General features: G+C 38.6%; 1 protein-coding gene and 2 pseudogenes across 5 annotated transcripts; all 3 read right to left on the bottom strand.

Annotated features, from left to right (window-relative positions):
• Positions 1 to 44,075: 44,075 nt before the first annotated feature.
• On the bottom strand, positions 44,076 to 45,082 carry LOC149182141 (bifunctional protein FolD 4, chloroplastic pseudogene; annotated as a pseudogene).
• Positions 45,083 to 59,398: 14,316 nt separating this feature from the next.
• On the bottom strand, positions 59,399 to 61,473 carry LOC149182140 (uncharacterized; annotated as a pseudogene).
• A 2,499-nt stretch (positions 61,474 to 63,972) lies between these two features.
• MYB4R1 (myb domain protein 4r1) lies at positions 63,973 to 137,787 on the bottom strand. Of its 5 annotated transcripts, none has more exons than XM_089416772.1 (11): positions 137,042 to 137,787; positions 96,795 to 97,336; positions 94,960 to 95,159; positions 94,679 to 94,846; positions 68,331 to 68,645; positions 67,912 to 68,070; positions 67,624 to 67,773; positions 67,213 to 67,404; positions 66,726 to 66,788; positions 66,564 to 66,623; positions 63,973 to 66,470 (listed from the first exon to the last, which is right to left on the bottom strand). In XM_089416772.1, exons 1-11 carry the CDS (start codon positions 137,415 to 137,417, stop codon positions 64,526 to 64,528), a joined length of 4,170 nt encoding a protein of 1,389 aa, XP_089272898.1. In that variant the 5' UTR covers positions 137,418 to 137,787; the 3' UTR covers positions 63,973 to 64,525. The 5 variants fall into 5 exon arrangements, with proteins under 5 accessions (XP_089272898.1, XP_089272899.1, XP_089272900.1 ...); XM_089416773.1 differs by having other exon boundaries at positions 66,726 to 66,785; XM_089416774.1 differs by lacking the exon at positions 137,042 to 137,787 and adding an exon at positions 97,799 to 97,932.
• Between the last annotated feature and the right edge of the window lie 6,392 nt (positions 137,788 to 144,179).

Here is a 144,179-nt window from a genome sequence, read left to right as displayed (position 1 = left end):
ATCTAAAGAAATATATGATAAGTTGGGATAACTTTTCTCTAAAAGCACAATAGAAAAGATATTATCACTTAGATCTAATATTCATAAGTTGAAAGTATCAAAGGATGAAGGGATATCATCATGCCTCTCTAAGGCATCTCAAATAAAAGAACGATTGAAGGATCTGGGATACAAAGTATCTAATAACGAAATACTCTCTGTTATTCTAAATGCATTAACTGATGAACAAGTTAACCTCTTTGCCACTAGGGGAGAGGAAGTTATCCCATTCATCAGATTATGGTCTCTTTGCAAGGAAAAATAAGATAGGATGAAGAATGAAAGTGACGAAAGATTGAAAAGAAGGAAACAATTAGTGTCATGACGAAAAGAAAATTTGGAAAGTTTGGAACTTCAAAAAAGAAAAATATGAACATGGCTAAAGTAAGATGTTATGGTTGTCACAATTTTGGACACTACAGAAAATACTATCCTAATCGTAAGAGGGACAGGGAAGAAGAAGAAGTAAAAGGACCTGAGACAAAGAAGCATAAGAAGGAAGAAGCAAAAACATGATTAATATGATCTTCTTCATTAGAAGGTTTCTTTTACTTGTAAGGTACAGATAGAAATCAATGTAAATCAGATAGGATGAATCATATTAGAAGGAAGCATCGTGATAAAAGCATTAGAGATAAGAACTCGTGACATGAGAAGTAGAAAGTATGTCTGGTACAAACCCTATTGATTTCAGAACAGGAAGCTTTTAGGAAACCTCATTAATACTTATGAAAAGCAATGGTCATCATCGTCTGGGATCATCATAGAAGAAAACATTTGCCGAATGAGGATATGAAACATCCTCAAGATTCTCTAACAAAATTCTCATCAAAGGATTCACCAATATAGAAAAAGGAAGCAAAAGTTTTTCATTAGGAATTCCAACTTATGGGATTCAAGGAATAATATGATGACACAACAGGGAAGCAGGTCTGAAGGATAAAGTCCTTTCAAATGAAGCTACTATAAGAATTCTAGATGACTGAAAGCTAAAAGAAAGATGAGGTATGTATGCTCACATAGATTATGGTAAAAAGTCATGTCATATGGTTGAAGATATTATGGATCACTATTTTCATCCTGGGAAATCTAATCAAGAGAAGAAAGGATCTCCTTCTCCAAATAATTGCATATGTCACACTAGATGAAATCAACATAATATATGAATCATGAGCAAGATAACCACAATAAAAGAACTCTGATTGGAAGCTCCTGGGAATGAAGTGTGTGAGAAAAGAAAGGAAGAGATTGTGATAATATACAATGATGATAGAAGGCATTCAACATCTGAAGTCCAATAATATTTGACTAGAATATCTCCAGGAAGGATTTGAAGACTCTGATGGAAGTCAGAAAAATATAGAGACCCTTGACGTTGAATATCTATGGGAGATGTGTCAATGTGCATGCAAGATGTTGATACTTACAGGAAGATGTCATGGTGAAAGATCATCACAAAGGTAACTCTGATTTAAATTATTCATTGGTTATTTTTGAAATAACAATTGGATGGGCTTATGTAGGACTGCCAAAGGGAAGATCTGTGAATGACTTCCAAGAAAACTATATAGAAGGATGTAATGTCCTAATGTTAGGTCCCTATACTACTAGTTTAACCCCTTATTGTTATTATTACAACCCCCTTATTATATTGTTGTGCCCATGTAGTCCCCATATTGTTATTATTGTGCCCCATAGAATCCCACTATTGTTATTATTGTGCCCTTACATTATTATTGTTATGTCGGCTGTGATTATATTATGTCCCCTTAGACTCCTATATATAGAAAGGAGGTCTTGTCATTTGTATCATCTAAGAATTGTTCATTTTTGTAATGTAAAGGAGGTTGCCCCCTCGAAGAGGCTTATTTCTAAGGCGTTGATCTATCCTTTCTATCTTTTTGTACCAGCTCACAAAAAGAAGCTTAGGTACATTCCTCTGAGCTCACAAAAGGAAGCTTAGGTACATTCCTCTGTGATAGGAATGAGTACATTCCTTTAATGGAATAAACCTCCCAGTTTAAAAGGGAGAGATAGACACGTTGTTTTTTTCTTCACCTCAAAAGACAGAATGAAGGATTGTGTAATCATTTAGAATTCAATGCTCTTATGGGATGAAATAGGGCATCCCATGAAAGAGTAGTCGTGGAGGATCGATATTCTTTTGGGACTGGAGAGTCCAAGAAAAGAATAGTCCTTATGGACCATATCATGAGAGAACCCACGTGGGATATGTTTTGAGAGATACAATGATGAGTATGTCTATAAATCATTGGTCTTTATATTGAGAAAGTCTAAGGTGTTGTACGTGTTTACCGTAGAAAATCCTTGGTTACAAAAACTATGCCAAGAGACCAACTCAACCAGCCTTTAGGCTCAAGCTGGCCCTTGAACCAGAAGGGGCTCCCTCAGTAGTTACGAGTCTTTGTTTAACATTGTTCACTTGTCACTGAACAACAGCGTTTGAAGCACAATGGCCAGATTTAGGATTTAATGGGGTGGTTGCTAATGATTGCACAATTCTTGTTCATGAATAAATCCTTCTCTTGCAAATTCCTTTCTCAAAGTGACAGCTTCCAGCCTGACAAAAGAGATTAACTTTTAAAGAATTTGAAAGAATAATATAAGGGGATTCTTGATAATTAAGGAATCAGACAGAATACTTAATTAACCAACCAAAATTAGATGCGTGTAGAATGCTTCTACAACCCAACAAAACAAATTCAGTATAAGATAGAAGGACAAACAATAACCAATTCAAAGAAGAGCTACCTCAGATAGACAATCCAATATACTAATCTATTTAGACGATTATAAATTTGCAGGGGACTTCAAAGACATTGAAACTCAAACTATTCTTACCCAAATATCCTATAATACTTTGAACATGTGCAGAAAGAGAGTGTGAAAATACTTGAAAAAACAACATAAAACACAATTTCTATCATTCCCTGTAGCTTAGAAGGCTTCAATTAGGATTTCTGAAATAAAAGTTTTACAAAGCTTATAGGTTTTGACATCAAAATCCAACCCTTTTACAATGAAATTGAAACAATATATAGAAATATAATCAAGCTTAATTGTTTCTAGTTTTCTGGAATAAAAATCTCCATAATATATCAAAATAAATAATATCTCTTGATCAATTGCAAGAAATATGGAACTGTTGCAATTCTTCTACCGTCAATTCTGTAAATTGTTTTACTAACACTAATTTTCCTCCTTAAAATGTGGATCTGATCCTTTGATCAATGAAACTTTAATCGTCAAATGCGTTACTTAGTCTTTGACTGCGAAAGGACTACCTGAAAATATTGGATATGTTCAATTGATCTCTTGAATGCTTTTGAAAACACTTCACCTCTGTTTATTGGTCTTCCTAGAATTTTGGGATTTTTCAATCACAAAGTATTTTGCCATCTGCCTTTTGATACTCTAGAACTAGCTTAAAATGCTCAATACAATCTCTATCCAATCTGCACTTATTTCTAATGAATTCCATGCTTGTTGGAATTGATTTAGATAAGGCTGGTCTTTTTCCTTGAAAACTGAATCTACCTAATGTTGACCTTTGACTTCCATCTCATCACTAACCACTTCGTCCTTCATCTCTTCCCTCTATATATATAGCAAGAATTGTGTTGCAATCAATAAATCACTGATAGAAAACTATCAAATACCATCCTAATGCAAGTTCTTATGAATTAAGATACACGCTCAAGCCTAAATCATTCGAAGGAAAAACATGAATATTGTTGTCTTGATATCTGTGCAGATAGACCCTAATTTATCAATGACAGAAATGACATGATGAAAAATATTCTTGAAATGTTCATAGCCAATATGATGCCCATCATCTATAATAAAGCTCACAAAGCATGACAAATTTTCTCGCTGCAATAATATTTATGTTGCACTGGACCTTTTTGTCTTGATTTTGTCTTCTTTCCATTTTTTGGAATGGCGCCTATCAGTGTGGTCACCAACTGAAAATTGAACTAGGGACCCTTGCCTCGAATGCTTTCAATACAATTGAATACTTCAACCTCTTCTCGGATGAAGTTAGAATCAGTTTTAAATCTGATGTAAAATAAATTCATGTACTTGCACTCTTCACAAGGTTTATGCATGTAACATGAACTTCTCATATTGCCCAACAATGTTGAAAAAAATCATTTCTTTAAATATGACTCTATTCTTCAAGGCTTTCACAAAAATAATTACGGTGTCTAAACTTCAACAAAATTAGTCTTCTAATGCAATCACCTCACAAAATTCAATGTTCAATGTCCTTTCCTTGATACTTCAGTAGATAAAATGCAACAATGTTAAAACTTGACCACCTGATGAGTGGCTTTTAGCACTTTTTAGCTTTTGTTTGTCCTTGATTTTCCAGGAATATATATTCTTATCTCAAAAGCAATGTTGCTTGTGACCTTTTATTTTTCAATTAATCAGGCTGAAATGAATCGAATTTATTTTCTCTTTATTCTCCTCTGTAATGTGATGATACTTCCTATGATGCTTCATAAATACTTGCAAACATGAACTGAGGGAAGATATTTGATTTTCCCTTCCTTCCAGACTGTAACAATTTGATGATGAATGTTTTTTAGCTTACCCCATCATGAAATATATGAACGATCTATACATCAAAGCCAAGCATATCAAATTGAGTAGAGAATTTCTCCACTTCATTTCCTTGATCTAATTCAAGAGAACAATATGTGCACTTCTCGACACAAACATGGTTACTCATACAAGAGTGACCAGAGGAATGGCCTTTCTCTAGGACACATCGCCAAAATCATACAAAACATTTACAACCACACACAGAAATCCCCTGCTTCAATTCTCCTAGGGATAAAATTACCTACAGTTGCAACTTTTGTATAGCATTATTGCCAGAAAATTCTGCAGTGTTGCTGCAAATCCACTTCTAAACACGATCATGTTGTCTCTCAGCCAATGCCCCTAAAAAGTCTTGCGAATTTAGAGTGCCACATATCACAATTTTTTCATCTTCTTTCCAAGACACTTTCTAGCATTGATATGAGATGACACAATAGTTTATCATTCGATGTAGATTCATCTAGAGCTGCAAGCTCAAGACTTGTGTCCTGCAAATCAATGCATCTTGCTTTAACAGTAGAAACCAAATTCCTGCGAAGGATATCAACCTTCATAGCAACACACTTCAAATCTACAGGGAATCAATTCTTCACTTCTATCTAGGCTATAACAAGTTTCAAATCCCTCAAGAAGGCATGGCCACTCTCATAACTATGTTCCAGCTCTTCCTCTAACGCCAAAGCTATATCGCAAGAAGAAATATCAACCATTGATTCCTTGATGCGAACAAGTACATTGAAATCAAAGAAATATTATTTCTCTCAAAAAGTTTTAATTATTCATCTTTTATCCGCTCCAATACCTCCACCTCCATCTTGATCTTGTCAAAATATAATTTGTAACCTCTTTTCCCATTGTGATCCTCCATTGGATTTATGCCAACATCAATCACCACATCTCCAGGCTTCAGCTAGTCACCACGAACCAAATTTGCCACACCTGTGGCAGAAACAAAAATATATGCATCCCGAGTAATATCTACAAAAGCATAGCGACTAGTCTTCCAACAATACTGCTACGACCTATCAAACTGCTCTCTTTCCCATCATATCTATATCATATTGAAGCAACAACTCTATACATCCTTTTGGTGTACAAGGAAAAAATAGAGACTCTCTCCCTTGCCTGGCAAGACGCCCTATGTTCAAAGGATGGAAGCCATCAACATCCTTCTCTATGCTTATATCATTTAAAATCTTCTCCTAAAAAATATGTCGTGGAAGAGGAAGTTGTACAATAACACCATGAGCAGAGGGATCATCATAACAGTTCTTAAAACTTCATCTTCACTTTCTTCTTGAAGCAATTCACTTCCAAGGGACATAATTCCCACTTCTTCACAAGCTTTCTTCTTGCTACGAACATAGGTCTCAGAATCCTTTCTTTCTCCAACAATTACCACAGCTAAACTGGGAACCTTGCCCATAACATCCCTTATCCTGGATACTTCCCCTGCAACTTCATTATCTGGACTCTCTAGATCAGCACCTTCAGCTTCTCAATCCTTTTTTCTATTGAAGTTCCTATCCTCCACAATATGCCATGTTTCCCCATGTGTACACTTGGTTCATCATTACTGCAGGTAGTGACAATATTCACAGCATCTAGTGGACTAACAAAATTCAAAAATCAGGGGTAGAAACAGAATTTTCTAACATTGCACTCTTTGCGTTCTCCAAACATCCATTTTGATCATCCTTGAAAGCAATGTCATTTTCACAAAGCCTTGCTCTAAACAAAACTGCCCCTTGGTATATCACTCAAATATGCCCGAGGAGCGATAGAAACTGCCCACTCTGGTTGTTGTCCAAGTCAAATAAGTACAAATGTTTCAGTATCATGGCAACCAGGATTGAGAAATGGGATGTTCTCCAAGCATATAGATTCATTATTTTGGGTTACAAGCTAAGCAGTGACATAATTCTTGGCATGCAACTGTGACTTCACTTTCAGTTTATACCCAAGATTCAGCTCCATGATGCAATGGTGGATATTCGGTATCGTTGAACCAATCACAATTGAAATTCTAAAGGTCTAAAGAATAAAGACATTGCTCCATGGGCATTGATGTTATTAAAATATGAGGTTTTGTGAACAATAGGCCATGGAACAAGGTTATCAACTGTATTAGAAACTCATGCAGAAATGTTATGTTGTGGGAATAATTATAATTCCTGGTTTGGAGTAACAGAAGAAGATAATTGTATAGATGCACTAGTTCATGTGTAGGATCACATGGGCTCCATGTTGGGGTCGCATGGTGAGAAACATGACAGGTGCATGAGCATAAGATGACGAAAGGACAGAAATCATTGCAGAGTCGTGGCTAATACGACTTTCGCTTCCAACAGAGCAAAGTTCTGCCCCAAGCATACCCTTGGACCAATTCCAAATGGCATGAATGCGAATGGATGCTTTGCGACTTTTGCAATTCCCTCACCAAATTGTGATGGGTTAAAATCCTTTACATCATTTCCCCACAATGATGGATCATGGTAGATTGCAAGGATTGGAAGCAGAGGGTCAATGCCTACAGGAATTAAGAGGTTTCCAAGCTTCATTGGTTTGTATGTTTGTCATTTCATAAACACTTCTGGTGGAAAAAGTCTGAGGACCTAGTTTAGAACCATTCCCATAATCTTAAATCCATTAATGATATCTGCATCTGGGTATTTTTTCCACATACTTCCAACGCTTCTTTGTGTCCATGCGCTTGCGAATCTTCATGCATTCCCAGTAATATCATGGTCCATGTCAACAGGTTTGTTGTACTTTCATGTCTCGTAAAGTAGAATAGCTTGCATTCATCAACGATTTCCTCCATACTCATGCATACATCTTGTGTGTTTTTAGCAAATATCATTAGACCAAGTAGATCAGCTCCATAGCTGCCTGACTTTTCTTTTCCAGCAATCCTTTCCGAAAGGTCATAGTTGCATTCTGAATGAATATTGAAGAATTCTCATTGATATGATTATGAACTAAACACAGTGGCAACATATCTTTGTGCAGCTGCATCCTGCTCTACCATTATGTGTGCATCCTCAGCAAACCTCTACTCATGTCCATTCCAAGCATCATTACCTGAGCCAGAAGATATCTGCGATCCCAAATTTTGATTTACAGTAGTTGTCGTTCTTGTGGTGAAGATAGATGTTGTTTATCTGAAACATGGCCACACAAGGATCGTATTGCCACCTTAAACCCTACTTGGCAGAATTAACCTTTGCACTGTACCTAAAACCACTAGTGGATTTCGGAGGGGTCTCATAAGGGTAAGTTGTTTTGCAGGGGCCCGAAATGCTCCAATTTATGGCACTTAGAAGAAGCATCTTTTTTCAAAACAATATTTCAGACTCCACCTTAGCTATTAGATCTTGGATGACATGGGGGGTCCGAAATAGAAAACTTAAAGATTGGGTGATAAGCCCAACATTTTCTTTTTCAAATATTTTTAAATTTAAATAAAATAATTCTAATAAAAATATAATTTTATCTTTTTAATAAAAAAACATATTTAAAATATTCAAAATCATTCAAATTATCCGAGCAACCATATTTCCATGAAATTTTATATATGTTCAAAGATTTAGCTGAAAGGTAAACTAACTAAGGTAAAAATAAAAAATTATAACTTTCCGGGGTCGGAAAAAGTTACAACATTGGCTCCAACTGGGGACTACCTCCCCCTGTGGGATGCAGAGAACTAGTAGACCAGCTGCCTTAAGTGTTGGGCATGGAGTCATATTGTAAACCTGTGACCTAAAGCTGCAATTTGAAACCATAATGCCTGCATTGATCCAAAGAATCTTTCACACTGAAATCTGAAAGGTGATAACTGTTGAGCTGAAAGACTTGACACTGCAAATGAAAATAAGCACAAGAGTGTTGTTGGGAAAAGTATCCATTCGGAATGCCCCTATCCCACTCTAAGGTGTGACAGTGCCTTAGCAACAAACAAGGAAAACTATTTTCGTATTCTTCTTTATGAAATGTAAACGAAGAGGAAGGATGTAACTAACCTGTGTCTTTCGCTAGTTTGTTGATCCAATTGCTCTCTCCTTTGTTCGCTTCCCGTTGCCTGCTCCCTTACTGGTCCAGCTTCACCAAGTTCCTGCAAGATCACAGAAGAGGAAAACTACACAAAAGACGTAGATTTACATTCATAACTAGTTTAGGATCAGATTTAAACTAAACATGCAAATATAACAAAACATCATTGATACACAGCATGTAGGAGAAACTCAAATAGTTTTATTGATAAAATAAGAAAGTCCAAGAGGAGATACAACCAAGTGAGTCCCGATCCAGCATCTACCTCCCAGCAAAGGAATCCCTTCCTCTCCTCCAACAAAGCATAAATCACCCAATGCACTAATCTCAATCTCAAACCAACAACAATTCTCTGCAAAGTACAAAATTCCAGCCTCCTGGATCTCTGGGTGAGGGATCCATATATAGATGTAAGCAGAGAGGATGAGTCATCTTATGTTTTGACTTGTGGCTTCTCTCTGTCAGTTCTTGCTTCCACTTGGAGGCTGAGAGCCTCTTACTCATCACTGGTCGAATTCAGTGAGGCAAGTGTCATTGGAGAAGATTCTGGAAGCTTCCATTGTCTTTCCACCTCGTTGAATGAACTTGCCATTTGTCATTTCCCGCTCAACGCACCCTGGTAGTGCATTCACCTGCGTTGCAACGCACCTAGCCAGTGTATTTGGGTGCTTTGCAATGCAGGCAACTAGTGGAGCCTCTGAATTGATCTTGATTTGACTAGTTTTGAGCAGTTTCTGGTGGAGAACTTCTGGGAGAAGCTGTCATTTGTTGACCTTGATTCTTTAGGAGCTGGAACAACATCTTTAGGGACTTAGGATCCCTTGGTTTATGGACATTTCATGCTTATAGCTATAAGGCACAAAAATGTCTATAACAGTTGCCCCCTAAAGTATGAGGTCGTTTATCAGGTGAAATGCTTTATTAGGAGGATCCAAAGTTCTTTCAATGCTGGGAGGAGACCTGTAATAAGATACAATACAATACATTATTTTCATATTGTTTTCATGATCTAGCTGAGGCGGGCATTCCCATGCTCAGCTTTATAAATTCATTTTCATGTACTTAAAGCAGACAATCTTCTGATGGTAGACTGATGATCTTGATGAAATCATCATCCTTTTGGTAGGATGATTATCTGTGCTGTAATGCTGTACATTTCAATGTCTTTATTTTTCCTGAATATATATCGCAGCCCGGATGGATGAAACTAGATCTGGGGTCTTCAATCTTGTCCGATCTTCACTCTAATTACAAGTCGATCCATGTGAGAAATTTTTTGAAGTCGAACATGGAAATACATCGCTTGATTACCAGTCAATGATGTAAACTGTTAACAAGCGCGAGAGGAATCACCGATAATGATAATGACCCTCAAGGTACTGCAGTACAACTCACGTGGTGTGAATAAAAGATTTGGCGTCGAACACCACGCAAAATCTTTTGGTCGAAGGTCATTGATGTATACCTGTCGCCGGAAGTGAGAAACTTGCCATTGAGGCATGCAAGCTTCAAAGTACTGAAGGGGTGTTCCTAGATCAACTTCTTGGATAATGAGCTGATGTCGACAAGAAGCGATCCGTCAAAGGAGGGCCTTAATGTATCCCACATCAGTGACACGGAACGGAGCAAATGATTTTGATGGAGGTGAAAACGATCTGATGATATATGGTTCAGGGTGGCGGTCATGAAAGAATGAAGTATAATGTATGGTAGTGGATGGGACACGGTTGACTTCTCTGGATGACTTCTCTTGAACGTATCGGTGACACTTATATGATGGATTGGTAGCATTTACCCCAAAGGTGGATGGTATGGCGAGACCATGGTGATGTGACTGGTGAATGAAACAACCCAACCCGACTCAGGCATGGAGTGGAAGTGTCATGTTCAAGAGCGACTTGCTACCAATAAAGTTTCTTGAGCTTCTTCCCAATTTTTCTCCAGTGATTGCTGACCAGTACCTCTTTATTTTTGTCAAGCTTGAGGAGGATAACATATGCTAGTTCTATAATTTGCCCTTCGGGCAAACCCATCGCTATGTTTTAACGAGCCTAGCGATAGTGAAACTCGTTCTCGTCTAAAGACAAGTTTGTCGCTATTAATGTTTTTAACGAGTTTAACGACAAAGATAACTCGGTCCTTTTCATTTTTAGGGAGTCTGAAAAGGTACGTAAAGATAACTCCGGAAGTCCTTTTTCGTCATCTAATCCCTTAAGTCCGAAAAAGTATAAAACAATACAGAAGGGATGAATTTTCGATAGTTTTAACGAGCCGAACGAAACAAGCGCTCGATCTTTTTGTGCAATAATCCCTCAGGTCCAAAAAGATTAAAATCTAGAGGAGGGATAGCACTTCCGGTCGCTTTAACGAGCTGGAAGGCCAAAACTCGACAATCTTTTCATATTTTACGAGTCAGATGAAAAGAGCTTAAAGAAGACTCGTCTTTTGAGGAACGAGTGATAAGACGGGTAGCAACTGATTCCAGGTAAGGGTTGGAATTTTCCAAGCACGGCAGTGTCACAAGGATGGCTAGTGAAATCACTCTTCACAGCTGTTCCTCAAAATGGGTAAACAATCAAATGGAGGTGAATGATCGGCCAATGGAAAAGTGAAGGTGACGGTGCAAACACGACCAAGGCTTTAATGGCTGATAATGTTACATTCACGGTGGTTATTTACCGGAGGATAGTTCATTTTTTAACGAGCTTAAACGCGGATTGAAACACTTGCTCGGTCTTATGTTTATTTTTTAACGAGCATGAATTATGCGCTAAAACTGCTCGATAACATGGTCTAGTTTTGATTTTTTACCATAAATAGCTTTGCCTTTTCAAAGATAGTACTGTACCCTCAATTGTTGCATCAAACTAGTTAGAAATGAATAACATTTGCTTGAAAATGAGATTAAAACGCTAATATTTCACTTTGAACTACGTAAAAAGCAATTAAAAAGTGTTTTTACCTCTCATTTTACCATTTGATTTGAATACATTGCACTTGACTTACCTTCTCCTACTGAACCACGCATGTAGAGATGGGTTGACCATATGTCTAGGCATGTTGGTCAATCTCAGATTTCTTTCTCTGATACCTTCTTCAGGTGGTTTTAGCGTCAGGAGATGGTCTATTCCAAGTATCCATATGTTGGCATGGACTTCCGGGGTGATCCGGATTTAGTACTGCCGGATGGCGAGCAGTGGGGCGCCATTGGTAAACTCTTCGACCATATCACTGTTTACTGTTTTTATTTATAATGTCCTTGTGTTTTATTCTATCAAGACTTTAATCAAACTCATGTGTGCATGCAGATGTTGGTCCTGTTCGTCCAGTAGTTCGCCTGAGAGTGCCAGCCGCTGCCCCAGCAGGAGACTCTCACCTTGATGTGGCCGAGACTCTCACAGTTGTGCAGGAGCAGGTTGAGAGCCTTACTCTCGGTATTCCAGATGTGAGGATCGACGAGCTACCTTTGCAGTTACAGCGGCATACTACTGGTGTGCCTAGACGATGGACTCGTCTCTTACGCATGATCGCACAGGCTGTGACGTGCTATCATGAGCATCACTAGACTAGGGTGCCCCCTAGCATTTTGAGTTTTTGGGTCATGTGACCGATTTTGTCTTGGTTACAGAACATTATATGTAAACCATAAACAGCTATATATGTATATTTTGATTTTCGGGGTTTTATTCTGGTTGAGTTATATGATTCACATGTAAAACATTGATGATGTGTTTCTTTTTATAAATGTCGCAAATGTCTATCTAACACATAGTTTGCTAATGAGTCGGTTAATGTGTTTAAGTTTCTGGAAATATGTTGATATTGAATCAAATCAAATTGTCTTTCCAAAATCTTAACCCTTAGGAACATGCGATAAATGGTCGGGTTTCGGACGGAATATATACCATTAAGTTGTAGTATTACGAGTTGTGAGTCTAGCCTGACGATTAGTTGGCGTATACCATGGGTGCTGGCATCAGAGAGAAGTTATATCAACGCGCTATACTGAGCGATGTTATTCGTTGATTGACCGATACATACACCTCTGAAACTTACTAACTCGCCGCTTGGATCAAAAATGGCCCAGGCTGCGGAGGACAGGTTCCGCGAACTACGACTCGCTCCGTCGGCATATCCGACACATGTCTCCAAAAGGTTTGACATCTGCAATAAATGTAAAAAGGTGGATTACTCGACCAAAACGAACACTTTAGCGAAAACAAAATACAACAAAAGCATACTGGTCACTATTTAAGCATAGTAACGCTTGAGGTACAACCCATTACGAGGTTGCGCTAGTGGAATTCCGTCATAATCCATTAACTCGTAGGCTCCTTTTGCTAACACTCGTTTAACAATGTAGGGGCCCATCCATAAAGAATTAAACTTACCTGCTCCCAATTTATCGGATTCTTGGTCGTAAAGCAAGACCAAGTCACCTTCTGAGAAGACACGGGGTTTGACATTTTTGTCGAACTGCGCCTTGACTCGTTTCTTATGGGCTTCGTTAGCCAAAGCGGCATCATGACAGGTTTCATCCAATTGGATTAATTCCAAGAAACGGGCCTCTTCTTTTGAAGTTCCGGGGAGGAGATCGATTGCGAGTTTAAGAGATGAGATTTCGCACTGGACTGGTAAGACTGCTTCCAGGCCGTATACCAGTTGAAAGGGTGTGAACCCGGTCGCATTCCTTACCGATGTTCGGTAAGCCCACAAGGCTGAGTATAGGATTAGGTGCCACCTTCTTTTGTGAACTCCGATCATCCTTTGTAACATACGCTTCAGGACCTTGTTGATCGCTTCAACTTGTCCGTTGGCTTGCGGATAATACGGAGTAGAGCTGTCGTGAGACAATCCTAGCTTGGCAGCTAATTCAACCATCATGTGATTGCGAAAGTGCGATCCATGATCTGTGACTATAGCCTGTGGTACGCCGAATTTGGCGACTACATGATTGAAAAAGAAAAGGGCAGTTGTTTCACCAGTGTTATCTAATGTAAGCATCGCCTCGGCCCATTTGGTAAAATAGTCCACGGCGACTATAATATACCCATGCCCCCCGGTCAAGGTGGGGTTACATGTCATGAAATCGATGCCCCATTTGGCGAAAGGCCCAACAGCAACTATCGGCTGTAATGGTGTGGGTGGTCTTCTGGTTTTTCTATCAAAAATTTGACAAGCATAGCAACTTCTGACTGTGGTTATGCAATCTTTGAACATTGTTGGCCAGAAGTATCCTGCTCGTAAGATTTTTTGTGTTGTAGCATATCCAGATTGATGCCCCCCACACGCACCTGAATGACACTCATTCAGGAATTTTTCGGCCTCCTCATGGGTGAGGCACCTTCTCAGAACTGTATCGATACCACGACGGTAAAGCATATCACCGACGATCATGTAGTCTTTTGCTTGGTATCGTATACGTTTTTGTTCAGAGTGAGAGGTATTTGGCCTGAATTTTTGGGTTTGGAGATAAATTATTATATCTCCATACCACTCATTGCTTGTAGATATCAGAAACAAATTCTCGTCCACGATTGATTCTTCGGATGTTTCATCGTTGGGCGACGATGGGAGATCGCACAATAATTCTGCAAAAAACTAGAGCTTTCTTTGACTTGGATTTTACAAATTCCAGATCAAACTCTTGAAGGATCGCTATCCATTTCGAATATTTGCCCCCCAGCAACTGTCGCGACAATATATAATTCATGGGGTTGCAATCTGACAGAATGGTAGTTTTCCTAAAGAGGACATAGTGTCGAAATCTTTGTATCGCTTGAACAACTGCAAGCGCTAGTTTTTCAACATAAGAATACTTGCTTTCTGTATCATTTAAGTTTTTACTTAAATAATATATAGGGTGTTCAATTCCATCGACTTCTTGAACTAAAACCATTGCGATGGTTGTATCTGCTGCAGCCAGATACAGGTTAAAATCTCTTTGATAATCGGGGGCGTACATTAATGACGCTTTTATTAAGGAATCTTTTAAAGCATCAAAGGAAGCTTGCGCAACCTGATCCCAGACAAAGGGTACCTCCTTTTTCAAAAGACGTGTATAACCTTTAGCAAGTTCGGCGTAATTTGGAATGAACCTCCTCAGAAAGTTTGCTTTCCCTTGGAGTTTCTGAATCTGATGCAAATTTGAAGGTGGAGGCAAATTTATGATTGCCTGGACCTTGCAGGGGTCGATACGAATCCCATCCTTGGAGACTACAAAACCAAGTAAACGACCAGAACCGATGCAAAATACACATTTGTGCGGATTGAGTCGTATCTTGTAGTGTCGGCAACATAGAAATATCGCTCTTAAGTGTTGCGGATGATCAGTCTGCTTTCGCGAATGAGCCGGAAGCTCGTCGAGGTATGGTTGAACGATGTTCTTGATGTCATGGAAGGCATAATTCATTTCCCTCTGAAAGGTCGCCCCTGCGTTCTTTAAACCAAAGGGTAATTTTCGATATGCGAATGTGCCCCACGGACAAATGAATGCAGTCTTTGACTGGTCCTGTGGGTGGATATTTATTTGATTATACCCGGAAAATCCATCCATGAATGAAAAGATTTTGCATCCGGCGCATTCATCAATTATCTGGTCGATGAAGGGTGTAGGATAGTTGTCTTTCGGACAAGCTTGATTTACATCCCTATAATCGACACACACTCTAATTGTCCCCTGTTTCTTCATAACAGGGACAATATTTGATACCCAATCGGTTAGAGGAACCGGGTAGATGAAACCAGCATGGAGAAGTTTTTCAACTTCTGCCTTAATGGCAGCGGCTTTCTTGGGGTGCACCTGCCTGATCTGTTGTCGTACCGGTTTGACATCTGGATACATCTTAATTTCGTGTTCAACGATACTCGAGTCAATGCCTGGCATTTCATCATATGACCAAGCAAAGACATCTCTGAACTCGCGAAAAAGAGCGTTATATATTTCCAGTTCTGAAGGAGAACAACATTTTCCGACATAAATATTCTCTACAACATCTGTTTTAGTCGAGATATTTATGGCTACAGTCTCTTCAATGTTGGATAAGTTTCGCTCGGAATCCACCGTGTTTACAGTATTTGATAGGAATTCAAAAACTGAAGGGTGATAAAGGTCGTCTTGAGTATCTTCTTCACAATCCGGAAGAAGGGAACGATGGTGGCAGTCATTCCATGGTGCCCCTTCAATCAACATTGATTGTACGATTCCTTCGTCGGTTCCATGCACTCGCGACCAAGGATCTGAAGGGGTACCATATTCTCTAGACCTATCTACCTAAACGCTCGACGAGCGTTGATTCGGGTTTGCCTCCCATGCTAGAAACATTGATTGCTACAATATTTCTATTGGGCTTGGGGGCAAAACCATTGCATGATCCATGTTGATATCTTCATCTGAGACCTTCGTGGAAGATATCATATTGCAGGTTCCTATCGACGCTACTTCCGCCAAGTTGATTGGAGGCAGAAGAGCGAAAGTTCCCATTAGTATAGGATCTTTTAGTAGGCCTACTCCGATATTCTGAAGCGAATGGGGGCTTACATGGATCATGGGAATGCTTCCTGTAACTTGTGAACCATTTGGGAGGAAGTTTTGTTGGTCGACGATTGTAATCCCTCCCTGAAAGGGAAATGCAATCTTTCTAAAATAGGTCGACACAACAGCTGCCATGGCATATATCCACGGTCTTCCTAGAAGGATGTTGTAATCAAGATTTCCATCGATGACTTCAACATCTATTTCTACTGTTTTTCCCCCTAGTTCAACCTTCAAGTTATTTAGGATACCATATGGGTTATATGTCCTTCCGTCGAATGCTTTTAATGTCGTCGAATATCGCGACAAGGTTGGAGATCCTAAAGTTTTCCAGCAACTCATCGACATAATACATGTAGATGCCCTCTCATCAATAATTGTTCGATGAACAGTTTTGTTGAGGGCTTTCACTTGAATAAGGAAAGCTAGTTGAGCTGGTAACTGAGGGTCGTATCCTTTGTGGTCGAAGGATACAAGATTGGAATTCTTAGGATCAACCCCACCAATGGCTGATAACAAATCCTGCCTTTGGGATGGGCAATTTGTAGTACTTCAAGAGTCGACATAGTGGATGGCGATTGGGCCAAATCTTCCACTATGTTATAATGTTGCGCCGCTCTAGCGCGAGGATTAAATGTCGACTTGTGTACTACTCCCTTTGGCGGTTTTATTGTTAATTCAGGAATGATGGGTGGTACAACTTCTGTCGAAGTTGTTTTCGAACTACTTGGTCGATCTTTATCCTTGTCGTTCGACAGCTGAGGATTCCCATAATCTTTGTTCCTTGTCGAAATCAAAGCATCATTTTGCTGTTTCGAAATCGACAACATTAGCACTTGCGACGGGGAAGCATTTCCACTATTAACCAGATTTGTTCCTGGATTTGCAAACGGATCAGTTAACACAGCTGAGGTTTGCGAACTTTTAAAGAATCTTTTAAGCTCAGCTTTGTATGGACATTCTCTCGTCCAGTGATTTTCATCACATATCTGACACCCAAAGGGGGGTTTCCTATTTCCAGGAGGGTCTGAAGAAGTTTTTTCAGGAGATGACTCACCCTGTTTCTTCTTCTTCCCTTTGCTTTGTTTCTTCTTGCTTCCTGGTTGTTTGGTTTCTTTGCCTTTATCTGCTGATATGGCATTTACTTCCGAAGCAAGAATTTCGTCTTTTGCATTTTGATCTGAAATCTTACGGGCTTTCTTGGACGTAGCCTTTGTCGATTTCGCGTTTGTCGTGCCAATCACGCCATCGTCGGCGTGAGAGTCATTGTTTGATTTAGGAGGAAGAGGAATTGAGAATTCCGATCTAGGGGCGTCAGGTATTTTGTTGTAGAGCGTGCCAGACTGAGTATAGACCAAGTCTAGATATTGCGCACGAGCGATAACTTGCTCTTCCGTTACGACTCCCCCCTTTGCCACATTTTTCGTTATAGCAGGAAGTAACGACTTGATAAACCATTCAGCTAATAGCTGATCGGGAACGTACGTTTTTACCATCCTACGACGACGTCGCCACTCATGTATATGATCAGATATGTGAGTGGCGGTTGTCTGTTTGAAGTTGGTTAGGATTTCCATTCTCGTTTCATACCTTATAGGTAATTGAAAATGGGTTAAAAAAGTCGTGGCTAAGGTGCTGAAATTGTCGAACGAAGCTCTAGGCAATTCAATATACCATTTTTCCGCTGGACCCGTTAATGTCCTCTGAAAAAGGCGAAGCCTTCTCGAATCATCGTTTAGGGTGTTTGATGAACACCATTGATGAAATTTCATCACGTGATTCGATGGGTCTTCACCTGGATTTCCATTAAATTTAGGAATATCTGATGGAAGTTTATGAGGAATCGCTGGCCACCAAGGGGTGTAAGCAATTGGATCGTTTGTTAACCGGTGTAAATCGGGTAACTCTAAAGTTGCCACGAATGGTAACTGTTGATTTAGGTTAGGTGAAGCATACCCAGGATACGATGGAATTGCCTGAGCAGTTGGCCTTTGCATACCAGCATAATGTAGTTGATGCCGGTACGATTGATACGGTTGGTGGACATGACCATTGTAAAGTGGTTGATTTTGACCGTTTTGAATGTACGGTTGTCCACTGTTCGCAAAGATCTGCTGCTCAGAACCTTGGTATACTTGTTGGAATTGTGGTTGCTGGTATTGCACCAGCCACGGTTGTGAAGCCATGTTCTGTTGCGCTATACTAACCGTTGGAACAAGGTGTGGGGTAATTGTACCCGTTTGGACCTGTGTCGTCCCACCAGTTGGCGATTGTGGTTGAGTCACAGGGTCAAGGGGCTGTTGCATTACAACCTGAGAAATCTGAGGTTGACATACAATAGGCAGCGTTTGAACTTGTGACACTGTTACAATAGCTGGTGTCGTCGGGATGTTCGACATAGGTACACATTGTTGCATAGAATACACAACTCTTGGTTGTTGGGGTAGTATAGGTACCCAACCACTTGACGTAACTCTAGTATAACCTGAATACTGTTGTGAACTCCCGTATGGGTATCCTCCCGGAGGGGGTAATGAAAGGGCATACTGCCCCCCATACGGTGGTAATCCGAAACTCAAGGGGATTGTCTGCCCTTGGGGACTGGATTGCCAAAATTGACCTCCAAATGGATCAATTCGTCGAGTCTCAACATAAGAGTTGTCGGATATTATTCCGGAGGAACAAACAGGAACGGACCATACTGTCGAAATAGCCCCTGGATGGACTCCTTCTAGCGGTTGTGAGCTAGTCGGGACAGATGGTACGCTGGAAAACATTGTCGGAGTGATGGCAGGGAGTTCTGTTGTCGCTGTGTCAGACGACACAGTCCTAGATGTTGACGGTTGTTCAGACATTTTGAGTCTATCCAAAAGATTACCTAGCGATTCTATAGGAACTTCCGCTAGTGGTGGACCAACTTCTGATGCCGAAGGAAATAGAGTGACCCCGACTCCAAAATGTGTTGGAGTACTTGCTTGCGGATCTTCTACAATTTCCTCTATCGCAATCAAACCAGGTGGAAGGGGAAGACCGTCAGGTCCGTAAAATATTTCTGGTGCCGAAGAAGGGGTTGAATCGACAGCGACAGATGTTTGAGGAGCAAGACTTTTCGAACCGGTTGCTGATGGAACTGGTTCAGTCACACAAGTGTTTACTCTCAGACTAGGATCAGTATCACTGTCCCTCTGTGGCTGTCGAACTTCTTCTGTAGAGGCAGGGTTTCCAGAAATGTTTGGAGTAACCGGAATCTCGGATGTTGTTGGAACACTCGTTCTAACTTTAATAGGAGATTTCGAACTGGTTAAACGTGTTCGCTTTGTCCGTACTGTTTTCGATTCCGGAGACAAAGACGGTTGACTCGTAAGCCTCCGCGAACGACGGGGTTTCAATTGACTTTCTTCCACGATTGCGGATTACTCGATCAACCAAAATACAAAAGGGGAAATATTTTTCCGAATTAAATGAATTTTTAGACGTTTTAGACACAACTTGCTTTTTCAATTTTAAAGAGTCGAGAAAAAGCAAAAGATGACTCTAGTCTCCTTCGATTTTTAATGAGCCTGAAGTAACAAGTGCTCAGATGGACCTTTTCCGTTAAGGAGTCTGAAAAGGAACGAAAGGGACTGCTCTGGAGTTCTAGGTAGAGGGTGTGCCAAACCAATCGCAAAACCGCAGAATACTTTTTAAGGTACGGGCGGTCAGTCTTCCCGAATGCTGTGTTCAGTGCATTGTGATCAGTAGGGCGGCCGACATGGCTTCCTATGGATAAAGGTTTTATGCCTATAGGGGTCTCCCAATATATACTTGATGGTACGTGGGAGCACAATCCGTACTGGCGCTTATTGTCTCTCAGGAGGAATCACCCAACCATCAGTGAGGCAACAGTTACCAGGTTTTACGACGCCGGAACACGTCTCTAGCCTAGACCTCTATGTTGTGCGTTAAGTTACAAAGCGTTGTTAAGTTCATTCAATTTATTTTAGGTTGATATTTCTTAGAAGTTTGCCTTTTTGGATCACCACGAGATGTAGATACAATTCCTAAATGCAGTCTAAAGATGATAAGCAAGCTTTTATCTCTTTTCAACAATGAAAATCCTAGCTACAAGGGGAAAAGAAAGACACAATCTTTTCTCAAAGAGCATAGAGCACACTGTAAATGAACTTTTCCTAAATCAATCCATACAAAATGTCAAGATGCAAATGCACATATGCATGTATTTGTTTTCACTTTCTTAATATTGATGCCTAAAAAGAAATTTGTTGTACAAATTTGAATCCGATTTCAAGTGAAAAACACAAACAAGCTTCTTTTCGAAATCAAAAAGACGATTACAACACTTTATGATTTTGAAGTAAACACTAGTTTCGACACTAGAAATTCACAAATTCAAACCAAAAGACAAAAGTAAAAGCACAATCAACTGTCAACAGCAAACAAACTTACTCCTAAGATCAAAACGACACTTACGACAGGTCTAGATCTAAGGGCGACAGTATGACTACTTTACTTTTGTAATGGGAAACTGCAAATGATGTAACAAATACACAAAAACAAGTACAGTTTCTTTTATACAACTGAGGCGGAATTAAGGCAGAGAAAAGGGGTTTTCAGATAGGTACACACACTGATAACAGGCTGCAAAAATCAGAGACAAAACTGAGCAAAATGAAGCAAAGAACCACAGCTGCACAGGGCAAAGGTTGATCAACGCACCTGTTGCATAGAGAAACTGAATTGCAGCGCAAGTAGCCCTCTCGGGACCTGCATTGAAATGCAGAACCTCTTCACAGAGCCTGCGCTGAAGCAGAAACGAGAATTGTCTCTGGGTTCTGGGTCACAGTTTGCAATTTGATCTATGGTTTTTGGCCGGATAAAAGCTATCAATAAGGTACAATTAGAGGGATGATTTAAAGGAGGACTAAGAGCTATCACAAAGGGCAGTTAGAACATTTGTGGATCAGTTGTTCAGATCATAAACAGGCCCAGTGAATGGACTAGAGTAGCAGATCTCTACTTTGCATTTGTAAATGGCAAATGCAGTTCGATTCGCCACTCCTAAGTTTATGAGAAGAACAACAATAGAAACACAAATAAACTAACTAGATACGATCCCCAGTGGAGAATTTGTTGTTGGGAAAAGTATCCATTCGGAATGCCCCTATCCCACTCTAAGGTGTGACAGTGCCTTAGCAACAAACAAGGAAAACTATTTTTGTATTCTTCTTTATGAAATGTAAACGAAGAGGAAGGATGTAACTAACCTGTGTCTTTCGCTAGTTTGTTGATCCAATCGCTCTCTCCTTTGTTCGCTTCCCGCTGCCTGCTCCCTTACTGGTCCAGCTTCACCAAGTTCCTGCAAGATCACAGAAGAGGAAAACTACACAAAAGACATAGATTTACATTCATAACTAGTTTAGGATCAGATTTAAACTAAACATGCAAATATAACAAAACATCATTGATACACAGCATGTAGGAGAAACTCAAATAGTTTTATTGATATAATAAGAAAGTCCAAGAGGAGATACAACCAAGTGAGTCCCGATCCAGCATCTACCTCCCAGCAAAGGAATCCCTTCCTCTCCTCCAACAAAGCATAAATCACCCAATGCACTAATCTCAATCTCAAACCAACAGCAATTCTCTGCAAAGTACAAAATTCCAGCCTCCTGGATCTCTGGGTGAGGGATCCATATATAGATGTAAGCAGAGAGGATGAGTCAGCTTATGTTTTGACTTGTGGCTTCTCTCTGTCAGTTCTTGCTTCCACTTGGAGGCTGAGAGCCTCTTACTCATCACTGGTCGAATTCAGTGAGGCAAGTGTCATTGGAGAAGATTCTGGAAGCTTCCATTGTCTTTCCACCTCGTTGAATGAGCTTGCCATTTGCCATTTCCCGCTCAACGCACCCTAGTAGTGCATTCACCTGCGTTGCAATGCACCTAGCCAGTGTATTTGGGTGCTTTGCAACGCAGGCAGCTAGTGGAGCCTCTGAATTGATCTTGATTTGACTAGTTTTGAGCAGTTTCTGGTGGAGAACTTCTGGGAGAAGCTGTCATTTGTTGACCTTGATTCTTTAGGAGCTGGAACAACATCTTTAGGGACTTAGGATCCCTTGGTTTATGGACATTTCATGCTTATAGCTATAAGGCACAAAAATGTCTATAACAAAGAGTGCCTAATTCATCGGGCTTAAGGAGTCAATCAATAATTTTACTCCTTTTGATCCCTTGGAATTCATTGCACTCAACCAAACCAAACTTGATACTGCAAATTTGAAACATACCTAAAACAATTGTTGATCTACTACACATTGAATCTGAAAATAATTAATCAATCCCACCCACCTCTATCTAATTGAACTGAAAAAATTAACACTGTTATGTGTAATCTACTTTCCAATGTAACCAAATGAGGAGTGGGTTTATTGACAAACCACGTTGCCAACAGCTGAAAATCTGAAAAGATATATACAATGTAAAATTCAAATTCCATGGGAAACTTATACTCACAAGTTAACCTTGGGAGTTGTATCCTCTATGAAAATATTAGATTTCTGATCATGACTAAGAGGAAAAAACATATTCTGTTTTCTGCAACTATGAATGAGCCTTGTGTAGTTGAGGTCTCAAAACAGTGGGATCGATAACCCAGTGGAATCGTCATATGATGAAGTTGAGTCGCCAGGTGAAAGCAATGCAACCAATATTAAATGCCTACTCCTTCACCAACAAGGAATAGATCTAATCTTTATCATTCTCCGGAGAAAGATCTCTTTGTTACTTCGCTCCCCAACAACGATGCCAAATGTTGTACATGTTTCTGGTAGGCAGTCCTTGGCTGCAAAAACTATGCCACGAAACCAAATCAACCAACCTTTAGGTTCAAGCTAGCCCTTGAACCAGAGGGAACTCCCTCAGTAGTTACGAGGCTTTGTTTAACGTTGTTCACCTGTCACTGAACAGCATCCTTTGAAGCACAATGGCCAGATTTAGGATTTAATGGGGTGGTTTCGAATGATTGCACAATTCATATTCATGAATAAATCCCTCTCTTGCAAAGTCCTTTCTCAAAGTGCCAGCTTCTAGCCTGACAGAAGAGCTTAACTTTTAAAGAATTTGAAAGAAGAATATAAGGGGATTCCTGGTAATTAAGGAGTCGGACAAAATACTTAATTAACTAAGCAAAATTGGATGCGTGTAGAATGCTTCTACAACCCAACAAAACACATTCAATAGATGATAGAAGGACAAACAATAACTAGTTCAAAGAAGAGCTACCTCAAAAAGACAATCCAATATCTTAATCTCTTTAAAAGATTATAAATTTGCAGGGGATTTTAGAGAGATTGAAAATCAATCTATTCTTACCCAGATCTCCTATAATACTTTGAACAAATGAATAAAGAGAGTATCAAAATACTCGAAAAACAACATGAAACACAATTTCTGGCATTAATTGGAGCTTGGAAGGCTTCAATTAGGATTTCTGAAATAAAAGTTTTACAAAGCTTAAGGGTTTTGGCATCAAAAGACAACCCTTTACAATGAAAATAAAAACAATATATAGAAAATTAATCAAGCTTAATTGTTTGTAGTTTTCTGGAATAAAAGTCTCCATAATGTATCAAAATAAATAATATCTCTTGATTAGTTGCAGGAAATCTGGAACTGTTCCAATTCTTCTTCCTTCAATTCTGGAAATTGTTTTACTGGCACTGATTTTCGTTCTTAAAATTTGGATCTGATCCTTTGATCAGTGAAACTTTGCTCGTCAAATCGGTTACTTAGTCTTTGACTGCTAAAGGACTGCCTGAAAATATTGGATATGTTCAATTGATCTCTCGAATGATTTTGAACACACTTCACCGTTGTTTCTTGGTCTTCCTGGAATTTTGGGATTTTTAATCACAAAGTATTTTGCCATCTGCCTTTTTATACTCTAACACTGCCTTAAAATGCTCAATACAATCTCTATCCAATCTGCACTTATTTCTATTGAATTCCATGGGTGCTGGAATTGATTTAGATAAGGTTGGTCCTTTTTCTTGAAAATTGAATCTGCCTAATGTTGACCTTTGACTTCCATCTCATCACTAACCACTTCGTTCTTCATCTCTTCCCTCTATATATATAACAATAATTTTGTTTCATTCAATAAATCACTCATAGCAAATTATCAAATACCATCCTAAGGCAAGTTCTTATGAATTAAAATACACACTCAAGCCTAAAGCATGCGAAGGAAAAACATGAACTTTGTTGGCTTGATATCTATACAGATGGACACCAATTTATCAACGACAAAAATGACATGATGAAAAATATTCTTGAAATGATTACAGCCAATATGATGCTTGTCATCTGTAATAAAGCTCGCAGATCATGCCAAATTTTCTCGCTACAATAAGATTTATGTTGCACTAGACCTTTTTGTCTTGATTTTGTCTTCTTTCCATTTTTTGGAATGGCACCTATCAGTATGGTCACCAACTGAAAATTGAACTAGGGACCCTTGCCTTGAATTCTTTCAATACAACTGAATACTTCAACCTCTTCTCAAATGAAGTCAGAATCAGTTTTAAATCTAATGTAAAACAAAGTCATGTACTTGAACTCTTCATAGGGTTTATGCATGTAACATGAACCTCTCATATTGCCCAACAATGCTGAAAAAATTCAATTGCTTTACATATGACTCTGTTCCTCAAGGCTTTCAGAAAAATAATTATGGTCTCTAAACTTCAATAAAATTAGTCTTCCAATGCAATCACCTCGCAATCTTCAATGTTCAATGTCCTTTCCTTGATACTTCATTAGATAGAATGCAACAATGTTAAAAATTGACCAGATGATCAGTGTGTTGAAGCCTCATATTTCTGTTGCTCCAACATGGGAGATAACCACTTGCTCTGGACCTTAAGCCAGCTCCTTTTCCATTTAAAGTGGTGGCTCCGACTGTGGATGATAGGACCAGTTTCCCAGTGTGGGTTTTAAAATAAGAGTGGGTGGTTTCAAGCTATTGCAATAGAATAATGATAAGTAAATGACATATTCTATCATGCAAATCTCTAACTAACTTAATCTAATATAAACCCAAGTATTTATGTGTGATATGCGATCTAAAAAGATATTTGTTTGACATGTGATAATAAAGATCAATCATGCATAAAACAGAGGTGATAACATATAAAGATAATTTTTTTGACTAAATAGTTAGTCAAAGAAATGTATAAACTATATTGCATATATCTGATGATTTATATATGAAAAATAAAAAATTCCAGTTAGGCATCATACAGTAGTGCAATTAAAGCTTAACAGAAAGAACATATCTCATATACAATTCATGAAAGTAAAGTGTTATCACTAATTAAACAGAAACAGAACTAATCGTACAAGATAGAAGTACCATATATGTGAAGTTCTGCTCATTTGACTAATGACATAGATCAACCTTTTTCTTCAAATAAAATTATCTTCCAAATATACAATAGTGCATCAACAAAGGAAAGTAGTATGATATTTAAAAGAAACGATCATGTTCCATGATTTCACCAAAGCATTCAAAAACTTACAAAAGTGAATTATTTGCAAATTTTTTTAATAAAATTTTGGACCCTTATCTAAATGCATGAGAAGGGTATAAATATTATTCTAACTAATGTTCAAAAATAGATTATACAAAAATTTGAGGAGGTTTCAAACAACCTTCCTCCTGACTAGTTAACTAACTCTAAAAATAAAAGTGACTTGATGAGAAGAGGCTATGATAATGATTTGTTGTTTGCCAGCTTGTCTTTTAAATTGCATATATCGGCCATCGATTTGACTTGAGGAGGTGTCCTAAACTGTGTTCTGACCTGTCCTACGAAAATAGCATCTATAAGAGGTGGCAACATCCGCTGAGTTGAATGGAGTGAGAAGTTAAGGGTCATGATTTCGTTGTGTGGCTTGACAAGGTATTGCCAATACGACTCCCATTCAGTGTTTGTTATCTTTGTGATTGCTTCCCTTTGGATTTCCGCTCTTTCCTTCCAACTTTTATACAAGTCATTTAAATCGGGCAGTTTTTTCGAGTTGCCTTCCTTCACCAGGTTGGTGCCATACAAAGTGTGGTTTATCGCCTTTACTATGTTTTTCAACACCTCGACTTCTCTTGCCACTGCTAATTCATCTTGTTTGATCCTCGCATCCCAATCCATGAATAGAATGTCCTTATGTGTCTCTTCGATCTCAGGAAGATTAGCTTTTCTTCCCTCTTATGTTTCTTGTCGCTCGATGAATTCTGAGATTCTTGTGTTTAGATCAATAAATTCAATTCTTTGGTCAATCTCCTTACTAGTTAGTTGGTCACTGGTGATCTAATAAGGAGCGATATGTGACATATTTTGGAAAAATTGTTCTTTTTGTTTTAATAGGAGAGAATTTAGCTCTAGCGCCTCTTTGATGAATTCCTCGACAATAGGAACATCCTTATATTTTTCCATGTCTTGTTGCAAGTCTTGGAGTTTCATGGTTTTGGCCGATATGTCTGATTCATGGCTTATCTTCAACACCTCCATGTTCTGTTGCAATTGGGCTAGCTGCTCAGTGGCCTTCCTATTCACACTTGCCTTCTCTATTTCGAGTTGTTGCTCGAACTGTGCAATCTTCTCTTCCTTTTCCTTCAACAAATAGATATCTCAGTAGCTTTATCCATGGTGGCAATTGCATATTCCCCTGTAAACTATGACACTCTGGTCAAGTTTTCAGCTGGAATGGAAGGAATGTCTTTCCAGACTATGTCCATCATTTCATTCTCAGGTGGGATTTCGAGTGTCTCTACCCTCCTTCTTTTCCTCTGTCTTCTTACTACAGCCTTGTGTAGTGGGCTGTAGAACACATCTAGAGGGATTTTTGTCACTTTTAAGACCATTTTCGATGTGGGCAAAATAGGAATGATTTCAATCTGCTGAGAAATTGTCGCTTGCTCATCCATGGGTTCAGACTATATTTTTCTGAACATGCAGAGGAGTTTGATACTTTATGGTTCCCTGGGTATTTGTCGTCTTGGAAGTGTTTTGTAGTTTTCTATTGAATTGATCCCACTCGTGTTCCAAACTGTTGCTTTTGATCTCAACACTGATATCTCTAGGTGGGTTGCTCGTACCCTGCTTTTCGGCTGACCTCCTGCTGGATTCCACTGTATTCTCAGTGTCTTGGGCCCTCCCTATATCCAGTGTTTTCCCTGTATCCACTTGAGACTCTATGCGAGGATTAGGTCCTTCATTGTTGACAGTCGCACTGGGCGTAGGCTTGTCCTTGATTTTTAACAAATGTAGCGTAATTATTTCGAGCCTTTTGTTTCTGAACTCCTGAAAGCTTTCAAAATCTTCAAGACTCAGATTTTCCCTTGCCCACTCGAACGCTTGTTCGAAGGAGTCAATTGACTCTAAAAGGTCTTAAGAATTATTAGCCTCATTACTATAAGGCTTGATCTTTACTGTAGTAGTAATGTTATGTGCTATTTTGTTTGGATCGAATTGCCTTTTCGGCAAAGTATGGAGCATGAGGATTTCTAGGCTCACTGACTCTTTGGTTGCATGGTTAAAATTTACTAATGAAAAGGAACCGCACCGAATAGGAAAAGATGTCCATAATGACTTCTTGCTTTCTTTTAGGACTTTGGTCAATCATTTTCCCACGGTCTGGTGGGCTATTTCTCTTGCTAATAATTTATCAGAGACATACAAAGGGAGGACATGTGGATTTGTTGTATTGCCAAAAACCCTGATGTATGTAAACATTCTTCAACAAAATACTTGCCCACTACTAAAAGGTCTATAGCGGTGTCTTTGGAAAACCTGGGATCTTTCTTATTAAAAATTAATTGATGCAATGGAAAAATAACTGCATGGCATATTTTATAGAAATGAGGTATGTAATGGGATTCCCAAACTTGTTTATGGCTGAGATGGATAGGGTAGGGGTCCCGCAAGGTCCATTTCCAACCCATGATTGGAAATTTAGTGCAGAAACAGATGGAATCCATGATGTAGGCACTGAAATAGAATGGAGCAAGGTTTTCTGCAGAGGAGGATTTCTTCTGACGATACTTGGTGATGACAATGGCTAGGTTATCAGATAGGATAGTGGCCCAATTCATAATGTGTGAATTGACACAGGCATCAATCAAAGGAATCCATTCTATGGAAAACTTAGCATTATTAGGTAATTCGTATAACCTACATAACGTTGCAGCTACATAGTTGTAGGGGTTAGCAAAAGAGGCTATAGGATACATACCCGTTTTATCAAATTTGAACTCGTTCTCTAGTAACCTCCAACCCTGGATCATCTTGAAAGGTTCTTCATTTTTCTTTGCAAAGTTTGCGAGGTATGAGTTGTCATATATGTCCTGAGGGTCAGGTATAAGGTACATTTGGTTCAGGTCTTCAGCTTTGAATGACCCCTTGAGCTCCATTCTCGAGTTTTTGCATTGCCTGTCTTCAATAGTGAGGTTTTCCACCACCCACTTAACCATATCAGTATATGGGAGTATTTTCTCTCTTGCTCCTATTCTGTGAAGGAAAGAACAGGCAGCATCTTTGAATTGGACTCTCGATGGTTTTATTGAATCAGTTGTTGCCTTTACAACAGTAACTTTGGGACGCTCATCCTCAAGCCTGTTGTATATGACCTCCCATGTTGTTGCTCCCCCATCAGCGTTGCAGATCGTATCAGAAAATATAGAATACATTTTTGATAGCTCAGACTTTGTAATGCTCTGCTTTTTCTGTTTTTACATCACCTTCCGCAATGACATGTCTTGTGAAGCTTGCCTAAAATGGAAGAGATATATCAACACAAACAATATAGGGAAATTAAGGCTGAAATCTCTCTAAAATGACTTAGAATCGTGGGAGGATTTCAAATGAGATATTCAGCGTTAACTAGCTATAACTTGAAACATCATTACTTCTCCTCAGGCTGCTAAACATTAGTTACCCTGTCAAACCATTCATTAACACAATTACTTCCCACGCTTGGTGTTCTATTCGCTCATCACAACTTTTAAATGATGTAATATAGCGTTGCCTGTTTATAATGCGAAATGCGATTGTGAATATCGCAATATCGCATTTCGAAAATTGTTAAAGTATGACACAATGGCATGGCTTATTTATTTGTGATTTCTGCGAAGTGCAATTGTGAGTTCTCAACGCGTTTTGATCAAAATATCGCAGCAGGAGGTTTGATCGCATATCGCAATTTGAAATTTACTTAAAGGTGTTTACATGAAAAAATGTGAAATGCGATTTGCAATAAGGATCCTAAACTTGGGTTGTTTTCTAAGAGTTTTCAAAACAATTTCTTAGAGTTAGGATTTATTTTTCAAAGACAAAATTTAAAAGGGTCCCTATTTATATGTCTAATATTAGCTATTACTATAGATAAATGGGGGGATTGTTACATAGTACAACAATTGGCAATTTATTTGGGAGAACCAGTTATCTCTGATGGTTTTCTGAAATTTTTATAACTTTCAAAATTAGAAGAGTTATAGGAATAATAATTACATGAGTTCTAAAGTAAACAACATTTCTCTGGAATCATAATCACTTACTCAAGTTGTTTATTCAACTACTTTGCTCTTGTAGTGATAAAAATATAAATGTTTGCACCAGTCAATATTAAGATTTAAAGAGATATAGCAAGTGTCTTCCACAGACTAGTTTTTATTGTTTACTCAGTTATCACAAATAGAGCCTCTGCTGCCAGCAGGCGTTTATAGCCTCGACAGGGTTATATTTTAACCAACAATGACTCATTGTCCCATCTGAAGCAATTTTCAAAATTCAAAATGATATTCACTTTCTTTCAATCTCATTTGGATCTTGTCATTTTTCTTTATTATATAATCTTTCTTTTTAAGTTCCTTAAAAGACTCTGTCTAGGCTTGGTAACCTAATAATGACAATGCCATTCACTGGTTATAACTAAACTGAACAAGCTGGGCCTTAATGAGACCCCTTGTCTTTTGATTGATTAGAACATTGGTTATTATCATGTTTTGGTATGCAGTTTTGGTAATATCAATTTAAGTATTCCCCTATGATCATGGTAAACAAGCTCGTAATGAGACTTATTATCTTTTAAGTTTTGCATATTTTAGAATTACACTCTCAAAAAGGAAAATTTTATCATATGGGGTGAACCATTGGCCCTTTTAAGAGTTTTGGATGATAATGATAGAGTTTTGAGATACTTATTTGTAGAAAGTCCTTACTAAGTTAAAGATTATTTTCTTGTCTGATAACAAAAAATCTATACTTTATAAAGATAAGAGCTTGTTCATAGAATAAATGTTTTAGCAAGGTCAAATTTTTCCAAAGAAATCAGGTTCATTTTGACACTCAAATGTCCTAATTACTTCTTTAACTTTTCCTACTTATAGAAGCGAAAAATCGAAATATTATCAAAGATTTTATTTTGAGAAGCCAAAAGTAAATACTACTTAACCTTTATTTTCCTAAGAATCTTAAAGGTGATATGGTACAGAATTAGAAGAAGTTATCTTCTAGGAAAAGTAATTTTTCAGAATTTGCCCATTAACGGGCAAGGAATCCATCCTACATGACAAGTCTTGTAAAAGAAATGGTGATTGACCAATTTTCTCAATGATTTGGAAAGGGCCAAGCCACAGTCTTTGGAATTTGGTATGTTTACCTTTTTCATCGTGTGCTTTGTCCCATTTCAAAACCAGATCACCTACTTCAAAAGTTTTATGACTGGAAAAAGTTGTATCAAAAGAGGCTTTGACTAATCGTTGATGATGGAATTGGGTTGCTTTAGGATTCTCTCTTTCTCCTTCAAGCTTAAGAATTTGGAATTGTCTTGCTTGAAGAGAAGAGGAAGGGTTTTCATCAATGAATTGCACTAGGGCGAGAGATGGGATTGCTATGTTTGTAGGTAGAACAACTTTTTCTCCATAAACTAAAGCAAAAGGAGAAGGATCGATGGAGAGCTTCTGTGTAATTATGTCTGCCCAAAGAGAAAATGTCAACGCTTTGTGCCAATTCCTATGATTTTGGTCTATATTCCTCTTGATGATTCTGATAAGGTTTATGTTTATTGATTCTGCTAATCCATTACCTTGTGGATAATAGTTGGTTGAATACTTTAATTTGAAACCTCTCTTTAAAGCAAATTCTATCATTGTATTTCCATAGAAATAAGATGCATTGTCAAACATTAAAGTTGTGGGTAAGCCAAACCTGGTAATTATGTACTGATCAATGAAATCTATAATATTTTTTGTATTAGCTATCTTTAGTGGAATAACTTCTATCCATTTTGTGAAATAATCAATAGTTGTAAGGATGTATTTGTGCTTCTTGGAAGAGTTACGAACAATCTCACCGATTATATCTAATCTCCATTGTTCAAATGGTTGTTCAAATGATTAATTCATACTGATTTGATTTTAACTTTAAAGCACGCTTTGTTTTATAATTGAGATGCATAGGATCATATCCATTCTTTAAATAAAACTTCAAATTAGCATATTATGATTGTGCATTATTGAGGCTTACCTCTGATATTTGCATTTCATTACCTTCGTCTTCTTCTGCTGATAAGTGGGAAGCTCCAGTTAGCATCCTGCAAAAACCTTGGCCCCTAACAATTTTAGATGGTCGGATTTCTACATCGTACTCTTAAAACGCAGTAACCCAATTGGCTCTTTTCTCCCCTACTTCTCTTTGAATCAATAATTGTCTTACTGCAAGGTAAGGTACTAATATTTTTGTATGGGTTTTGAGAAGAAAAGGTATGAAATGTTTCAAGGTTTTAAAAACAGCAAAAGCTTGTTTCTCAACAGCGGAATAGTTTAACTCGGCACCTTGCAAGTTGGAAATGAAAAAAGAGTTGGTGCCTCTATATTTTGATCATTTAGTTGTGTTAAAACTGTTGCATATGATGTATCAGATGAAAAAGTGTATAACACAAAAGGTTTGAGAAAATCAGGAGTTGTTAAAGGAGCAACATTGATAATGGTTTTTTTTATCAACTCAAATGACTCTCTTTCATATTTACCCCATTTGAAAAATCATTCTTTCTTATCATTGATTGGAGGGGTAGCACAATCTGTGAAAATTTGGAACAAATCTTTTTACAAAATTAATTTGGCCTAGGAATGATTGCATGGTCTTTTTATTATGTAGGAGATTAATCTTTTCAATTTCTTGGACTCTATCAATATCAATATAAATCCCTTTCTTGGGCACTATAAATCCAAGGAGTTTGCCTTTTGGTAAAGAAAAATATGATTTTTGGGGATTTAAAGAAATGCCATATTTCTTACATCTTTCAAAAATGTGTTTTAGGTCATTTAAATTATTGTTTCTATCCTTAGAATAGACTGTAATGTCATCTAGGTAAATAATATTAATTAAACCTTTAAAAGTAATATCCATAGCACATTGAAATGTAGCACCTGCATTAATGAGTCTGAAATGCATCTTCTGATAAGCATATGTCCCACACTTAGTCCTAAATGTTGTCTTCAATCTGTCATCTAAATGTACAAGAATTTGATTGTATCCTGAAAATCCATCTAGAAAAGACATTAATTTGGAACCTGCCACTGATTGCAATATTTATTCCATGGTAGGCAAAGGAAAGTTATCTTTTTTGACAAGCTCTATTCAAGTTTCTAAAATCAATACCAATCGTAATATCACCGTACTTTTTCCTCGCAGGCACCATATTTGATACCCACTTTGAGTGTCTAATAGGAAAGATTATTTTGGCTTTCAGAAGCTTGTTCAATTCGGATTTGATTTGACTTTCAAGGTTTGGGTGAATTTTCCTAATCTTCTGTTGAATTGGATTTTCATTAGAAATCATTGGTATGGTATGTTGAATTACAGAGGTATCATAGATCTTGAGATCTGCGTAATCCCAGGCAAATACACCTTTATATGTTTTCAACAACTTAATGAATTATATTCTTTCTTCATATGACAAGCCAAGACCTAAGTTGACATTTTGAGGTTTTTAAATTGAGCCTAGATTTACTACTTCAAATCTTAGAGTAGAACTCTGAGTTTTGGAGTTGGTAATTTTCTTAAATCTTTCCTTTAAATCATAGAGATATTCCATCTTAACTACAAACTTTGGGATCGGGTTTTGATCTTGTTTATGGTTGATTTGTGAGTCATGCTCATGTTCATCTATGATTTGTTCCTCATAAGATCCTTCTGATGTAAGGAAATTGATTATATCAGCATAATTATTAAACACTCTCCAATTTGTTACATTATCAGGAATGGATGGCCTAAAAACTAATTCTATAGAAAATCTATCTGGACTAAATTCTTATGAAGGTATAAGCTTAGATACCACATTAACAAGTAAATCAGCACTTGTGTTTTGGAATCTGGGAACTGAAGAAATGTTAAAAGCAATGAAATGAGAAGTAAGATTATGGGCTAGAGATAGATAACGTTTAAGGTGTCCAGACACACAATGAATTGTGTTTCTTACCTGTTTAATGACTATTTCAGAATCTCCATATACTTGCAAATACTTGTTATGAAACCAGCTCAAGAAAAGATAGAAAAGATAGATCAACGCCTTAGAATTTGGCCTCTTCGAGGGGGCAACTTCCTTTTCATTACATAAATGAACAATTCTTGGATGATACAAATGACAAAACCTCCTTTCTATATATAGGAGTCTAAGGAGTCACAATATAATCCAGCCGACCTAACAATAATAATATAAAGCCACAAAAATAACAATAGAGGGATTCTATGGGGCACAGAAATAACAATATGGGGGTAATAGGGGCACAACAATATAAATAAGGGGTATAACTACAATAGTAATGGGGTAATAACTAGTATTATAGGGACCCAACATGCCCCTCTCCTTCAGAAAAGTGTTGTCCTCAACGCTTGAATAGTTCTGGATACTTCTGCATAGAATTCTCATCCTCCCATGTGGAATCTTCAGCAGATAAGTTCTTCCACTTGATAAGATACTCTGAAATTGATCGATTTCGTAGCTGTCGAGTTCTTGTTTCTGTGACTGCTTCCGGTTCCAATATAATTTTTCCTTCCTCATCAAGTTCTGGCAATATTGTTTGAATTGGGAGCTTGTCACCTATAACCTTCTTTAAACATGAAACATGGAAGACTGGGTGCAATCCGAGAAGCTGCAGGAAGCTCCAATTTGTATGTCATAGTACCAATCTTTTGCAACACCTTGTACGGACCATAATACTTTGGTGATAATTTATTATCCTTCTTAGCTTGCTTTAGGGACATTTGCTTATATGGTTGTAGCCGTAGGAATACCCAATCACCTAGATCAAAACTTCTTTCACTGCGATGTTGATCTACATGTTGTTTCATTCTATTTTGTGCCAACACGAGGTTATCCTTTAAGAGTTGGAGGACTTGTTGTTGATGTTCGATGTGATGTTCCACTGCCTGAACCTTAGAATTTTCTCTTAAATATGATGTGATGGATGGTGGTTGATACCCATAAAGTGCCATAAATGGGGTCATTTTTGTTGTTGTATGGAAGGAAGTGTTATACCACCATTCAGCCAGAGGCAACCATTTGACCCATTGTGTCTGTTTATCAGATACAAAGCAACGAAGATATCCTTCCAAACATTTGTTTACTATCTCAGTTTGCCCATCGGATTGAGGATGATAAGATGAGCTATGAGCTAACTGAGTACCAAGACAAGAAAATAATTCTGTCCAAAAATTTCCAGTGAAAATGGGATCTCTGTCACTTACAATAATCTTTGGGTTTCCATGTAGCTTTTGAACTGTTTCCATAAATGCAGTAGAAACTGTACTGGCTTTAAATGGATGTGATAATGCACAAAAGTGTGCATACTTGGTAAGTCTGTCAACTACCACCATGATGACACTCTTTCCCTCAGACTTGGGTAAACCTGTGATAAAATCCATTGAAACCTCCTCCCAACATTGGCTTCGAATGGATAAAGGTTGTAATAGACCCAGTGTCTTAATTGTTTCAACTTTATTTTGCTGGCAAACCAAACATTCCGCCACAAACTTTTGAATATCTGATTTAAGGCCATCCCAAAAAAATTCCTTCTTAACCATGTGGTAAGTTTTTAAAAATCATGAGTGCCCTCCTAAGGGAGAAGTGTGCAATTCCATAAGAATCTTTTGTTTTAGCTGGGAATTCTTACAGAGGTATAAGTGATCTTTGTACCATAACGAATCATTTTGCCAGCTAAATGTATCAGAAGTACTGGAATCTTGTTGTAGCTTTCGAATAAGTGCCCACACTTCTTCGTCATTCTTCCATTCCTCCCTTGCTTCGTTTATCCAATCTGGTTGGATAATAGAAATGGCACACAACAATGCTTCCACATCCTCATCCTTTCTTGAGAGTGCATCTGCCACCACATTTTGCTTCCCTTTTTTGTAGATGATTTCAAAGTCATAACCCAACATCTTTGTGACCCACTTTTGTTGCTCTTCAGAGGATAATCTTTGTTCTAAAAAGTATTTAAGGCTATCATGATCCGTTTTTACCTTGAAGTGTCTTCCCATTAGGTAGGGTCGCCATTTCTTAAGTGCATGGAGTATTGCCAACATTTCCTTCTCATAAATAGCTTTGCTTAAAAACTTTCCCTTGATTGGACGACTTTCAAAAGCAATGGGTCTTTCATCTTGCATTAGAACAGCACCAATTCCATTTCCTGAAGCATCACATTCCACAATAAAGGTTTTTGTGAAGTCCGTTGTAGCTAAGACCGGTGCTTGGCACATTGCCTCTTTAAGATGTTCAAAGGCCTTTGTTGCTTCCAGAGTCCATGAAAATGAATCTTTCTTCAATAATGTTGTTAGAGGTGCTGCTATTCTCCCATAATTCTTAACAAACTTGCGATAATACCCTGTCAACCCAAGAAATCCTCGCAGATGCTTTATGGATGTGGGGATTTTCCATTCCTTAATGGCTTTAAATTTGCTAGGGTCTACCTTAACTCCTTCATGAGATACAATATGACCCAAATATTCCACCTCCTGGACTCCAAAGAAACATTTTGGATCTTTTTGCATATAATTGTTTCTCCTCCAATAGTTGTAGCACCCTGTCAACATGTTCAACATGATCCTTCCAAGACTTGCTGTAGATTAGTATATCATCAAAAAATACTAACACAAATTTTCTAAGGAATGGTTTGAAAATTGAATTCATCAAACCTTGAAATGTTGAAGGTGCATTGGTAAGGCCAAAAGGCATGACCAAAAATTCATAATGACCCTCATGAGTTCTAAATGTCGTTTTTGGAATGTCTTCAATCTTCATTCTGATTTGATGATATCCTGAACGAAGATCCAACTTGGTGAAGTAAATTGATCCATGCAATTCATCCAGTAATTCATCAATAACAGGAATGGGGAACTTATCTTTAATAGTGAGCTTGTTGAGCTCCCTATAATCTGGACACATGTGCCATGATCCATCCTTCTTGTGCACCAATACTACTGGAGCTGAGAAAGAACTTTGACTCGGTTGAATTATACCAGCCTCTAGCATTTCTGCAACCATACGTTCAATTTCACTTTTTTGGACATAGGGATATCTGTACGGCCTGATGTTTGGAGGAACACTTCTTGGAATCAGATGAATAGCATGATCATGATCACGCATAGGTGGGAGACCCTTGGGAGTCTCAAATACCTTGGAATGATTGTCCAAGACTTTTTGGAGATCTGGAGAAATAGATGATTCCAATGTGGAAACATCTAGCGAGCATAATTGTGCAATTACACCTCTTTGCTCCTTTCTTAGAAGCTTTGTCATAACATGAGAGCTGATTATCTTTCCTGGTTTCTCTGCAATACCCCTTAATTCAACTTCCTTTCCTTCCGAAGAAAATTTGATGAAAAGTTCTTGAAAATTAAAAGCTATTGTACCCAAGGATTGTAGCCATTGGACTCCTAGTACAACATCCGCACCTCCCATTGGAATGGAAAGCATTGGGCTAGTCAATACATATTCTCCCATGGATAGCTTGATATTATGGCACTTTCCAGAGCAATTTATTGTTCCTCCATTTGCAATCATCACTTGACACTCTGGTGCTGGATATAGGAAGCAATTCAATTCTTTTGCTACCCTACAATGAATAAAAGTGTGGGTGCTTCCTGAATCAATCAACACTATTACCTTTTTCTTCTTGATTTGTCCTTCTATCTTGATGGTTTGAGGAGTGGTAATTCCCGCCAATGCATTACAAGATATGGTCGGATTTATTTGTCTTCATCTAGGCTTTGTTCCTGGAGTATATCTTCTTCTTTTGACCTTTCTTGCTCATTTTCTTCTTCCTCTTCACAATCTATGTAGAATAATTTCTTCTCAGCAAACTTATGACCTTTAGTGTATTTGCTATCACAACTGTAACAAAGCCCTTTTGCTCTTTTTTCTTCCAATTGTTGTGGTGTCAACCTTATAGGTTGTGGAAGGCTAGGGGCAACAACACTTCCGTCTTTATAGTTGTGAGTGGTATGCTTCCTGGTTGCCATAATTTTGCTTTCCATTTTTTTTGCTAACCTGAATGTCTTCTCTAATGAATCTAATTCCCAAAGGCGAACATCATGTTGGATATTATCCTTTAAAGACCCTATGAACACATCAATCCTATGCTCCTTTGGAATATCTTTTACCCTTATGTTCAATTTTTGGAACTCCTCAATGTGCTCCATTACTGAACCCTTTTGTTTGAAACTTATCAATTGGCTAAAAAAAATGTTGCTTTTTGTATCTTCATAATGTGCTATCAATTCTTCCGTAAAAATTGCCCAAGTGATAAATTGTTTACGAGAGCAAAGCCATTGATACCATACAAACTGATTTGGTTCCAAATATACAGTGGTCATACGTACCTTTTGTGCATTTTGCACATTATTAAGATCGAAGAATTGCTCCATCTGTAATATCCATGTAGCAGGATCCTTGCCATCAAACTTCCTCATATCGATTTTTGGAATATGGTGATTCTTTGATCCAACATTAGCGTCTATGGTATCATGATTAACATTTCTTTTGTTCTCATCATGAGTTTCCTTTACTACCTTTTCACCATTAGTGACCCTTTCTTGTAGCAACTTCTTCAATTATTCCATATCTGTCTTCAAATCTATCTTCAAATCTGCCATGTCTCTCTTCAAATCTGTCTTCGAATCATCCATCTTAGCTTCCATGCCCTTTATCTTAGATTCCACGCCACTTATCTTAGCTTCTGTTAGCTTTTGTGAGTGTGACATTTGTTGCACTTGTTCTTGTAATTTTGATATATCATGTAGCATTTCTTCTTCTTCTTCATGAGTCATGCTAGAGCTTTCAGGTTCCTTACTAGGTGTTTGCATTTTCTTTCCTCGGGGCATCAGTTACTGATAATAATTCTTTACTATGCCCTTTGAATTCCGTTAAACCAAGCTTATACAAAAATTTAGAAAAAAACTACACACCTTTTTTCACTTTATAGAAGCCTGATATTGAATTTGATGTATCTCTGTAATTTCGGATCATCCAGTTCTAAAATTGCAACCTGTAGTAGCCTTCTGCGTCCTCTTTCCAATGCCACAAGTCTGAGCCAAATTGGATTCTCCAAGGAAGAGTTATGTGAAATCTCCCACAGTGACTTGCTTTTAGACTGGTTCAGTAGAGCGAACTTGTACGACGTGCCACGAGTCACTGTTTCGACCTTTGAATCTGAAACACACATACAAGAAACTACAGTCCGTCATCTTTCTGTACCTTCTTACGAAATTTCAATCTGATCCTCAAAGAGAGAGTTATGACAATTTTCCCCAGGTCACCTGTTTTGAATGTAATTCAGGAGTCTGCAAAAAGGCCAACTTCCTCAGATCATATCTCCAAAAATATCGCGCGAAAAGCTCTGAAATTCGGACCCAAGGTTCAACGCCAATTCTTCTCAAATGGGTTTTTTTTGCGACTTCTGAAACGTCACAGAAAAAAAGTTATAGCGAAAATGTCACGATGACCTGTTTGGAGTAGCGAAACCCTAGAATCCAAAGCTCTGATACCAAATGTTATGAAACCAGCTCAAGAAAAGATAGAAAAGATAGATCAACGCCTTAGAATTCAGCCTCTTCGAGGGGGCAACCTCCTTTTCATTACATAAATGAACAATTCTTGGATGATACAAATGACAAAACCTCCTTTCTATATATAGGAGTCTAAGGAGTCACAATATAATCCAGCCGACCTAACAATAATAATATAAAGCCACAAAAATAACAATAGAGGGATTCTATGGGGCACAGAAATAACAATATGGGGGTAATAGGGGCACAACAATATAAATAAGGGGTATAACTACAATAGTAATGGGGTAATCACTAGTATTATAGGGACCCAACAATACTTGACATTAAGGCCAATGGCTTTATACAACCCTTGAATTAATGCTTCATATTATGCAGTATTGTTAGTGCATTGAAATTCAAGTCTACAGGCTAACACGGTTTTCTCTCCTTGCGGGTTAATTAAAATACATCCAGCACCTGCACCATCTTCAGATTTGGAACTATCAAAATAGAGAGTCCAAAACAATGAATTATCTAAAATTTTATCAACTACATCTACGCACTTGGAAGCATCTGTTTGTGAAAAAATTTCTATTTGAGACACTACAGCATTATCTGGAAAAGGATATCTTTGGGCATTAAAAGATCCCAAAAATGACTCAGCCGAGTAATTTCCAATGATATTATTGGTGAAAGCAACAGGTTCAATGCTTCTCTCGAGATTAGTGACAGTGTATTTCATGAAATTCTCTCCGTCTACTCTTATTTGGTTTGGTTTACCATTGTGTGGCAACCACATGTGAGACCAATCAGTTGTGAAGTATCCATGCAACTTTTCAGACCAATCCCTACTTAGAATTGAACCATAAAATTCAAGGATATCAACCACTAGAATATTGACTATCTGCCACTAGAATATTAGAGGAAGCCTAATTGAAATTGATGTTATTTCTCCAAGAACCTCTACTTTTGTCCTGTCCAATTGAACTATGTGTACTGCAGATTTTTGAGGCGTAATGTTCAATTTAGTACACACAATCCTTGGCATAATATTTGAAGAGACTCCTGAATCAACAAGGAAATTATGGAAATTTCTGTTGAAAATATCATAAGTAAGGAGGAATGGAGGTGTATGAAAAATAGACCTATCACCTATTAAAACTAAATCTGTGGAATTTACTTTATTTGAAGATGAGGGAGGTTTTCCCATATCGTAGGCAGCTTGAGTAACTACAGCAGATGGTAGAGGGGATACAAGAACTACTTTTAACTCTCTTAATAGAATTTTTTGTTGTTGTTTGAGTTTAGTCAGCTCATGTAATGAAATATTTTCTCTGGACTTTTTCATATCTCCGACTATGTTATATTCCACTTTATCCGATATTACCAACGTTTTGGAAGCATTTGGAGGATCTAGTGGAATAGGATCAGTTTGACTAGTCTTAGACTTCTTACTTACTGTTTTCTCCTTTACAGGAGTAGCAGTTTTCTGTTTCTTATTTGTTATAAACATATCAGGAGATTTTTTACTTCTTACAGTTACTGGCATAGCTTGTGCTTCCTCTTCCGCTAGTAGAATGAAATCCCACATTCCATTTAATTCAACTTCTTAATCAGTTTCGGCTGGTGAGTCTTCTTCTGCTTCTTGATTTGATTCAGCATTTGAAATAATATTTGGTGGTTGCGATGCAAAAGAAGAGTTTCTTTTAAATGAGTGAAAAGGTTTCTTGGGAGCAGAAGACTCTGCGACCTCCTTCTTAATTTCGACCATTTCATTGGACATGGTCTTTAACATGGTTGAAATTTGTTAATGAAAAGGAACCACACTGAATGGGAAAAGATGGCCATAATGAATTCTTGCTTTCTTTTAGGACTTTGGTCAAGCCTTTTCCCACAGTCTGGTGGGCTATTTCTCTTGCTAATAATTTATCATAGACATACAAAGGGAGGACATGCGGATTCGTTGTACTGCTAAACACCGTGATGTATGTAAACCATTCTTCAACAAAATACTTGCCCACTACTAGAAGGACTGTAGTGGCTTCTTTGGAAACCCTGGGGGGTTTTTAATTAAAAATTATTTGATGCAATGGAAAAATAATGGCATGGCATATTTTATAGAAATGAGGTATGTAATGGGATTCCCAATCTATTTATGGCTGAGATGGATAGGGTAGGAGTCCTGCAAGGTCCATTTCCAACCCATGATTGGAAATTTAGTGCAAAAACAGATGGCATCCATGATGTAGGCACTGAAATAGAATGGAGGAAGGTTTTTTGCGGAGGAGGATCTCTTCTGATGATACTCAGTGATGACAGTGGCTAGGTTATCAGATAGGATAGTGGCCCAATTCATAATGTGAGAATTGACACAGGCATCAATCAAAGGAATCCATTCTATGGAAAACTTAGCATTATTAAGTAATATGTATAGCCTACATAACCTAGCAGCTACATAGTTGTAGGGGTTAGCCAAAGAGGCTATAGGATACATATCCGTTTTATCAAATTTGAACTTGTTCTCTAGTACCCTCCAACCCTGGATCATCTTGAAAGGTTAATCGTTTTTCTTTGCAAAGTTGGCGAGGTATGAGTTGTCATATATGTCCTGAGGGTCAAGTATATGGTACATTTGGTTTAGGTCTTTAGCTTTGAATGACCCCATGAGTTCCATTCTCGAGTGTTTGAATTGTCTGTCTTCAATAGTGAGGTTTTCCACCACCCACCTAACCATATCAGTATATGGGAGTATTTTCGCTCTTGCTCCTATTCTGTGAAAGGAAAGAACAAGCAGCATCTTTGAATTGGGCTCTTGAAGGTTTTATTGAGTCAATTGTTGCCTTTACAATAGTAACTTTGGGACGCTCATCCTCAAGCATGTTGTATATGACCTCCCATGTTGTTGCTCCCTCATCGGCACTGCAGACCGTATCAGAGAATATAGGAGACATTTTTGTTAGCTCAGACTCCATAATGCTCTTCTTTTTCTGTTTTTGCATCACCTTCCGCAATGACATGTCTTTTGAAGCTTGCCTTAAATGGAAGAGATATATGAGCGCAAACGATATAGGGGAATTAAGGCTGAAAGCTCTCTGAAATGACTTTGAATCGTGGGAGGATTTCAAACGAGATATTTAACGTTAACAAGCCATAACTTGAAAAATCATTACATCTCCTCGGGCTGCTAAACATTAATTACCCAGTCAAATTGTTCATTAACACAATTACTTCCCACGCTTGGTGCTTTATTCGCCCATCACAACTTTTAAATGATGTAGTATAGTGTTGCCTGTTTATAATGCGAAATGCGATTACGAATATCGCATTTCGCAAATCGTTAAAAGATGACACAATGGCATGGATTATTTATTTGCGATTTCTGCAAAGTGTGATTGCAATTCTCAAGGCGTTTTGGTCGGAATATCACCGCAGGAGGTTTGATCACATATCGCAATTCGGTATTTACTTAAAAGTGTTTACATGACAAAATGTGAAATGTGAAATGCGAAATGTGATTTGCGATAAGTATCCTAAACTTAGGTTGTTTTCTAAGAGTTTTCAAGGCAATTTAGAGTTAGGATTTATTTTTCAAAGACTAAAAATATAAAAGGGTCCCCATTTATATGTCTAATATTAGTTATTGCTATATATAAATGGGGGGTTGTTACATAGTACAATAGAGTGGCATTTTGCACTTTTCAGATCTTGTTTGTCCTTGATTTTACTGGAATATATATTCTGGTCTCAAAAGCAATGTTGCTTGTGACCTTTTATTTTTCAATTGCTTAGGCTGAAATAAATCAAGTTTACTGTCTCTTTATTCTCCTCTGTAATGTGTTGAGACTTCCTATGATGCTTCATAAATACTTGCAAACTTGAACTGAGGGAAGATATTCGATTCTTCCTTCTAAACTGTAACAATCTGATGATGAATGTTTTTGTGCTCACCCCATCATGAAATATATGAACGATCTATATATCAAATCCAAGCATATCAAATTGAGTAGAGAATTTCTCCACTTCATTTCCTTGATCTAATTCAAGAGAACAATATGTGCACTTCTCGACACAAACATGGTTACTCATACAAGAGTGATCAGAGGAATGGACTTTCTCTAGAACACATCACCAAAAACATACAAAACATTTACAACCTCACACAGAAAGCACCTGCTTCAATTCTGCTAGGGCTAAAATTGCCTCCAGTTGAAACTTTTTGAATATAATTATTGCCACAAAATTCTAAAGTGTTGTTGCAAAGCCACTTCTGAACATGATCATGTCGTCTCTCAGTCAATGCTCCTAAAAAGTCCTGAAATTTAGAGTGCCATATATCACCATTTTTTCATTTTCTTTCTAAGACACTCTCTAGTGTTGATTTAAGACGACACGATATTTTATCATTCGATGTAGATTCATCTAGAGTTGCACGCTCAAGCCCTGTGTCCTACAAATAAATGCATCCTACTTTAACAACAGAAACCAAATTCCTGCAAAGGATATCAACCTTCATAGCAACACGCTTCAAATCTACAGGGGACCAATCCTTCGTTATTATTTGGGCTATAACACGTTTCAAATCCCTCAAGAAGGCACGACCACTCTCATAACTATGTTCCAGCTCTTCCTCTATAGCCAAAGCTATATCGCAAGAATAAACATCACCCATTGATTTCTTGATGCGAACAAGTACATTGAAATTTCTCTCAAAAAAATGATTATTTATCTTTTATCCGCTCGAATGCATCCACCTCCATTTTTATCTTGTCAAAATATAATCGGTAACCTCTTTTCCTATTGGGATCCTCCATTGGATTTATGCCAACATCAATCACCACAGCTCCAGGCTTCAGCCAGTCACCACGAACCAAAATTGCCACACCTACGGCAGAAACAACAATATCTACCTCTTGAGTAATATCTGCAAAAGCATAGTGACTGGTCTTCCAACAATATTTCTACGGCCTATCACAACTGCTCTCTTTCCCATCATATCTAATATTAGATCGAAGCAATAGCTCTATACATCCTTTCGGTGTATAAGGGAGAAATAGAGGCTCCATCCCTCGCATAGCAAGACGTCCTATGTTCAAAGGCTGGAAGCCATCAACATCCTTCTCTATGCTTACAACATTTAAAATCTTCTTCTCAGAAATATATTGTGGGAGAGGAAGTTGTACAAGAACACCATGAGCAGAGGGATCATCATAACAGTCCTTAAAACTTCATCTTCACTTGCTTCTTGAGGCAAGTCACTCCCAAAGGACATAATTCCCACTTCTTCACAAGCTTTTTTCTTTCTACGAACATAGGTCTTGGAATCCTTTCCTTCTCCAACAAGTACCACAGCTAAATCAGGAACCTTGCCCACAACATCCCTTATCCTGGATACTTCACCTACAACTTCATTATCTAGACTCTCTGGATCAGCACCTTCAGCGTCTCGATCCTCTTTTTTGTTGAAGTTCCTAGCCTCCACAATATGCCCCCTTTCCCCATGTGTACACTTGGTTCAACATTACTTCAGGGAGTGACAATATTCACAGTATCTAGTAGCCTAACAAAATTTAAAAATCAAGGGTAGAAACAGAATTTTCTAACATTGCACTCTTTGCATTCTCCAAACATCCATTCTGATCATCCTTGAAAGCAATGTCATTTTCACAAAGCCTTGCTCTGAACAAAATTGTCCCTTGGTATCACTCACATCTGCCTGAGGAGCCATTGGCACTGCCGACTCTTGTTGTTGTCCATGTCAAATAAGTACAATTGTTTTAGTATCATGGCTACCATGATTGAGCTCTGGGATATTCTTCAAGCATATGGATTCATTATTTTGGGTTGCAGGTTGGGCGGTAACATAATTCCAATTTTGGCATGCAACTGTGACTTCACTTTCAGTTTGTACCCAAGATTCAGCTCCAAGATGCAATGGTGGATATTCGGTATCGTTGAACCAATCACAATTGAAATTCTGAAGGTCTACGGAATAAATACATTGCTCCATGGGCATTGATGTTATTAAAATCTGAGGTTTGGTGAACAAAAGACCATGGAACAAGGTTATCAACTGCATTAGAAACACCTGCAAAATTGCTAAGTTGTGGGAATAATTGTAATTCCTGGTTTGGAGCAACAGAAGAAGATAATTGTGCAAATGCATTAGTTCATGTGTAGGATCACTTGGGCTCCATGTTGGGGTCACATGGTGAGAAACATGACAGGTGCATGAGCATAAGATGACGAAATGACAAAGAATATCATTGCAGAGCCGTGGCTAATACTACTTTCGCTTCCAACAGAGCAAAGTTCAGCCCCAAGCATACCCTTGGACCAATTCCAAACTGCATGAATGTGAATGGATGGTTTGCAGCTTTTGCAATTCCCTCACCAAATCGTGATGGGTTAAACTCCTTTACATCATTCCCCACAACGATGGCTCATGGAATTGAGAGGTTTCCAAGCTTCATTGGTTTGTATCTCTGTCATTGCATAAACGCTGCTGGTGGATAAAGTCTGAGGACCTCATTTAGAATCATTCCCATATACTTATAGCGATTCACGTTATCCGTATCTGGGGAATTTTTCCACATACTTCCAACACCTCCTTGCGTACATGCGCCTGCCAATCTTTATGCATTCCCAGTAATATCATGGTCCAAGTCAACAAGTTTGTTGTGCTTTCATGTCCCATAAAGTAGAAAATCTTGCATTCATCAACGATTTCTTCCATACTCATACATATATCTTGTGTATTCTTAGTAGAGTTCATTAGACCAAGTAGATCAGCTCCATAGTTGCCTGACTTTTCTTTTCCAGCAATCCCTTCCAAAAGGTCACAACTGCGCTCTGAATGAATATTGACAAATTCCCATTGATATGGCTATGAACTAAACACAATGGCAACAGGTATTTGTGCAGCTGCATCATGCTCTGCCATTATGCATGCATCCTCAGCAAACCCCTACTCCTCTCCATTCCAAGCATCATTCCCTGAGCTAGAAGACATCTGCCATCCCAAATTTATTAGAAAAAATTTGATTTACAGTTAGTTATTGTTCTCATGGCGAAGATAGATGTTTCACATCTGAAACATGGGCACACAAGGATCGTATTGCCACCTTAAACCCTACTTGGCAAAATTAACCTTTGCGTTGTCCCTGAAACCACCAGTGGATTTTGGAGGGGTCTCATAATGGTAAGTTATTTTGCACCTGGGGGAGCCAAAATGCTCCAATTTTTGCCACCTACAAGAAGCGGTTTTTTCAAAACAAGATTCCGAACCCCCCCCTAGCTATTAGATCTCGGATGACCTGGGGGTCTGAAATGGAAAACTTAAAGATTGGGTGATAAGCCCAACATTTTCTTTTTCAAATAATTTTAACTTTTAAATAAAATAATTCTAATAAAAATATAATTTAATATTTTTAATAAAATTACATATTTAAAATATTCAAAATCATTCAAATTAGCCGAGCAACCATATTTCAATGAAATTTTATACATGTCGAAAGGTTTAGCTGAAATGTAAATTGGCTAAAGTAAAATAAAAATCGTAACTTTCCGGGAGTTGGAAAAAGTTACAAATTCAGCTCAATCTGGGGATTGCCTCCCCCTATGGGATGCATAGAACTAGTAGATCAGTTGCCTTAAGTGTTAGGCATGGAGTCATACCATAAACCTCTGACCTGAAGCTGCAATCTGAAACCATACTGCCTGCACTAATCCAAAGAATCTTTCACACTGAAATCTAAAAGTTGAAAACTATTGAACTGAAAGACTTGACATTGCAATCTGAAAGTTGAAAATTGTTGAAGAAAAAGACTTGACACTGCAAATGAAAATAAACACAAGAGTGCCTAATTCATCGGGCTTAATAAGTCAATTAGTTAATCAACAATAATGTTACTCATTTTGATCCCTTGGAAGTCATTGCACTCAACCAAACCAAACTTGATACTACAAACTTGAAACATAACTAAAACAATTGTTGATCTACTATACACCGAAACTGAAAATAAATAATCAATCCCGCACACCTATATCTAACTGAACTGAAAAACTTTACACTGTTAGGTGTAATCCTTTTTCCAAAGTAACCAAGTGAGGAGTGGGTTTATTGACAACCACGTTGCCAGCCACTGAAAATCTGAAAAATATGTATAATGTAAATTCAAATTCCATAGGAAACTTATACTCACAAGTGAACTTTGGGAGTTGTATCCTCTGTGGAAATATTATATTTACGATCATAACTGAGAGGAAAAAACATATTCTGTTGTCTACAACTATCAATGAGCCTGGTGTCGTTGAGGTCTCGAAACAGTGGGATCGGTAACCTAGTGGAATCGCCATATGACGAAGTGGAGTCAGCAGGTGAAAAAATGCAATCAATATTAAATGCCTACTCCTTATTCACCAACAAGGAATAGATATCATCTTTATCGTTCTCCGTAGAAAGATCTCTTCATTACATCGCTCCTCGGCAACGGCGCCAAATGTTGTATGTGTTTCCCACATGTAGTCCTTGGCTGCAAAAGCTACACCAAGAAACCAAATCAATCAACCTTTAGGTTCAAACTGACCCTTGAACCAGAGGGAGCTCCCTCAGTAGTTACAACTTACAAGGCTTTGTTTAACGTTGTTCATCTGTCACTGAACAACAGCCTTTGAAGCATAATGGCCAGATTTAGGATTTAATTGGGTGGTTACTAATGATTGCACAATTCATGTTCATGAATAGATCCCTCTCTTGCAAAGTCCTTTCTCAAAGTGTCAGCTTCTAGCCTGACAGAAGAGCTTAACTTTTAAAGAATTTGAAAGAAGAATATATGGTGATACCTGATAATTAAGGAGTCGGACAAAATACTTAATTAACCAGGCAAATTTGGATGCATGTAGAATGCTTCTACAACCCAACAAAACACATTCAGTAGAAGATAGAAGGACAAACAATAACCAGTTCAAAGAAGAGCTACCCCAGACATACAATCCAATATACTAATCTCTTTAAAAGATTATAAATTTGCAGAGGATTTCAGAGAGATTGAAACTCAATCTAACCTTAACCAGATCTCCTATAATACTTTGAACATGTGCAGAAAGAGAGTATGAAAATACTGGAAAAACAACATGAAACGCAATTTATGTCATTAACTGGAGCTTGGAAGGCTTCAATTAGGATTTCTGAAATAAAAGTTTTACAAAGCTGAAAGGTTTTAGCATCAAAATCCAACCCTTTTACAATGAAAATAAAACAATATATAGAAAAATGATCAAGCTTAACTGTTTCTATTTTTATGGAATAAAAGTCTCCATAATGTATCAAAATAAATAATATCTCTTGATTAGTTGTAGGAAATCTGGAAATGTTGCAAGTCTTCTGCCTTCAATTCTGGAAATTATTTTACTGGCACTGATTTTCCTCCTTAAAATTTGGATCTGGTCCTTTGATCAGTGAAACTTTGCTCATCAAATGGGTTACTTAGACTTTGACTGCCAAAGGACTACCTGAAAATATTGGATATGTTCAAATGATCTCTCAAATGCTTTGAAAACACTTCACCTTTGTTTATTGGTCTTCCTGGAATTTTGGGATTTTTTAATCACAAAGTATTTTGCTATGTGTCTTTTTATACTCTAGCACTGCCTTAAAATGCTCAATACAATCTCTATCCAATCTGCACTTATTTCTAACAAATTCCATGATTGCTGGAATTGATTTAGATAAGGCTGGTTTTTAATTGAAAACTGAATCTTCCTAGTGTTGACCTTTGACTTCCATCTCATCACTAACCACTTCGTTCTTCATCTCTTCCCTCTATATATATAGAAAGAATTGTGTTGCATTCAATAAATAACTCATAGCATATTATCAAATACCATCCTAAGGCAAGTTCTTTTGACTTAAAATACACACTCAAGCCTAAAGCATGCGAAGGAAAAACATGAACTTTGTTGGCTTGATATCTGTGTAGATGGACCCCAATTTATCAATGACAGAAATGACATGATGAAATATATTCTTGAAATGATCACGACCAATATGATGCCCATCATCTGTAATAAAGCTCGCAGAGCATGCAAAAGTTTCTCGCTGCAATAAGATTTATGTTGCACTGGACCTTTTTGTCTTGATTTTGTCTTCTTTCCATTTTTTGGAATGGCACCTATCAGTATGGTCACCAACTGAAAATTGAACAGGGACCCTTGCCTCGAATGCTTTCAATACAATTGAATACTTCAACCTCTTCTCAAATGAAGTCAGAATCAGTTTTAAATCTGATGTAAAACAAAGTCATGTACTTGCACTCTTCACAAGGTTTATGCATGGAACATGAACCTCTCATATTACCCAACAATGCCGAAAAAATTCAATTGGTTTACATACGACTTTATTCCTTAAGGCTTTCACAAAAATAATTATGGTCTCTAAACTTCAATAAAATTAGCCTTCCAATGCAATCACCTCACAATCTTCAATGTTCAATGTCCTTTCCTTGATACTTCAGTAGATAGAATGCAACAATGTTAAAACTTGACCACCTGATGAGTGGCTTTTGGCACTTTTCAGATCTTGTTTGTCCTTGGTTTTCCTGGAATATATATTATTGTCTCAGAAACAATGTTGCTTGTGACCTTTTATTTTTCAATTGATGAGGCTGAAATGAATCGAGTTTATTGTCTCTTTATTCTCCTCTGTAATGTGTTGAGACTTCCTATGATGCTTCATAAATAGTTGCAAACTTGAACTGAGGGAAGATATTCGATTCTCCCTTCCTTCTAGACTGTAACAATCTGATGATGAATGTTTTTGTGCTCACCCGATCATGAAATATATGAACGATCTATACATCAAAGCCAAGCATATCAAATTGAGTAGAGAAATTCTCCACTTCATTTCCTTGATCTAATTCAAGAGAACAATATGTTCACTTCTTGACACAAACATGGTTACTCATACAAGAGTGATCAGAGGAATGGCCTTGCTCTAGAAAACATCGCCAAAAATATACAAAACATTTACAACCACACATAGAAAGCCCCTAATTCAATTTTGCTAGGGATAAAATTGCCTCCAGTTGCAACTTTTGTATATCATTATTGCAAGAAAATTCTACAGTGTTGCTGCAAAGCCACTTATGAACACGATCATGCTGTCTCTCAATCAATGCCCCTAAAAAGTCCTGAAATTTAGAGTGCCACATATCACCAGTTTTGCCTCTTCTTTCCAAGACACTTTCTAGTGTTGATCTGAGACGACACAATATTTTATCATTCAATGTAGATTCATCTAGAGCTACAAGTTCAAGACCTGTGTCCTGTAAATCAATGCATCCTGCTTTAGCAGCAGAAACCAAATTCTTGTGAAGGATATCAATCTTCATAGCAACACACTTCAAATCTACAAGGGACCAATCCTTCACTGTTATCTAGGCTATAACAAGTTTCAAATCCCTCAAGAAGGCACGACCACTCTCATAACTATGTTCCAGCTCTTCCTCTACAGCCAAAGCTATATCGCAAGAAGAAACATCAACCATTGATTCCTTGATGCGAACAAGTACATTGAAATCAAAGAAATCTTATTTCTCTCAAAAAAAATTGATTATTCATCTTTTATCCGCTCCAATGCCTCCACCTCCATCTTGATATTGTCAAAATATAATCGGTAACCTCTTTTTCTATTGTGATCCTCCATTGGATTTATGTCAACATCAATCACCACAGCTCCAGGCTTCATCCAGTCACCACGATCCAAATTTGCCACACCTGTGGCAAAAACAACAATATCTACCTCCCAAGTAATATCTGCAAAAGCATAGCGATTGGTCTGTTGAAAAATCTAGGGCATTCAGAATTAAGGTGATTCTTCTTAGCATGATAAAAAAATTGTGAAGTTCTTTGACAATTCTTCTTAACTTGATCTTCTTATTATTATTAGTGTGTAATTACATCATCAAACTGCTATCAAAACAAAGAGACAAGAACACAAGATATCTGGCTCTCTACCAAGGCTAAAACCTCTCCCCTCTTGGAGAGGAAAAGCCATACAGAATTCTTCTTATCGAAATTCCAATTGACAAATACCAAGACCATGACCCTTGACCCATCCTGCCACTCCAAGACCAAGACATCAATCCCTTTCTCTATCACTGCTGAGATCAACATTATGATTGTTGCTAGTGTTGTACCTTTACTGAGATCATCCTTGTTGTTCCTTCACCGAGATCATCATTGATGTATTTTTAGTGAGATCACTATTGCTGCAACACAGACATTCACAACAGTACCAATGAGATCATTACTATACCACCGAGACAATGAGATCGTTGAGATATGAGTTATATCGAGATCAAAATCATCATCCTATAACTACCATGATTACATCTATGCCAACGATCTTAGAGATCTCTCCTTATCACGAATATATTACGATTATGATTACATTAAGAATCAAGTATATGATTGAGATATGAGTCTTCATATGTTGCGACTATCTGGAATGTCAATATCATTACAGCTGTGATTGAGAATTCCAAGAGGGATGACAAGTATGTTCTACTATCGGATCATCGTGATCCTCTTCATTGAGCCTGTAGTATTTTCGATGTAACCCTTGTCATTGCTTTTCATTATGCCGAGATTGTAACAGAGATATCACTTGGATTATCTTCACCATTAGAATGTCGAGATTACTAGAGACAGGTCTGATTCCTATACGGTGATATCTCTTGAGACTTCCGCTTGTCAATATTATTATGGCTCTAGTAGGGTTCCGAAGATCTCTTCATCATCGAGAGATAATAATTGTGCTTCCTTTCGTTGAGATGTACACCACCAAGGAGGAGGGAACTATTATCTTTCCTCACTGTGATCATCACCGCATTTGATGAGCCCTTCTGAGATCATGTACTCAACCAAGTGATCATCACCGCATTTGATGAGGCCTTCTGATATCCTATACCCAACCGAGATCTCATCCTGCACCTCATACCCATCCGCAGTTCAGAGAAATGCGAGTTTTGTGCTTGCGCTGACCATAAGTGGGTATTTATAGTGGTTCATGCTCCTATTTTGAGCTGACGTTACCAAGTGAAACGTTGTGACTATTTCTTCTAGCCGACATGTCTTCCTTTTATCCATTTAATTTTATTTTGGAGCCGACATGATGGATTCCTTCTTGTTTTTGCTTGCAGACTTCTTGGAGGATTATGCTTGGTCTTTGGAGGGCTTCTACACATTTTGTAGACTAGAGTACATTACACATAGGCTCATAAAGAGCTTCTTAATACATGACATGACCCTTTGACATATAAATAAAATCCTAAAGACATCAAGAAGAAGTCTTTGACCTAATGACACTTCTTGCTCATGAAACCCATGTAGCAAGATATACAAAATAATTTATTCTCTTTATTTAATCATTTAAAAAGATCATGTCATTATGAAGACCGAACCTAGTTACACTTTCTTCAACATGGTCTTCCAACAATATTGCTACGGCCTATCACAACTGCTCTCTTTCCCATCATATCTATATCATATCAAAGCAATAGCTCTATACATCCTTTCGATGTACAAGGGACAAATAGAGACTCTCTCCCTCGCATAGCAAGACGTCCTATGTTCAAAGGATGGAAGCCATAAACATCCTTCTTTATGCTTATAACATTTAAAATCTTCTCCTCAGAAATATGTTGTGGAAGAGGAAGTTGTACAAGAACACCATGAGCAGAGGGATCATCATAACAGTGCTTAAAACTTCACCTTCACTTCCTTCTTGAGGCAAGTCACTCCCAAGGGACATAATTCCCACTTCTTCACAAGATTTTTTTTTTGCTACGAACATATGTCTCAGAATCCTTTCTTGGACCAACAATTACCACAGCTAAACCGGGAACCTTGCCCACAACACCCCTTACCCTGGATACTTCACCTGCAACTTCATTATCTGGAATCTCTGGGTCAGCACCTTCAGCTTCTCGATCCTCTGTTTTGTTGAAGTTCCTAGCCTCCACAATATGCCCCCTTTTCCCATGTGTACACTTGTTTCAACATTACTGCAGGTAGTGACAATATTCACAGCATCTAGTGGACTAACAAAATTTAAAAATCAAGGGTGGGAAAAAAAATTTCTAACACTGCACTCTTTGCATTCTCCAAACATCCATTCTGATCATCCTTGAAAGCAATGTCATTTTCACAAAGCCTTGCTCTTAACAAAATTGTCCCTTGGTATCACTCACATCTGCCTGAGGAGTAATAGGCACTGCCCACTCTAGTTGTTGTCCATGTCAAATAAGTACAATTGTTTCAGTATCATGGCTACCAGGGTTGAGTTCTAGGATATTCTCCAAACATATAGATTCGTTATTTTGGGTTACATGCTGGGCAATAACATAATTCCAATTTTGGCATGCAACTGTGACTTCACTTTCAGTTTGTACCCAAGATTCAGCTCCAAGATGCAATGGTGGATATTCGGTATCGTTGAACCAAGCACAATTGAAATTCTGAAGGTCTAAAGAATAAATACATTGCTCCATGGGCATTGGTGTTATTAAAATCTGAGGTTGGGTGAACAACAGGCCATGGAACAAGGTTATCAACTCCATTAGAAACCCCTACATAAATGCTAAGTTGTGGGAATAAATGTAATTCCTGGTTTGGAGCAACATAAGAAGATAATTGTACATATGCATTAGTTCATGTGTAGGATCACTTGGGCTCCATGTTGGGGTCGCATGGTGAGAAACATGACAGGTGCATGAGCATAAGATGGCGAAATGACAAAGAAAATCGTTGCTTTGTGGCTAATACTACTTTCGCTTCCAACATAGTAAAGTTTTGCCCCAAGCATACCCTTGGACCAATTCCAAATAGCATAAATGTGAATGGATGCTTTGCGGCTTTTGCAATTCCCTCACCAAATCGCGATGGGTTAAACTCCTCTACATCATTCCCCACAACGATGGATCATTGTGGATTGCAAGGATTGGAAGAAGAGGGCCAATGCCTGCAGCAATTGAGAGGTTTCCAAGCTTCATTGATTTGTATGTTTGTAGTTGCATAAACGTTGTTGGTGGATAAAGTCTGAGGACCTCATTTAGAATCATTTCCATAACCTTAAAGTGATTCATGTTATCTGCATCTGGGGCATTTTTTCCACATACTTCCAACACCTCCTTGCGTGCATGCGCCTGCCAATCTTGATGCATTCCCAGTAATATCATGGTCCATGTCAACAGGTTTGTTGTACTTTCATGTCCTGTAAAGTAGAAAATATTGCATTCATCAACGATTTCCTCCATACTCATACATACATCTTGTGTATTCTTAGCAGAGAAAATTAGACCAAGTAGATCAGCACCATAGCTGCCTAACTTTTCTTTTCCAGCAATCCTTTCTGAAAGGTCATAGCTGCGCTCTGAATGAATATTGACGAATTCTCATTGATATGGCTATGAACTAAACATAATGGCAACATGTCTTTGTACAACTACATCCTGCTCTGCCATTATGCGTGCATCCTCAGCAAACCTCTACCCCTGTCCATTCCAAGCATCATTACCTGAGCTAGAAGATATCTGTCATCCCAAATTTATTAGAAAAATTTTGATTTACGGTAGTTGTCGTTCTCGTGGCGAAGGTAGATGTTGCACATCTAAAACATGGCCACACAAGGATCATATTGCCACCTTAAACCCTACTTGGCAGAATTAACCTTTGCGTTGTCCCTGAAACCACCAGTGGATTTCGAAGAGGTCTCATAATGGTAAGTTGCTTTGCACCTCGGGGGGGCGAAATGCTCCAATTTCTACCACGTAGAAGAAGAAGTTTTTTTCAAAACAAGATTTCAGACCCCCCCTTAGTTATTAGATCTCAGATGACCTCGAAGGTCCGAAATGGAAAACTTAAAGATTGGGTGATAAGCCCAACATTTTCTCTTTCAAATAATTTTAAATTTTAAATAAAATAATTCTAATAAAAATATAATTTTATATTTTTAATAAAATTACATATTTCAAATATTCAAAATCATTCAAATTAGTCGAGCAACAATATTTCCATAAAATTATATATATGTTCAAAGATTTAGCTGAAAAGTAAATTGGCTAAAATAAAAATAAAAATATTGTAACTTTTCAGGGGTCGGAAAAAGTTACAACATTGGCTCCAACTCAGAACTGCCTCCCCCTGTGGGATGCAAAGAACTAGTAGACCAGTTGCCTTAAGTGTTGGGCATGGAGTCATACCATAAACCTGTGACCTGAAGCTGCAATCTGAAACCATATTGCCTGCACTAATCCAAAGACTCTTTCACACTGAAATCTGAAAGTTGAAAACTGTTGAAGTGAAAGACTTGACACTGCAAATGAAAATAAGCACAAGAGTGCCTAATTCATCGGGCTTAAGGAGTCAATTAGTTAATCAACAATAATTTTACTCCTTTTGATCCCTTGGAAGTCATTGCACTCAAACAAACCAAAATTGATACTGCAAACTTGAAACATAACTGAAACAATTGTTGATCTACTGCACACTAAATCTGAAAATAAAAAATCAATCTCGCACACCTCTATCTAACTGAACTGAAAAACTGTGCAATGTTAGGTGTAATTTGCATTCTAATGTAACCAAGTGAGGAGTGGGTTTATTGACAAACCACGTTCCCAACAGCTGAAAATTTGAAAAATATATACAATGTAAAATTCAAATTCCATAGAAAACTTATACTCACAAGTGAACTTTGGGAGTTGTATCCTCTGTGGAAATATTAGATTTCTGATCATGACTGAGAGGAAAAAACATATTCTGTTTTCTGCAACTATCAATGAGCCTTGTGTATCTGAAGTCTCAAAACAGTGGGATCGGTAACGATGTGGAATCGCCATATGACAAGGTGGAGTCGTCAGGTGAAAGCAATGCAACCAATATTAAATGCCTACTCCTTGTTCACCAACAAAGAATAGATCTAATCTTTATCATTCTCCGGTGAAAGATCTCTTCGTTACTTCGCTCCCCCGCAATGGCGCCAAATGTTGTACGTGTTTCCCGTAGGCAATCCTTGGCTGCAAAAACTACGCCAAAAAACCAAATCAACCAACCTTTAGGTTCAAGCTGGCCCTTGAACCAGAGAGGTCTCCCCCAATGGTTACGAGGCTTTGTTTAACAATGTTCACCTGTCACTGATCAGCAGCCTTTGAAGCACAATGGCCATATTTAAGATTTAATGGAGTGGTTGTTAATGATGCGCAATTCCTGTTCATGAATAAATCCCTCTCTCGCAAAGTCCTTTCTCAAAGTGTCAGCTTCCAGCCTAACAGAAGAGCTTAGCTTTAAAAGAATACTTAATTAGCCAGGCAAAATTAGATACATGTAGAATGCTTCTACAACCCAACAAAACACATTCAATAGAAAATAGAAGGACAAACAATAACCATTTCAAAGAGGAGATACCTCAGACAGACAGTCCAATATATTAATCTCTTTAAAAGATTATAAATTTGCAGGGGATTTCAAAGAGATTGAAGCTAAATCTCTTCTTACCCAGATCTCCTATAATACTTTGAACATGTGCAGAAAGAGAGTATGAAAATACTGGAAAAACAAAATGAAACACAATTTCTGTCATTAACTGGAGCTTGGCATGCTTCAATTAGGATTTCTGAAATAAAAGTTTTAAGCTTAATTGTTTCTAGTTTTCTGGAATAAAACTCTCCATAATTTATCAAAATAAATAATATTTCTTGATTAGCTGCAGGAAATCTGATATTATTGCAATTCTTCTGCCTTCAATTCTGGAAATTGTTTTACCGGCACTGATTTTCCTCCTTAAAATTTGGATCTGATCCTTTGATCAGTGAAACTTTGCTCATCAAATGGGTTACTTAGTCTTTAACTGCTAAAGGACTGCCAGAAAATATTGGATATGTTCAACTGATCTCTCGAATGCTTTTGAAAACACTTCACCTTTGTTTATTGGTCTTCCTGGAATTTTGGGATTTTTTAATCACAAAGTATTTTTCCATCTGTCTTTTGATACTCTAGCACTGCCTTAAAATGCTCAATACAATCTCTATCCAATCTGCACTTATTTCTAACGAATTCCATGATTGCTGGAATTGATTTAGATAAGGCTGGTCTTTTTTCTTGAAAACTGAATCTGCCTAGTGTTGACCTTTGACTTCCATCTCATCACTAACCCACTTCGTTCTTCATCTCTTCCCTCTATATATATAGCAAGAATTGTGCTGCATTCAACAAATGACTCATAGCAAATTATCAAATACCATCCTCAGGCATTTTCTTATGACTTAAAATACAAACTCAAGCCTAAAGCATGTGAAGGGAAAACACGAACTTTGTTGGCTTGATATCTGTGCAGACGGACCCCAATTTATCAATGACAGAAATGACATGATGAAAAATATTCTTGAAATGATCACAGCCAATATGATGCCCATCATCTGTAATAAAGCTCGCAGAGCATGCCAAAGTTTCTCGCTGTAATAAGATTTATGTTGCAATAGACCATTTTGTCTTGATTTTGTCTTCTTTCCATTTTTTGGAATGACACCTATCAGTGTGGTCACCAACTGAAAATTGAACTAGGGACCCTTGCCTTGAATGTTTTCAATACAATTGAATACTTCAACCTCTTCTCAAATGAAGTCAGAATCAGTTTTAAATCTGATGTAAAACAAGTCATGTACTTGCACTCTTCACAAGGTTTATGCATGTAACAGGAACCTCTCATATTGCCCAACAATGCTGAAAAAATTCAATTGCTTTACATATGACTCTGTTCCTCGAGGCTTTCACAAAAATACTTCTGGTCTCTAAACTTCAGCAAAATTAGTCTTCCAATGCAATCACCTCGCAATCTTCAATGTTCAATGTCCTTTCCTTGATGCTTGAGTAGATAGAATGCAACAAAGTTAAAACTTGACCACTCATCAATGCAACAATGTCAAAACTTGACCACCTGATGAGTGGCTTTTGGCACTTTTCAGATCTTGTTTGTCCTTGATTTTCCTGGAATATATATTCTTGTCTCAGAAGCAATGCTGCTTGTGACCTTTTATTGTTCAGTTGGTCAGACTGAAATGAATCGAGTTTATTGTCTCTTTATTCTCCTCTGGAATGTGTTGAGACTTCCTACGATGCTTCATAAATACTTGCAAACTTGAACTGAGGGAAGATATTCGATTCTCCCTTTCCTTCTAGACTGTAACAATCTGATGATGAATGTTTTTGTGCTCACCCCATCATGAAATATATGAACGATCTATACATCAAAGCCAAGAATATCAAATTGAGTAGAGAATTTCTCCACTTCATTTCCTTGATCTAATTCAAGAGAACAATATATGCACTTTTCGACACAAACATGGTTACTTATACAAGAGTGATCAGAGGAATGGCCTTTCTCTAGAACACATCGCCAAAAACATACAAAACATTTACAACCACACGCAGAAAACCCCTGCTTCAATTCTGCTAGGGCTAAAATTGCCTCCAGTTGCAACTTTTGTATATCATTATTGCCAGAAAATTCTGTAGTGTTGCTGCAAAGCCACGTCTGAACACGATCATGCCGTCTCTCAGTCAATGCCCCTAAAAAGTCCTGAAATTTAGAGTGCCACATATCACCATTTTTTCCTCTTCTTTCCAAGACACTTTCTAGTGCTGATCTGAGACGACACAATATTTTATCATTCGATGTAGATTCATCTAGAGCTGCAAGCTCAAGACCTGTGTCCTGCAAATCAATGCATCCTGCTTTAACAGCAGAAACCAAATTCCTGCGAAGGATATCAACCTTCATAGCAACACGCTTCAAATCTACAGGGGACCAATCCTTCGCTGCTATCTGGGCTATAACAAGTTTCAAATCCCTCAAGAAGGCATGGCCACTCTCATAACTATGTTCCAGCTCTTCCTCTACAGCCAAAGCTATCTCGCAAGATGAAACATCAACCATTGATTCCTTGATGCGAACAAGTACATTGAAATCAAAGAAATCTTATTTCTCTCAAAAGTTTTGATATTCGTCTTTTATCCGCTCCAGTGCCTCCACCTCCATCTTGATCTTGTCAAAATATAATCGGTAACCTCTTTTGCTATTGTGATCGTCCACAGGATTTATGCCAACATCAATCACCACAGCTCCAGGCTTCATCCAGTCACCACGAACCAAATTTTCCACACCTGCGGCAGAAACAACAATATCTGCCTCCCGAGTAATATCTGCAAAAGCATAGGGACTGGTTTTCCAACAATATTGCTATGGCCTATCACAACTGCTCTCTTTCCCATCATATCTATATCAGATCGAACCAACAGCTCTATACATTCTTTCGGGTACAAGGGACAAATAGAGGCTCTCTCCCTCGCATAGCAGGACGTCCTATGTTCAAACGATGGAAGCCATCATCATCCTTCTCTATGCTTACAGCATTTAAAATCTTCTCCTCAGAAATATGTTGTGGAAGAGGAAGTTGAACAAGACCACCATGAGCGGAAGGATCATCATAACAGTCCTTAAAATTTCATCTTCACTTGCTTCTTGAGGCAAGTCACTCCCAAGGGACATAATTCCCACTTCTTCACAAGCTTTTTTCTTGCTACGAACATGCGTCTCAGAATCCTTTCTTGCTCCAACAAGTACCACAGCTAAACCGGGAACCTTGCCCACAACATCCCTTATCCTGGATACTTCACCTGCAACTTCATTATCTGGACTCTCTGGATCAGCACCTTCAGCTTCTCGATCCTATGTTTTGTTGAAGTTCCTAGCCTCCACAATATGCCCCTTTCCCCATGTGTACACTTGGTTCACCATTACTGCATGTAGTGACAATATTCACAGCATCTAGTGGACTAACAAAATTTAAAAATCTGGGGTAGAAACAGAATTTTCTAACATTGCACTCTTTGCATTCTCCAAACATCAGAATTCCTTGAAAGCAATGTCATTTTCACAAAGCCTTGCTCTGAACAAAACTGTCCCTTGGTATCACTCACATCTGCCTGAGGAGCCATAGGCACTGCCCCCCACTCTCGTTGTTGTCCATGTCAAAAAATTACAACTGTTTCAGTATCATGGCTACCAGGATTGAGTTCTGGGATATTCTCCAAGCATATAGATTCATTATTTTGGGTTACAGGCTGGGCAGTAACATAATTCCAATCTTGGCATGCAACTGTGACTTCACTTTCAGTTTGTACCCAAGATTCAGCTCCAGGATGCAATGGTGGATATTCGGTATCGCTGAACCAATCACAATTGAAATTCTGAAGGTCTAAAGAATAAAGACATTGCTCCATGAGCATTGATGTTATGTTATTAAAATCTGAGGTTTGGTGAACAACATGCCATGGAACAAGGTTATCAAATGTATTAGAAACCCCTGCAGAAATGCTAAGTTGTGGGAATAATTGTAATTCCTGGTTTGGAGCAACAGAAGAAGATAATTGTACAGATGCACTAGTTCATGTGTAGGATCACTTGGGCTCCATGTTGGGGTCGCATGGTGAGAAACATGACAGGTGCATGAGCATAAGATGGCAAAATGACAAAGAAAATCGTTGCAGACACGTGGCTAATACTACTTTCGCCTCCAACAGAGCAAAGTTCTGCCCCAAGCATACCCTTGGACCAATTCCAAATGGCATGAATGTGAATGGATGCTTTGCGGCTTTTGCAATTCCCTCACCAAATCGTGATGGGTTAAACTCCTTTACATCATTTTCCCACAACGATGGATCACGGTTGATTGCAAGGATTGGAAGCAGAGGGCCAATGCCTGCAGGAATTGAGAGGTTTCCAAGCTTCATTGGTTTGTATGTCTGTTGTTGCATAAACGCTGTGCTGGTGGATAAAGTCTGAGGACCTCATTTAGAATCATTCCCATAATCTTAAAGCGATTCACGCTATCTGCATCTGGGGCCTTTTATTTACATACCCAACACCTCTTTGCATGCATGCACCTGCCAATCTTGATGCATTCCATTTCCCAGTAATATCATGGTCCATGTCAACAGGTTTGTTGTACTTTCATGTCCCGTAAAGTAGAAAATCTTGCATTCATCAACGATTTCCTCCATACTCATACATACATCTTGTGTATTCTTAGCATACAGAGATCATTAGACCAAGTAGATCAGCTCCATAGCTGCCTGACTTTTCTTTTCCAGCAATCCTTTCCGAAAGGTCACAGCTGCGCTCTGAATGAATATTGACGAATTCTCATTGATACGGCTATGAACTAAACACAGTGGCAACATATCTTTGTGCAGCTGCATCCTGCTCTGCCATTATGCGTGCATCCTCAGCAAACCTCTACTCCTGTCCATTCCAAGCATCATTACCCGAGCCAGAAGATATCTGTCATCCCAAATTTATTAGAAAAAATTTGATTTACAGTAGCTGTCGTTCTCGTGGCTAAGAGAGATGTTGCGCATCTGAAACATGGCCATGGCCACACAAGGATCGTATTGCCACCTTAAACCCTAACTGGCAAAATTAACCTTTGCGTTGTCCCTGAAACCACCAGTCGATTTCGGAGGGGTCTCATAATGGGTAAGTTGTTTTGCACCTAGGGGGGCCGAAATGCTCCAATTTCTGCCACGTAGAAGAAGCAGTTTTTTTCAAAACAAGATTTCGGACCCCACCTTAGCTATTATATCTAGGATGACCTGGGGGGTCCGAAATGGAAAACTTAAAGATGGGGTAATAAGCCCAACATTTTCTTTTTCAAATAATTTTAAATTTTAAATAAAATTATTCTAATAAAAATATAATTTTATATTTTTAATAAAATTGCATATTTAAAATATTCAAAATCATTCAAATTAACCCAGCAACCATATTTCCATGATATTTTATATATGTTCATAGATTTCACTGAAAGGTAAATTGGCCTAATAAAAAAAAAATGTAACTTTCCAAGGGTCGGAAAAAGTTACAACACAAGGTACCATTATGAATACCTCTCTAGTTAAGAGGGAGTGTTGAAAAGTGTAACTAGGTTCGGTCTTCATAATATTAATGACATATAATTATGATTTTATGTAATGAGATGTAAATAAGAGAAATTAAATTATTTTATTGACTTGCTTCATGGGTTTCATGAGCAATGGATTTTGTTTTCGAGTCAAGATTCCCATTGAGAGTCTTTAGGGTTTATTCTTCTAGTCGTTGTCATGTAAAAGAAGTCATGCTACACTTTGTGAAAAGGTCAATATTGTCTATGTAAAGTATCCTCCAAGAACTTGTCACCAAACCCCTTCAAGTCGACCTACAAACTATGAAGAAAATGCAAGATGAAGTCGGCCTAAACTCCAGCTATCAAGTCGGCCTGGAAGGAAGCGAAGAAGGGTATAAATAGCCCTACTCGGCCTCGCTCGGAAAAATACAATTCAGACAAGCATTCACTAGAAAAGTGTGAAGAGAAGGCAGAAGAAAGTCACGAAGAAGGCTAAAAGGAGAGTGAAGAAGAAGCAACAAAAGAGAAGTGTGAAGATTCTTCTAGGACGTCATTTTCTGTGTAGAGCGAAGTTTCTTCTGGGCAGTGCGAAATCTGGGCAAAAATTTCTTCTGGGCAGTGCAAAGTTAAGGCAGTGAAATTCTTGTGGGGCAGCAAGAGAGACTCTTCTAAATCAAAGTACAGACCAAGTTTCTCTCTAGAAGACATAGAGACTGAGATTCTCTAGGGAAATTGTGAAGGTGCAGTATAAGAGATAGAGACCGAGTTTCTCTAGGAAGAAAGGCAAAGGAAGGAAGAGGCAGAACATCAAGGTGGGTGACAAGGTTCTTGGAAGGATACTATATCAAGGGTCCATGCAATGGTCTTGGTCCTTATCAATTGAAGATCTAGAAGAAGAATTTTATCGGGTTTTCCTCTCAAGAGGTGAGAGGTTTTGGCCCTGGCTGGAGAAGCCTATATACGGTGTTACTTGTCTTTAATTATTTGTAATTGTCTTGATGAAGAGAACACACTAATAAAATAACAAAGAAAGTATCATAAGTTAAGAAGTAAAAAAATATCACAAGAAATTATCAAGCAGAGAAATTGTTAACATTGACTGCCCTAGATTTCTCAAAAAATTAAGCATCTTAAGCAAGCACAATGTCATAATAACAATGCACGCTGCAGGACCCCCTTTCAAGGGACATTTACCATATCCAAAACAAGTCCCATCCCTCTAGTACTGCTGCTATTTGCAATGCGCCAAAGGGATCGGGCATTGCCTGTAAATTGTTTCAAGACACTATTAACTGGTCTAGTAACTGACTAGCAGAAAAAACGCAAAAGAATGTGTGAAGAACACCTCTATATATTTCATGTTTGGTTGGAACTATTTACCATAATTACCATTTTACTTTATTTATGCACTTCATGAAGGTATAATGTGCGTTCTTTGCTTAATCCAATAAACGGAATGTTTGGGGAAATGCCAGATCAAATAACAAATTGATTCCATAATCATGCCATTCAGACCAACACACAAGAATCTCCTAATTGAGAAATAAAAACCTGCAAACATAGCAGACGCATTATATATGTATAACCGATAATGATCCAATCAGATCCTGACAAGATGTAAAAATAAAGAACTCCACTGGGATGAAAGATATGCATCATTTGTATTGCAAATGAAAAATAGACAACTTGAGAATTTTCGATTGGACACTGTATACTCTTTCCTGTAGCTTTTGTCTGGGGACAACATATAGGTACATCTTTCAGAGGATACTAAAGACTGCATGCTCTTATTTACCGAAAATCAGGTTTCCTTCCCTTGTATGTGCTCCTGCAATGGCAAGCTTCGACATTCAATTCCAGTAACAAAATTTCCATCTTCAAAGTTGGCATTTCCATGTCACGGGAGGACAAGCTGGCATTCACTCTTGCACCACGTTACTAGGTACAGTACCAATTGTCCTTGTTGCTATGTCTCTAGGTGCAATCTGTTCTAGGTACATAGTTGTCCATATGTGGACATCATCAACATAGTTTGATCCTCCCTTTCAACAAAGATCTGAATACAAATTCCATTTTATACTGTTCCCTAGTTGCTTATAAATCATATGCCTTCATTTCTGCCAACTTGCAAGGATTATATATAGATTATTATTAATAGCAGTGTGCTTATTCTATCTCCGATGTCCTTGTTTTTTGAAGTCCTGCAGGGATGGCCAAACATTACCCTTCAAGAGTTCCTTATAGTTGACACCAGTTCGATTGGCTCTTCTACTTCTCCTTGGCTGCACATCATTTTCCTGCTCAGCTTTTTCATTAATACCCTCCTTGATACATGTCTCTGTATCAGCTAAAGCTAGAGACATTTTGTCATTCTTTGGAGTATTATCTTCATTGGAAAGTTGGAAACCTTTATTTTCTTTTTGGCTATTTTCAAGCTTTTCAATGCTCTTCTCTTGTTTTACAGAAACTAAACCACCAAATCGCAAGTCATCTCCCCCAAGATGGCAAGTATTTCCTGGCCTCTCTTCAGTAATATTAACATGGTCTTTTGTTCCCTTGAGTTTATTTCTCAAAACATCTTGTAAACCAAAACAAAAAGGCCATGACAAAATAGTTTTTGTAGCCAAAGCCACTGTCTTTTCATCCCCTTGTCTTAAACCAGCCTCTGTGTCTGGTAAACCACAGGAATCTAGTGAATTATAACCTTCTATTCTATTTTCTGCAGAGGGCTTTATCGCATCATCACTACTCCGAGTACCTATATTATAACCTTGACAAGTATTCAAAGCTTTCTCGGCTGGTAATACAAGGATCTGTTCACTTTGACGTCTGTCATGTCTACAACAGTCTGCAATTTGTTTAACCATGCTGGCAAACTCAAAAGAAACATCATTAGCTGTCCTTACTGTGCACGGAATCATCTCAAACTGGGATTTTTCCTGATAATCTTTTCCCAGCCCAGTATGATTGAATTTTGGAGCTGATTCAGTCTGGTTTACTATTACTGACTTATCTGGTTCTACATGGTGTGACCAAGCTTCTGTTCCATCAACACCAATAGGCATCCCATCTAAATTGCCTTGCTCATTGGCATTAGGCATTACAACCTGCAACACGTCCTGATCATCATTTTTATGTTTTGCATGACTTGCTTTGCCAGCTGATATATTTTGCTTCCTGCTCATAGGTACCATTTTATCTGAGCCTTTTTTGACTGAATTATACTGCTTTTTCCTTACTCTCTTATTGGACTTGATTGAGACTACAGGAACCTTTCCACCGTCTTGGTTACAATTTATTAAAGATACAGTTTCATTTTCTCCATGTTTATGTACAGCTATTTCATTCCTGTAACTACTAGAGTCTGGTGCAAGTTGAAGAGATTCATCTTCAGGGACAGATGGTGTCGCAAGGTGCATCGATTCATGATCATGCTGTTCCTGGGTGACAAACCAGTTTTTTTGAAGTGGTTTATTCCGCTTTGTCCTCGCCCTCTTAGCTAATTTACCACAGGATGCATGAGCTTCAGCACCTTCCACACTTGCAACGAACAAGCCATTAGAAGGTATCTCACACTGCATTGTTTCATGATCATGTTCCTGGTTGACGCTCCTGTCCTTTTTTAGTGGTTTAGTTCGCTTTGCCCTCTCCCTCTTACCTAATTTAACACAGGACAGATGAGCTTCAGCGCCTTCCACACTTGCAAGGCCATTAGAATTCATATGCACAGCTGTTGTATATTGCACTATTTCGGAATGACCCGTTTTCTGGTTGACAAGTCTGGCTTTGTCACGTAATTTCATTCGCTTACCCTTCACCTTATTGTCTAATGAATTAGAAAGAAAAGGAGCTTCCCCATCTTGATCTAGAACTGATGATATTTCTTCAATTTGGCCTGTGGCCCCTACAACTGATTGAAACCTGTCACCGCTATTATTTGCACTCGCAAGTCCATGAGCCTGATCTTCAAGAGAAGCAAATTTTCCAACCTCATTTATCCTTCTATCATCTATATCCAAGTTGCACGTTTTTGGGGCAGCTACTGATTTGGTCCTCTTTCTCCTTACCCTCTTGTCTGCTCCCTTCTGTGACTTATTTTGGCCAGTAGGTTCCTCACTGCAGAATTAAGCACATAACATAGTTACAGTAAGTTTTCTTCACATTCAATGATCTCAACACTCTCAAGTCTACCAATAACTAGATACTCACCTAGACTTCTGGTAATCCTCCTGCCTACTTGTATGGCAACTTTTCTTCCTTTTTGTAACTCTGATGGACAAAGAAAAGAATTGAATTGCAAGTTAAGATAAACAAGTCAAATTTCACTTTGATGAACACACTCAGATAAACTATTGCAATAGATAGTGTTACCTGGGCTCTGTATTCTTATCATTTGTACGTGAAGGCTGGCCTCTCTTCTGAACACGAAGACTGCTGACCAAGAAGGGAAACATAATCCAAACATAAATAGTGTAAGACATAATTATTGGAAAATGTCAATTTCAACTCTAGTCAAAGTTCTCAGAATATAATGTAAAAAGTCCAAGAGAATTGCCTAAAATCTATTTCAAAGGACAAGGGTTTTCAAAACCAACTAAACCAGAACAAGAACTGGCCAATTCAGTCAGTTTGACCCTATAACAGGATGGTCTGACCCTTGAACTGGTTCAGTGACTGGTTCCATATCAAACTGGCTGGTCCAGTACAGAACCAGTATGACCGGCCAATTAAATTGACTTATATATATATATATATATATATATTCTGGCATGGCAAACCATGGAACCATTTGAATACCCTAATCAAAAGCATTCAATTGTTCATGATGAACTAACAGGCAATAATATGAAATGCATACCAGGTCTTTTCCCCCTTATCTCCATTTGCCTCAGAACATGACCCTCCCTCCTGTTCTGGAACAAAATCACTAGGACCAATTGTAGGCCTTTCCTTCTTCCGGCCAACAAAATTGGATATCAGAGCTGCTTTCCGTATTTTTCCAGCCTTTTGAGCTGCAACCAGTTCTTGTGGATGTAAAACCGTCCACCTCCTGCAATTATGGGAGACATGGAGTTAACATTATGAATATAGGTCCCACAGAGATGCACAAGACACAACATAGTCTTAAACAGAGATTTTAGTTGAATACAACTATATAAGGTCATCAGGTGTCTTTTTTCCTCTCACGAGCAATAGTCAGGATGTTTCTAAAGACCCTGATAAATTAAGCATAATATGACATTCCAAAGGGAAGGATAAGTATACAGACCGCCGGCATTGATTATCAGTTCGAGGAGGGACAGACAGAGCAACCTTGGCCCAGCAATATCCATGGAGAGAAACTGCCTCTTTCAATTTGGTGTCCTCCTCTTCTGTCCATTCATCCAGCTTCAATGAAGGATCAATGACATTGCACCACCTGTCCCAAAATGTTATAAGGAAGTTTTAACAAGAATCTTAAAGAGCAGAACTGAAAATCCTCCATATATTAATTATAGCTGACATTTCAGAATGTCTTCCACTTATCAAATATAATAAGAAAATAGTACAAGGATACCTTTCTCTGCATTGGACTTCAGTTCGGCCAGGAACAAAGGATGCAATCTTTTTCCAACTTTTAGGTCCATATACCATGACAGCCAGTTTTAGTCGCTTGTCTTCCTCCACTGTCCATCTTCCAACCTTTTTCCTACCTGGATGAATGGACTTGCACCATCTACATAATTGTACGCAGAAGATATCAAGAGAGATACAAGAGTAGCAGAAACAAAGCACAAGTCCAATAAAGGAAAATCATAACTAAACCTTCAAGATGAAATGCAAGATCAGAAGCTAGTACAGATGTATTTGCAATTTTAATAGAAGATACCAAACAGCTGGGATACCTTCCTTCAAATTCTGCCTAGTTTTGGTTTCCCGGAGTTTATTTAAAAAATAGCTCAATAAAAACAGGAAAAGAAGAAGCTCAATCTCAACCTGTTTAGACATTGAGCACCAGTCCGCCCTTCAATGTTAGCAGCAACAATCTGCCAGTCATTCTCCCCATAAGTTTCAATAACCGCACGAAGCTGTTCATCTTCTTCCTCAGTCCACTCCTTCTTCATAATGTATGCATTAAGGCTTCGTTGGTACCGTGATAAGCACTGTGAAGGCGTTCTGTTAGTGCCCAACGAGTTTGAGTTATGCACCCAGTTATGGAGTCCCTTTTTTTGCACAATGATCAAAAGCTTTTTGTCTTCTTCTTTTGTCCACGGACTACGGCTGATTAAAGGATCTTCATTATTTAACCACCTGCAACAGAGTAGCTTCAAATTATTACCAGCAAAGAATCTATTGCTAGCAAACAAGTCCATCCAATACTATCACAGTGTCAGTCACAAGTATTATATAACTTCAGAATCTTTCAAGATGTCCATTTGTAGAATTGCAACAATTGAATTAAACCAGCCTAGATCCATCTTAAATCCAGATCTACCAAGCGTCAAGAGGGATCAAATCTCTTTTTGCTCTAAAAGTGGTTTGTACCTCAAGAGATTTGATCCCTTTTGACGCTTGGTACATCCGGATTTAAGAAGGATCTAGGGTCAGTTTATTTTTTTAAAATATTTATTAACATAAATTTATTTATTATTTTATTAATTTTAATCAAATTACTTTAAATTTTAAAAAAAAAAATATTAAAAAAATAATAATTTAATTTAACTTCTTCTATTACAATTTTAATTTCACAAAAATTAAATTTAAAAATCTTATAAAGTTAAAAATTGATTGGAACTAAATCTCATATTACAAATAAATTTAAACAATGGAAAAAGTTATAAAGAAAAAATTATGTTCAAGAAAATGAAAATGTTGCTGCAATGATTATGGAATAGATGTTCGTCATTATTTCGATTTATTTCAAGTTTTATTTATCATCTCTTTTCACTGTATCATGTTATATAAATTTATTTATTATTTTAATCAAATTATTTTAGATTAAAATATATATTTATAAATTTAGATAAAAGTTAATTTGAAAAAATATAACAGAATTTAATTTAATTTAACTTCTCCTCTTGCCATCTTAATTTCGTAAAAATTTAAATTTCAAAATTTTATAAAATTAAAATTTGATTGAAACTAAATCCCATATTACGAATAAATTTAAAAAGGAAAAAAGTTATAAAAAAGATTCAGTTCAAGGAAATGAAAATGTTACTGGAGACGATTTTGGAATAGGCATTCGTTATTATTCTGATTTTTATTTATCATCCCTTTTCATTGTATAATGTTATTTTCAAAGTTTCCATCAACATGCACACCCACTATTATTGGACTTGATCAACAAATGAAACTCTAAAAATAACTAATTTTCATTTTCAAAAATATATCCATCAGATACCATACAGGACATAGTGATGAGCACATGTTGAAGTAAAGTTCAGCCTTCATCTTACACGGTAAAAGTTAAATTATATAAAATCTTATGTCTTTAAATATGCTACATTAGAGAAGAATACCATGGGAAAAACCATGGATTAAGAATACCATGAGAAAAACCATGGGTTGTCAAAATTGCCAATGGTAAATGGACTAATTTATTTCAATTTTATTTTAATTATTAATTCTATTTTTTTTGTAATTTTATTTTTTTTTACTTTTACTTTTATATAATTTGACCTAGGCAAATTGTTAAAGAGGACAGGACATTACATCTCTTCCATACTAGGCGGGAGAACGCCTCTCAGCACAATGAAATTTTAACTTTGTCAACTATATCAGATTTCGAGCAATGTGCATAATATGATAGTACTGTATTTACACAATTCAACAATTAAAATAGCAAAAATCAAAGCCACTTAGAACCAATATGGTAGACTTGAACACACCAACATTTGTTGTGTCAATTCAAAATCTAAAACTAAGGAAAAGTGATTGTAGCTACTAACCTAATTCTAGGGATTTTAAAAACCAGCCTTGATCCATCTTAACTCCAAATCTACCAAGTACCAAGAGGGATCAAATCTCTTGAGATGCAAACCTCTTTTAAGGTGAAAGGAAATTTTATTCCTCTTAGCAGTTGGTAGATCCCAAGTTAAGATGGATCTAGGTTGGTTTAATTTCCCCTTTCAAATAGCCTATATTCCACATGAATACCATGGATCAATACCATTAAGTTATTTTTATTTTTATTAATTTTATTTTATGTTGACCAAGTAAAAATGTTTTCACGTAGCGACCCATGAAGTTATTTTTATTTTAAAGTTGTTTTTTATTAATTTTATTTTATATTGACCAAGTAAAAATGTTTTCACGTAGGGTTATTTTAATTTTATTTTACTTTCACCAAGTTAAAAAAAAAAAAAATTATTGAAAAAAATATAAATAAAAATATTATATTAAAGAATATTATATTATTTTTTAAAAAATACATTTTTAAATATTATATTCAAAATCTAGAGTCCAAAAATTGTCAATGCTAAATTGACTATTTTACTTTAATCTTATTGTTGAAAAGTAGTGAAGGAATGGATTCCTTGATTTGTGCCTTAATTCAAGGAATCGAATTTGAGTTCTCCTTAGTCATGTATGAGTTCTAGTGATGTGGACAAGTTCAAGGGGCAGTTTGCAAGTTTGTGGAAGACCGAGTTATTTGTCTTCTAGTGTGAGTTGGTTTGGGAACTGGAAGAATTGTTGAAGTTAGCCTCCTAATTTTTAGGAAGGACTAGTTAACAAGATGTGTTAACTATTGTTAACTAGGAAACCACTAGTTCGACTTTTCCAAACATAGAACTTACTAACAATAGCCTATTCGAAGTGCTTGTAAGGAGATCGAATGCACAATTTGTAATCATAATTGAGCACGGGTTTGTGTGATATTGTGTGGGAAAGAAGCCAAGGTTTTTCTTGTGCGAATTATTGGACAAGATTTCCCTCGGGAAGTGTGCACGAAAATAGGAAGAAATTCCCATTTTTTAGGAAACCGAATGCGCTAGAAAATAGGGGCCTATTTCCTAAGGAATTGCGCTAGGATTTCGGACTTGAGCGTGGGCTAGTTTGAGGGAAGCAGATCAGTATTCTGGCAGATTGTTTCATGCCTGGCCTAAGGTTCAAAGATCAGTTTGTATTCTCTACTGAAGCAAGTGTATTTGTAAAAGATCTATTGTTCATTCTCCTCCAATAATATTCTCAAACAAGCGAGGGTTTTCCCAATTGGGTTCCCTAGAAACATTGTGTTGTTTTATTGTGTGAATTGTGCTTTTATTTTTGTTCCTATTCTGTCGGATCTAGTAGAAAAATTTTGTGTTTATTTGAGAAGAAATTATATTTCAGATTTCTCATATTAGCAGATCAGAATTTCATGGATTTTCTACATGGTATCAGAGTTGTGAACAGGAATCAACCAACACACAATCTTCAAGTTTGAAAGATGATAAATCACACAAGATTTGGGTTGAGAGAGCAGGATAGACTGGATGACGCCTCAAATTTTGGTGTTTGGAAGGTCCGGATATTGTTCTTGTTGGACAAGTTTGGGTTGAAGGAATTCGTTGGCAAAGGTGTTGTAGAACCTCAGATCCAGATGAGTTAAGGCTTTTCGAAACGCAGAAAGCCAAGACCAAGAGGATGATCCTGGATGGACTTCTGGATCATGTAGTCCCTCATGTTGCAGGTAAAGATACATCTAAAGAAACATGGGATTCCTTAGTCTAGCTCTACCGGAATTCTTCCAAGAACCAAAAGACGGTCCTCAAAGAGAAGTCGAGGACAATTAAGATGTAGAAGGGTGAGAGTGTAACTACCTATCTCACCAAAAATTCAAGAAGTTTGTGATGAGCAAGTAATTGTTGGAGAGAAGCCCATGGACACAGAGCTAGTATGTATGGCTTTGAATAGGTTTACCAAAGATTGGCATACCTTCAATTAAAGTATTACTGGACAGGAGGAGTTGCTGGATTGGGAACGCTTATGGAGCGACTTCACTTAAGAGGAGCTAAGGCTCAAACTAGTTGAGACTTCTAGCAGCGGTGGCAAGGGTTCCAAAGTTGAAAAGGAGGAGGAGTGTTAGATTTTGTAGCATCGGAGGTGTTCTAGTCATGAAACTTTGTGGAGAGACTAAAACACATGAGTTCTCCATAACCCAGAAATTGTTTCTGGAAATTCCACCTAGAATTGTCTCTATTAGATTATTAGCCTATTTTTTAAATATTTCATAAATCTAAACTTAGTAAAAGGGGTTAATTAATTAGTATTAATTAAGATAAGGTGTGAATCATCTAGAAACTCACGTGGATCGACACTCATATGATCTTGGCCCTTGATTAAGTTTTAATCTTGGTCGTTGGAGGTCCAACAAAAGATTATAAGAAGAAGTCGATGGGTAGATAGAGAACACACACGTAGAGATTGATTTTCTTGGGCACTTCGATTTCAAGAGAGCAGCAGCAGTTGTCAGAAGAGTTTAAGCCAGAGAAGGAAGCAGAGACAGAGAGGGGCAGGGACAGTGAGTCCAAAAGAAGACTTCCAATTCCGAAGAGTCAGCTACAGGAGGGTTGAGTTTCCTCAGTGAGGTTGCGCAGAGCAGTGCTTCGGAGGCAGAGTTCGATTTAGCCACAAAAGGTCGATTCAGTTGCTAGAGGTCGGGAAGATTTCCTTAAGGGGCCAACGAGTCATTCTCAGGGGTTGGATTGAGCAGACAGCTTGATCAATTGCAGTTCCAGGTAGAGCATCCAAGTGCCTGCGCAGATTTGACACAAAGGTCGACGTAGGGGTTTCGTGAAGCCGATTCAGAGCCAGTTTCAGAGCTGAATCAGTGTCGGGAGAGACAAAATTCATCTCACTAATTTTTGTGGCCAGTTTTTCTATAGTAGATGTTGATTTGTGGTAGCACCAGATGTGCTCTAGCCATGAAAATTGGTAGAGAGGCTAAAGCACATGAGATCTCGATGACCCAGAAATGGTTTGAGGAAATTCCACCCGATTAGAGAGATATTAAAATAAATAATATTTTTAATGGAGTTCCTAAGTCTAAACTTAGGAAAATCAAAATATTAATGGGTATTAATATAAAACTAGGTGAGAAGGTTCTAAATGACGTGGATCAAGCCAAATCTAATCTTATCCGTTGATTAGGGACTCAATTTCGGTTGTTGAAGACTCAACAGGAAAAGTATAAGAGGAGGCTTGAGGGTCAATTGGAGATACACCAAGATTGATTAGTCAGTTCGATTTTCCGAAGCGGGGTTTGCTGAGAAAATTCGAACAAGTGATCTGAGTTGCAGCGAGGGGCAGTGAGTGCATAGCAGAGGCAGAGATAGTACCAGAGGGTTAGCGCGGTGATTGAGGAGGCTACGCAGAGCCAGCAAGAGACACGCAGAAGGCCAGAGAGACTGCGTAGAGGCTAGCAAGGCCTGTGTGGGTGATGCAGAGGGCCAGAGAGTTGGCGCAGAGATCTAAAGGGATGACGCAAGGGGTTCCAGAGCTACGCAAAGGCTAGCAGGGCTGACGCAGAGCCTTGGAGAAGTGCTAGAAGGATTTTCATGGGGCAGACTCGCTAAATATCTGCTTCTAAAGAGAGGTATTACTGCCATATAGAAACCTCCGTTGGGTGAGCTAGTTTGGCACCCTAGTTGTACTCAAGAAAGTTGCTTAATAATAAAACCCTCAAAACCGTTGCACCGGTTTTCCCAATTTGGGTTTTTCTAGGGACGATTGTCCAAAAATAACGGTGTCCCTTGTGTGTTTGTCTATTATTTCAGTTGATGATCTGTATATGAGTTGACACTGCATTTGTGTTTATTTTCAGTATTTATATTGTTAAACAACTTGTTAAGGAATAAACAAGTAGGTGAAATAAACCAGATAATGCAGGAAGAATTTCTAATGTGTTAGACTTAGAAATTTCAACATGGTATCGGAGCGTTGCAGATCACAGGAGAACTGAAGGCACCAGCTTAATCAGAGGCATTTGCAGCAGTAGCGATTGTCCCGAGAGACAAAGCTGCTCCTAAGCGGAAAGCAGTAGAGAAGGAGTTACGCAGAGGACCTACGTCATCATTTCGAGCCAGAGAGAGAGCCAATGCAGAGGCAGAGAGAGGCAGAAGAGGCTCACGAAGAGCCACATCATCCTACTCAGCCAGGTAGGCTTGATACAGTTGGCTAGAGGAGCGACTCAACCTTGTTGGAATTGCGCAGAACTAAGAGGCTCAGTCTTTTCAGCTGTTGGGGCCTAGGGAGCTGTGGGTAGATTGTGGATTGGGAAGCTGGTGGGGTGTTGTTGTTGTTGAAGCAAAACAATACCTAACGGGACAGAACCAAGGTAGAGGGAGTCGCTGCCTTGAGGGATTTCTAGCCAAGAAATCCAGATCCAAGTTGCAGTTGCAAAGAGGATCGGAGAGGAGCGGATCGACAATTGGCGAGGAGATTTCCAGCAGGGAAATCGAGACTCAGAGGGAGTCTAGGAGAGAACTTCCAAGAGGGAAGTCGAGACTCAGAGCAAGTCCAATAGAAGAGCGAAGATGGCAATGAACGAACTAAGGGATCGGGACAAGTTGGACGGGGCCTCCAACTTTATCATTTGGAAGGCCAGGATCCTATTTGTTCTGGATAGACATCGCATCAAGGGCTTCGCCTTGAGAACCGTGGCTATCCCAGTTGACCCAGTTGATAATGAAAGGTATGAGGATGCAATGGTGAAGGCAAAGTGAATAATCCTTGATGGGGTCAAGGATCATGTGATACCACATATTGCCAAGAAGAACGCGGCAAAGAAGATGTGGGATACCTTGACGACATTGTATCAGGGCACTTTCGTGCAGAGGAAGATGTTGTTGGAGAATCAGTTGCGGTCATATCAGATGCAGAAGGGGGAGCAAATAGATATATACCTCAGTAGGTTGCAAGAGATTCAGGACCAACTTACTTCCATAGGGGCCACGCTGGATCAGGAGTTCATGGTGAGGACCGCCCGAAATGCAGTCTCCGAGGATTGGGAGACATTTGTCGAAAACATTTTGGACAGAGCTAATCTTCCAGGATGGGAAGAGATGTGGGCAGCTCTTCGCCAAGAAGAGATCAGACGGTTGACCATGGAGAGAAGTAGCAGCAAAGGAGGTCGAATCAAGAAAGAGGACGAAGAGGATGCCACTTTGTTATCTGCGGATAGCAAGGGAAGAGGAAGAAGAAGGACATCTCCAAGGTGAAGTGCTTCCATTGTGGGGAGTTGGGTCATTATGCAACCCAGTGTGCCAAGAAGAAGAATAAGGGAGAGGCTTCTGACTCCAAGGCAACTCCAGCTAAGACGGAGAAAGAAGTCGAGATTGATGACGATTGTGCCATGAGTGCTCATGCACCTCTAGAGAAGAGGTGGGGAGACATCAAGCTGTAGTCAGGAGGACTACAGAAGATGAGGGGCAGGATCAATGTTACTTGGGAGCGGGAGCGGAAGCGGGGAGCGGGAGCGGAAGCGGGAGCGGGAGCGACCATTTTCAGAAGCTCCCGGTTTGGGAGCGAATCCCGAGCGATTTTTTAAAAATATATATATTTTTTATATTTTTTAATTTTTGATACATATATGTCAACAAAAACATGTAGAATGATGAAATAGACATAAAAAACATAAAAAAACATAAATTGATCATTGAACCATATCACATCAATCATCTAGAAATTATAATCGTCATCAACCTTAGTAAAATTAAAATACATATTACAACTGCAACATATTGAGTCTTATAAATCATGATTCATCAAATTCAATATTAAAGTTTCAACTTCAAGCTTTCAGAATTGAAAATTCAATAACATTTATCATCATTGATCACCAAAGTAACAAGTTGTACTTGTAAGCCAAGTTTAACCATTACAAGAAGTAATATCGAAGATATTTCTAAGTCCTAACTTCTAACTGTTAACATGATATGAAATGTTAAAAATTTATAAAATGAAACATGATTCATGAATAATGAGATGAAATGAAACAACTTTAGTCTTTCACAAAGCATCATATTCATAATTCACAATCATTACCAATGAGTTATAATTGCCAAGGCCCAACTTCAAACTTCAAATTTTCATTGTCACAGTGATATAATGTTTACAAAAAATATCATAATGTCATAATGATATGAAAGAGTCAAGAGTCAAGAGTCAAGGACTCAAAACTCAACACTGAACAGTTATGAAAACTAAAGTGACAAGTCTAATAGAAACTAAAAAAGACAAGTAAATTGTAAATCTACAAGTGGCCCTTGCCACGAGAGTCTCCAGGAGTATAAGTAGGTCGTGGTGGTCTTCTAGGAGTCTCCCGCCCAGACCGACGACCAGAACTAGAGCCTCCACGCGAGGGTGTCGATGGAGGTGGCGACAGCAATGGAACAAGACTCGGGCCCCGAGAACTGCTACTGGATGGTGGAGGTGGAGGTGGCATGGCTGCTGCAACTGCTTCAGCTTCATCCCGTACAAGCTCCTCTTCTAGTTCTTCCATATGTACAATGCCATCCTCCAAATTGTCGTCCTCAGGGTGATTGTCCCAAATTTTATATGTGGGATCTTCATTAGCCCGATCACAGTAATGGCTCAACAACCTCAAGTTGTAGTGCACATAAACCAAGCTTTCTGCTCGGTTTTCGTTGAGCCTGTTTCTTTTCACATTATGTATATAACTGTAGGTGCTCCAACACCTCTCTGCAGAAGAAGAATTTACAACCTGTGAAAGAACTTTTATTGCCAATTTTCGCAAAAGTCCGTGGCCGCCATATGTTTCCCACCATGTGAGAGAATCAAATTTATCTTTGTCATCCATTGCATGGAAGTTACCATACAAACCACTGCCAGTGAAGTATCTGCCTATTTCAAGGCGCACAGCTGCACATTCCTCCCTGTCAGGCACCAACTTTTCTAATGCTTCCAGATATCCTCTAGTTACCTCTCGATCTAAATGGGGTTTGGTCCTAACACCACCCCCTGCTGCAGGTTTGCCCAACCAAGAATCTGAGTAGTATTTTGGCGTAAGGATATACGCCAAGCAATGTAGTGGAAGGTTAAGCCTATTCCACCGTTCACACACACGATCGTGAATCAGTTTGTACAGGTCGGGATCTTTGTTATGAACAATGTCTTTTATTTCCCCCAACATGGTATCCATTTGCTCATACACCTCGCCAATCACTGGTTTGTCTGTATCTGCAAACCGAATCATGTTATAAATTGGCTTGGTGAAATCCAATACCTGTCTCACAGTTGTCCAAAACTGCCCATCAAGAGCGGCCTCCTCCACCGTTTCAAAACCTGCAATGTCAGCTACATTTGTAGCCCTTTCCTTTAACACCTGCCAATGTGGACTTGATACCATGCTAGCTAATGCCTCTCTTACCTTCAAAAGGCGCCTGAAGGTGAGGTAATAGCTACCAAATCTAGTCCTCGCAATCTTCAGCAACTCCAATCTCGAGTGACTGCGGAAAAGGCCATGGGTATTGCTATGATTTGTAATAAATTTTATCATTTTTTTTCCTTTCTTGTACAAATTACCAGTCCATTGGTATTGTTCATTTTTGTTTTTGACAATATCATGCAACAGAAGGTTCAATGTGTGAACCAAACATCCAGACCAAAATATGTTCGGGTATTTATCCTCAATAATTGCTCCCGCTGCCTTACAATTAGGAGCATTATCAATGATGACTTGGATGACATTGTATGGGCCAATACGCTCAATTGTTTCAAGCAATGCTTCTGCAATGTTGATAGCGGTCTTGAACTTGTCTGAGTAATCATGTGCAGCTAGAAAGATGGGACCACTAACAGACACGGCAAGAACACTTATCAATGGCTTGCCTTTTACATTTGTCCATCCATCAGATACAATGTACACCCCATTGTCAGTCCAAGAACTTGTCATTTTATTCAAAGAATGTGATATTTTTGCTTTTTCATGATCAAGGCCAACAGTTCTTGCCTTGTCATACCCAGGGCTCTTGTATCCTTTAGGGGCATCATTTATGGCAGAAACCATTTCGTGCCAATAAGGTGAGCGTAGAACATTGAATGGTATCCCACATGCATAGAGGAACCTGTAAACTTTTGAATCCACATCATTCCTACACCCCTCATCAAGGAAATCTGATATGGTTCTACGGCGTAAAGATGATGACCCTGTGCCTCCATGTCCATATCCACTGCCTTGGGAGGATGCTGAAGGAGTTCTTTGTGAGCTTGGTTCAAAAAACCCCTTGATCTTTTTGCTCTGTATTGGGCGTCCTCCTCTTCCTTTATGTATTTGGCTCTATCTGCTGTTGACACCTTGTCACAAGTTTTGATTCCTATTTGTTTCTCTCCATCCCATGGCCTTTTCCCGCAGAGGTGTCTTCTAGCACGGGTGTATGAGCCTGTGTAGTCAGTGTTGCAATGGGGGCAATGAAATTTAGTGGTTCCACCCCCTCTCCCTGTTTCAGCCCTGTGAACATATTTCCACAATGGAGTTTGGTCTTGTTTAGTTTTTTGACCCTCATGTTCACCCTCCTCCACATCCTCCTCACTGGGGTTTTCACCCATTTGACTTCCTCCGGCTTCTTCATCCACCTCTTCAGTTTCAGGCCCCCTCCGTTTCCTACTCTCCACCACCATAATAACCAGAAAGGGGACCAGGAAGAGGAAAATGCCAATAAAAATGCTCAGGTCCATCGTGTTTGATGTTTGTAGGGTTTGAGTCTTGAATCTGCAAATTAATTTAGTTTATTGGGATTAATTCATTTAATTTATTAATTTAATTTAAATTAATGATCTTTAAACTCAAACAGGTAAATGAAACTAACCAAATTAACTACCTAACCAGCTAAACTAACTAAATGATTAAGTTACTTACCTCTGCAAGCTTCCTCCTCGCTCCTTGGCACTTGCTCCTCGCTCCTCAGCTCTGGCTCCTTGCTCCTCAGCTCTTGCTCCTTGCTCCTTTGCTCTTCCTCAACTCTCAAGCTCAAGCTCAATCTCATTGAAATGATTTTTTTTTGGCCCATTGGGCTTATAAACCAAAAAAATTAATTAAATTTTTTTGTTTTTTCGGGTCCGGCGGAATTTTTTTCCGCCGAACTGCTCCCGTGTTTTTAAAATTCGCTCCCGGAGCGTTTTTTAATGCCCGGGAGCGATCAGGGAGCGATCGCTCCCGGCATTAAAAAGCGCTCCCTCACAGACTAGGGAGCGCAAATCTTTTTACGGGAGCGCGCTCCCGAGCCGCTCCGGCCCGGAGCGCGCTTCGGGAGCGGGTTCGAGGGAGGGGGGGCGCTCCCCCGCAACACTGGGCAGGATCCTTGAGGTACCCAAACTCTTGGATCATATCTGGCTACAAGAGCCCTGAATGACAGTAGCAGGATGACAGATGTTGGTAGAAGGAAGATGCAATGGAGCGACAAGGCAGTGCTAGAGTGTAGAGGTCTGTAGCAGCGCAGTGGGGGTTGCAGCAATGCGAGAGGCACAAAGGTGTTTGCAGCAGTGCGAGAGGCACAAAGGTGTTTGCAGCAGTGCGAGAGGCACATAGGTGTTTGCCGCAGCACAAAGGCAACAGAGGGAGCACCGGATAGTAGCAGAGGTAGCTTCAACATCAAAAGCTAAGTTGCACAAAACAGGGAAACGGGTACGAGTTTCTGAAACGGGCATGGGTACAAAACGTGAGCCCCCCAAATCTTGGAAACAGGGAAACGCAATATATATATATATATATAACCAGATTCGTTGGAAACCCCTGTCGAATCTGAATCCTGCGAATCGGATACGATTCGACAGGAATTCGAATCCCAGAACAGGATTCGACGTGTCCATACAAGATTCGTACGAATCCCGTACAGGCACAACGAATCCCGATTCTGGGATTCGAATCCCAAGAAAATGACTCAGAATGCAATGCTTAATTTTCAAAAAAATCACTCAGAAATGCAGAGTTTTATTGTTCTTTCAGTTTAAAGTTTATCTATTAATTATGGAGGAGAATCTCTTGAATATGGAGGTCAAAGATGTTGTTGATTTCAAACATTACCTGAAGATTTGTGTTGGAGGTAACATCAATCTTACACACTACAGAGGAAGTGCCAGAGGGATGCATATGGAAAAGAAGACCGGTGGTTTAAAATACCTTTGACAAAGTTTTCTTCATATAAATACTCTGGTATTGACATATCCCTCTTTTGGATGATGGTGAAACACAGAGGTGGAGGGCATTGCAACTTCAAAATTTTGAGATGGCTACATTGCATTAAAATAAATTATGACTTAGAATCATGATTTATGTGACCACTGACATGTATTTGAATTTTGTATGTATTATGCATGCTTTAGCCTATAGACGAAGATCTATGTTTGAAAACAATGAATTTGTATCATTAATTAGAATTTGTGTAAGAAATATCTAATTTTTAATATATATATATATATATATATATATATATATATATAAAATAATATATAATGAATCCTACGTGTCCTATTCCGGGGTCAGCGTGTCCGAATCCGACACTCGAATCCCCGAATCCCGAATCCCCATGTCAGGTGACTTATATATATATATATATATATATATATATATATATGTTAGGACATTTAAGAAATATGTGCAATCATAAAGCATATATGATACACTCTAATTTATTACATTATGATTAAATTGTCAATGCATAAACTATAAGTCTCTAAATTTACATCACATTTACTCATGAATGATCACATAATGAAAATAGCAATATCCAAAATCAGCCACGAGAAATTTCTAATTTCTTGTCTCATGCTGATTGGGAGTCTCCTCCTACATAGTCGAACGACCTTAGTGCTCTTGATTAAATACAAACTCCATATCCTAGTATCCTATGTGCTCTTGATTATTGGGAGTCTCCCCTGCATAGAGGGCTTGGTTCTCTTGAATAAATACAAATTCCATACCCCAGTGCATGACAAAATCCAATGGAAACATTGCAATCCCCCCAATCCTGTAATCCTGAAAAACGGACAAGGCTGTTGGATTTTGAGTGAGATCTAAAATTCTACTTTCTCCATATGAAATCCAATGAGGGCGAAACCACTCTCAAGCATCCTGAGTCATTTCATGGTAATGTTAAAAATTTAAGTAAAAGGATGAAAATGAAAAATAAAGGAGAATGTCACCTTTACTTTAAGAATTTAACATTACCATAAACTCCATATCAACACTAGGGCCATAGGCTTGAACATTAGGTTGCCCCACTCAAAAAAATCCTCTTTTTTATAACTTGAGAGGCATCCAAAAGATATTTTAGTCGCCCAATAAAAAAATTAGAAGCGAAAAAATAAATAAAAAATACAAGAAAAAGTCAATTTAGAAGAGGAAACTCCGTCATACGACCTAGAAACGCGTTTTCGACCGTATTGGCCACGTTTCCTCCTCGAGAAATGGGCTAGTACAACCGGAAACGCGTTGCCAAGCCGTACGGTATGAGTTTCCTCATTTCCATTTTGTTTCTGGCCAGAAACAGACCCTTCTCCAACGTTTCCTGCAACTTAGATCAGGAGGCTTCTGAACTGACAAGGATGTCAGTGGTTGGGTAGATCAGTTACTTACTTCTCGGTAACTGAGTTGCAGTGCAGCAGTTAGCAATGGCAGTGCTATGGGCAACATGATGCAGAATTTGGGAGAGAATTGCAGTGCAGATGCAGTGTTGGGAGGAAGGACCAGCAGCAGCACGGATGCAAAGGGAGCTGCAGTACAGATGTAGTGGTGCTAGTGGCAGAGCCATGGGCTGCAGTACAGGAGGCAGTAGTGCAGTTGATGTTGGGCAACAGGCCAAGTGTCAGCACAGGCACCAGTGTTGGAGGATCAGTGTGATGTTTAGTGGTAGAGCATTACTAGAGCATATTCCTCACTAAGAGGGAGTGTTTATTTGTGGTAGCATCGGATGTGCTCTAGCCATGAAAATTGGTGGAGAGGCTAAAGCAAATGAGATCTCGATGACCCATAAATGGTTTGAGGAAATTCCACCCGATTAGAGAGATATTAAAATAAATAATTATTTTAATGGAGTTCCTAAGCCTAAACTTAGGAAAATTAAAATATTAATGGGTATTAATATAAAACAAGGTGAGAAGGTTCTAAATGACATGGATCAAGCCAAATCTAACCTTATTGATTAGGGACTTAATCTCAGTCGTTGAAGACTCAACAGGAAAAGTATAAGAGGAGGCTTGAGGGTCAATTGGAGATACACCAAGATTGATCAATCAGTTCGATTTTCTGGAGTGGGGTTTGTTGAGAAAATTTGAACAAGTGATATGAGTTGCAACGAGGGGAAATGAGTGCATAGCAGAGATAGTGCCAGAGGGCCAAGGCAGTGATTGAGGAGGCTACGCAGAGCCAGCAGGGCCACGCAAAAGGCCAGAGAGACTGCACAGAGGCTAGCAGGGCCTGCGTGGGTGATGCAGAGAGCCAAAGGGCTAACGCAAGGGGTTCCAAAGCTACGCAAAGGCTAGCAGGGCTGACGCAGAGCTTTGGAGGAGTGCTGGAAGGATTTTCGTGGGGCAGACTCGCTGAATATCTGCTTCCGAAGAAAGGTATTACTGCCAGATAGAAGTCTCTGTTGGGTGAGCCAGTTTGGCACCCTAGTTGTACTCAAGAAAGCTACTTAATAATAAAACCCTCAAAACTGTTGCACCGGTTTTCCCAAGTCGTGTTTTTCCGAGGACAGTTGTCCAAAAATAACAGTGTCCCTTGTGTGTTTATCTATTATTTCAGTTGATGATCTGTATATGGGTTGAGACTGCATTTGTGTTTATTTTCAGTATTTATATGGTTAAACAACTTGTTAAGGAATAAACAAGTAGATGAAATAAACCAGATAATGCAAGAAGAATTTCTTACGTGTTAGACTTAGAAATTTCAACAATGGATTGCCAGTTTGGGCATCCATTTGTACTTAGATAGATTCACCGCTGCTTAATAATATAAAGCCCTCAGCTGTTGCACCAATTTTACCAAGTTGGGATTTTTTGGGGACATTTGTCCAAAAATAACTATATCCATTTTTCATGTGTGTGTGCTAGCATATTTCTCAGTTTCCAGTGCTATTATTTTCCATAGTTTTATTTGTGAAGGTTGCACTGTGATTTATTCGATATTTGTCGTAGCAAATAAATTGTTAATTAATTAACAATTAGAAGATTTAATTCATGTTGTTGCAGTAGGATTTCATACTTGAAATTTTCACATGGTATCAGAGCGTGATTGATCAGACAGGGAAGCTCAGAAGCAGAGACAGGAATTCGTTGTTCAGAGGGAGCAATAGGACAAGTTTCTAAAGGTTGCGCAGAGCCTAAGCTAAGCATATCGAATTGCTTGGGGAAGTTCGATTTTTCAGTGCGGGTTGGCAGAAAAAATCGGCTTGCCAATTAAGTGATCTATTAGGCAGAGGGAGCAGCAACAACTCATATTTTCGCTGAGTAGATTCCTTGTTTGGGCGTAGAGGGTTTTGCAGCAGTTTACAGACACAAAACCAGTGCAAGGTGGAAGAGGAATAGCACAAGGGAAAATTTCTCTCAAGGGATCTCGAGTTTTAGAGATCTAATTTTTTCCAGTTCCAGATTGGCAGTAGCTGTGAGCAAATCTTCTTACTCCAAAAGGGAGTGCTAGTAGCAGATCCAACAGCCAAGTAGAGGGAAAGAGGGATTTTTCAAATCAAATTCAAGATGGCCACTGTTAGGCTTAGAGATCAGGATAGGTGGGAGGGAGCCTCCAACTTCGTCATATGGAAGGCAAGGATGTCCTTCCTGTTGAATGAACATGGCCTGAAAGACTATGTGGACAATGTTGTAGCAGTACCCCAGGATGTTGATCAGCTCAAGGAGTCCAGGATCATGTAGTCTCACATGTGGCAGAGAAAGGAACAACCAAGGAAATGTGGAAAGCTCTTGTCCAGCTGTATCAAAACACTTCCGAGCAGCAGAAAATGTTCCTGCAGGAGAAGCTGAGGTGAATCAAGATGATGAAGGGTGAAGGCATAGACTCCTACCTCACCAGGATTCAAGAGGTTCAAGATCAGCTAGCAATTGATGGGGAGGCACCTCAACCTACAGAGATTGTATAATTGGCACTGAAAAGTATCTCAGAAGAATGGCAAGTGTTCGTCCAAAGTATCTTGGGCAACGACACATTACCTAGATGGGATAGAGTTTGCATTTGATCTACAGCAAGAGGAGTTAAGGCGCGCTCTATTAAAGAATACCATCAGCAAGAGCAGCAGCAAGGACGTGAAGGGTGAAGAGGAGAATGTGGCCCTAGCATCCAAGGGTCCCAACCAGGGACAAGGGGAGAAAAAGAAGAAGGAGGACCTGTCCAAGGTCAAGTGCTTCAAGTGTGGTGAGCTAGGCCACTACAGTACACAGTGTCCTCTCAGGAAGAAGGACAAGAAGGAGAAGCAAGAGTAGTCGGAAGCGTTTGCTGAGATAAATAAATTGTCCTCCAGGCTGGAAGAAGAGTTTGCGATGTTTGCAACTATACCTGTAGGAGAGAGGTGGGGCGATCTAGAGCTATAATCCCAAAGCACAGACATGGGCAAGGTCCATTGAGGTGTCCTCCTCATGGATCATCGATTCATCACCTTGCTACAAGGGCCCACAGTATTCAATAGCAAGATGGATCGATGTCGTTGATGCAGTCAGATTCCCAAGTGACAATTGTAGACTAGTAGCAATTAGCTACTGAGGAGCGCAAAGCAGTGTTAGCAGCAGTGCAGAGTGGCACAATGCAGAGTCAGCAACATCGCAAATTCTTCAGTAGACAGTGCAATGGCTAGTAACAGTCAAGACTCAAGAGACAAATGTAGCAGACACTATTGATTCAGTGTTTTGGATGCTTCTCAGTTGCAGATGTTGCAGTTGCAGAAGCAACAGATGAGAAGGGGTTGCAGTGCAGATGCAAAGTTGGCAGTTGTACAACAGTGTCAGCAGCAACACAGATGCAGCATCAAAGTTATGTAGTGGTTGTTGGGAAATGGCCAGACATCAATAGTGTGACAGAGGGTGATACAGAGATAGGGTGTTGCAGCAACAATGCAACACTAGAACACCTTCCTCGCTAAGAGGGAGTGTTAGTTTTTGTAGCATCAAAGGTGTTCTAGTCTCGAAACTTTGTGGAGAGGCTAAAACACATTAGTTCTCCATAACCCAGAAATCGTTTCTAGAAATTCCGCCTAGAAGTGTCTCAATTAGATTATTAGCCTATTATTTAAATATTTCCTAAGTCTAAACTTAGGAGAAGGTGCCAATTAATCAATATTAATTGAGATAAGGTGTGAATCATCTAGAAACTCACACAGATCGACTCCAATATGATCTTTGGCCCTTGATTAAGTCGATGGGTAGATAGAGAACACACAGATAAAGATTGATTTCCTTGGGCAGTTTGATTTCCAGAGAGCAACAGTAGTTGTCAGAAGAGTTTGAGCCATAGAAGGAAGCAGAGACAGAGAGGGGCAGGGACAGTGAGTCCAGATTCCAGATCCGAAGTGTTAACTACACGAGGGTCAAGTTTCCTTGGTGAGGCTACTCAGAGCAGCACAGAAGCTTCAGAGGCAGAGTTTGATTTAGCCAGACAAAGGGTTGATTCAGTTGTTGGAGGCCAAGAAAATTTCCCGAAGGAGCCAGCGAGTCATTCTCAGAGGCTGGATTGGGCAGACAGCTTGATCAATTGCAGTTCCAGGCAGAGCACCTGCGCAGAGGCTGACGTAGGGGTTTCATGGAGCCCATTCAGAGCCAGTTTCGGAGTTGGATCAGTGTCGGGTGAGACAAAATTTGTCTCGCTATTTTTTGTGGCCAGTTTTTCTATAGTGGATTGCCAGTTTTGGCATCCAGTTGTACTCAAATAAATTCATTGTTGCTTAATAATATAAAACCCTCAGTTGTTGCACTGGTTTTCCCAGGTTGGATTTTTCCGGGGACATTTGTCCAAAAATAACTATGTTCAATTTTCATGTGTGTGCTAGCATATTTCTCAATTTCCAACGCTATTATTTTCCGCAATTATATTTGTGAAGGTTGCAATGTGATTTATTCGATATTTGTCGTAGCAAATAAATTGTTAATTAATTAACAATTAGAAAAATTAATACCAGTTATTGCACTAGGATTTCAAACTTGAAATTTTCACAAGGAGAATCTTGTTGTTGCAGGTAAAGTCAAAGGCAAGAAAGGCAAAGGGAAGAGCGATAATAGTCAAAAGGGTGATAAGAAGAAGACGAATCTAAGTAAGATCAAATGCTAGTGTCCTAATCGGAAGAAGAAGCGGTCGAATAAGGAGAATGTAGTTGCATCAACTGAGGTAGATGAGTTTGCCTCTTAGTTTGAGAAGGACTTCTCATTGATAGCTTGCATGGCGAGCTCAATCGGGAGCAGTTGTTGGAAATACTGATGGGGGGTGAATTAGTATTTCTTAGCAATTAGCACTTTTTAATCTTTTTCAGAGCATTAGTTAATCTTCAATCATTATCATTGTTCTTCTTCAGATAATTATAAGCAATAATTCACAATAGATAATACCATACAGCAAATGCAGAAAGATAAAATAGTGGACATAGATATTTTTTGGTGGAAAACCCCCTCCGAGTCAAAAACCACTGAACGCTTCTCTAGTAATTGTCTTCTTCTCTCTTTAAAAGAAATATTAATTACATCAAAGATTTCAACTACAACCGAGGGATGCGTCAACCCCCTAATCCACAGGCCACAACCTGTAGGACGCTACTAGACCCTAATATCATGTTACAACGAAAAGGACACCTGATGAGTGCCTCAACACTCTATTTACCAGTTTTTGTCAGAGAGGATGCTTTGTTGCCCTGTTAGTTTAACAGCCACAACTAAATGGACGCCACAATGCCCTATGCAAGCCACAACTAGCCCTAGCACCACCCTGCCACCCTAAAGTGTTTTCAAGCTACAACCTGAAGGTGACTCCAATCACCCAAAAGAGTCGATAGATCATGCTTCACAATTTTCACACTGGATCCAATGTACTTTGAATCAATGTAGAATAGTTGTAAGAAATATGTAGAATAAATGTCGAATCCTGGTAGTCGTTGATCATTGTTCCCACAAACTAATCATTGCACAATGCTAAACATCAAGCAATCAATGTTCAACTACACATCACTATCACTGCACACCGTATATCACTGTCACTACAATTCACTGCACAATTGCTCGCAATCACTGCATGTCATTGCTCATGAATGAATAGCTATCAATGCACAACCATTGTCATCATTGTATCAGGCTATTCTTGATGCTACAACCATATGGTACTGCGATCAAATAATGGCACAATCCAAGGTGCCTCAGGTTATCCTGATGACCTGTAATCAATGCTCTCAAGCTCTATGCCCAGAGAGTTACCAGCATATATGCAAGCACGTTGTTTGACTAGTCAAGCCCTGTTATCCATCCTTCTCCAATAGGTTGTATAACTGGAGGATGTTCCCTTCATTGCTTGCTACCTTGCAAGATCACAAATATGTCATCGTACACAAATCCTTAGAAACCCTAGGTCATATAGGCGAAACCCTAGGTTATACTAGAAACTGTAGGTCAAGAACAACTCCCATAAATCAAGTCAAATGGTCAAGTGAGATATGTCAACTCAATGCAAGACTATCATGCATGTATATAGGTGTCAAATCAAGCTTTGTCATCCAATGCTTAGGCATCAAAACAAATATTTTTGTTCATCAATAAGGTCAAAGTCAAGGCATCATCGAATGCTTACTTATAACATTGTTATGTTAAGTTATCAAGCATGGTCAAGATAGGGTGTCAAAACAACAACAGGACTACAGTATTGTCAAACCAAGACAATCTCAATATCAAATCTAGATATCATTATCATGTCTCAATAGGGTACAAGTCAACCTAGTTGGATGTCTTATCAATAGTTACATAACATGGTATATTCAAAGATATTTGCAAAGCATTTGTAAGGTCACTTAAATGTACAATTACTATTGTTGTGCCCCATAAAAGCCCACTATTGTTATTGTTGTGTCGTTACATTATTATTGTTATGTAGGTTCTGATTATATTGTGACCCCTTAGACACCTATATATACCAAGGAGGTCTTATCATTTGTATCATCCAAAAAAAATCATTTATGTGATGTAAACAAGGTTTCCCCCTCGAAGAGGCTATTTCTCAAGTCGTTGATCTATCTTTTCAACTATTTTGTGAGCTAGTTGCATAACATTTGGTATCAAAGCTCGATATTTAAATTGTTGTATCTTTGTAATTTCGAATCTCCAAGGTCTGAAATTCTGACCTGTGGTAGCCCTCTAAGTCTTCTTTCCAACGCCACAAGTTAGACCAAAATCGAATGAAACAACAGGCAAATCAACATCGCAGTGAAAGAAGTTTTGATGTAGACGACTGGATATTTTTACGGCTACAACCATACAAACAAATGTCCCTCAAGCAAGCTAAGAAGGATAATAAATTATCACCCAAGTACTATGGTCCTTACAAGGTGTTGCAAAAGATTAGTACTATGGCATACAAATTGGAGTTGCATGCATCTTCCCGAGTACACCCAGTTTTCCATGTTTAATGCTTAAAGAAGGTTATCGGTGACAAGCTCCCAGTTCAAACAGTGTTGCCAAAACTTGACGAAGAAGGAAAAAACATATTTGAGCCTGAAGCAGTGACAAAAACAAGAACCCGACAACTACAAAATCGATTAATTTTAGAGTATCTCATTAAGTGGAAGAACTTACTCGTTGAAGATTCCACATGGAAGGATGAAAATATTATACAGAAACATTCGAAAATACTCAAGCATTGAGTACAACACTTTTTTGAAGGAGAGGGGCATGTTAGGTCCCTATAATACTAGTGTATCCCCCTTATTGTTATTGCTAGTGTAGTCCCCCTATTGTTATTGTTGTGCCCCATAGAAGCCCACTATTGTTATTATTGTGCCCTTACATTATTATTGTTATGTAGGCTCTGATTATATTGTAAACCCTTAGACTCCTATATATACTAAAGTGGTCTTATCATTTGTATCATCCAAGAATTGTTCGTTTATGTGATGTAAAGGAGGTTGCCCCATCAAAGAGGCTATTTCTCAAGTCGTTGATCTATCTTTTCAACTATTTTGTGATTTGTTTGCATAACATCTAGCTTCAAGAAAAGTGAAGCAGATAGGCATGAGGGTGAAGAATCTCTACAAGTTGCAGGTAGAGACATGCAGCCTTGAGCAGCAAGGCAGGATGTGCAGATGTTAGTGAACTTTGGCACAAGCGCATGGGACACTTGCATCATAGGGAGCTAAAGATTCTTCAACAAATCGCCACAAGATTACCAGCAGGCGGCCTTGACAAGAGTGGAGTGTGCAAGGGATGCACTCTTGGCAAGTATGCCAAGTCTTCTTTCCATGGTCAAAATAAGAGAGCCAAAGGAATTTTGGATTTGGTGCATTCAGATGTTTGCGGACTTTTTCTTCTCCATCACTAATGAGGCACAGGTATAATGTTACTTACATTGATGATTTTTCTTGGAAAACTTGGATTTATTTTATGAAAAAGAAAGATGAGGTCTTTAGATAGGTCCATGGAGTTGAAGGCCTTGGTAGAGAAAAAGACCGAGAAGAAAATCAAAGTGAGAAATGATAATGGTAGAGAATATATCTCAAATGCCTTCAAGGAGTTTTGTGCAAAGAAAGGTATTAGGAAAGAGTTGATAGCACCTCATATCCCTCAATAGAATGGAGTGGCTGAGAGGAAGAACAAGAGTATTGTTGGAGCGGCCAAGGCTATGTTGCATGATCAGGAGTTGCCTAAGTTCTTGTGGGTAGAAGCATGCAACATTGCAATATTTATGCAGAATGGGAGTACACACAGGGCGCTTGGGCAAGTCACACCAAAGGAGGCTTTCACAGGCAAGAAGCTTGATGTTTCACACTTTTGGATCTTTCGCACAAAGGTCTACTGTCATGGGTCCAAGGACAGCAGGAAGAAACAAAATCCCACAGTAGAAAAGGGAATTTTAGTGCGATATAGTTATAACTTATTAGTGAGATAGCTCAGGTGTACAAGGTGTATCTTCCAAGACTCGGGAACATTAGAGGAAATTTCAACCTAAAAGTGGCCTCCTAAGGAAAAATCAAGAAATTAATAAAAAAAATGCCATGTAGACAATTTTTTAATATTACTTTACTTTTATCTATGTTCCACAATATTTATTAGCATGAGATTTAATACATTTTTTAATATATTATTTCTATTTTTTTACTTTTATCGAAATCCCTCAATATATGGCACTTTCATTCATATATATATATCTATATATAGACAGTATATGGCACTTTCATTAAAATATATATATATATATATATATATGTTTTATATTTAACTATTTTTTTGGTGTTTTTTAAACAACATTGTCTACTAAAGCCACAATTTCACCTAGAATATATTTTTTGGTCGGAATCCGGTAATTTGTCCTTTCTGGAATACGTTTTTTAACTATTTAATTATTTTATATTTAACTATTTTTTAACTATTTAACTATTTAATATTTAATTATATTTAAACTATATATTCGATATTTTTGGATGGAATCCGGTAATTTGTCCTTTTGGAATATGTTTTTTAACTAATTTATATTTAACTATATTTTTTATATTCTTGGTCGGAATATGTTTTTTAACTATTTAAATTTTTTATTTTATATTTAACTAATTTTTAACTATTTAACTATTTTATATTTAACTATAATTGTCTATATTTATATTTTATATTTAACTGTCTATATAAATTTTATATTTGACTATTTTTTTGGTGTTTTTTCTTGGGCATGGTTATTAATGTCAAATGGGCCCGCATTTGTAATTTATAGATTTTCACTAATATCAAAATATACATTGCATTAAAAAAAAATTCGATATTCTAATTCATATGGGTAAGGTAGGTAAATAACATTAATAAAATATTTCACAAATACCCAAATTAATAATAAAATATTTCATTGATACCCAAATTAATAATAAAATATTTCACGGATACCCAAATTAAACAATTTAAAATTATTCAGGACATGTACCTCTTTTTAATTTAAAGGATTTTGATTCGTTTACACATTATGACATTGAAATTACGTGAAATTTTCATGGGCAGTTTTAGGCTGAAATTGCCTCTAATGGACAATTCTCATGCAAGATGTGAGATTCTAGGAGGATTAGGCTCTGGGAGTTTCCTTATAGCGTGAGCAGATTGCAGTACCTAAGGAGCTACTCGATCCAAACAAGAGTCACAGTCAGCACCTCAGAGTCAGCCACAGCCACAATCTAGTAGCAAGAGGGTAGCGCAGCAGGATGAAGAGAAACTAGGCCGAGAGTAGACATATCAACCAAAGCCACCCACCACAGGAGGAAGAAGTCCAAGTGGGCCGAGAGGTTGATTCATGAGGCTCAAGAGTAGGTCGAGACTCCTAGTAGTGACACCATGTTTAGGCAGAATAAACAGCCACAGAGGTACACAGGTTATATGGCACTGATGACAGAGTTGGTGGACATTGAACCTTCTTCTTATAAGGAGGCAGCTTCTCAGCAAGTTTGGCAGGATGCCATGGTGGAGTATTCCTCCATCATTAAGAATGATCTCTGGGAGATTGTTCCACAAGCAGAGGAGAAATCAGTAGTTGGATTGAGATGGGTGTACAAGGTGAAACATGGAGCAAATGGGAGTGTGGAGAAGTTTACGGCCAGGTTTGTGGCCAAGGGCTTCTCACAAATTGAGGGCATAGACTATGATGAGACTTTTGCCCCAGTAGAATGGTATTCATCCATCAAGACTATTCTGACACTTGCAGCTCAGATGGGGTGGAAGATCCACCAGATGGACATGAAGGCAACCTTCCTCAATGGAGTGGTTGAGGAGGAGATCTATATGGAGCAGCTAGAGGGATTTGAGCAGTTCAGCAGAGGCACACATGTGCAGGCTGAAGAGAGCTCTTTATGGACTTAAGCAGGCTCCGAGAGCATGGTACACTCAGATTGACAGCTACCTTTGACGATTGGGCTTCACTAAGAGTGAGGCAGATGCCAACCTATACTAAATCATGGTTGGAGGGCTTCCACTCATTCTAGTTCTCTATGTTGACGACCTTATACTAATCAGAGATGGGAGCTTGATCCGGGACTGCAAGGAGGACATTGCAAGGGAGTTTGAGATGAAGGATATGGGGCTTATGCACTATTTCGGTGGCTTGGAGGTTTGGCAAGTTCATGGTGAGATCTTTGTGGGACAAGGGAAGTACATTGCAAAGATCTTCCGGAGATTTTATATGCAGGATTGCAGATCCATGGCCACGCCTCTAATTACAAACTGGACGAAGGTGGACACTAGCAGAGGAGAGTGACTGGATCTTATAGTATACATGCAGCTCATTGGGTTGTTGATGTACTTGGTCAACACACGACCTGATATTTGTTTTGCAATCAACCAACTCAGTCAGTTCATGGTGGAACTAAGCAGAGTGCATTGGGTTGTTGCAAAGCATGTGTTGCGATATCTTAAAGGCACAACGAACTATGGATTGTGGTACGGACAAGTTGATGGAGTAAGGCTTGAGGGCTTCACAAATGCAGATTGGGCAAGGAGCTCCAGAGACTTGAAGAGTACTTCAATTGGCATCTTCAGCATTGGGTCAGCAGTTGTGTCTTGGTACATCAGGAAATAGAGATAAGTTACACTCAGTTCAACAGAGGTCAAGTACATGGCTACTAGTCAAGCAGCTTGTGAGACTATTTGGATGAAGAAGTTGCTTGTGGGACTTTTCAAATAGAGGATGGAACCTACCATGATAAATTGTGATAATCAAAGTTGCATTAAGATCTCTGACAACCCAGTGTTTCATGATCGCTCAAAGCATATCGAGATCTGGTATCACCTTCTTAGAGATCGCGTGCAAGGGATAGTGAAGCTATTGTACATTCCAACAGGGGAGCAGACAACAGACATCTTGACCAAGGCATTGGCATGAAGCAGTTTTGTTCATCACATAGATAAGTCAGGAGTTGTACATAATCCCTTCCTCGCTAAGAGGGAGTGTTAAAAAGTAGCGAAGGAATGGATTCCTTGATTTGTGCCTTAATTCAAGGAACTGAATTTGAATTCTCCTTAGTCATGTATGAGTTCTAGTGATGTGGACGAGTTCAAGAAGTAGTTTGACTAGTGCGAGTTTATAGAAGACCGAGTTATTTGCCTTCTAGTGTGAGTTGATTTGGGAACTAGTAGAATCGTTGGAGTTAACCTCCTAATTTTTAACAAGGTGTGTTAACTTTTTTTAACTAGGAAACCACCAGTTCAACTTTTCCAAACATAGAACTTACTAACAATAGCCTATTCGAAGTGCTTATAAGGAGATCGAAGGCACAATTTGTAATCATAATTGAGCACGGGTTTGTGTGAGCTTGTGTGGGAAAGAAGCCAAGGTTTTTCTTGTGTGAATTATTGGAGGTTTCCCTTGGAAAGTGCACAAGAAAGTAGGAAGAAATTCCTATTTTTTAGGCGATCAATGCGCTAGGAAATAGGGGCCTATTTCCTAAGGAATTGCACAAGGATTTTGGGCTTGAGTGTGGGCTAGTTTGAGGGAAGCGGATCAGTATTCTTGCAGATTGTTTCATGCCTGGTCTAAGGCTGAGAGATCAGTTTGTATTCTCTATTGAAGCAAGTGTATTCATAAGAGATCTATTACTCATTCTTCTTCAATAATATTCTCAAACAAGTGAGGGTTTTCCCAGTTGGGTTCTCTCGAAAATTGTGTTGTTCTATGATTCTATCCTGTGAATTGTGTTTTTATTTCAGTTCCTATTCCGTTGCATCTAGTAGAGAAATTCTGTGTTTATTTGAAAAGAATTTCAGATTGCTCATATTAATATCAGAATTTCATGGATTTTTACACTTATTTTAATTTATAATTTTATTTTATTTTATTTATTTTTTAATTTTTATTTTTATGTAATTTGACTAAGTCAAAATGCTAAACAGGGCATTACAACATCTCTACCATACTGGGCTGGAGAGCGCCTCTTGACACAATAACAGTCTCTTCAACATTCCCAGCATTATCTATGGACTCTGTATGTCCGAACCTTAATGACTACTGTAGTCTACATATGAAAAAATGAAATACCTAAAAAAATTCATTTATTTTTCAAAGAAACCAATAAAAATAGGAGTGGAGTATAATTGCATACTGAAATAAGGCAACCATTCGTTTAGAAATCCATCCTTACCAATTTACCCCAGTAAAAATGCAAAGTTATTAGCAGCTAATCTGATGACAATACCTTGCTTGACAGTCTGCACCAGAATGGCCTGCAACATAGGTGGATGCTAAGCGTTCCCAATCAACTTGAGGGAGAAAAAATCTTATATCTTCATATTTGATTTCTATCTGGGAAACAGCTGAAATCTGATCATCTAGTAGGGTTGAGTCCTCCATGTTTTCCTGGGAACTGCTAACAGTAGGGAAACAACCATTAACCAAAAAGAGTTTACTAGCAATCTCAGCAAAAATATGAAGCTGACATATGAGAAATCATCCTTCCAAATTAAAGATGCAGCTTACATCAAGAATTCCATTGATTGGCGAACAAGGGTTTCCTGCAATTGTTGCTTTATACCATTCCCAAGATTTTCTCTTTCTTTTTTTGACCATTTTTTTATCTCAATAGTGATAGGAAAACTATTCAGTGCCATTCTATACTTTCCAACATCTTCATTTTCAGGAGGCCCGCGACATCTATAGCCAACTTTGTTATCTGCAGTCTTCACAACAGAACATGCTATAAGCACAAAAATTGCAACTCATAACCTTCTCTGTAAACAGTAAATTCAACGGGGACAGTAGGAAATATAATGAGGAAAAAAATGCAAAAGGCAATCATGTATGTAAAGTTCAAGTCAGCAAATTCAACTATGATTGTATGTATGTCAACAGAAAAGTTTACCCAAAACAATATACCAATTCACTCAGTTTATGAGTGTTGATCTTGAAACATACATTCAACATTCATCTTGTGATTGTTAATTTTGAACATTACATCGTCCCTTTTACACGTATTCATTGATTGACGGTGATAAATATAGAAGCTAAATGTACAACTAGCGCCAAATATAAATAACATTAATGTCTATTTTTCTAAATAACGTCTATTTTGTAACAAGGACTGAAACATGTTGCTTGTAATACACTGCTGTGATTACTAGGGCCAAATATAAATAATGTCAAATGTGTATTTTTCTAAATAATATCTATTTTGTAACAAGTCCTGAAATATGTTGCTTGTAATAGACTGCCGTTAAACAACAATGACGTGTATCTCATATCAAATCTGATGGGATATGGTTTCCAGTAGAACTCCATGGAGTTTAGCTAAAGCTTAAGACATAATAACTAAAATTGAAAGAAACGCATCTTTTACAACTTTCCATGCAGAAAACTTAAAACCGCTACTACAGACAATAGTAACACCATAACATTTATACTACAAACCTCAAGGTTTATCAATCCGCAATGTACATTACAATTTCCAGTCCTATTTCTGGAAAGAAACTTTGTTGTGTAGTATGATAAAACACAGCTAAGGTCAAAGAAGAAAATGTCAACAATCTCCCATTATCTTTGATTTCAGACTGATTTTCTAACAAACTCAAATGCCCCCATAAGTAAACCAAGCATAATTCTTCTAATAGCACCCTAAAGAGAAAATGATACCCAAAAGAAAACAATCAAAGGTAGGATATCCTCAGAGATCAGCTCCAAATAAAATAAGGGCCCAATTTCAAATTGTCATTGAATCCAGCAGTTAAGCAGGTGTTTAAGCTGAAGTTAGGATGTAAGTACAATTTCATGCACAATAGATTGTCAATTGTGCATATGAGGGTAACACATGCTGTTACCACATGAGAAAATCCAACTTCACAAAAAATGTTTTATTCTATTCATGTAGAAGATAAAAAAAAGCTAAAATGCAAGTAGCACTTTACCGGCTTCAAACCCTGCTCGAATAGGGCATAAAATCAAATAAAGGATGCCCTGTCAGACTCAAGATGGATGAAGAAGTTCAGAGGATTACAGCTAATCAACATGTATATTATAAAGCACGGCTAATGAAACCAACTTAGCAGAGAGACCCAATTCTCTGCATGTCAGTCATAGGTATTGATAGCTGCAAAGAAATACCAGTTAAACTCCTTAAAATATAACATTAATTTTTAGAGACCTAGGTCACAAATAGAACAACTGAGTATTAGTTTCAGTTTTCTGTAATTCTGAATAAAGGTTCCTACTTCCTAGATGCAGTTGTGTCTCTACACAATTACAAGATATGAACATTAAACTGAAATACCAAAAGAGACTAAATAGTAGAACCAGAGAGAAGTTGCATAACAGATACTCACTTCCTTTGGCTTTTTGGAAGACAGTCTGGATTTTGAGCGAGAGATTAGCTTCACAGTAGAATCACTGTCTTGCGTGAAAATCTGTCGGAGACGCCTTTTGCAAGCACTTTGAAAATCAACAAGACATTTGACACGATTTCTCAGCTCCTTGTTCTCTTCCATCTTTGTTTCAACCTGTACTAACTTAAGTTGCAGGGTCTTTTGCAATAATCTATTTTTCTTGAGTGCTTCTATTAAAACCCGTGCATAGTCTGGAATTCCAGCATACTTGCGAACGTTAACAGCATTAGTTGGCTGAGGCCCAATGATATCTCCATCTATGGAACCATTCAGAGATTTGCCAATAACACTGCCATCAGTAGTTTGGGGATTTTCTGATGCAATTATGGCTTCAGAACTGTCATACTCTTCTTCTGATGCATGTGCAAGAAGCCTCATTCCCGAGTCATTAGGGTAAAATTCATCTCTAACTGATGTGGAAAACTTGCTGTAGTCCTTAAATATTTCTATTTTGCAATCCTTTATATTTTCATCATGGTTATCTGCATACGGTAGCATTTTTGTAAGGAAAAGAACTGCTTAGAAGCTTAAATATTAAATCCTGACTATCTGCATACTCTTATTAACAATGTGGAAAGGAAAACAGTGAAGCCCAGCATTGTCATATTTTATTTTTGTTCTCTATTTTCATCTCACTGACAAATGGTCACATTGACATGGGTTAGATTCAGAAGCATAAAAATGTCTGAAGCAAACACAATATGATATGTGGTTCAAATCACAATCGTCCCAGGCCCATCGTTCCTCAGAGTTTAGTATATTTAACTCCCAAATTGCATAAACATCATAGTTGTTCAGTTGAAAATCGACACAGTTTCTAAAGTGTCTTTCTAGTCTCTAACGGCTTAACCCCATGACAATGGTATTATGAAACGCAATTAAGACTTTTAAGGTCTACAGGATATGGAAAATTCAGAGGTAGCCAGAACATAAGCATAACTAACCAGGCAGTTGGAAACCATCTGAGTGAGATAAGGCAGTTACAACCTCAAGTGGAATAAACAATTAGTTTACCCTCTAATTGGCTGTAGAATAGTTATATCACCCACTTGGAAGAGTAGTTAATAACATGAGCACCGGAGCAATTTAACAATCTGCAAAGAATGAAGCCATGCTTTCATGAGATGAAACCATTTATTGATCACAGCTGCCAAATAATTTATATATTGTAATTTCATTTGTTGAAATGAAAAAATTAAGAATCAAGTTTCCTGAATAGCTTAGGGGAAATTTTAGTTGCTGATACTCATCAATTGGCCATGATTTTAAAGTGTTCAAGGGACAGTATTAACCACTTCAAAACAAAGATTCGCCTTAAGTTTTACAATGTTTTGTTACTTTATTTTATTGTCAAGTCCAAAATTGCTCCTTGTGGCGTATTTTAAAATAAAAATATCTGAATTTCCATAAAAGAATTTTGCCAAAATCTCCTACTCTGCATTTCAACAAAACTAAAAATCATAACATTATATCACATTTTGTTAACCCCTTCATAATGTAAATAGAAGAAACAAAACAATAAAGCAGCTTATAATGCTGGAAGATGCGATAATGTACATTGATCCTGAATTTTTTTTTATAGAGTGACACTGGGAAACACAAGCTAGAACAAACGGAACAGTCTTCTTTTCTTGGAAGATTGAAGGCCTTGAGCAGATAAATTTTGTGGTGCTACTACAATACAGGTATGCAGACAATAAATAAAGGCAGTAATGAAATCCCATCAGACAGAAACTTGAGCTGGTTCAAATACTGGTATCGTTCAGTGAGAGAATGGTGGCCATGCACAAGTTAAACAAAACATAGCATACCTCCTTAACTAAACAAAGATGTCAAGAATAATTGATTAAAAACGAGACATAGGGGTGCTTTAATGGTTGGTTCTAAACCAAATCCTAGCAGTTAGGTTGCAACCAGAATTGGCATTTCACATAAGGATGCAGATTCTTTTGAAATTGGGCCTAAGATGTATATGCTTACACACCATGCTATGTAGAGACGGATAGTACTTATAACTACAGCCCAGTTCATCGCTTTGTATGCATTGATGTAATCATTTTACTTTGCTGTATATATTATATAAAACGCATTTTCAAATAGAGAGAATACAGCAGAAAGGCTTGTATCAGATGCAAAATGAGTGCATAATAGAGAGACAGAAATAAAATTCCAAGATACAGTAAGGAAGAGGCAAGATGCATATAGTGGTACAAAGAAGTTTTGGACTACTCGTCTGGATTTGTCTTTTTCTTTGCAGGCATGTCTCCTAGACTAGCTGGATTGGCTGTTAGTAACTTGTCTTTGAGGTGCATCACCCTTGAGGCTCTCTTTGTCGTATTTTATACTCGGATCTCTTGGAACACCAAGCTCCAATCGTTATTTTCTAAGATTAATCCTTTCCTGATGTGGTTCCATGCCTCATAATGCAATAGGAAATGTTCCTTGTTCTCCAACTCTCCCTTTCTGCATACCAGGCATGTCATCCTTTCTTATTTTTTCATTTGGTTCTTCCCATCTGCCTGTTTATCACGTTAGCCAATGCAAGCTGGTCCTTATTTGAGATAAAACATTTTTTTCTCTCCACAAGTAGTCCTATTATAATTTCCCCCCAAATTGAAGTTACCCATATCATTATAGGTAGAAACAGAACCAGTTTGCCCCGAAATTATGAACCAAACCAGAGCCAGCAGAAGAATTGATATAAGCGCCAGTTGAGTAAAAATACATAATACATTGAAATTTAAATTTGAAAAACAGATATTCATGTACATCAACGTAAATTCAAACCATTTGACACCAAATATCTAAAGTTTGCACATTTATATTGTGTTAGGGTCCCACCCTAACCCCCTTATTTATGTAGTAGGATCGAGTCATAGTTATAGTTAAGTAAAGAGTCAATAAAGCCCATATTAATAATTGTAAGTGGTTAACCCGCATTTAATGATGGGACCACAGTTAGTTGCAAATGGGCCATGGTATTAGATAGATGGTATTAATAAGAACCATGGTATTGCTCCATGGTATTGCATGTATGAGTCATATATAGAGGATAGAGACTCCCTGCGAAGAGCATTGTGTCTTATTTTGTAATCGAGCTCTGCTCTATTGGAGGTTGCCCCCTCGAAGAGGCAAGTGAACATTGCTCTCTGAATAATAAAATACCTGCTGTTATTTGTCACTGTTCTATGTTCTGGGTATATTTCTGTGCATATTTGGTATTCTTGTATCGTCTTGCAGGTTAAGAGCATAACATATTGTATGTAAGGGTACAAAAAGCAAAATGACATTGAGATATAAGATTCAAGATACAGAAAATTAAAGTTTAGAGAGAACAAAGTTACAAACATATATATTGAGGCTATAGGTGGACTCTAGAGTCTAGATTACAAGAATCATCATACTAGAACCAAATGAGTACATAACATAGATCATCTAAAGTTTATCATGTTAGATGACCCAATTGGATTGAGAAGAAAATGAAAGAACACAATAATGAAAAAGAAAACACAAGATATAGTATTGAAAGTAGAGTATTAACCAAATTCAATTAATAAATCAACTAGTAAGAACATAGTGATGTACATATGAATACAAAAGTGGCTAGAATGGTGGTAACTTATCTCGGAGAAGAGATGTGACAATGACACTCATTCGCAAAAAGCTTATAATAAGAGGCTGAAACTACATTTTATAATGATGTCAAAAAAGCCTAATGCACAAAAGCCCTAAGATGCAAGGCTCAGTGGGAACATGACATTGGACAAAACTAAGCTTTCTGAAAAAAGAGTTTTGTTGAGGGTCATAACTTTTTGCTTGGTGCTTTGTTCTGGGTATGTTTCAACTCGTTAGGAAGAACATTAGCACATTGAGTTGGTTCATCAATCATTTAGTGCAAACAATGTTGCACGAAGCAGGGACATTTTTTGGAAGCGGATATGCAGAAGCACCATTTCCCAAAAATCTAGGAAGCAAAGTGTCTCAGAAGCGTCTACTATAAATATATATTTGCATTTATATTAAAAAAGCATCCAAAATACCAAATTAGTTGTAGAAGATACGAAAACATGCATATTTGTACATAAATCAAGATAGATATGGCATCCATTGTACATCAATGATTAATTATTCAAGCATCAACTATCTAGAATCTAGATTCTTCTCCTCTTGTCTCACCTTGCCTTTACCTCGATTGTCTAGGGATATTAGTCAACATTGCCCAATTTTGATCAAACTATCTAATCCAAGCCTTAAAATATGGTGGAAAAAGCTTAACATGCTTGATCAATGATTTTGACTTGATTGAAAGGTAATTTTTCGCTATGGTCATGACAAAGGAGTTCAACGATTAACACCACCAACACTACGGTACATGAGCACATATAGGGCTCGGTGCTCTTGATTAAATGCCAATCACATACTCTCATACATGATGTAATCTAATGAAATGCCACAATCTCATTGATCCGAATTCCTTAAAACTGTTAAGTCTGTTGAATTTTGAATAGGGTATGAAATTCTATTTTCCCCATATGAAGTCTGATGAGGCTGGAACCACTCTCAAACATCCCGAGTCATTTCATGGTAATGTTAGGAGAATGTCACTTTTAGTTTAAGAATTTAACATTACCATGAGGGAGAAGCTAGGAAGCATCTAAGGAGCACCTTGGGAGTGTCCAGGAAGCCCCAACCCAACTTAAGTCAAAGAAAAAATTAAAATTAAAATTAAAACCCTGGGGAACCGCCCATCTCCCTCTGGATCCGTTGGCGTCTGCGCGGATCTGTGCCCAAACCTCCACGGATCCATGGATCGGGAATCGGGAACAGCGGATCAGGCTCGCACGGTTCCGAATTTCCAAGAATCTCCTCAAAACGACGGAACCACAGATCCGATTTTCGGATCCACGGTTCCGCCAAAGGATTGCCCAAGGATCTGTACAGGACGCGGTTTCGGCTTTAGATCCTTGGGCGAGGGAGGATCGTGCAACATTGGGTGCAAATGCCTTCAAAACGAATGGGAAGGCCCTAAAAAATGCATTGAAAAACCATTACTTGAGAATTGACAATATCATGATCGTTTTTGAGATGGCAATGGATGACCACCTGAATTAGCCCTTCTTGCTTGGGCAACATTGGTCCTCACTATGTCAAATTCTTGTACTAGATTGGGAAGGGGAGGGGAGCTTTAATTGGACATGATTTGTAGTAAACCACTTGCCCTGAGGAAGTAATTTCATTGCTTTGACAACCTAATAGAGTTATAACTTTTATTAGTGGGTGTTCTTCATCTCGATGTCCTTAATCCAATCCACTATGACCTAATCAACGTAATTAGGGCTGAACTTTGTGGGGGGCAAGTGCTCTCCCACCTTTGAGGTGCCCAATGGAGGTGGAAAGTATGGCTAAAGCAACTCCACCTTAAAGGTCGTATAAGTCGAGGAAGGTTGAGAGTTTCAATTCGAAAGAACTCTCACCCATTGCCCTAGTGTTAGTGTAAGGCCCATATCAAAGTGGACTAAGCTTCATTTGGGGGTATGTGAGTTGCTCTTTCCATAAGTGCAACCATACCTTGTCAATGACCTAAAACTTGTATGGACCTTGATTTTGATCATGGCATTTTCCTTCTACATAAGATCATGAACTTGTTGGATATATTGGATCCATTCAACACATTTTGTTTCTTTGTTCGTCTCAGTGCCAACATGAGAGGACTCTCCTTGCATTGATGCAATGAGCAAAACTTAATTGGGGCCAACGGATTAAACCCTGATACCTCCCAAACTTGCAATCAAGGTGATAAATCCCTAAAACACTTGGAAACCTTAAGGGAACTCAAAAAGGTCACCCTTCGACACAAGGGGTGTATCCCTAAGTGTAATATGAACTTTAGAAATATATGAATGGTGGGTTGCCAACACAAGTTCCCATCAAAAGGGTGATGGTGTCCAGGTTAACAAGCAAGAGGGTTGAGTATGGAGAGAGGCATAGTTAGGTTTGTTACAAACATGTCCTAACCAACCACATGAACTCTTTAAAATGCAAAATTAAAGAAGGAGCCCTTCCCAATAATACAAATCAACAACAATAATGTGCAACCGCTAAACCATAAAGATAGCAATATCCTTTCACAAAGATGACATATAACAAACCTAATATTGAACAATAATGAACAAGAAATCACAAGAAGGGTTTCACCTCAACCTATTAACATAGTTAGGTTGTTACAACATGCCCTAACCAACCACATGAACTCTTTAATATGCAAAATCAAAAAAGGGGCCCTTCCAAATATTACAAATCAACAACAACAATGTGCAACCACTAAACAATAGAACCTAGCAATATGCTTTCACAAAGATGGCATATAACAAATCGAATATCGAACAGTGATGAACAAAAAGTCATAAGAAGGGTTTAACCTCAACATATTCCTTCTTTTTGGAGCAAAAATGCCCTTCTTCAAAAGATTATTATAGCAGATTTGCAAGAGTAACTTCAACAATCAAAGACATCCATGAAAACACAAAAGATGATAATGAAATTCACACCTACAAGCCCTTTAACTTCATCCTCCACTAGACCTTCAACTAAGCTTGGTGGGGATCTCTCTAATAATCTAACCATGCTCAACAAATGAAAGGGCTTCTTGTTAAAATTGGCAACTAGGGCCAAACTCCATGTGGGTCATCTTATTTATGGCAGCTGATATCTTTCTTGGATCCCTCTCATTGAGAAGTGTAGGATTGATCTAAAGATCATCTGATTCCGATAAGTATTCATGGAGTTATGAATTTATTTGCGTTATAAGACAATTCGTCAAGGTCGGCCAGCAACCAAATAAAACCCACATGTGCTCAACGTTTTAGTATAAATAGAGGTGGCCTTCAAGTCATTTCAACACACTTGGGATCTCTTCCTCTCTCTACTTGTCTTTGGGTTTTAATAGAAGGAGAGATCCTAAGGAATAACGTTGCCCTGATCCAGAGGGCAGAAAGTCAGAATTGTTGGAAAAGTCAGATCTGCCGGAAAAGCCAAAACTGCTGAAAAAGCCGGAAAAGCCAAAAAAGCCGGAAATGCCGAAATTGCCAGAAAAGCCAGAAATGTCGGAATTGAACAGAAACGCCGGAACTGCAAGAAAAGCCTGAATTGCAAGAAAAGCTGGAAATGCCAAAAAAGCCGGAAATGCCGGAAAATCCGAAACTGCTAGAAAAGCTGGAACTGCCGGAAAATCCGGAACTGCCAGAAAAGACGAACCTGCCGGAAAAGTCGGAACCGCCGGAAAAGTCGGAAAATCCAGAAAAGCCGAAACTGTTGGAACTACCGTAAACGCCGGAAAGCTGGAACTACCAAAAAAGTCGGAAAAGTCGGAACTGCCAGAAAAGCCGAAACTGCCAAGACTGCCGGGAACAACCGAAACAGCTGGAACTGCCAAAACTGTCGAAAACTGCCGAAATAGCCAGAGCATCTGTCTCCAAAGGAGAGCAGCATGCAAGAGACAACTAACTAACATTGGGACAGTTGTATGGTACTTAGCAGCACATACACCAAGCATGCAATGTTACAGCTAGCATGCAAGGGACAACTAGCATGCACCAACAAGCATGCTAGGGACAACAAGCATGCTAGGGACAACAAACAAGCAAGGGACAACAAGCAAGCAAGGTGCAGCCAACACATAGGTCAAGATGGAAACATGGTGCAGCAATGGCACATAATGCAGTACAGTGATGGGTACAGTCATGATTAATGAAGCGTGATGAGATGCAACATAATGATAATGGGTGCAACATGGTGCAATGCGGTGAGATGCACCATGATGACGAAATGTAGCACAACGATAGGTGAAGGAGTCACCTTGGAGAATTAGTTGAAGCAGCATGTCTTCAACTGATCTCATGTATCATCTTCTTAGAGATGATCTATGCTCTTATCTAGATAAGTCAAAGTGTTGACTTCTGTTGTATACGTACTATCTCTCTCTCTCTCTGTTGAACTACTGAAGAACATATAAGAAGAATTGATCAAGGGTTTCCCCACATTGGGGTTTGTCGCTGGCTAGCACCACATCTTGTGTCCTCTTGTCTTGGCTTGTCTTCTGCGATTTATGTTTATGTTCTATCTGCAGTTTACTTTAATGTTGATGTGATTGCTAATCTGGAAAAGATATGGAGCTAACTGTGAAAATTGAAATAAATTGCTCGATGCATAGAACATACCTAAAATTAACATGGTATCAAAGTTGAGGTGAAGACAATGCCCAAGCAAGAGTGAAAGAGCAATCACAGAAGACAGTTGGGAAAGGACAAAAGGATCAGTGGATTCCTCATCCCTCTTCAAATTCACCAATGGTGAAGTCGAAGTAGAGAATATTATCATAATGGCGCAACGGAAGTTTCTGATGGCCTACCTAAAGATCACTTCATTGGAAGACTGGATCTCAGGGTGGAAGGAAAGGCAAATAACTAGTTCGGCCATTATGCGAAGGAGTGTCCGAATGGCAGGGACACATCACTTGATGATGATAACTATCACTCCAGGGACATCTTCAATGATCAAAGGAATGACAGGTAATGCAAGTCATCAAGGAAATGGCTGACTCTTCATAGAAAGCAAGGAACCACAGGTATGAAGAATCAAATGTTGTTTATGATAAGATAAAGAAGCGTTATCTTGTATTGGCCCTCTCCTTCAGATTCTTTGGGAATCTGGCTTATAGATTGTAGTGCTTCAAGGCACTTCATCGGATAGATGGGTGCACTCTTTAATTTGGTAGAGATGGAAACAATCGTGGGAATATACTTGGAGGCGATGCCACCTATCCCGGAAAGGGTGTAGTGAATGTTAACTCTAAATTGAATAAGGTAACTCGATTCATTTACAGAATCTCTTTTATGTACCTGATCACAAGAAGAACCTGGTGTCCATCTCGGAAATGGAAGTCAAAGGTTTCAGGGTGGCATTCATCGATGGAAAGGTACGTGTTAAAAAATATAATTTTCAAAGATGTTTTTTCTCATGGGTTCAGGGTTGGAAGTTTGTATCAAGTTGCAGGATGGTCCATTGGGGATCATGTCAATTCACATATCGCATCTATAACACCAGAGGTCTACCTATGGGGCCCTACCTGATGTGATTCAAATGGTGATAGGGATGTCTGAATTCAAGTAGAGCATGAAGGTACATGTCTGAGATGTATCAAAGGAAAATCTTATAAGGGAACCATTCCCCTCATGCAGCAAGTCCACAGGTTGGAACAACCCGAGGAGTTTGAGATTCATGATCAGGAATCTCACATATGCAAGTGGAAGAAAGCCCTCTATGGCTTGAAGCAAAATTCCCCGGGCGTAGTGTGAGAGGATTGATAGCTGTCAGATGAAGCTGAGATTCACTAAGAGTGAAACCGATCCAAACCATTGTTTGAAGGTTGTGGATGATAGACCTCTCATACCGGCACCTTATGAGGACGACCTATTTCTAACAGGTGCAGACCCTCTCATTTTCAGAAGTAAGAGGGAGTTGGATTCCGGATGTGGAATGATAAACTACAAGCCTGTGACTACCTCGAGGATCTTAACTTTCAGAAGTTATATGGTAGTGATGTCAGACCAGATTTGGGAAATGCCTTTGAGTTTCATAAACTCATTCACATTGATGTTCTTGGTGAACTTCCGTCTGGACATATGTTTTGCAGTTAGCATGGTGAGCTCATATTTGGTTGAGCCTCACTAAATTGGTGTCAAGAATCTTCTAAGATATCTTCGGGGCACAATCTCTCATGGATTGAGATACACTGCCGAAAATATGAAATTGCATGATTATTTGAATGCTGATTGGGCAGACAGTGTGGAGGATCACTAGAGCACTTCTCAATGCAGGTTCTCTTTGGATTCTACTCCGACTCCGAGACCAAATACATAGCTATGAGTATGATCTCGTGTGAAGCTGCATGGTTGCAAAAGCTCTTAAGTGAGCTATTTGTACACATGATGAATACCACTGTGATTCTCTGAGACAACCAGAGCGGGGATTCGATTATTGAGGAATCTCGTATTCGATGATTGCTCCAGCAGATAGACATGAAATACTGCCTTGTCTGGGATATGGTAAGTCGATGAGCGAGGAGGCTCCATCGCATTGAGATTGATGTACAGGTCGCAGACATTTTGTCAAAGCCCCAGGGAAAGGTCAAATCTGTGACTTTCCCGAACGACTTGGAGTCGTTGAGAGACCTTCTTATAAGGGTCCTGCATGTTGCATGCATTGAGCTCTGGGAGCTCTAGGGGGCTTGGGGTACTTACTGGAGCAACATATGACCACAGGGCAACTCACCCTCCCCTGGTGGTGCGCTATGAACAAGATGATTAGTTCTTTTGTGGGTCGGGATGATTAGTTCTCCCATGGCAACTGTGGAACAGGATGATTAGTTCTCCTGTGGGACGGGATGATTAGTTCTCCCATGGCAACTGTGGAACATGATGATTAGTTCTCCTGTGGGCCAGGATGATTTGTTCTCTGTGGTGACTATGGAACAGGATGATTAGTTCTCTTGTGGGCCAGGATGATTTGTTCTCCGTGGCGACTGTGGAACAAGATGATTAGTTCTCTGTGGGCCAGGATGATTAGTTCTCTGTGGCATCCACTGACAAGATGATTCGTTCTCTTGTGGACAGGATGATTAGTTCTCTTGTCGAGGCATCCTACCCATGCAGTCTGGGACTCATGGGAAATACCTCTCATTGATCAATTAGCAGGGAAATGAGGATAGGGACCATAGTAGTACTATCGATGGACGCATCGCTATATCTACCGTACTCCCTATGCTAGGATGACCTCCATTGATCTGGGATCAATGAAACTGATCTGGGATCAGTATGAGTGGCTTGCGACACTCTCTTGTGATATTGATCTAGGATCAATAAAAATGACTTTGGGTCAGTAAGAGTGATGTGACACACTCTCTTCAGATGAAACTGACTTCGGGTCAATAGAGAATGGTATGAGACATTCTCGATCAATTCTTCTTCTTCATGGTTCAGCAGAGCAGAGCAAAGGAGAGCTTAGCAGAGCAGAGCAGTGCAGGGAACTGATGGCAGATATAGTACAGTCGAACATATGGATCAGCGAATGGAGTTCTCCCTATTTGAGAGGGAGTGTTAAAATTGGCAACTAGGGCCAAACTCCATGTGGGTCATCTTATTTATGGCAGCTGATATTTTTCTTGGATCCCTCTCATCGAGAAGTGTAGGATTGATCTAAAGATCATCCGATTCCGATAAGTATTCATGGAGTTATGAATTTATTTGCGTTATAAGACAATTCATCAAGGTCGGCCAGCAACCAAATAAACCCCACATGTGCTCAACGTTTTAGTATAAATAGAGGTGGCCTTCAAGTCATTTCAACACACTTGGGATCTCTTCCTCTCTCTACTTGTCTTTGGGTTTTAGTAGGAGGAGAGATCCTAAGGAATAACATTGCCCTGATCCAGAGGGCAGAAAGTCGGAACTGCCGGAAAAGGCGGAACTGCTGGAACTGCCGGAAAAGACGGAAATTCCAGAAACTGCCGGAAAAACCGGAAATGCCAGAACTGCCGAAAAAGCCGGAAAAGCCGAAACTGTCGGAAAACCTTGAACTACTGGAAAAGACAGAACTGTCGGAAAAGCCAGAACTGCCAGAAAAGCCGAAAAAGTCGAAAATGCCGGAACTACCAGAAAATCCGGAAAAGCCGGAAATGCCGGAACTGCCAGAAAAGCTGGAACTGCCGGAAAAGCAGGAAATGCCAGAAAAGTCGAAAAAGCCGGAACTGTCGAAACTGTCGGGAACAGCCGGAACTGCCAAAATGTTGGGAACTGCCGAAACAGCGGGACCATCTGTCTCCAAAGGAGAGCAGCATGCAAGGGACAACTAACTAGCATTGGGACAATTGTATGGTACTTAGCAGCATATACACCAAGCATGCAATGTTACAGCTAGCAAGCAAGGGACAACTAGCATGCAAGAACAAGCATGCTAAGGACAACAAGCATGCTAGGGACAACAAGCAAGCAAGGTGTAGCCAACACATAGGTCAGGATGGCAACATGGTGCAGCAATGGCACATAATGCAGTACAATGATGGGTACAGTCATGATTAATGAAGCGTGATGAGATGTAGCATAACGATGATGGGTGCAGCATGGTGCAGTGCAGTGAGGTGCAGCATGATGACGAAATGCAGCACAACGATAGGTGAAGGAGTCACCTTGGAGAATTAGTTGAAGCAGCATGTCTTCAACTGATCTCATGTATCATCCTTCTTAGAGATGATCTATGCTCTTATCTAGATAAGTCAAAGTGTGGACCTCTGTTGTAAACGTACTATCTCTCTCTCTCTCTCTGTTGAACTATTGAAGAACATATAAGAAGAATTGATCAAGGGTTTCCCCACATTGGGGTTTGTCCCTTGCTATCGCCACATCTTGTGTCGTCTTGTCTCGGCTTGTCTTCTGCAATTTATGTTTATGTTCTATCTGCAGTTTACTTTAATGATGATGTGATTGCTAATCTGGAAAAGATATGGAGCTAACTGTGAAAATTGAAATAAATTGCTCTAAGCATAGAACATACCTAAAACTAACACTTCTCTTTATAGAGAGTTTAACTCAAACATTATTAAAATAAAATAATAATAATAACAATAAGTGAATCACATATCCACTTATGGATTTATGATCCAAGGAATATTTAATTAATCGGCATATCTAGATGACTCCTTCAAATTTGGGCACTCTTCATTAAACAACGAAAGATGCATAAAATATGGTTTGAATGGTCCATGTTGTCTTATGTCTTCTTCACACAAGGGTTGTTGGAAATATATTCACTACCGAGAGGGGGGACGGGGCTGAATCAATAGTGATGGCCTTCATCGACAGTTTCTCCAATTATAATTTTTTTCCCTGTTAGTTTTTGTAGCATCGGATGTGTTATAGCCACGAAATTTGATGGAAAGGCTAGAATACATGAGATCTCCAAAACATAGAATCGTTTCTGGACATGGAAAATTTTAGGGGCTAATGTTCGCCCAGTGGGCTAATTTTCCATGATTTTTCCACAAAAAATATTCGCCAATTTCCAATTTTATAAAAGACGATTCGCCCAAATTTTAGAATATAAAATTATTTTACCTTAAAAATCGCCAACATTGTATAGAGGCTATATATAAAATCATTATAAATTTGAATAATTTTACAATATATCAATAAACATTTTATAGTTAGCATATTAGGGATTAGTGAGATTCGCCAATGTTTTTAAACTTCAAGAAATTTTTCCATCCTTAAAATTTTCCTTGTTTCTGGAAATTCTGCCTAGAAATGACTTAATTAGATTACTGACCAGTTTTTAAATATTTCCTAAGTCTAAACTTAGAGAATATGGTTAATTAATCAGTGTTAATTAAGTCTAGGCGAGAATCATCTAGAAACTCACACAGATCGATCCAGAGATGTTCCTAGCCATTGATTAAATTTTAATATTGGGCATTGGTGCTCCAATAGAGGATTATAAGAGGAGGTCGATGTGGTAATGGAGAATACATTTCTCAATTCGGTTTCTTGGCAGATCGATTTCCACAGTAGCAGCAATCAGTTGTCGAAGAGAGGTAGAGATTGAAGCAGTGGGTGAGGGGAAGAGGCGGTGAGGCTAGAGGAAATATTCCAAATTCAGTGAGTGCATTTGCAAAGAGGCAGAAAAGCCATAGAGAAGTTGATGCAGGGGCTCCATAGTAACTTCTAGAGGCAAGTTCGATTTGCTAAGAGCGAAAGACGTCTTCGGTTCCAGAGGCCGGGAAGGATTCCCAAAGTGCCAAAGAAGCATTTTTCTAGCTAGCAGAGCGCAGAACGACTTCATCAAAGACCAGTCCAAGGCTTGACATCAAGCAGACTGCACACAGCAGCGTAGAGGCTAACGCAGAGGGTTAGAGGGCCGAGTTTATGAAGGCAAGTTGTGTCGGGGTTTGCCTGTGGGGTGAGGAAATTCCTCACTAGATTTTTGCCAGTATTTTTCTCTGTAGGATTGCCAGATATCAGCATCCAGTTGTACTCGGAATTTCTCACTACTGCATAATAATAAAAACCCTCATTGTTGCATCGATTTCCCAAGTTGGGCTTTTCTGAGGACATTAGCCCAAAAATAATTGTCTCATATTTTATGTGTGTGCTATCATTTCTCAATTTCCAACGCAATATTTTTCCGCGGTATTTTATTTGTGAAGGTTGCAGTGTGTTTATTTCGATATTTGTCATAGCAGATAAATTGTTAAATTAATTAACAGGTAAGAGAAATAATATCGGTTGTTGCAATAGGATGCTTGTTTGTGGAATTTTCACATTTCCAAATTTAATTATCCATGCACATGCACAACATTAGATCATCAAAATATGTAAGCAGCAATAAACTGAAACCACAATAACCATAAGAAACATCAACACAAGCAAGCACACATAGGGACACAAGTATTTCCAGTGGAAACCCTATCGAGGGAAAACCATCCTGTTGTTGTTGTGTTGCTCAATTCTTTTTATTATTATGTTGAACAAACTGTACATGGAGGCTAACACAGAGGGTCAGAGGGCCGAATTTATGAAAGCAAGTTGTGTCGGGGTTTGCCTGTGGGGTGAGGAAATTCCTCACTAGATTTTTGCCAGTATTTTTCTCTGTAGGATTGCCAGATATCAGCATCCAGTTGTACTCGGAATTTCTCACTACTGCATAATAATAAAAACCCTCACTGTTGCATCGGTTTTCCCAAGTTGGGCTTTTCTGAGGACATTAGCCCAAAAATAATTATCTCATATTTTATGTGTGTGTGCTATCATTTCTCAATTTCCAACGCATTATTTTTCCGCGGTATTTTATTTGTGAAGGTTGCAGTGTGTTTATTTCGATATTTGTCGTAGCAGATAAATTGTTAAATTAATTAACAGGTAGGAGAAATAATATCGATTGTTGCAATAGGATTCTTATTTGTGGAATTTTCACATTTCCCAAATTTAATTATCCATGCACATGCACAATATTAGATCATCAAAATATGTAAGCAAAGATAAACTGAAACCACAATAACCATAAGAAACATCAACACAAGCAAGCACACATAGGGACACAAGTATTTCCAGTGGAAACCCTATCGGGGGAAAACCATCTTGTTGTTGTTGTGTTGCTCAATTCTTTTTATTATTCTGTTGAACAAACTGTAGATGGATTAGCTACACCCATAAACAGAAGACTTGGCTTTATCAACAGTATGATGGCACTATCAATTTCGGAAATTTGTTTCCCTCACGAATCTACGGACTACCATCTACTGGAATCTCCCACGACCAACGATCGTCGCCCAACCACCATTGGACTGTCCAACTTCTATTGGATGGAGAAAACTCTTCCTACTACTGAATCAGCCAAATCACTCTCTACTGAAGCCTCCACACCTTCACTTCCTCCATGCAAACCACGTTTCATGAATGTTTCATACTAGGTTCTCATTCGCTCAACATGAGCAACCCAACAACTCTAGCTTTATGCTCAACAAATCTGAAGCATAAACTCTGACCAGTGAAGGGAATTTCTTCACAACTTCAACTCACCAAGCACTTCTCTCAAACAATGCCAACAAGGGTGCTCCTCAAAAAGGATAACCAACTTCCCCAAATCATGCATTAATTCCTTTCTTAAACCAGTCAAAACTACCACATATCCATTCCATAAGAAATTTGCCTTAACATGCACTTGTCGACCATGTCAATAGTGTTTATACGCCATCTCCCCTTAGTAGTGCTCTTCTTCCTTTGAAACTTTGAACGTGTGAGAAGCTAATGAAGGATGCCCATAATTACCTCTTTCTTTGCAGATATAAATCACTCCCTTTTAGGATCCCTTTCTTCTACAATTTCTATAGTGTACAAACACACCTTTACAATAGAATTTTGAATTCCCAAGAGTTACACGAGCAAGGAAATGTTGATGCTTCAATGTCTATCTGCCATAACAAGAATATGAACCAAAAAACCTACTAATATTGGAGACAACGTTATAACCCAAGGGGTCATACATAAATTAAATGTATACAATATTGTTGGAAAATGTAACTAGGTTCGGTCTTCATTATTGTACTTGAGTCAAATGTAATATATTTTCAAAAGCAAAGTAAAAAGAATTTTTATTATTATTGATTTGACTTGTTAAAGCATGGGTTTCATGCTTGGGTCAATTGTTATAGGTCAAGCCTCCATTGTAGACTATAGGTCAGTGCCTTAGTCTTTGGAAGAATGGAGTCTATGATAAATATGAGTAGGATTTCTGGATTCCTAGTCAAGGAGGCCTCAAGACCACTTCGCTAGCCTTCTAGGTCAAGGAGAAGCAATCTTGCAACTTTTATACTTCGATGTGCAAAGGAAATGGCTTATCAAGGTCAAATTCTTTGAGATTTCCTTCATATTACATGGCCCATACATTGAGAGATATTATAACAGAGACAAAATTCCAAAATTTTAAGCAATAAATGCATGCAACAAATAGCCCTAGAACAGCAAAAATCCCAATCCAAAGTATATGACAAAGGAAAACAAGAATAACATTAAAAGCATGTACTTACATGTAACAGAATATATCCAACCATTCACAATTGACAAGAGAGAAGCTCCAAGAGAAGATAGACCAATATCCACACATCAAAATTCATCCATAAAGCTCCAATTCATCCTCTAGAAAAAGTGTGAAATTTTCAAGAGAGTCAAAAGATCCAATCGAAAGTGATGATGAGTAAATGAGCTCATCTCACTTGTATTTATACACAACTTAGGAGTTCGAATTAGCCTCCTTGGCCTACATGAGCCCCAAAAATAAAATAATGTTCTAATAATTCTACTTTTGGTGACAATCCCACCAAAGTAGCTCATAAATGAAAAAGCAAGTCTCTCAAGGTGTCAAATAATAATCTATGCATGTCGTAGGGCCCTCTAAGAGGCCTTATTAGGTCCATGGGTGCCACAATGAAGAATAGGACCCTCAAAAGCAGTGGGCAAGGGGTTGGCCCCTTGTAATAACTTGTGGTGCTCCAAATGCCATGTGGGGGCACAAGTGTCCTCACGAGTCTCCAAACAAATTAAAGATGCCTGTAGATCGCCTGCAAGGGTTATGGTGTAGGTGGTGCCACGTCATCGTGCAAGAACTGGATCATCTACCAAGTGCATGGTGTAAATCTGGGGCCAGCTGGGCATGATGGCTCAGATGCATCTTCCTCGTCCAATAAGTGAACCACGAACAATCTCTGAATGGTTGTGTTGTCTGCTACTGTGGAGGCCCATGGCTCTCAACGCACACCCTACAAGTGCCAATGTAGCCCTCTAAAGGATTAGGACCCCATATAGGGAGACCAAACCCAAAATGGAGACCATTTGCAATCCTGCATAAGATCCAATGCGTCCCCTAACCTTCCAACACAACAAGTCATTAGAGAAATCGAGTAAATGAGCTTACAAATCATGGACCACGGGTGGGGACTTCATAATAGCTTGCCCTTCCATAATGGGCTTCGAAATGTACCAATGTCTCCTAAACTCCAAATGGGATTAACCAATAATCCTATTAGGTGGTTTCTACTTCTAAATGGGATAATATAGTCAGGGTACATCCTTCAAAAGGCGGTGGCATGTGACAGATAGGTGAATGAAGTAGGGGATGAGAAGGGGCAGCCCTGGGTCACATGCTGGGGTACAAGGGTAGCTAATAAGAGGGAAGCCCACACTTGGGTTTATAATGTATAGGAGGGAGCAATCGTGGTACATGAGGTGCCTCAACCTTGATTTTTCCACCCTTCTTTATATGCCTTTTGCCTTTTTATGATTTTCTTTAATTAATTGCTTGGGGCTCAAGGGGTGAAAGCATGATGTATAAGATATAGCAGTGAATACCTCTTTTTAATGGTGGGGCAGTTCATTGCCCACCAGGGGTTGGGACAATCATGGGTTCCTATATGATGGAGGTTCATAAAACCTGTAGGAACCAGGTGATGGCCATGATGATGGGGTAGAGCTCATGTATTGGCTTTTGCCCACGTGCTAAATATGTTTGTCCCGGCCATCTTTTGCATTTTGTGGTACATTTTCTTGTTGAATGAGGCCATGTATGCTTTTATCTTTCTTTTTAGCTGCATCAACCTTCGAACTTCATTCTAGGCCATGACCCAAGGTGTGGGCAAGGGGAAGGGGCATGCTAACCCTATGTGGACACAGTGGAGAAATGTGGACCCATGTGCGAGAAATGATGAATGGGGTAATAATGAATGGAAAGAGGGTAATATAAGCGGATAAGCAAGCAAGACCAAGCAACCAAAATTAGGGTTTCCCATGAAATACCATCCCTAGAGCCAAATGGTCAGTAAAAGAGATCCCACAGGACTAGAATCCAATGTTAATACCTAAAAGGGGTCTAGGGGACAAGAGCACAGACCTAGCCCATTCTTTCCGCCGAATCCCCCATTAATCCATGCCTAGAAGTGTCCATGATAAGCAAACTACAATACTCAATTTCCAAATGACAAGGCATACCTTTAGGTTAGAGGGGCCCACCTTCAAACATACGATCATGGCAAATGGGGAAGGGACCACATCGCTGGCTCAGGTGGCAGAGAAATGGAACAATGAGCTAGCCGGTGGCTGCAAGGGGTTGTTGACTGCCGGTTGAGGACCATCTTGGAGAAAACAATTCTCCTAGGGATATTACCCACAAAATGGTGGGTAAAAGGGACCTTCTTACTCAGGAAGAGAGGACTTGATCTTCTTGAACAATGAATTTTTTGTATCTTTTTTGCTTTACAGTCTACTAGACTGCATCTCCTATTAGGCTGAAAAACTTAGTTCTCACCATTTTTTATGTAATTATCTGAGAAGTGTTGCACTCTTTGTAAATTTTGGACAAAAGCTAGAAAGTATGTAAAAGAAGCTTACAAGCTTACAAAACAAATTTTAAAAAACATCATGGAATACACACGGGTGTGTATTTACAGAATGTAATTTTGAATCATTTCTACAAAATGAATGAAAAATAAATTTTTTTCCTATGAATTAGAAGAAAACAAAAACAAAAACAAAACAAAAAAACCTCCCCCTAACCCTAAAGATCAAGGGATTAGAAAGAAAAGAATCAATTTATTAAGAAAAAGAAGGTGATGAACAGTGTTACTACTAGTACCTTGTTCTAAAGGGGCTTAATGGAGTCTTCTAGGGCAAGAATCAATGAGAACGGCCTCGTTGAAGTAAGGGGGTATGACTAGGACATTCACTTTCAAAACCCTTGTGATTTCCTTGTGAGGGGGGTTTTAAAATTAAGAGATGCACACTTGGAGTTCTCTTAATGTTTCCAGAAAAACAATTTTACATATTATAGAGGAGCAAGATTTCAATATAGATTTAACAATTTATATCATGGCACAATTAGAAATCCTACTACTCAAATACAACTTGTAAAAGATAGAAAATATGTGGTAAACTTACAAAATTTTCCATGAGAAACACTTCAATCAATCCTAAGAAATCATCTCCAATCCAAAAACCATCTCCAAGAGAAACTCACTGTTAGGATATTCCGACACACAGGAAATAGTTAAGTACAACTTGGTCTAGTATAGAGTTAGGTAAAGTGTGTTTCTTTACTATGTACATTTTGTAACTTACAATCCGACGGTCACGATATGTAGTGATCCAACGATTCATTCTCTCCTCGGTATTACCGACACTTGATCCGTGGCTTAACACCCGATTGGTCCATGATCTCTATTTAAAGAGCATGGAGGGTCATTTGTAGGTTAACCGTTCATGAGAGAAGCTTATGTAAATTTTCATTCTTTTATTAATAAATTCCCTGAAGTGGCCGCGTTGGCTCAGACCGTGGACTGTTTCCCTCTTTGAGGGCTTTAACCACGTCAAAAGTACTGGTGTATTGATCTGCGATCTGTTTGTGAGCGGTGTCCTTTGGTGTTCTGTCTGAGGAACTTACCCTATAAATTCCTACATGGTATCAGAGCTATTTGAGGGTCGCGTCCGTTGGTGATCCAAATCTGAAGCTGGTAGAACTGCATCCGACTACCGTTTCCTAGATCTACTGTTTCTGACTGCTTTCGGGCCGAGAGGACTGCTCTGTTGTGTTGGGAGCATCTGTTCCAGTGAGGAACCCCTTTCGTTTCACGCGAAAAGGTTTCCAGTAGCCCTAGCTGCATCATTTTTAAGATCTGGAGCTATACAGTGTTTATTTGCAGTTTACATTTATTTTTTCTCTATTTATTTCGGTTTTCAGTTTATTTAGCTTTTTTTATTACCGGATCTATACCTTTCATTTCTGCGTATGCTCTTTGCCCTGCGACTCTGTGCGATCTGGGCAAATCAGAAATAGAAAGGAAGGATTCTTCTCATGCGTATGCTCTTTTCTGCTGCGCCTTAGTGTGATCTCGGAAAATCAGAAACATTGAGGAAAATATTTAGTTTCCGGCTAAAGCTAACTTCGAGCCGCAAGGTTCGTTTTTGAAAATATTTAGTTTCCGGTTAAAGCTAACTTCGAGCCGTAAGGTTCATTTTTTTTTTGTATGTCCGTGTTGGGTTTTGTGTTTTTTGTTTTGTAGGGAAAAAGAGCTTTCTCAAAGCAAGCACGCAACCCAAAGCATCAACCCCCCTCTCTCTCTCTCTCTCAAACTTTTGTATAGCTCACTTGGTGCAAAGTTAATTTATGAGAGTAGAGGTCTTGGGTTCAAGTCTCCATTTTGTGGGGGCGGATTTTTCATTTCCGCACATTCCCGCACTTCATCGGCGACTTCATCAAATTTTCTTCAAAAAGCCATAACTTCTTCATCCGGAAGCCGTTTTCAGAACCGTTTTTTTTAAACAGCGTAATTTTTCGAGATCTTTCCATTGAAACACTTAGTTTCAGCATCTATAGCTTTAGTTTTTTAAAATGGAAAGTCCATGCCAAGTTATTCTTGACAGCACCAACTACTTCCAATGGTGGTCCTACATTGTGGATTTACTTAGAAGTAAAGGTCTTTACAGAATAGCCACAAGCCAAGAGACCAAACCGAAAGATGAAGACAAGGCAGCTAAATGGGAAAATAGGGAAGACCAAGCACGTGGGTTGATAGGGATGTCTATTCCTCTAGATCTTAGATTCCATATTACAGAACTTGATACTCCTGATGAAGCAATGAAACAGATTACTAAAGTCTTTGGAATTAAAAATGAACTTAAAGCCCATCAACTTGAAAATGAATCTTACATTGGACCCCAATAATTTTTCTTGCATTGAAGATTTTTTGTCCAAGTTCAAGACCCTTAGACTTCTCTTGGAAGGTGTTAAGGTTAAGAAAGAAGATAGTAGCCTTATCTACTCCATTCTTACTAAGTTGGGACCAGCTTATTCTGTGTTTGTTTCCACCTTCCATTCTACAAGAGAAGCCTTCATTTCTCAAGGACAAGCCTACAAGTCCCTTTCCTTTGATTCCTTTTGTGATTCTTTAATAAGAGAACAAGAAAAACTCTTACACCTTGGTCTTCTTCATCTTGGAAACTCTTCTAAGAAAGCGTTAACCGCCCAGCAGCAACTAAATTCAAAGAATCCTAAAAAGTCGTATCCTAAAAGGAATGGTCCTAAACCAAACAAAGGTCCTAAGCAATTTCCGCCTCAAAATGAAAAATCATTTCAACAAAATGATAAGACAAATAAAAACAAATGGAAGAAGACTGATAGACATTGCAACTTTTGTAATCGAGATGGACACTTAGAATCCAAATGTTTTAAGAAGATGGAAGCCTTGGAAGCAGCAATGAAGAAGCATAACATCCATTTGGAGCAATCTTCAACTTCAACTTCATCTTCAGGAATGGCACTTTCTGCATGTGGTTGTCAAGCATCTCGGTCTGGCTATGCACTAAATGTATCTTCTTCTTCTCATTCTCATGAGTGGCTCATTGATTCTGGAGCTTCTTATCACATGGCCAAAAACAAAGCCATGTTTTCTTCTTTAAATGATTGTAACACCAAAAATATATATGTTGGTGATAATAGATCTCTTAGTGTTGTAGGGACTGGAACTGTTCATCTAGACAATGGTCAGTTTAATGATGTATTATGTGTTTCAACCTTATCCTGCAACCTTCTATCTGTATATCAGATAACCCATTCAGGTGAAGGTAAAATCGTTGAATTTTCACCTCACGATGTTGTAATTATGGACCTAAGAGATCCTAGAAAGATTTTAGCTACTAGCATTGCTGATGATTCTACAAGGTTGTATAAGTTTCACAACTTTGGGTCATCAAATCTTCCCTCAGTATTTGTTCCTCATAATGATGAAGTGAGCAAACTTTGGCATGAGCGATTTGGTCACTTAAACTATCGTTCTCTTCAGAACCTATGTAAAGAAAATATGGTGACAGGTCTTCCAATGGTATCTTGCAGAGATGGTGTTTGTTCCGGATGTGTACTCGGAAAACATCATCGGGACAGTTTTGAAAAACGTGCCTCTTGGCACGCCTCAACCCCTTTACAGCTCGTGCATAGTGATTTATGTGGTCCACTTCCAGTTGCTTCATTCTCTGGCTACAAGTATTTCTTAACTTTCATTGATGATTTCTCTAGACGCACTTGGGAATACTTCTTAAAACTCAAAAGTGAAGTATTTAACATGTTCTTGGCCTTTAAAGCCTTTGTTGAAAAACAATCTAGACATCAAATTCTTAATCTAAGATCTGATAATGGCGGAGAATATGTTAAAAACACATTCATCAACTTTTGCACTGAGAATGGAATTCAAATGCAACATATTGTTCCATATACTCCATAACAAAATGGTGTAGCTGAAAGGAAGAATCGCACCTTAAAGGAAATGGCTAATTGTATGCTTCAATCTAAAGGACTTAGTCTTAATTATTGGGCAGAAGCAATTAACTATGCAAATTACATAATAAATCGCACTCCTACTAAGGTTTTAAAGAATATCACTCCAGAAGAAGCATGGAGCTCAATCAAACCAGATGTAAGTCACTTTCGTGTTTTTGGAAGTGAAGCATGGACCCATATTCTAGATGAGAAACATAAAGCTTTAGAACCTAAGAGTGAAAAATGTATTTTTGTTGGATATTCTGAATATGTCAAAGGATATAGACTTATTCCACTTAAGTCCAAAAATGTTATCATTAGAAGAGATGTAAAGTTTGCTGAAAATATATCGGCCTGCGAGCCTAGTTCGGTGGATGTGCCACCTCTCCCTATCTCTTCTACTTTTGAAAATATTTCTTCTTCAGATGATGAAAGCGAGGATGAAAATCCACCCCCACCTTCTCAGGATCCTCCTTCATCTCCTCAGCTTCCAAAATGGGTTCGTGCTACTCAGGATGCAGCAGGTGATCTTGCCAGTGATCCTACAGATCAGCGACGTACACGTTCTCATTTCGAGAGAGCCTCTTCTTTACTGGCTCAAGCTTCAGTGAATTATGATCCTGACACCTTTGCAGAAGCTTCAGGCCATCCAGATTGGGAAGCAGCTATGAATGAAGAATATCATTCATTATTGGCAAATGATACATGGAATCTTGTTCCTCTACCAAAGGGACGAAAACTTGTTAGATGCAAATGGGTTTACAGAACCAAGTATGGACCATATGGGAAAGTTGATAAACATAAAGCTCGTCTTGTTGCTAAGGGTTTTTCACAAGTTGAAGGCCATGGACCAGATGGGAAAGTTGATAAACATAAAGCTCGTCTTGTTGCTAAGGGTTTTTCACAAGTTGAAGGCATTGACTATACTGAAACCTTCTCCCTGTTGCCAAAATGAACTCTATCCGCCTTGTTCTTTCCCTTGCTGCCTCTTTCAAATGGGAAGTCCATCAGATGGATGTTAAATCCGCCTTCTTGCATGGGGACTTGCATGAAGAAATCTATATGGAACAAACTATTGGCTTTATACAAACAGACTCCAGCCTTGTATGTCGGCTTAAGAAATCCCTTTATGGTCTCAAGCAAGCTCCTCGAGCTTGGTATGCCAAAATGGATAACTTTCTTTTAGAAAATGGCTTTTCTAGGTGTCATTCTGACAATACTGTCTACACCAAGAAAGTGGGCAAGTCTCTTATCATTCTTGTTCTTTATGTTGATGATCTTATCCTGACTGGTAGCGATCCCAACCTTATAAACCATGTGAATTCTAGCCTTAAAAGGAAGTTTGAAATGACAGACTTAGGACACTTACATTATTTTCTTGGTCTTCAAGTCTTGCAATCCAAGGAAGGTATTTCCCTTTCCCAATCCAAGTATGTCTGTGATATTCTACGCCATTTTCACATGGAACACTGTAAGCCAGTCCCTTCTCCTTTTCAGTCTGGAGTCAAACTTTCAGTCACTTGTACTTCTCCTGAAGTTGATGCTACCTTATACCGTCAACTTGTAGGAAAACTTTTGTATCTAACCCATACTCGTCCTGACCTTTCCTTTGTTGTTGGCCTTGTTGCTCGGTTTATGCAAAACCCACGTGAAAGTCATTGGAAAGCAGCTAAAAGAATACTTCGTTATGTTCGAGGTATAGTTCAGTTTGGGATTCATTACAGTGCTGAAGCATCTCCTCTATTGGTTGGTTTCACTGATTCCGATTGGGCTGGTGACCCTGATGATCGGAAGTCTACTACAGGTTATGTGTTCACTCTTGGTTCAGGACCTATTACATGGGCTTGCAAGAAACAAGGTGCCATTTCTCTTTCTTCAGCAGAAGCAGAGTATCGTGGTGCCGTAGAAGCTAGTAAGGAAGCCTTGTGGCTTCGTCAGATCCTGTCAGAGTTTGGCTTTCAGCAGCAGCATCCGACTACACTTTGGTGTGATAATCAAAGTGCCATTCAACTATGCAAATATCCAGTCCAACATCAGCGCAGCAAACACATTGAACTGCACATGCACTTCATCAGAAAGCTCATTCATGACCATGTTCTTAAAGTGCAATATTGTTCAACAGATGATCAAGTTGCAGACATCTTTACAAAGGCTCTCACAGAGGCGAAGTTCACTAAACTTCGATTTATGGTTGGAATTCAGGAAGTTGTCAGTGACAACTTGTCACTAAGGGGGGATAGGCTCCAGTGCCTCCTTCCTTCTCCTATTGTGTCATATTTGTAAATCCTTCAATCCTATCCCAAGTTGTTCTTAAGGGGGGATGTTAGGATATTCCGACACATAGGAAATAGTTAAGTACAACTTGGTCTAGTATATAGAGTTAGGTAAAGTGTGTGTGTTTCTTTACTATGTACATTTTGTAACTTACAATCCGACGGTCACGATATGTAGTGGTCCGACAGTTCATTTTCTCCTCGGTATTACCGACACTTGATCCGTGGCTTAACACCCGATTGGTCCATGATCTCTATTTAAAGAGCATGGAGGGTCATTTGTAGGTTAACCGTTCATGAGAGAAGCTTATGTAAATTTTCATTCTTTTATTAATAAATTGCCTGAAGTGGCCGCGTTGGCTCAAGCTGTGGACTGTTTCCCTCTTTGAGGGTTTTAACCACGTCAAAAGTACTGGTTTATTGATCTGCGATCTGTTTGTGAGCGGTGTCCTTTGGTGTTCTGTCTGAGGAACTTACCCTGAAATTCCTACACTCACACCATAAAAGATCACATTTCGGCCCAATAGATATAAGATGACTAATTCGCACTCTTTAGAAAGAGACAAATGACTACCTCAGTCACCCACAAATAATATAATATTCCCCAATAAAATGCACCCTATGGGAATGTGCCAAGAGTGGTTAGACTCATCAATATACCAACAAAATATTCCTTCATATCCAATGTCATAAAGGTGTCCAACCAACCCAAGAAAGTGTGCCCTAATGAAATGTGCCAACCTCTCCAAGAAACAAATAAAATAATGCATGGCTTGAAAACTATGCACAAGAAGGGGGGCACGCCACTAGAAAGCTTTAACCGACTCCAATTGAACCATTCAAGTGTGAAATTGAACAAAATGAAGCAGGGCACACAAACTATTAACCTTAATTGGATAAATAGATTAATTTAACTATTGAATAGTTGAATCATCCTCAACATGTGTGCACAAAGGTTAATGCTCAAATATAATCATAGTCCCCTTCCATATAGTCACCAACAGGTATCATCACCACGAACATGTGTATCAATGAAGATTGCACTTTTATAAAGTGACTTACCCTGTAAATAAAATATGGTCCCATTAGCAAAGCCCCACCAAAAACAAAAAACAAAACATAAAGCCCAACCTAAAGTGCACAACCACCAAAGGCTTATTACATCAAAAATTATCATCTAATGTTATGAAATTGTTAGAACACCATCAAATCATATGTAGTACACCCCCCCCTTCTAGCTCAAACTTGGAAAAAAATACATCCATGATGGTCAGAAAGCTTTAACCAACTCCAACTAATCCCCTCAAGTGTGAAATTGAAGAAAATGAATTAGGACACCTTAGCTATTAACCTTAATCTAGATAAATAAATTAGTTTAACTATTGAATAGCTAAATCAACATCAACATGCGTGCATAAAGGCTAATACTCAACTATAACCATAGTCCCCTTCCAAATAGTCACCAATAGATTAAATCACCATGAACATGTGTGCCAATGAGGGCTGCACTTTTATAAAGTGGTGTATCCTATAAATAAAAGATGTTTTCATTAGCAATACCCCACCATGATAACAACGAAACATAAATCCCAACCCTAAAGTGCACAACCACCAAAGGATTATTACATGAAAAACTATTGTCCAACCTTATGAAAATGCTATGGCTCACCCCTTTCTAAAGTCTCAAGCAGTTGAAGACTTCACAGTAGCTTAGCAAGGGTAGCAAAGCTTTTGAAAGGAATTGTAGCTCCCATTCTATCCCATGTTAGGAGAAATTGAAACGAATTTGCAGACAAATTAACTAACAAAGGTCGCAACTTTAGTATTGATACCTTGGACCAAGTTTGGACTCAAAACATTCCAAACACCTCTAAGTAGTATATGTCAATAGATTGCAAATCAAGACCTTATCCCCCACGGTGGGTGCCAAGGCATTAGAACTATGCCAGATTCCAGATAAACTGAACAAGTTGGACAACAAAGTTTCAATCTTGGCCAAGAATATGCCAAGCATCACCTTCACTCAATTCAAGAAAGTCAAGGACTCACGCCACCAATCAAGGTGGACTCTCCTTCTGAATAACATGATCAAGTGAGCCTGCATTTCTGTTATAGTTTTTTATAGTGGAAATGGTGTAGTTCTGACAGTTAATATATGGCAATATGTTTTCATTAGTTATGCTTTTACTTTAGGTGATAGACTTATAGCGTTGGCAATATGTAATGTTAACACTTGAGACTTTTCTACTAGTTTGGTTTCCCATGTGGCAGAAGATTAGCTTCTTGACATTTGTTATGTATCTTTACTTCTACAGTCTAACCTTACAAAAAGAAAGCCCTTATGAAAATGTTAGATCACCATTAAATCATATTTAGCACCCCACCCCCCCACAAGCCTCTTGTTAAAATTGACAACTAGGGCCAAACTCCACCTTGGACAGCTCATATGATGGAGATGATATTTTTATTGGATTCCTCTTCCGAGAGGTGTAGGATTGATCTAAAGATCATCTCATTCTGACAAAAGTATAAACGGAATTATGAATTTATTTCTTCTATGGACAAATTGTAAAGGTCGGCCAGAAGTCTAATGCAGGCTCATGAAGCCCAACAAATGTGTCTCTGCACCCTCAACGTTGTGTACAAATAGAAGAGGCATTTTCCTCATTTGGACTCACTCCAACACACATCTTTCTCCCTCTTCATTTGATTGGGTCGTACAAATTACAGGTAGCTTATTCTTCTCCATACGTGCGAAGGTTTGACTAGGTATTTTCGTTCTCTACGTTGACTGAGTTGCAGCCAGCTTTGACCAGCATTGACTTGGCAGTGTTTGACTTCATTTGACTGTGATTTTTGTGGGAGAATCTTTGTTTGCGCAAGCCGCATATTCTGGCACAAATATCGAGATTTTCTAAGAAGGTTGACCTACATTGCCTACAGCCCTTTGACCGCAAAAGTTGATTGTGTGTTGACCAAGTTTGACCGGATTTTTCAGGATTGTTTTGGGCTGATTTGGACTATCCCTGAAGGCCGAGTTCACTGGGTTCGACCGGGCTGATTTGGAGGAGACATTCTGCTGGTTTGACGAGCGTTGACTTTCTGGTTAGGGCATCCTGTTGACTACAGTTTGACTGGACTGTTTTGACAGTGTTTGGGCAAGTGAATTTTGTATATTGTACCCTCTCTCTCTGCTAAACTTTTGAAGAATAATAAGAATATTTGGTCAAAGGGTTTTCCCCACATTGGGGTTTTTCCCTAGTATCCGCCAAATATTGTCCTCTTGTCTTGGCTTGTCTTCTGCTTATTGTTTATGTTCTATCTACATTTACTATCAATGTTAATGTGATTGCTAATCTGGAAGTTGATATTGGGCTAATAAGAAAAATTGAAGTAAATTGCTCTTAAGCATAGAACATATCATCGTTGTCAAAAATTAGCATGGTTTCAGAGCTAAGGTGAAGACAAAGCCCAAGCAAGAGTGAGAAGAGCAATCACTAAGATTTGTTGGACAAGGACAAGATTCAATGGCCTCCTCATCTTACTTCAAACCTAATGACAAGCTCAATGATAAGTCTGCTTATCATGCATGGAAGATGTCTCTTGATTTGACTTTGGAAGAGCATGATGTTATGGACTATGTGCATGGAAAGATTATTGAACCTCCTTCAAATGCATCGGCTGATGCTAAGACAAAGTACAAGAAAGGTGAAGTCAAAGCTAAGAAGATCATCGAGGATTTTATTCATCAACATTTAGTTGCTTATGTCTTCGATTTGAACACATCTAAGGAGATATATGACAAGTTTGTTAGCATGTTCAAAGCTAGCAATGCAAACCAAGTCCTCTTTCTCAAGAACAAGTTGAAGGACATAAAGAAGGGAAGAGGAGAAGATATCCAATCCTACTTCATGAAGATTACCAAAATTAAAAATGATCTTTCAATTGGAGAAGTTATTGCTGACAGGGAGCTCACTCTCATTGCCCTTGGAGGTCTCCCTCATGAATGGCATGTGTTCAACACTACCATCCTCAACAATGACCAAATTCCAGGTTTTAATGAATTGTTGACTAGATGTACTCAAGAAGAAACAAGGATGATAACGAGAGACATGCCTTCAAATAGGAATGATCCTAATGCATTCTCCGCTCATGCTCAAAAGAAGAACCACGCAAGTTCAAAGAAGCAATGTTAAGGAAGATCGAGATTCAAAGATGGAAGAAAGGGTAGATGCTTCATTTGTAACAGGTTTGGCCACTATGCTAGGGAGTGTCCCAATAGAAGGGATACACCTCGGGATGATGATAACAACCGTAACAATTGCAGGGGCAAAAACAATCAAAGGAATGGCAGGTTCAACAACACAGGAAAAAGGAATGTTTCGCTACTCAACTTGGAAATGGTCGACCTCCCAAAAGATCAAGAAACTCCAGGTATGATGAATCTAATGTTGTAGATAACAAAGAATTATATCTTATATATGCCCTCTCTACTGCCTCTCCTCCAGATACCTTGGGAAATTGGTTGATTGTTAGTGGTATCTCAAAGCACTTCACTGGTTACATGGAGGCTCTTTCAAATCTAATAGAAAAGGATACAAATTTGGAAATCATTCTTGGAGACAATACCACCTATCCCGTGAAAGGAGTTGGGAATGTTACTCTTCAATTGAATCAAGGTAACATCATTCATCTACAAGAAGTACTATATGTACCCGATCTAAAGAAGAACCTAGTATCTATCTCGGCGATGGAGGACAAAGGATTCAAGGTGGCATTCATTGATGGAAAGGTACGTGTTTGGAAAAGAAATTTCAAAGAAGCATTTACTCTTGGATTCAGGGTTGACAGCCTATATCAAGTTGGAGGAAGTCCATTGGGAGCTATGTCTTGCAACACATCTCTTCAATCCGAATTATGGCACTGGAGGTTTGCTCATCTACATTATAAGGTTCTACCTGATGCAAGGAAGATGGTGACAAGTATGCCGGAATTTAAAGTAGAATATGAAGGTGTTTTTCAGGGATGTACTGAAGGAAAACATACAAGGGGACCATTCCCCTCAAGTGATAGAAAGACTAACGATATTTTGCAATTAGTTCATTCTGATTTATCTGGGAAGAAGATCAAAATATTGAGGACCGATAATGGAACCGAATATGAATCAAATGAGTTCAATGTCTATTGTAGAGAAGTTGGCATTAAGAGGGAGACTACTACAGCATATACTCCAGAGCAAAATGGTGTCGTTGAAAGGAAGAATCGTTCTATTATAGAAGCCACTCATGCCATGCTTCATGATCAAGGCTTTCCGAAGTTCCTATGGGGAGAAGCTACCAACACTGTCATGTATGTTCAAAATAGATGCCCACATCAAGCATTGGACTCCAAAACTCCCAAAGAAGTTTTCACCGGTAAGAAACCTGATGTTTCTCACTTTAGAATTTTCGGTAGACCCGTGTATTTTAATGTGCCGAAAGAAAAGAGAAGAAAATTGGATGCATCTAGGAAGAAAGGAACATTTGTGGGCTACAGTGAAACTCAAAGGCATATAGAATTTATGTGCCTGGTCAAAGAGAAGTGGAGATAAGTCATGATGTCACCTTCGATGAAGATGTTGCCGTTGGGAAGATTAGAAACCTTCCTATTCCAAGGAAGGACAAAGAAGCAAATACAAGAAAGCAGGGAGAACCGCAGGATGAGTCGATGCTCAATGTTGAAGAATTGATGGATCCCATTGATCCACCTCCCCGTGAGCCCTCCTCCTCAAAAAGGAGACCCTCATGGCTTAGGGACACTCTCGAAGATGCCGAGAGACATATTGCACCAAGGGGGGCATTTCGTGAAAGTAAGAAGTCGAATAGGTACCAAGGGTACTTAGCTGCCATGAGCACCATTGTTCAAACTGAGCCTTGCACATTCAAAGAAGTTGTGAAGCACCAAGTTTGGAAGGATGCTATGAACGAAGAGTATGAGTCGATTATGAAGAATGATGTATGGGATGTGGTCCCTAGACCCAAGGACAAATCTGTTGTCACCTCGAAATGGCTCTACAAGATCAAGCATGGAGCTGATGGAAGTGCTGAAAAGTTCAAGGCCAAGTTTGTTGCTCGAGGCTTCTCTCAAAAGGAAGGTGTGGACTATGATGAGATATTTGCACCAGTTGCTCGCTATACGACCATCCGTTCAATCATTGCCTTTGTTGCTTCTCAAGGATGGAATTTACATCAAACGATGTCAAGACCGCTTTCTTGCATGGTTCACTTAAGGAGGAAGTCTATGTTGAACAACCCGAGGGGTTCAAAGTTCTAGATCAAAAGACTCATGTATGCATGTTGAAGAAAGCCCTCTATGGGTTGAAGCAAGCTCCCTGGGCTTGGTATGAGAGGATCGACAGTTATTTGATGAAGCTGGGTTTTACAAGAAGTGAAGCTAATTTGAACCTTTACTTTAAGGTTGAAATTGATAGACCTCTCATCTTGGTACTTTATGTGGACGACCTCTTTCTGACAGGTGCAGACCCTCTTATTTATCAATGCAAGAGAGAGTTGGCTTCTGAATTCGAGATGAAGGACCTAGGATTGATGCACTACTTCCTAGGCTTGGAGGTCTGGCAAAAGCCAGGTGAGGTTTTCCTTTCTCAAAGAAAATACATTGTGAAGCTACTTGAAAGATTTGGGATGGTGGATTGCAAGTCCATGACTACTCTGATGGAACTTAACTTCAAGAAGTTATGCAGAAGTGTTGCTAGGTTCAATTTGGGAAATCCTTCTAAGTATCATCAACTCGTAGGGGCCCTGATGTTCTTGGTGAACTCTCGTTCGGACATATGCTTTGCAGTGAATACATTAAGTCAATTCATGGTCCAGTCTCATTACATACATTGGATTGCTACCAAGAACCTCTTGAGATATCTCTGAGGCACAATCACCTATGGACTGAGATACTCTGCCAAGAATTTAAGGCTCCATGGTTACTCTAATGTTGATTGGGCTGGCAATATGGTGGATTGTAAGAGCACATCTAGATGTTGCTTCTCACTAGGTTCTGCTTCGATATCCTAGATGAGCAAGAAGCAGAATTCGATTGCTTTGAGCACTACCGAGGCCGAATATATTGCTGCTAGTATGGCCTCCTGTGAAGCTGTTTGGTTGAGGAAGCGTTTTAGTGAGTTGTTTGGGCATGTGCTGGATTCCACTGTGATCTACTACGATAATCAAAGTGGGATTCGTTTTTCTGAGAATCTCGTGTTTCATGACTGCTCCAAGCATATTGATATCAGGTACCACTTTATTCGAGATATGGTACAACGAGGAGCAATAAGGCTCCATCACATTGGGACTGATGAACAAGTCGCAAATATTCTTACGAAGCCCCTGGGGAAGGTCAAATTCTTAACCTTCGTGAACAACTTGGAGTCGTGGAGAGACCCTCTTATGAGGGTCCTGTTTAAGTTGGATATTGAGTTCTGGGAGCTCCAGGGGGCTTGGGGGTACTTCTTGGAGATATGAGCGACCATAGGGTGAGTGGTTCACCTTCCCCTAGTGGTGTGTTGTGTACAGGGTGAGTGGTTCACCTTCCCCTGTGATACCCCATGATGGTTGATATATGCATAAGATGAGTGGCTCACCTTCTCCTATGGCATATGAGCAAGATGAGTGGCTCACCTTCTCCTATGGCATATGAGCAAGATGAGTGGTTCACCTCCTACCCATGCAGTCTAGGACTCATGAGAAGTACCTCTCATCTGGCCAATGAGTAGGAAAATGAGGATAGGGACCACAGTACTACCGATGGACACATCGTATACTACCGTACTCCTTATGCTAGGATGTTTGATATTGATCTGGGATCAATGGAGACCGACTTCAGGTCAATGGAGAGTGGTATGATACACTCGATCATTTATTCTTCATTATTTCTTCATGGTTCAACACAACAGCGCAAGGATGACAAGGATGGTATAGATTGACAGATGGTTTGGCAGGTGGAGTTCTCCCTAGTTGAGACGGGGTGTTAAAATTGGCAACTAGGGCCAAAGTCCACCTTGGACAGCTCATATGATGGAGATGATAATTTTATTGGATTCCTCTTTCCGAGAGGTGTAGGATTGATCTAAAGATCATCACATTCTGACAAAAGTATAAATAGAATTATGAATTATTTCTTTTATGGACAAATTGTCGAGGTCGGCCAGAAGTCTAATGTAGGCTCATGAAGACCAACAGACGTGTCTCTTCACCCTCAACGTTGTGTATAAATAGAAGAGGCATTTTCCTCATTTGGACTCACTCCAACACACATCTTTCTCTCTCTTCATCTGATTGGGTCGTACAAATTATAGGCAACTTGTTCTTCTCCACATGTGCGAAGGTTTGACTAGGTATTTATGTTCTCTGTGTTGACCAGGTTGCAGCAACGTTGACCGAGCAATGTTTGACTTCATTTGACTACGATTTTTGTGGGAGAATCTCTGTTTGGGCAGGCCGCATATTCTGGCACAGATATCAAGATTTTCTGAGCAGGTTGACAAGCGTTGACTGCATCCCTTTGACCGCAAAAGTTGACTGTGCATTGGCCAGATTTTTTAGAACTATTTTGGGCTGATTTGGATGGTCCCTGAAGGTCGAGTTGACTAGGTTTGACCGAGCTAATTTGGAGGAGACATTCTGCTGGTTTGACCAGCGTTGACTTTCTGGTTAGGGCATCCTATTGACTGCAGTTTGACTAGACTGTTTTGATAGTGTTTGGGCAAGTGAATTTTGTATATTGTACTCTCTCTCTGCTAAACTTTTGAAGAATAATAAGAAGATTTAATCAAAGGGTTTTCCCCACATTGGGGTTTTTCCCTGGCATCCGCCAAATATTGTGTCCTCTTGTCTTGGCTTGTCTTCTGCTTATTGTTTATGTTCTATTTGCATTTACTATCAATGTTAATGTGATTGCTAATCTGGAAATTGATATTGGGCTAATAAGAAAAATTGAAGTAAATTGCTCTTAAGCATAGAACATACCATTGTTATCTAAAACTAACACCTCTAATTCAAACTTTTAAAAAAATACATCCATCAAACACATTCCCCACTAGCTAATGTCTAGCAAAAGTTACATCATTGAGTTATATCACCTAGGAAAATCCCACAAAAGCAACATGAATCATCCCACCACAGCAAAATCATAAGTAAAAGGAATACACCAAAGTGCTAACCCATCAAATCCACAAGTGCGCCTCCCATTACACATCCAACAAATGAGGACCATGTAGAACACCCCATTCTAGTGACAACAACATTATACATTAACAGACTAAATCACTAAGAAACCTCAATATCATGAAGCGTCTACCTCCTACCATCATCATCTAACCCCTTGAAGGGCTAGAACCATCATCCATAATCAAGACGCAACACATCCAAGATAAGCAAGTATACCAAAACCACACTAAGACATCAACAAATATGTATTAAGGGGTGATCAACAAGGAAAGCACATGAGAGAAGACCACCAAATGAACAAGCACAATCCAATCAAGTAAGACTCCTTTGGGCCCCGACCAAAGATGTCCATCAAATGATATGATACCATGAAGACAAAGGGCTCCAAGAAGATGAATCCCTCCAAGTCGGTCCAAAAGCATAAAGGAACCACCAACAAATCTCCCTTGATGTGATGCAAAGCACAATGTGAAACTTCATACAATATGAGATGTAACAGGACCTGCTGCTAATAATATTTCGAGATCTATTTAATTTACTGATGTTATTGCTAAAATTATTGTAGTTATTGATGAATCCACTGTAATGTTATGGCTACTGTGATGATGTTATAATAATAGACTTGTTGTCACGATAGCAATCCATTATTAATGTAGTTGTTAGGTCCACAACGATGTTGATTGATGTACCTTGGATAGGTGTTCTAGCCTTAGGTGGTGTCAACGAGGCTGGGAACACAAGAGCAGAAAATATTGTTGAATTTTGTGCAACAAAGGGAGAAATTTCCCTAGAAAAACACTCTATGAGTTAACCCCTTTCACCCTTGAAGTGAATTATTTCTCAAGTGCAAATTATTTTTATAAGTGCAAAAGTTATTTCAAAATTGTTTTATAAAGTTATTTTGACATGTGCAAAATAAAATCACTTAAGTGATCTAATTCGACATGTGCAAAAATGGATCACTCTAGGAGCTTCCAAAAACCTAATTCGAGTTAGGGATTTTGTCTCAAAGAATCCTATATATTGAAGAGAAGCCTTCATTTGCAACAGAATTGAGTTCTCTCTCTCTCGCTTTGGTGATATAGCTCTCGCATTGGTGATCAAGCCCTTGCATCAGTAATTTATCTCTCTTATTGTTAGCAGATCTATTATAGATTTTCGAATCTCTGACTATCAGTGGCAGATCCCTTATCATCATTGGAAGATCTTTGATTATCAGTGGTAGATCTCTTATCATCATTGGCAGATCTCTTATTATCAATGGCAGATCTCTGATTATCAGTGGTAGATCTCTTATCATCACTGGTGATCTCTTTCACATTGGTGGTAAAGCCTTGCATCAGTATTTTATCTCTCTCACTATTAGTAAATTTATTGGAAGTATGCTATTTCGTTTCATCATTAGTAGATCTAGTGGAGTTTTCTCTCTCGCATTTCTGGAGATTCCTTTCTTGCATTATTGTTTTGGTAGATTTCATATTATTGGCAAGATCTCTATCTTGTATTATCATTGGAGGTAGATCTCCATTGTATCATTTTTTGTAGATATCATATTACAATTCTCATCCTCTCGCACCTAGAGGATATTTACTTGTGGCCAGATCATCTTATTGTGAAGGCATATTGTCTTGGATTTCTAGCACGCATCTAGAGACTTGTCTTTCGCATTCGTGAAAGTTATCTTTGAAAGATATTTTTCTCATATTTGTGGCTAGATCACTTGGCACTAAAGACTTGTTTTTTCCAACTCGCATTGAGGCTTATTTGTCGTCTGCTGGCAGGCCTATTGTAGATCTCATGTTCACACTTGTAATCTTTGTTGAAGCATTAAAGGATTTGTTATTCTACATTTGTGATCTGATTTCACACTTCAGAAGATCTGTCCTAGTTTGAAAAGGGGTAATGTTGTTGTCATTGAGAAAAGGGTTTTGTACTCTACTTATGTATCTCTGCTGAAGATTTGATGAAGATCTAATAAAAGAATATTCTTAAAGGGTTCTCCCACAGTGGGGTTTTTCCCTAGTTTTGGACCAAATCTATTGTCTTATTGTTCATTGACTATCATTTATATGGTTATTGGTTATTGTCTGAACTTAAAGGTTGAATATCTGAGTTAATTAATTTCAAACTTGCAAAATTTAACAAATATCTCCAAGCCCAAGTTATTCTTTTGAATGGCAATGTCTTAAGTAAATTAATTAATCAATTTTTAATTATTTTCCCAAGTTTTAACTCGATTTTCCTCTAGAGACTTGTAGAAAAGTTTCTAAGTGATCTTAACCATCAACTGGACCATTTCCGATCTAGATCTTGGTCGTTGATTTCTCAACAAGAGATTATAAAGGAAATTGATGGGCAGCCTCGGAGATCATGATCATGGTTATTGAGGTTTGACACCATCGAGGGTTTCAATAGCAGTTGAAGCAATGAATATTTTTCAAGGTTTTCTTTCATCAGTAGTCTTCTAGTTTTGAGGAATTCTCCCAAAGTTATTCTACAAACAGGGAGGCTGAGTTATTGAGGTCGTGAGAGTTCCAGGAGGGTTGTGTTTTATCTGAGAGAGGTCGATATTTATTGTGGATGTCGTAATGCCAGGAGGAGGCCATGTGAGATTTCTAGGAGAGTCCAATGAGTTGCCAGAAGGGCTGAGAGGCTGATTCGATCCAGGTTGTGAGTATCAGAGGGTCCAGGAGACACACGTGTGGGGTCGTACAGGCCGTATTTTCCAACGTGAGGTTGTGTCGAGTTGCAAAGGAAGGTCATGAGCCTTTCTAGGGTTAGATTGACTTGTGGAAGTGAAGAAATATTTTGCCAAAGCTTTGTCGGGGTTTGGCAAGTAGTATTGTAATATTCATCAATTGTAGAATTTGTTGAAGGCAATAATAACCCTCGGATCTAAAGAACTGGTTTTCCCTTCGGGGTTTTTCCAAGGACGTTTTGTCCAAAATATTGGTGTCCATTTTGTGATTGGTTTTTCTCAAGTTTCCACAGTTTATTTTTGGTGAGCGTTGCAATCGTGTTTTTATTCAATATTTGCAGTAAAATAATTTTGCTCAAAATTAAATACCTTGGATAATTACCAGTTGATTGCAATAAGCGATATTTTTAATGATTTTTCACAAACATTTTGAACTAGAAGCAAAATCTTTTAGCAATTAGAGATGCAAAGGAAATGAATAATATGCCTTTAAGAGAGAAAGAGTCTTTGGCCATCCATTCTAGTTATGATTTGACTAGTGCGGTAGAAGTGGGAATATTACATTTTATTCAAAGATTTGCAATTAAAATTTGAGATTAAGATTTACATGAGAAAGTTCACCAATCGTCATTTAAGGTTTGTTAGTGGAGTTAAGACAAAATCTAGCAACTAACATGTGCAAGGTTTTGTAAGAAGAAATGCAGCCACTCTTCTGAGAATATTATAATTTATTGAGTTTGATGAGAAAAACAATAGAAATCAGTCAAATGCTATAATAATCAACTAGGCAAACCCGGATGCGGGTGTTCTCCAAGAACATTAATGGCCGCCGGCGATCAGACATGCCAGACGGCGGGCAGCGCATTGTTCAACGCTCACCCAAGGCGAACGCAGGTAAGCCTGCGAGCTGCATTAAATGGCACCTCTGGCCGAGACTTGGTTGTTGCTGGAAACAGTATGGAGCCTCTCGAACCCTCTGCTTTTCCTCCCTCTCTTTGCATCTGTCTGCCTCAGGCCGGGAATTCTTGTTGCAGAACCGTCACTGGAAGCTTATGTTGGCTCCTTCGCTGCATTGACCTCGGAGATGGACACCATTATTCCCACTCCAGGCATTGTCCTATAAATCTGGCACCGGAGCCTGTTATCCACAGCCTGTTCTCCTCCCCTTCCTCGTGTCCTACTGCTCTGCATACAAATCTAGCTGATATGGTCAGGCACTGCATGAGAAGTCGCAGCGGTGGCACCCGCGGTGGCAGCTCTCGCCCTCCTGCTGTGCCGAGCCCTGTTCCGGCCTCTTCTCTTCATTCTCATGAGTTCTCGCCTCCTCCCAGGTCTCCGCCCAGAAACTACCCCCATACGCGCAGTGGTCAGGGTCTAGAGCATGCCTCCATGGACGCGCACAGTGATATCAGGCTCCACACTACTATTTCCCCTCTGCTTTCAGGCTCTGTCCCTCACTCGACCCAGTTCAGGTTCCAGAGTAGCCTGAACAGGCCCATCATTACAACAAATGTAACCATAGTTTTCTCCAAGGATAATGAGCAGAACAGTGCTCAGGCAAGAAATTCAGTTGCGCCCTCTCAGGAGGAGAGAAATCAAGGGGAGGATCGTGGTCGCAGGGGCGTTAGTCATGGCAGTCTGCATGGGGAAGGTGTTCAAGCTGGCGACATTCCGCTTGGAGGTGGCAAAGCAGCAGAAGCTTCAATCAGGATGGAGTTTGCTGGCAGTTCGAGCGGTACCCAGCATGCTAGTAAGCCTCCAGGTGGCGTGGAGAAGGGCGACGTGGAGGAGAAGGAAGAAGATTGGGACCAGTATGCCTGCCCCATCGTCGAGGAGCCACCGGATCAGGTTGACAACAACTGACGCAGCGTGGCATAGGTGGCCACCTAAGCGCCAACTCAGAAGTCTACTACTGACGGGTTTGGTCTATTCACATGTTGTTTTTGCTGTTTATATGATCGATAAGCGGTTTTGTCATTTTGATGTAGCTAACTCGAATATTGGTCTTATGTACAGTTTTCCCTGTCAAACTGGTTTCCCCAAATCTGGGGCAGTTTAGAATTTTATGATGTACTTCAGTGATAACTGCTGAGGCAGGGCCTCGTTGTAAATATTTTTGGTTTTTTTAATAGAATTAGCTTTACGGAGAAAAAAAAATCAACTAGGCAATCTTTTGATGAGAACGTAAACTGCCATGTTGAGTTGAGAGTTCCATCTATTAGCAGATTTATTCCCATCTAAGAAAAATAAAAATAGTAATTTGTCCATAACTTTATTCTTTTAGCTTTATACAATCTTCACTTACACACACATGTTATCTCTACGAATGGAGTGAGTGAGATTTTTTTTGCTCTGCAATAATGTTGTAGCATTTACGATCAGCTCAACGACAACTCTGATATTGTAATAAAGCTTTGGAAGATATACAGAACTGACATGGCTGGCCTAGCTAACAAGCTGCCGGAGCAGAGGATAACCATCTGATTTTGGAGCCCAACTGGTGGAAATGGTAGAATAGATTGCATGGTTGGAAAGCCACCTAGTCCCTCTCCCAATGCTATATTAATGTACTCTAAAGACAACACGGATTGTGTGGGTAGGAAGGCCAACAATTCAAACGATGCATAACAAGCATTTGATCTTTGGTTCTCTTATTACAGGTATTTGTAAGTAGGTCCTCGTTTCTTCAAAGGACTACATTGTGTCTCTAGAATAGTTTTAAAACTCGCAACTGGTTTCAAACTGGATTCGGATCGACTCAGATCATGCATAAAATAATTGAATTTTTAATGAAAAAAATAATTTTAAGATTTCAAACCGTTAGAGACAAACCAAGTTTGCCCATTTGTATACCATGTAAGGGTGAAGATATCAAAATGGCAAAATTGTTTGGAAACAAAGTTTATGGTATGTAGTAGCTGCAAAGGGCTTATGTTGCAATTAGGGACCTTAATGGGGAGAAATTTAAGTTCAGTGCATGGAAGTTTGAAGATTTGACTTGAGAGTAGTTGCTTTTTTTTTGAGATTGTACTATCCAAAACACGAAAAAACAAGAAGAACACAGTAATAAACAGCAGAATTTAGCCAAAGATTTCATACCATAACTAGTGGACGCCTTCTCCCGCAAGCCTGGATCCGCAAATCTGTTTCGAATTGCCTGGAGGATATCGGCGTCGTCCTCTTCGACGTCCGATTCCAGAGGCTTGTGATCAAACTCGGATTCAGACTTAACGAGCGGAAATCGAACATGGGTGGATCCCAGCATCAATTTGTTCTGTATGCTCTGCAAGAATTGGCTGTCGTCGTCCTCATTATCATCCTCATCTTCATATTCAGGCACTTCTTCTATGCCTGCGACTGGGTCTGCGTGACCTGTCAACTGGCATGCCCGCTTTAGGGCGTCCATATCGTTGTCAAATTGATCGCCGAAAGCCTCATACTCCTCTTCTTCATCATCCCAATATGAGGGCGCCATTTAAACAAAAACAAATTCTGGTATTCAATTTCAATAGTGTGGAAACAGTTAAAAGAATAGATTTCTTGAATCAGTAAAGAATGAATGAATGATTGTGGAGCAGTTCGATATGAATAGCGCCAAGCTTTGTTGTTCAGATATATTGGGAAGAAACAAACAGACAGAGACAGATTCTGCTTGGTAGAACTGCTTAGGGTTTTGCCCGCTCTGTTGCCTGAAACTCTAAAGCGCTAGCTAGGGTTTTAGAGTGTGTAAAACCTTGTGAAGACCGTATAGCTTCGCTTCTCAACCTTTTACAGGGAAGCATCCAGACATGTGCTTACACCGTGTGCGCTTGATCGTTGCTATTTTGTACCACATTTAAAGATCGAAAAATATTAGCTGCTACATATACACGGCTGAGTGACGAATTTGTCAAACGAAAATTAAACGGAAGTAACCTAAATTCAGTACCTTGAGTTACTTTTTGCTTCTTTTAAAACGCTGTAATTTTTCATTTTGGTCAATAAAAATGGCAAGGGGTAACCACCCTGCCATATAAAATGGCAAGGGGTAACCACCCTGCCATAGGGGTATATGCATATTCTATAACAAAATAACAACGCTGTAATTTTTCATTTTGGTCAATAAAAATGGCAAGGGGTAACCAGCCTACCATAGGGCATTAAATGCCCAGATATATGCATACTCTATAACAAAATAACACAGTTTTTGGTGACTACATAATTAAAAGTAAAGGCTGTGTGTTATTTTGTTATAGAGCATGCATATACCTGGGCATTTAATGCCCTATTATTTAATGCCGAATTTGCCCGCTCCCGTGTTATCGGGTTAAGTCTCGTGCTGCTCTGAGGGCATTAAATACCCAATATATGGCTGGTTAGCTCTTTCCTATTAGCCCTTGCCAATAAAAATATGGAAAAATATAAATATACACACGCTTATAATTTATTTTTAAAATAAATGAATAAGAAGATTAAAACCTTTTACTTCTTTTAATAAATGATACTAAAAATATAAATACACATGTTATGATTTATTTTTAATTTAAAATAATAATAATAATAACAAAATCTTTTTATGTCCAAAGATTGAAAATAAAGAAAATATAGATAGTTTTTAAATAAAGATTAAAAATGAGTTAAGTTGTAAATATATTATTGTATTTTTAAAGGAGTCGGTTATCTCTGCGAAAGAAGAATGGGTGATAGGACACCCATTACCGTCCCCTTCTTCGGCGTCGGCGATTGCCATATCATATCCTAGACAGTCCCACCATCGATCGCGGCCCCCCCTCCTCCTGCTCCCATCACCCTCTGCCTCGCATCGGGCCCCGTCGTCTGCGGCCCTACCCCAACCCCTCCTCCTCCTCCGCCACCCTCCTCCCCTGCCCACACCCTCTGCCACCCTCCCCTACCCACGCCCTCCCCGTCCCATCATCCCCTCCTCCCCCTGCATTAACTGCATCATCCCATTCAAAGGCTTCGTCGCGTCCAAAAGCTGAATTCAAAATTCAATTTAGGTGATAAAGGCATACGTCGCGCCCAAAACGGTGTGCTTTGACATTCAAACTGTTGCAGGCGAAAATTTGTGTTTTGCTCCATTTCGTCCTCCCTTGCGATTGAGATAAGCGTTACACCAATTTCATAGGTCCGTGCGACCCGATGCCTCTCCAATTCTGGAGATATGTCGTATTTACAATAATTTTAATGCCCACTCGTCTGTGTTTCTATGAAGATCGTCCTCTGCATAAACTCCCTTTTGCATAAACTCATAGAATAGAAGGAATAGATGCCCCTTCTGCTTACTGAATTCTACATGTTGGTCTTCTGGGAATCTTTCCCTGAATACCAATCATGCTCTACCTGAAATCGCCTTTGATTATAAGCTATAACATGAATTAAGATGTTTTCAAATTAAGGTTTTTAGGCAGAAATATGTAATTACCGACTTCAGAGAATCGAAAAATGCTTAGAGTATAGGGGTAATCTTGCCTTCTTATAGAATACATGCATTTAATCAATATTCCCTTGGGTCCTCTTGGCCCTTAGTTACAATTCCCCATGTGCCTACTACTCAGCTTGCATTAACCTACAGAAACCCTCGAATTGCCTAGAAACCCTCGAAAGTGCACTAAAAATATATATATATAACATGAAATAAATAGGACCTGAGTGAGTGAGAGGACACTGGTACACCCTTGATTTTGATCCTAACCAACTTGAACTACTACTTATATAAATTGATGGTGGAAAAGAATTGGCTTGGCTTATCCTTGAAAGGACTAGGAGGAAGCTGTGATCAAGATTTCAATTTTGTTTTGATTTATATTTACTTAGATGTCTTTTACTTTGGACTAAAATTCGTGAATCTATATTCCTGTTTATGAAAGGAATGTGTTATATAAATTAGATTGATGTGATTCGAATATAATTTTACAATGATATTTTGCTAAAGAAAAGAGTTAGGGTATTTGCTATTTGAATGTGTGTGTGTATTTAAAGAATCTAAGTGCCAAAGATTCATCCAACTATATCATCACCGTAGCAAAGAATAAGAAATCAATCATAGATATTATATTTGTCTTCCTTATTATTTCATCATTTGCATTAATTTAACCATAGAAAGAACATTGTGTTTTATCTCGTTTTGTTAAGAAGGACCCAAAGCACTTGTTGGGAAAATTTAATGAACCAAACCATTTTCCCTCCAAAATATGTTTGGTTTGTACTAGAAAGCATGCATAGTAATGTGTCTTGTTGATCCTTTAATGGCAGTTTGTTATAGTTATGTAGCAAAATCTGTTGAATCTGTATGCTTTCCTGAGTGATTTTCTTATGTTATTACCCTAGCCTTAGTGCCACTTCTAAATGACTAGTAATTTTATTGTATGTTTTTCTCTTATGTATCCTCATTTATTATTGGCACTACAGGTTGTTTAATGTTAAAATTTAAATGCCTAATTCTAATATCATTTTATTGTTATCTTATTTTTCAGCTATTGTAAGCATAAAAATGGTGCAAAAGTGGATCATGTGCATTGAGGTCTCCTGTTATCCTAATTCAAGACGAATAATCATTCAATTTGTGCTTTACAATAATGCAACAAAGCAGGTGTTGCATAGAAAGAAAGAAGTGTAGAGAAGGACTACAAATAACGAGGCATACTATATTGTCGTTGTCGAAGGTTTGAAAGAGGTAAAAAATATTGGTGTTAATGATATCACCATACTCACAAATTTAGAGTTAATTTGCAACCAGATGAAAGGCACATATCAAGTTCGAAAGGACAATCTCAAACCCCTTTACAAGGAAGCCAAAATCTGGAGTTATAAATTTCACTCTTTTAACATAGATTACCATGCAGATATGCAAAGAATGTCCACTTATCTATTGTGTGGAGTTGTCAATGATGACATTGGATCGTCATATGTTACACCATAAGTCATTGAGCAGCAACAAGATAATTCCCCATTGTGGGAATGTGTGTTCGTTGTCATTTTTGTGGGGGCATTCATGGCATGGTTCTTTCATTAAAGAAGAACCCATTAATGTATTATTTTCCCCTAACCTACAAAGATTGGGTTCTCTTGTATGGGTGACAAGTATATGGACAAATGTGATATATTCCATGTATATGGAGAAATGTAATATTTGCATGGTTTGTGAATAAATAATTGAATGTTGTTGAGGTTATAAATATTTTCTTTTGTGTTATTTTACCATGTTAGTGATTTGAATTTTCTAATGCATTGAGGGAATTATGTCCATATTTAAAGTTTAAATTAGTCAAGGGGCCTAAAAATGTTAACAACATTAATGTGAAAATGTTATATTTTTGCGAGTTAAAACACAACACCTTGCAACCTCCATCTTCTTCGTTCATGTTTTTTATTGGAATTGAAAAATTACGCTTAAATTATAAGCAATAAAACAATAATAAAAACATTAAATCCAATGACTTTCAAATCCATAAAATTGAACAGAATGTAGGGATTGTGTTATACATTTAAACCTTCTATTTAAATTGTGCACAACTTTTGCATTCTGCAAACCATAATTTTATCTATCAAATACAGGATTATACTCACCTTCAAGTTGACAATCCAAAATTTTATCCATAGAGTATAGGGTTAGTCTTACCTTCAAGTTTTCAATCTAGAAATTTTATCTATGAAGTACAGGTTGAGCCTCACAATCCAGGTTTAGTCTCAATTTGCACATTGCAGTGTGTTCTATTTCCTTGGCATTTGCAAATTGCAGGAAAGATGGCTTAAAATGTTTTTATCTCTTGTTTTAGTGGGTTTGTTTCAAAATTTGATCTATATTTTTTTTCCAGAAAACAATGAAACAGGTGAAATGTAAGAAAGTAACCCTAAAAATATGTAACTCATGTTGTCTCAATCACAAACAAGATTAATATGTCAATGTAAGTACTATTATGATGAATCTATCCAAATGTTATGTATTATTCAAAACATCCATATTAGTCTTTAGATATTTGCTTGCAGATTTCAATGAATTACAAATTGCAGTTCAAATTAACCAATAAAGATGTTGTCTGGATGCCCATCTCATTACATGAGGAATAAAATGGCTCATTATGACTGCTACAAAATTTCAACTTGACAACTGCATAACTACTTGGCCTAACTAGCATGGTCCCTCTTCAACCAAGGATTAGATTTTACATGTAAAAAAGACAGACAGTAACAAAACAAATACTTTTTAAAATATAATCCTCATTAAACTTACTTTACTACAAAAAAAATTGTATACAATGATAAATTCAAACACAAGAAATGTATTGTCTGCAATTCCAAAAGTCTAAGATGGTTGTCTAATAATCAGAAAATCAGAAGCAACAAACCAAGTATTAAAATCTGGAAGAATCACAACAATACCTTCTTTACATCACCTATCAGTGGTCAGCAACAGACAACTACCTAAGCATTATTTGTTACAAGCATTACTTACCATCAATATGAACGCCAAAAACCTTACACGTAAAATATTGTCAAAAAGAGACAAGATATTGTAGGAAAATTAGAGCAACGCAAAATACAAATTACGGAATAAATAAAGGAAAAATTAACCACCACAATAACTTATACAAAGATAGAACATAATGCATAAAAGAAAAGGCACTCTTTCCTTAAATATCACTAGATGAATTGGTCCCTCCTTTAGATTTTATGGTAGAAGAATGGGTGTTTGTCTGCTCCCTTTCTCATACACAATTAGTGCCACTTTTACAGAAAAACGTGAATGGAATAATCTGATGGGGATGACCTTAATTCATTGTCACTCTTTGAGCATGGCATGAAGGAATATCCACTAGTTGTTTTGATATATATCTGAATTGAAATTATCTATCTCTATACTAAAGCAATGAGTCTTGTTCGTTTGCAACTTAGACCTTGATACATTCCAAAATATTTCAACGTAGTCCATTGTGTTTTCTAGAGTTTCTTTTTCATTTGAATTACAAAGAAAGAATCATCTCACAAAATGCAAATTCATTGATTGTCCACATTATAGCCAGAGAGAGGGATACCTTTAATTAGGCTAAGTGTTATTCTACTCCATGTAAGGTAGCATAGAGCATTTGTTGCGATTACATTGAAGGCAGGTGTGAAGGGGCGTCCATTTCTTCAGAATTAACCTAGTTAATAGGAATGCATGCAGTATCTTTTGAGAAAAAGGTTTTCACTACTTTGGAAAAGAAGGGCCAAACCCCAAGGCTTTGAGCATGGCACAAAGGAATATCCACTTGTTGTTTTGAAGAAACAAGGCTTTTTGGGGTTGGTTGGAACAAACAAGGATTTTTGGCAAGAATTGCTTGCAAATGACACTGTTAATAGACACACAGTGAATATCTTCAGCACCATGAAAAAAAAAATACCAAATACAACCAAGCATCTATTCAACAAAGTTTCAAAGGTAAAAGGGCAGGGGATGACTGAGGGGGCAATTATAAGGCACTCCATTAAATGTTATGACTTTTGTTACCATGTTGTAAGGGTTTTGGGATGGTGAGGTGTTTTAATGTGAAAAGGGCTTCACAATAGCATTGGGAAATAATTTTCTAGTGCCTACAGGAAAATTAAAGATTAACTAGTTATCTTTGAAAAACACCTAGTTAATGAAAATTAACTACAAATCTTTCAACCCTAATGCACTAGATATTACCCAGTGAATTGACTATATCCTGCAAAGTTGCAAATAATCTTCAAATTTTGAATCTGCTTGCCTATCTCATTGTGACACCAGTAGCATACAGAAGCAGAACAGTCAAGAAAATTAACTACAAATCTTTAAACCCTAACTCATTAGATATTACTCAGTGAATTGACTATATCTTACAAAGTTAAACATAATCTTCAAAATTTGAATCTGCTTGCTTATCTCATTGTGACACAAGTAGCATATAGAAGCACACCAGTCAGGAAGGAGAAGCCCATTAATCTTCAAATTCGTGAGGTTATGATCATAGAGGAACATGACAGGTATACTGGGAATTGGTTATTCAGTTTTTCTAAACAAACATTGTTCATGAGGCAGGAAACAAAGACTATTATTTCATTCATTCTTGAAATGCCAAGTTGATTGCTTAGATTCTTTGATCCTCGGAAGGAAGTCTCATGAGTGGTCGAGGAAGTCTACCTAAGTGTGGTTGAGGAAGAGCGTGAGAGGGAAGCTTATTATGTATTCATTATGTCTCTTGCCAGTGAGTTCTTTGATCCCGAAGGAAGGTTGGTT

The sequence above is a fragment of the Pinus tabuliformis genome, chromosome 3_2 (genome assembly GCF_031772625.1).
Source record: "Pinus tabuliformis cultivar Carrire ecotype Pingquan chromosome 3_2, CPIR1, whole genome shotgun sequence".
NCBI lineage: Eukaryota > Viridiplantae > Streptophyta > Pinopsida > Pinales > Pinaceae > Pinus > Pinus tabuliformis.
The sequence above is the reverse complement of the archived record's forward strand: the minus strand, read 5'-3'. Positions and strand labels throughout refer to the sequence as shown.

What these genes read in the sequence shown, in the direction of transcription:
- MYB4R1 (XM_089416772.1), bottom strand. Translation starts at nt 137,417, where the DNA reads ATGGCGCCCTCATATTGGGATGATGAAGAAGAGGAGTATGAGGCTTTC. An exon ending in GGTGCAGACTGTCAAGCAAG is followed by an intron (nt 68,646 to 94,678) that starts GTATTGTCATCA and finishes ACTCTGTTGCAG; the next exon opens with GTGGTTAAATAATGAAGATC. An exon ending in GAAGTCCAATGCAGAGAAAG is followed by an intron (nt 67,774 to 67,911) that starts GTATCCTTGTAC and finishes ATTTTGGGACAG; the next exon opens with GTGGTGCAATGTCATTGATC.